The sequence below is a fragment of the Gopherus evgoodei genome, chromosome 10, assembly GCF_007399415.2.
Source record: "Gopherus evgoodei ecotype Sinaloan lineage chromosome 10, rGopEvg1_v1.p, whole genome shotgun sequence".
NCBI lineage: Eukaryota > Metazoa > Chordata > Testudines > Testudinidae > Gopherus > Gopherus evgoodei.
Window position 1 is genome coordinate 69,499,390 of NC_044331.1, and position 131,344 is coordinate 69,630,733.

General features: G+C 41.3%; 6 protein-coding genes across 18 annotated transcripts; 3 read left to right on the forward strand and 3 right to left on the reverse strand.

Moving 5' to 3' along the window:
- Positions 1-3,775: 3,775 nt before the first annotated feature.
- On the reverse strand, positions 3,776-10,383 carry THUMPD1 (THUMP domain containing 1). The gene is made up of 4 exons (XM_030578373.1): positions 9,135-10,383; positions 7,764-7,938; positions 6,858-7,106; positions 3,776-5,556 (listed from the first exon to the last, which is right to left on the reverse strand). The coding sequence occupies exons 1-4, from the start codon at positions 9,357-9,359 to the stop codon at positions 5,237-5,239; spliced, it is 969 nt and encodes a 322-aa protein (XP_030434233.1). The 5' UTR covers positions 9,360-10,383; the 3' UTR covers positions 3,776-5,236.
- A 3,254-nt stretch (positions 10,384-13,637) lies between these two features.
- LOC115658874 (acyl-coenzyme A synthetase ACSM3, mitochondrial-like) lies at positions 13,638-36,135 on the forward strand. 5 transcript variants are annotated; one of them, XM_030578367.1, is made up of 15 exons: positions 13,638-13,772; positions 15,175-15,288; positions 17,125-17,400; positions 20,421-20,631; positions 21,989-22,196; positions 23,429-23,572; positions 24,426-24,597; positions 27,031-27,110; positions 28,544-28,667; positions 29,194-29,274; positions 30,400-30,501; positions 31,370-31,497; positions 31,634-31,733; positions 32,305-32,424; positions 34,540-36,135. In XM_030578367.1, exons 3-15 carry the CDS (start codon positions 17,179-17,181, stop codon positions 34,624-34,626), a joined length of 1,779 nt encoding a protein of 592 aa, XP_030434227.1. In that variant the 5' UTR covers positions 13,638-13,772; positions 15,175-15,288; positions 17,125-17,178; the 3' UTR covers positions 34,627-36,135. The 5 variants fall into 5 exon arrangements, with proteins under 5 accessions (XP_030434227.1, XP_030434229.1, XP_030434228.1 ...); XM_030578371.1 differs by having other exon boundaries at positions 13,639-13,772; positions 24,441-24,597; XM_030578369.1 differs by lacking the exon at positions 15,175-15,288 and having other exon boundaries at positions 13,638-13,844.
- ERI2 (ERI1 exoribonuclease family member 2) lies at positions 35,593-72,283 on the reverse strand. Of its 4 annotated transcripts, XM_030578364.1 has the most exons (10): positions 72,218-72,283; positions 52,050-52,136; positions 42,491-42,568; positions 42,328-42,411; positions 41,576-41,703; positions 41,220-41,376; positions 39,731-39,831; positions 38,856-38,937; positions 38,151-38,239; positions 35,593-37,942 (listed from the first exon to the last, which is right to left on the reverse strand). In XM_030578364.1, the coding sequence occupies exons 3-10, from the start codon at positions 42,525-42,527 to the stop codon at positions 36,581-36,583; spliced, it is 2,040 nt and encodes a 679-aa protein (XP_030434224.1). In that variant the 5' UTR covers positions 42,528-42,568; positions 52,050-52,136; positions 72,218-72,283; the 3' UTR covers positions 35,593-36,580. The 4 variants fall into 4 exon arrangements, with proteins under 4 accessions (XP_030434224.1, XP_030434222.1, XP_030434223.1 ...); XM_030578362.1 differs by lacking the exons at positions 52,050-52,136; positions 72,218-72,283 and adding an exon at positions 43,461-43,592 and having other exon boundaries at positions 42,498-42,568; XM_030578363.1 differs by lacking the exons at positions 52,050-52,136; positions 72,218-72,283 and adding an exon at positions 43,461-43,591.
- Positions 43,654-75,473, forward strand: REXO5 (RNA exonuclease 5). 4 transcript variants are annotated; one of them, XM_030578359.1, is made up of 21 exons: positions 43,654-43,764; positions 46,980-47,088; positions 51,683-51,844; positions 54,664-54,785; positions 55,219-55,345; positions 56,803-56,890; positions 58,657-58,806; positions 59,020-59,108; positions 60,002-60,117; positions 60,744-60,882; positions 61,609-61,703; positions 63,022-63,124; positions 63,797-63,936; positions 64,322-64,430; positions 64,813-64,923; positions 65,035-65,172; positions 65,709-65,801; positions 67,025-67,244; positions 67,928-68,130; positions 68,920-69,029; positions 72,268-75,473. In XM_030578359.1, exons 3-21 carry the CDS (start codon positions 51,698-51,700, stop codon positions 72,335-72,337), a joined length of 2,370 nt encoding a protein of 789 aa, XP_030434219.1. In that variant the 5' UTR covers positions 43,654-43,764; positions 46,980-47,088; positions 51,683-51,697; the 3' UTR covers positions 72,338-75,473. The 4 variants fall into 4 exon arrangements, with proteins under 4 accessions (XP_030434219.1, XP_030434218.1, XP_030434220.1 ...); XM_030578358.1 differs by having other exon boundaries at positions 46,980-47,084; positions 51,681-51,844; XM_030578360.1 differs by lacking the exon at positions 72,268-75,473 and having other exon boundaries at positions 46,980-47,084; positions 51,681-51,844; positions 68,920-72,105.
- On the reverse strand, positions 74,705-106,575 carry DCUN1D3 (defective in cullin neddylation 1 domain containing 3). Of its 3 annotated transcripts, none has more exons than XM_030578374.1 (4): positions 106,535-106,575; positions 91,847-91,921; positions 85,943-86,475; positions 74,705-82,546 (listed from the first exon to the last, which is right to left on the reverse strand). In XM_030578374.1, the coding sequence occupies exons 3-4, from the start codon at positions 86,371-86,373 to the stop codon at positions 82,063-82,065; spliced, it is 915 nt and encodes a 304-aa protein (XP_030434234.1). In that variant the 5' UTR covers positions 86,374-86,475; positions 91,847-91,921; positions 106,535-106,575; the 3' UTR covers positions 74,705-82,062. The 3 variants fall into 3 exon arrangements, with proteins under 3 accessions (XP_030434234.1, XP_030434235.1, XP_030434236.1); XM_030578375.1 differs by lacking the exon at positions 106,535-106,575 and adding an exon at positions 105,540-106,131; XM_030578376.1 differs by lacking the exon at positions 91,847-91,921 and having other exon boundaries at positions 106,535-106,566.
- Positions 106,576-106,618: 43 nt separating this feature from the next.
- LYRM1 (LYR motif containing 1) lies at positions 106,619-121,355 on the forward strand. Its single transcript, XM_030578377.1, has 4 exons — positions 106,619-106,800; positions 115,481-115,639; positions 118,102-118,194; positions 121,018-121,355. The coding sequence occupies exons 2-4, from the start codon at positions 115,481-115,483 to the stop codon at positions 121,132-121,134; spliced, it is 369 nt and encodes a 122-aa protein (XP_030434237.1). The 5' UTR covers positions 106,619-106,800; the 3' UTR covers positions 121,135-121,355.
- Positions 121,356-131,344: the final 9,989 nt, after the last annotated feature.

Sequence of the window (131,344 nt, forward strand, 5' to 3'; positions counted from 1 at the left end):
TTATGGATCTATTACAGAAGTGAGTAGGGAGGTTCTGGCGCTTGCCATGCCCAAGTTTGTCAGATTAGATGCTCACAATGGTCCCTTCTGGCCTTAAAGTTAATGCGTCTAAGATAATGAAGCATCTGATACAGGATTCAATTAAAGGAGTGTAATGTAATTAATTCTAATCAACATGGATTTCTGCAAAAATATCCTGTCAAACTAATCTGATTTTTTAAATAAGATTACAAATTTGGTTGATAAAGGTAATTTCGTTGATATAATATACTTTGACTTTGTACTATGACATTTTGATTAAAAAAACTAGAATATAAAATCAACGTGGCACACATTTAAGTGGATTAAAAACTGGCTAATTGATAAGTATCATATTGTAAATGTCAACAGCAAATCAGTGTCAAGTGGGTGCATTTCTAGTGAGGGATCCCTTCTTAGCCCTATGCTATTCAATGGTTTTATCAATGACCTGGAAGGAAACAAAATCATTACTGATAAAGTTCACAGCTGATACAATAACTGGGGAAGTGGTAATGAAGAGGGAGAAGTTACTAATACAGAGCCATCTGGATCACTTGGTAAACTGAGTGTAAGCAATGTATATTTTAGTACAGCGAAATGTATGTTTATAGGAACAAAGCACGTAGAGCAGGCTAACAGGATGGACAGGGAGGCTCTATTCTAGAAAGCAGCAATTCTAGAGAAAGACTTGGAGGTGGGGGAGATGACACATAGATAATCAGCCAAACATAAGCTCCCAGTGGGGGGAGGGATAGCTCAGTGGTTTGAGCATTGGCCTGCTAAACCCAGGGTTGTGAGCTCAATCCTTGAGGGGGCCAGTTGGGGATTAGTCCTGCTTTGAGCAGGGGGTTGGACTAGATGATCTCCTGAGGTCCCTACCAACCCTAATAATCTATGAAACTGTGGTAAAAAGGACTAATGTGATCTATAGATGCATGAATTGGGGAATCTTAGTAGGAGTGGAGAGGTTATTTTACCTCTGTATTTGTAACTACTGCTGGAATACTGTGTCCCATTCGAGTGTCATAGAGTATCAGGGTTGGAAGGGACCTCAGGAGGTCATCTAGTCCAACCCTTTGCTCAAAGCAGGACCAATCCCCAATTAAATCATCCCAGCCAAGGCTTTGTCAAGCCTAACCTTAAAAACCTCAAAGGAGATTCCACCACCTCCCTAGGTAATCCATTCCAGTGCTTCACCACCCTCCTAGTGAAAAAGTTTTTCCTAATATCCAACCTAAACCTCTCCCACCACAACTTGAGACCATTACTCCTTATTTTGTCATCTGATACCACTGAGAACAGTCTAGATCCATCCTCTTTGGAACCCCCTTTCAGGTAGTTGAAAGCAGCTATCAAATCCTCCCTCATTCTTCTCTTCTGCAGACTAAATAATCCCAGTTCCCTCAGCCTCTCCTCAAAAGTCATGTGCTCCAGCCCCCTAATCATTTTTGTTGCCCTCTGCAACAAGGTCTGGGAGCTGACCTTGGTCATGAAGACAGAGGCAAAAAAAGCACTGAATACATTAGCTTTTTCCACATCCTCTGTCACTAGGTTGCCTCCCCCATTTAGTAAGGGGCCCACTTTCCTTGACCACCTTCTTGTTGCTAACATATTTGAAGAAACCCTTCTTGTTACTTTTAACATCCCTTGCTAGCTGCAACTCCACATGTGATTTGGCCTTCCTAATTTCACTCCCGCATGCCTGAGCAATATTTTTAGACTCCTCCCTGGTCATTTGTCAAATCTTCCACTTCTTGTAAGCTTCTTTTTTGGGTTTAACATCAGTAAGGATTTCACTGTTAAGCCAAGCTGGTCATCTGCCATATTTACTATTCTTTCTACACATTGGGATGGTTTGTTCCTGCAACCTCAGTAAGGATTAAGAACATAAGAATGGCCATACTGGGTCAGACCAAAGGTCCATCCAGCCCAGTATCCTGTCTGTCTGCTGACAGCTGGCAATGCTGGGTGCCCTAGAACAGATAATGATCAAGTGATCGCTCTCCTGCCATCCATCTCCACCCGCTGACAAACAGAGGATAGGTACACTATTCTTTACCCATCCTGGATAATAGCCATTAATAGACTTAACCTCCATGAATTTATCTAGTTCTCTTCTAAACCCTGTTATAGTTCTAGCCTTCACAACCTCCTCAGGCAAGGAGTTCCACACGTTGCGCTGTGTGAAGAACAACTTCATTTTGTTTTAAACCTGCTGCTCATTATTTCATTTGGCGGTCCCTAGTTCTTATATTATGGGAACAAGTAAATAACTTTTCCTTCTTCACTTTCTCCACACCACTCATGATTGTATATACCTCTATCATATTCCCCTCCACACACACCCAGGCTCCTCTTTTCCAAGGTGAAAAGTCTTGGTCTCTTTAATCTCCCCTCTTATTGGCCCATTCCAAACCCCGAATCATTTTAGTTTCCCTTCTCTGAACCTTTTCAGATTTAAAATACAGCCATCTCTCCTCGACTCCTTTCCCCCTCATGTTATTCTCTCAGGGGGATCCTGACCATCAGTTCCCTGAGGAAGTCAGTCTGCTTTTCTGAAGTCCATGGTCCATATTCTGCTGCTCTCCTTTCTTCCTTGAACTTGACCATCTCATGGTCACTGCCTCCTAGGTTCTCATCCACTTTTGCTTCCCCTACTAATTCTTCCCTGTTGTGAGCAGCAGGTCAAGAAGAGCTCTGCCCCTAGCTGGTTCCTTCAGCACTTGCAGCAGGAAATTGTCTGCTACACTTTCCAGAAGCTTCCTGGATTGTCTGTGCCCTGCCGTATTGCTCTCCCAGCAGATATTGGAGTGACTGAAGTCCCCCATGAGACCCAGGGCCTCTAATCTAGTAACTTCTGTTAGTTGCCTGAAGAAAGCCTCGTACACCTCATACCCCTGGTCTACTGGTCTATAGCAGACTCCCACCACATTACCCTTGTTGCTCACACTTCTAAACTTAATTGAGAGAGAGAGAGAGAGAGAGGGGTTTTTCTGAAGTTTTATACTGGAGCTCTGAGCAGTCACACTGCTCTCTTACATACAATGGAACTCCCACACCTTTTCTGCCCTGACTGTCCTTCCTGAACAGCTTATATCCATCCATGACACTACTCCAGGCATGTGAGTTATCCCATCAAGTCTCTGTTATTCCAATCACATCATCATTCCTTGACTGTGCCACAATTCAAGGATTTTGATAAGTTGGAGAGAGTTGTGCCAAAAAATGATTAAAGATTTAGAAAACATGCCTTGTAGAGACAGACTCAAAGAGCTCACTCTACGTAGCAAACAAAATATTAAGGGGTGACTTGATTGAAGTCTCTAAGTATCTAAACTGGGAACAAATATTTAATAATGGGCCTCCCACAATAAAACAATCCCCATTCAATCTATCAAAGAAAGACATAACACAATTCAGCGGCTAGAAGTTGAAGCATAGACCAGTTCAGACTGGAAATAAGGCACACAATTTGCAAAGTGAGAGCAATTAACCACTGGAACAATTTCCCAAGGGTCATGGTAGGTTCTGCACCATGTTAAATTTTTAAAATCAAGCTTGAAGGTTTCTCTAAAAGATTTGCTCTAGAAATTATTTTGGGGAAGTTCTATGGCCTGTTATACAGGACGTCAGACTGGATGATCGCAATGGTGCCTTCAGGTTTTGGAATCTATATTCACGTACCAGAAGAACAGCACTGGCTGTGAGAAAGCAGAGCTTAAGTCAGTCAGGATGAGGTAGGAAAAGAAACACAGAAGGAAGGAAGAATTTTTTTTAATTTTCAAACTTAAAACAGTTTTACAAACACTAGAGATCATAAAACAAAACTCAGAAGAGGCTCAACCACATGTCCTTTTCATTAAATCAGGATCAAGCCAGCTGGTGTTATTTGGAGCAAATGCTTTTCCATTAGTGACACCAATAGGTTTAAGTTGTAAGTGCATCATGGAACATCTAAGCCACACACGTGTACAAAAAGTGCACAGCAACAATACTATTGGAAAACAAGCTATAGCCGTACTATATTAAAATAGGGTTTTTTTTAATCTGGGTTTCTAGTCTTTGTAAAAATGATACTGTAACTTATCAATGAGATGTATTCTTCAAATGTTATAGGAAGAGAAAAAATTCAGATGCTATTTTCAAACTGAGGCAAAACACTCATTTTGTAAAATTGAAGCCATATAGAAAAAGTTTAACTTTTTCTATTAGATGTTGTGTAATACAGAGAGCTGCTTTCACATGAAGAAGTTTAAAAACCAATTCAAACATGAGCACAGCTAATAAAAAAATAAAACCAATGAATGAGACTATTTAATAAAAACATCAAACTTAAATAAAGGAGTGCCTTTGGAAGTATCCTTAGAAATGGGTTCTTCTCAGATAGTTAATAGATAACCATATATGCTCCTGTCCACTATGCACATTGCTCTTCTTGAGAGACATACCACAGGGTGCTTTTGCCAAGATTATACACTGGCATCTGTCTATTCTAGAAAATTACAGGAATTTGAGGGAGAGGTTTGCTCATAATACTGAGCTATTTTGATGGTGGCAATTCCTCTTCTCCCCCTCCCCCAACATATTTCAAAGACATGTTAATATGTTCTAAACTAGACTTTGTAGACATCTGAACAACACACAGAAAATCAGGTGCTTATGGCTCATTCTGTATTTAATAAGACGAGGTTTACATAGTATAGAAAGTCATCTCACCAAAACAAAATGGCATTGTATTTTCAAATAAACCCCCTTGCAAGATCCTGTCCTTTTCCAGACCTCTCAAATCCTGCCTCTGCCACTGGTTTCTCAGGATGTCTAGAGGCAAAGGGGTTGAGTCAGCCCAGCACCCTATGGTAGTTATTGACATGTAGTAAGTGCGTTTAAAATGCTACCGATCAGACTGGTAACAGTTTACATACACATTGCACAGATCTATGACCACACAAGATGGAAGGCACTGGAGAATCAGGCTGAAGAGTTAAGTGATAAATATCACCACTCTCTCTGACACTGCGTGCTGCAACATTGACTCCAATAGCAAAGACAGGATGGAGCGTTACGGTTTTTGGGTTTTTTTAAAATACCTGGATATTTTAAAAAGCAAATTTAAAATAAAAAATTAAGCTCCCCTTTAAATGTCCATCTCAAAACTCTAAGCCAGTCTATTTTTACAGTGATCTTTAGTGTTCGTCTTCCCCTTCCATCACACTCTCTATGCCTGCTGACTGTCGCTCTCATTGGGCTTAGATTCCTCCTCACTCTGACCTTTGTCTTCTGGTTTCACTTCTTTAGAGTCCTCTTCTGCCAGTTTTATTTCTTGCAACTTCTCCTCCTGTGAAGCATTCAACAGGTTTTGCTGTACCAGCTCTTCCCTGGTGCTCTTCACCACCTCTTGTAGATTATATTTTCTGAACAAAACATAGTCTTTCACCACGCTCAAGCAACAGACATTTTTTATTATTTCTACCACAATGGTATACTGGGGGTTATTAAGATCCACTTTGTTTTCTGGATTTAGGCTGCCCACTATTCCTACAAAATAAAAGGACACGGTCTTAGAGTCAGTGGGGAAACTGGAGGAAATGTTTTTCATAGAAAAGAGTGTAAATGAGGTGTCACATTCATCAGCTGAGCCCTCACTTAAAGTGGAAGGACTTTTAATAAGATTAGTTCTAAAAAAAAAAATACTGCAAATCAGATAGAGGGGATAAACTTACTGCCAAACAATGAGAGAAACCTGCTATTGTTGTAGCAACAAGCCAAAATAAGCACCAATTTCACAAGAAAACTATTTCCAAAAATATTCTGAACACTCCGTTATGGAAATAAAATCTCAGAGCACAAACTGCACCACAAAGCAGGGGAAAACAAGGCACCTTACTTTAGCTATGACAACTGCAATCAAGAATTTTCAGTCACTGAATTGGTCAAAATAGCAGGACAGATTGGGACTCTTAAAAACACTCTCTCGAACCAAAGGGCTATTGCACAGCAACTATCAAGGAGAAAGCTGCCAAGTGAATTTAGAGTTATTTCATTAAGGCCACGTCTACACTACAAAACTAAGTTGACCTGATTTACACTGGCATACAGCTGCCACCGTAATTACATCTCTTGTGCATGTCTACACTTCACTCCTTGTTTCGGTGGCACATATCCTTACCAGGCGTGCTTGTATCGATTGCACTGTCAGTTTGAGGCATTGTGGGACACCTCCTGAAAGCCAGTAACAGTCAACACAAGCAAAGCAGTATCTACACTGACACTGTGTCCACCTACCTACATCAACCTTGACTCTGCACACTGCTTATGGAGGTGCAGTTATTAAGTCAGTGTAGGAAGGCAGTCACCTTAACAGGAGTGAAATTCAAGCGTAGGCATTTCCATAGTTAGGTAGACGAAACAGTCTTGCATCGACCTAACTGTAGCGCAGACCAGACCTAAGTCATAGTCTAGGGACACATTGACAAGCCATTTCCCAATATAACGTTCAGTATTCAAAGGATTTTTAATACAATCCTGGAAGTTTGCAGGAATGGTATTGTCACAGTGAGTTATACCCAACAAAGTTGAACCACACACTCTTCTGGTTTATGATCTGTTAAGATGAAAACCTCTGATAGCAAAAAGGAGTGTTGTTCATGTCAGGTTACTTTTGCAGAGCTTAAGGAAAAAAAATTGAAAGACTTTTCATAATTCAATCTGCTTGAGTTTTCTATAACGCAACATTTATGTCTACTAAAAAATTTTTGCTTGAATAATTTGCTTACACATGCAGTCTTAGGTAGCTTATAGACTTGTCTACAATCATGCTAGGTCAGATAAGTACATACCTGCCAATTCTTTGATTACTTCTTCCCTACTCATGTGACTGTTATTACGAGCTTTGTAAACAATCTGAAAAGTACCCTTATTAGGGGCTTTAAACCAAGGCTCAAAGAAGGTCTCTGAATACTTTTTCATATCTTCCACAAAAGCCTTGCAGGTTCCAGAAATGGGCAACATACGCAGAATCACTCTTGTTTTCTTCTTTTTAGTAGTGTGCAAGTCCTTTAATATATGATGGACGAGATTCTCAGGTTCTACAAGAGAAGACAACAGAGTAAGAGCAACAAATAGAAAGAATTTCCTTTTAAAAAAGCAATACAGCATCAAATCTTACTTGCTTACAAGTACAAAGAAACTGAATCATCAAATTCTACAGCACCCTACTAAATTCTATAGGGTTCTTACAAAAGGGTAGGGCGTTTGTAAGCATGGAGAGAGTATTTCCATAATTCTGACTTGTGAAGGACAAGAGAGAGTAGGTGCAACACTGGAGGTCTACTTCTGAAGTTTTTTACTCAGGCAACAGGAGTTTTGCCTGAGCAAGAACTGAAAGATCAGACCCTACTCACGTCTACTGGACTGTCAATACACTGGCTGTTCTTCCAGCTCGTATTTGTTTTTTCACAACAAGGCTGAGGATCTGGGATCATCAGCCTTTTTGCATGCTTTCCAGGTTCAGCAAAATACCAAGCCCTTTTACATTTACAAGGGTCAGATTGGTTCTGCTTGGGCAAAATAACTACCTGGCTGTAGTCACTAGAGTGTTCAATGGGAAAGCAAAAGGAAAAGAGGAAGGTTGCATGAACATTCAGCATGCTTCACTTCTTTGGCAGTCAGACCGTGACACAGTCTAACAAATTGCAAAGCAGCTTGTGTGTGTTGCATTATGCAGCAGTTATTTCACTACATACCTACACCCAGCGTTCTAATAAAGACCACATTGTTAGCTCCACTCTCCACTGACTGGAATCTTCTCAGCTTCTGTTCAGTCGAAGTGCGAATCTGATCAACTTCTTTCTTTAAGGCAGCTTCAACATCATCTTCGTCCTCTTCACTTCCTGACAACCTGCCATCTTGATCTGTAAACTGTTGGAACAAGAGGATGCATCTTAAATGAGATGTTAGCGAAGGGTTAAGAAATCTCATCTAATGCTCAATAAATGAAAGTCACAACCACCACTATACCCCCTGGCCTAAAAAACCCAGAATTCAAGCAGTGATACTGTAGACAGTTAATAAGGCATTTTAGGAATAGGCACACTGCATTAAGACAAGCACCAGAAATTATTGCAGAGGGAATCATCATTTCATTTTCTCCATCTCTGTAGTGATTTAATTTTAAAGCACGTTACATAAAATTTGTCTCTTGCACCATTAGGTAACAAGTGGATGATCAATCATCTTTAAACAAAAACCCCAAACTCATCACCAGTTTGGAAAGCAAACTTTTCAAGATGATTACCTATAGCAATTTATAAATGGGAGCAGCGAGTAATAGGCAAACCTTAGGCCTGGTCTATACTAGGAAATTAGGTTGGTTTAACTACATCATTCGGGGTGAAACTGACCTAACCCCCAGTGTAGACAGCACTAAATCAATGGGAAAATTCTCCCATCAACCCACCTACCACCTCTCAGGGAGGTGGAGTACCTACAGCAACAGGAGCAGCTCTCCTGTTGGCATGGGTAGCATCTTCAGTGAAGTATTAATCTGTAGGCAAAAACTCAGAGCAATAAACAGGCCAGCTATGTTAACCAGGAGTTATTAAACCAAGTGTGTATCCATCACTGAAAGAAGTTCTTACACTGATTTGTAGAGTGCTTTTAAAGAGAGTGTTCTCCTGTGGCACTTCAACATCATCAAAATAATTAGATGGCCTGTTTAACGTTAATTCACCTCTTGCTCTAAAATATCCACAAACCAGACCATTAACATGCTGCCTTTTTTTGTTGCTTAACATTATTATTTTGGCCAAGAGAGACGCCCAAATTATCCAGCAGGGCCATTCTTGGGCATCCTTTAAGGGCGCCAGATCTCAGCAGTGGCCCGATACCAGCAGCGCGCAGGACCCACAGCCAATCGCAGGCCTCTGCTGGTATGGGGTTCACACTGGTGCTGCCATAGATAAACTGCGTACAGTGACTCTGCCACCACAGGAGACTGTAAGCTCCTCGGGGCAGGTGTGTACTCAGGGCTCAGGAGGGGGGATCCCGAAGTACCATACTAATAATCTGGCCCCCTGATACGCGGCAGAGCCAGGCCAGCGGCTGGCCGCACGCACCTTCTCGGGCCCGTAGAGCAGGTCCCCGTACTCGTTGAGCAGGCTGTAGGCCTCCCCCACGCACTTGCGCTCGTTCATGTTGCAGGTGATGAGGATGCCCTGCATGCCGAGCTCCAGCTGCCGCGGCCCGCCGCCGCCCCGGGGCCGCTTGGCCTGCTGCCCCGGCACGTACCGCGCCTTGTGCCGCCGCTTCATCGCCGCAGTCGGCTGCTCCGAGGCGGCCATGGAGGCAGCTGAGCCACGAGTCCGGACTCCACGCGGGCGCCAGAACCACGCGTTACTCGCCGACGTGCGGCGCGAGGCGATGACGCCACAGTAGCGCGACGGAAAGGGGGCTCATGCCAGCAAGTCCTAAGGGCTTTCCGGGTCCTAAAGCCCGCCGCATTCAGTGGCTCTCCCGGGTCCTAAAGTCACCCCCGTGACAGCCGCGTGCCGCTTGTCCCCGTAGCACCGCGCTGCTCGTGCCGGGAAGTGAGGCCGGGAGACGAGCCAGGCCCCCCCCCGCTCTGCCGCGCCATCCAGCTTCGGGAGAGGCGCCACCCAGGAGCTGCCTGTGCTACCGCCTTGGCTCTCGCGGGCCGGGCCGGGCCCTGCCTGCGTGGGGCTGGGACGAAATCCCAGCTGTAGCCGATGCTCCGGTGTGTTGTAATGTTTGGCAAAGAACGGCCACTGGGGTAAAGAGAGAGCCGTGTAGTTAGCCACAGCCCCACAGTGGTGAGCCAGAGCTGGCTGTGTTCGCACTAGCTCTTTACCAGCCCTTGTTTAGCTGTTGTACTAAAACGTTACCCTCACCCATGCAAAGCAGGTAGGCAAGAGGGTCAATTTGGTTTATCCTACAACTTTAGGTGACTTTGAGTCAGGGACTGTGTGTTTCATTATTATATAGAGGGAAAATTGCCAACTCCCACATTCAGAAATCACGTCAGGCTCAAAAATTCTGATTTTCCTCCCTCAAAATAATATTTTTTTGGGGGGGAAGGGTGCAATACTCCCTGGGGTACACAGGCTTGTGAAAAACCTCATCACCATCTGCCTTCAGTATTAAACAGTTTTGCTTCATATCTGATGTACCTCAGCTCCCTGAAACCAACAGCCTCTGGCCACAGATAAACGCTGACTTAACTTCCTGGCTTCTGCAGCCCTCATCTCTGTGATACAGGCTACCGATAAACACACAGCAACCTCCAAGGATAGGTTGCAATGGTCACATAAACGCCACTATACCGGAAACCTACTGCCTGCTATACTTACCTACACGCCTCCAGCTTTCATCCAGACCACACCACACGATCCATTGTCTACAGCCAAGCTCTAAGATATAACCACATTTGCTGGAGTCCCTCAGACAGAGACAAATACCTACACGATCTCTATCAAGCGTTCTTAAAACTACAATACTCACCTGCTGAAGTGAAGAAACAGATTGACAGAGCCAGAAGAATACCCAGAAGTCATCTACTCCAGGACAGGCCCAACAAAGAAAATAACAGAACGGTACTAGTTGTCACCTTCAGCCCCCAACTAAAACCTCTCCAGCGCATCATCAAGGATCTGCAATCTATCCTGAAGGACGATCCCTCACTTTCACAGATCTTCGGAGACAGGCCAGTCTTCGCTTACAGACAGCCTACCCAACCTGAAGCAAATATTCACCAGCAACCATACACCACAGAACAAAATCACTAACCTAGGAACCTATCCTTTCAACAAAGCCCGTTGCCAACTCTGTTCACATATCTGTTCGGGGGACACCATCATAGGACCTAATAATATCAGCCGCACCATCTGGGGCTCGTTCACCGGCACATCTACCAACGTGATATACGCCATCATGTGCCAGCAATGTCCCTCTGCCATATCCATTGGCCAAACCAGACAGTCTCTATGCAAAAGAATAAATGGACACAAATCAGACGTCAAGAATTACAACATTCAAAAACCAGTCAGAGAACACTTCAACCTCCCAGGTCACTCAATTACAGACCTAAAAGTTGCAATTCTTCAACAAAAAAAACTTTAAAAAACAGACTCCAACGAGAAACTGCAGAGCTGGAATTAATTTGCAAACTAGACACCATTAAATTACGGTTGAATAAAGACTGGGAGTGGATGGGTCATTACACAAAGTAAAAACTATTTCCCCATGCTAATTTTTCCCTACTGTTACTCACACCTTCTTGTCAACTGTTTGAAATGGACCATCCTGATTATCATTACAAATGTTTTTTTTAATCCTGCTGATAATAGCTCACCTTAATTGATTAGTCTCGTCAGAGTTGGTATGGCAGCACCCATTTTTTCATGTTCTCTGTGCACATATATCTTCCTACTGTATTTCCCACTGCATGTATCCGATGAAGTGGATTTTAGCCCATGAAAGCTTATGCCCAAATACATTTGTTAGTCTCTAAGGTGCCACAAGAACTCCTCGTTCTTTTTGCTGATACAGACTAACACAGCTACTACTCTGAAATCTTACAGAACAACGAACACTTTGGCAGTGGGTATTGAGGAGTTCTTAAGGTAACAGGAAGGATTTGCCTTCTGGTTTCTGAGCCTTTAGGGTGCGTGCATGTCACATTTTCAAGCTTTTCTCTGCCGCCATGGAGGCTAGAAACTCACTTTAAAAAAAACCCCAAAACCTGAGCTTCTGAAGTAATCACTGGACTACAAAGCTAGGACTTTCAGACAAATATTAAATATCAAGATACTCATGATATATCTGTGGCAGTTGGCAATATTGCCTATCTGTAGCGTGTCTAGCACAATGAAGCCATGCTCCCTGACTGGAGCCTATATATACTGTAGCAGCACAAATAGTAAATAACTATAATAATAATAGACCTGGCTTCTCTAGGCTTTAGGCTAAACTTATATACACAAGCAAGTATCAGTTGTAAAAAACAAACAAACCCAAGAACGCTTCTCTTATTGATATGAAAAGTATTAGGAGAGAAATTGGTCTTTAAAATGGTGGTTGATCTGAACTGTTAATAGTTTGGTCTGAATGTAAAATACTTTATCCTGCTACAGTGACCTGAACACAAAGTGAACTGGAGTTTTGATAGATTAGAATCTTGTTGATTTATGAGTTTGTAGAACTTTGGCTCAGAATTAAAGGTCTAGAATTTGAGTTAATAAATTGCAGAATATAAAGAGAAGCTAACTTGGGGCCTGATCCAAAGCCCATTGAAGTAAATGGAAAGATTCCTAATCATGCCCCATTGTACAGTCTGTATTTTATAGGCACTTACCAGTAGTCCCATACTACTCAGTGTAAGGAAGAACCAGATGAGCTGTATGATATTTATGATCGGTTAAGATTGCAGGATCAAGGCCTTAACACGATGCAGTTGTCAAAATACTGCAATTGCAAGGATTTCAAATGTGCTTAACTTTAAGCATGTGAGTAATCCCCTTGAGGCAACCAGACTACTCATAGTGCATAAAGTAAAGCAAGTATGTAAGTGTTTGCAAGATGGGTTTTTAATAAAGGAACCACTTCACTCTGTATCGAAATGCAGCAGCCAGCTACCTCTGGGTGAATGGTGATAGATGTCTTCTTAGAGCACATAGTAACATTACAAAACAATTGAAAAACACAAAGCAAAGAATAATTTCTCCAGATGCTGCTGCTTGGTGAGTATTAGGTAGGCAGAATTTAATTAGCCAATCTGAATTTAACTAGGACACGGATTCAGGGCCCTACTCTTGTGAAAAGTGCCATGAGATTTCTAACTGACAGCATGTAGCCCGGAAACCAGCTTTATGCCTCATCTAAAAGAACGATGCACATAAACGATTTAAAAGAGATTAGGTTGTCACAGAGAGTATAATTTTATTCCTGAACCATAAAAGCTTCTCATCCAAGTGTTCTCAGCACATTGGCTGACCATGTAGTCAAAAAAACAAAAAAAGTTTCTCTATCATTTTCTATTAACTTTCATGCATCCTTTGTGGAAAATTAATCTTTCATTTGAGGATTCCTTAGGACGAAACTTCTATGCCCCTCTGTTGAAGGATTTTTCTGGGTATATTTCAAAGAAACATTTAAAATCTCACTCATGCAGACCTGCTGTATGTCTCACTAACTGCGAGGGAGAGAGCAACTCCCTTATTTGGAGGAATCTTTCTAGAGCCATTTCTTTTAGACACTGTGGAGGTTTCCATGCGACAGTTAACATCTATTCTCCCCTGATGCAGGTTGCCCCAGTCTGGCATGGTCAAAAAGCAGGACAGCTGATAGTTCCTGTGGAGAAAGCACGTGACATAAATGCTAAAATGTATAAAAGCGACATCAGTTTTCTTTCCGTGTATCCTGCAACCACAGAATCAGACAATCCAAATATTTCTGATGAGTGTTGCTTCATTCACCACTTGGGGGCTGAGGGTTGATCGTCCAGCAGCAGGAGGAGTTTAGAAACACTGTGTACTCCCTGGGGCTGGAGCAAGAGGCTGTGAGTGCTCCAAGCAGACCAGAGAGGGTGTGTCTTGGCTCTTAGCATGCTTTATCAGTGCACAGCTGGAGTCCCTCAGGAGTTGTTGGGAGGGAACAGGATATCCTGCACTGTCCACCGCGCTACAGAGTTGTGCAGAAAAACATCAGCTTCTTTCCTGTAGGATTTGGCAGCCCTTTGTGTGAGTCTGGAGCATTCGTGCCACATTCAGTGTTAGCAGCGCGCTGTTATCTGTGTATCTCTGAGGGACATGGTGCGTAGCAGGGACCCCAAACAAGGGGTGTGTGATGTTGTGGAAGTCATTACTTTCGCACAGTCAATGTGGTCTATTACATTAAATCTAGTTAAGGCCTGATATGGTCTAGTTAAGGTTTCTGATGGCCATCAGCTAGGACAGCTCTGAGATGCCGCTCCAACTGTGCAAGGCAGTGGGGCACTTGGGTCTGAAATGACGGGTGTCTCTTAAACAATGAGGATGATTGAAAGAGGTGCAGATCAGGTTTGGTTCTGGGGATGGCAAAAGGGGACTGAACCCCCTGGGGAGCTGCCAGGGACATTTTTGGTGTAGTGCCAATATTAGTTTTCCTCTCATCTGTTCATGTCGGTCCTCTTTCTCCAGCTTTCCCACTCTTTTACATAGGCGAGTCTCTCCTGTGTCTTTTTGTAGTTCATGTGCAGATTGAACACCACAGATCAGTTTTGTCCCAAACCTCTTCCTTTTCCTTAGTTGGTGCCTGTTTATTCAGTACAAACATAATTGAACAAACTTGGCATTGCATACTGTGTTTAGCCGCTGGGTAAATATTTATCCAATTAGACTCTTTCAGTGTTTCCAGATTTATTGCTAGGTTTTGCTCTTTGGATATTGGTGAGTCCTTCACTTTGGATCGATTATCAGTAAGTTTTTAAAACTTCTCCCTCTTTTGAGGATGAATTTTGCTGCATGTGTTTCAAGGAGACATTTAAAATCTTGTTGCTTGACATCTCTGCTGGCCTCATTGCGGAGTTGTGTCCATCAGAAGCATGGCCAAAGGTTATTATGCTGTGCCTGGCAAACGGGACAATGCTGCTTCTTGCAGAATACAGTCAAGTTACTAAACATATTGCTGTACCAGGTAGTGCTCTGACTAGGCAGTAACTCACACAAGACACATTGCAGAACAATGTGTTCCCTGCTATTTTTCAATCTCTTACATTCTGGCTTTGCATTGTCTATTGTTTATTCAGATTACACTCAGCCAAAAGCAACAGTTAATGTGATTGGACTGTAAAATATGTTCATGCATTTGCAATAGCATAGCAATACCCGTGCCTCTCGATTATACATTGCAATTGAAATATTAGCTGCTGGAGTATGTTTTTTTAAATGTGAATATTAATATCCATGAATGGTGCCACATTGACAGCTCTGGATATTAGAGTTTCAGTGCTCAAGGGATGCAGAATCAGGTCCTCAACTGCAAATTCACCAATGAGTATAAATGACTCCTAGACAGTTTTGTATCCGAGGTTTAAACACGTGGTTGTTTCAGATTTTTCATGCTGATATTTTCCTTCTGTCTCTATATATTAATCTTTATTAGTCTCTCTGTGATGGTGTCCCATGGGTCCAGGATTTACAAGACACTGCTGTAGCAATCCCAAGGGTGGAGCATGACTACCTCCAGGCTGTCCAGCAGACATAAATGAATTAAAAGGTGCATCCTCTGTGGCTAACCCCCTCTCCCCATTCTAATTCCTTCCTTCTACCTGGTGGTAGAATTGTTTTCGTGTGCACGTTGAATCCCCTAATCTATTGCTAGGCATTTTTATTGTGGTTTTCAATTCTAAAGCAGAACCAGAGTTTACTCTTACCACCACTTTGATTCCAAGAGCAGTGCTTTAAATATATAGACCAGGGGTCGGCAACCTTTCAGAAGTGGTGTGCTGAGTCTTCATTTATCACTCTGATTTAAGGTTTCTCATGCCAGTAATACATTTTAACGTTTTTAGAAGGTCTCTTTCTATAAGTCTATAATATACTATTAAACTAATGTTGTATGTAAAGTAAACAAGGTTTTTAAAATGTTCAAGAAGCTTTATTTAAAACTAAATTAAAATGCAGAGCCCCCTGGACTGGTGGCCAGGACCCAGGCAGTGTGAGTGCCACTGAAAATGCCACCTTTGGCACACGTGCCGTAGGTTGCCTGCCCCTGATATAGACACATAGCACAATCTAGGGGCAGAGAGAAAGAATGACCACAGGTGACAGATGTTAGTAACATTGCTTACTGCAATACTGGAAGGTGCACTTAGCTACTACAGTGATGGGGGCAGTATATGAACCTGTTTAGAATAGATTTGTTACTTAGTTCTGCTTTCCATGAATAGCTACTTCAGCTTGTGAAATACACCTCTACCCTGATATAACGCCACCCAATACAACACAAATTCGGATATAATGTGGTAAAGCAGCACTCCTGGGGGGGCATGGCTGCATGCTCTGGCGGATCAAATCAAGTTCGATATAACACAGTTTCACCTATAACACAGTAAGATTTTTTGGCTCCCGAGGACAGCGTTATATCGAGATAGAGGTGTACTAAAAAGAACAATCATTATAGCAAGTATGCATTGATCTTTTTGAGTCATTCCACCTCTAGACACAAGCTGGGGACTGAACACTGATCATATTTACCCTGGAAAGAAGATAGTATTCCAAAATCTTCCCCACTCTGCCTGATTTTGTGCTCACTTACACAAGTTTCCCAACAGTGCAGTTACTCATGTACCTTGGTGTGAGATGAAACAGTCCCTCCATTGCTAAAACCGCTTACAAGTGCTATCTTTACTTGAGGTGTTGCTGCCTATACATTGGGGGGGTTTGCCATGACCACATATTCTTCTTGACTCTGAAATACCTATGAATACATGGTTCATTGAGGGGCTACAGGTGTTTTATATAGGTGGCAATGGTTTAATCCCTGCTTTGGTGACTAATGCAGAATGCTACTTTATGAGTCTTCTCCCACTAAACACTGACACACTTTTTAAACAAAACCAGTGTGATAGGGGGTGGCAGTTATCATGGACAGCTAGAGCCTGTAATAGGTGATCTTCAGCCCTACTTGTTTTCTGGTTGTAGTGAAGCAGAACAATTGCAGTAAAAGACTTTCATAGCACAGCCAGCTTATACATTTGTAACAATATTTTAACAGTTCAAAGTGAGGGGCACATGCTAATCCAGGGTTTTTTTAATTAAGAAAGTGCATTATAATGTTCAATTACACCACTACCTCGATATAACGCTACCCAACATAACATGCATTTGGATATAATGCGGTAAAGCAGCGCTTCGGGGGGCAGGGCTGCGCACTCCCATGGATCAAAGCAAGTTCGATAGAACGCGGTTTCACCTATAACGTGGTAAGATTTTTTGGCTCCCAAGGACAGCCTTATATCGAGGTAGAGGTGTATTTCATAGCTGACCTAGAAGGACATTTTCATTCTATTTTGAAACCACATGGCAATTGTTTATTTTGTGTGTATTTCAGATAGCTGGTCCACAAAGACTATCCTGAATACAAAATAACCTGAAAGGATCCATTATGGCTTGTGCTGTCATGCAGTTTTTACAGAAAACCCAAAGCTTTAGGTTCCTGTGGACTCCCTTGACCACATCCTTCCAATTCTCTAAAAAAGGCTACAGGGTATTAGCCCCTCAGAATTTTTTAAACTATGAATCCTTAAAACAACAGTACAAACCAGAGGTGCCAGAGTACTTCAATTTCGCAACTGATGTGCTGGACAAATGGACTGAAATGGAAAAGGTAACATTCCTTTAACTTCCTTATGCTAAGATTTTCATGTTGGATATCAGAGGAAAAACATAGTTAGCAGAAGCAAGTGATATTACTTTCTGGCTACAGATTGGTAACCCTCTCAGTTCAGAGAGTCAGTGCCATTGGAGTACAGGACTAACAGCCAGGAATTCCCAAGTTATAGATGCTCCACTGCTTTTGGGCCCACTCATAGCTCTTGCTGACTTGAATAGTCTCCCTGAGTGCAATGAGACTGTGAGCATGAGTAACAGAGGAAAGAGGGTCTTGTGATTGCAACACTGCCCTGAGACTCAGAAGATCTGAACTCTGCCACTGTCCTCCTGTGTGAGTTTGAGTAAATCACAGAGGGCTTGTCGACACTTACAAGCCTGCACTGGGGCAGCTGCACCTCTGTACCACTTAGTGAAGATGCTACCTACACCAATGGGATTGCTTCTTCTGTCAGCATAGGCACTTAACCTCCCTGAGAGGTGGTAGCTATGTTGATGGGAGAAGAGCTCCTGTCAACATAGTGCTGTCCGCACCATGGGATAGGTCAGTATAACTGCATCACTCAGGAACCCACACCGCTGAGTGACACAGTTATACTAACATAAGTTGGTAGTGTAGACCAAGCCCTAACCTCTCTGCGCCTCAATTCCCATCTGCAAATTTCACTTGCTACCCTTCATCTTTCTTGTCTACTTAGAATGTAAACTCTTCAAGTCAGGAATTATCTCTATGGGAATGTCTACACTACAAAATTAGGTCGATTTTATAGATGTTAATTTTTTAGAATTCGATTTTATACAGTCTATTGCGTATGTCCACACTAAGCACATTAAGTTGGAGGAGTGTGTCCTCACTACTGCGGCTAGCATCAACTTACAGAGTGGTGCACTGTGGGTAGCTATCCCACAGTTCCTGCAGTCTCTGCTGCCCATTGGAGTTCTGGGTTTAGCTCCCAGTGCCTGATGGGGCAAAAACTTTGTCATGGGTGGTTTTGGGTACATGTCGTCAGGCCCCCTTCCTCCCTCCTTCCCTGAAAGCAATGGCAGACAATCATTTTGCGCCTTTTTTCCAGGTCCCATCCTCTGAATCCACTCAGCCCGCTGTCTGTCTGGATGATCGGAACGCCAGGCAGGCAGTGGGCTGAGCGGAGCCGGCAGATGGAGCCCCAGACTGGCAGGAATGTTTTCTCTAGCTACAGAAGTTACCTAATGCAATGTCTATATCTATGGCCTTCCTGCTCACAAAGCGGTCATGCCCCCGCCCAAGGCTGACACAGCACGGAGTGCATGTGACACAGTGACCTGGCTTGGGCAGGATCACTAGCAAGGCATGATACTTTTGCCATTAAGCAAACACAGCAATTCTTTCCTGGCCTCTGCCACTGAATGCCTACATGCATTATGCTGTGCCCTATCAGTGAGGGAGGACTGCATGAGCTCGGAAAACATGTCATCCCGAGTGCGTTTTTTTCACCTTCTAATCTGCGATAACCTCAGGGATAGAGATGATAGGGGGAGTGTAGAAACATTCTAGGGAGACTGGATGGTCACCTGTGCTGCTGAGTTCGCCACGCTGGCGAAACAGGAAATGAAATTCAAAAGTTCCTGGTGCTTTTCCTATATACCTGGCTAGTGTATCTGAATTCAAAGTGCTGTCCAGAGTGGTCACAATGAATCACTCTGGGATAGCTCCTGGAGGCCAATACCGTCGAATTGCATCCACACTACCGCAAATTTGACCCGGTGATGTCAATTTCAGCGCTAATTCCCTCATCGAGGAGGAGTACAGAATCGATTTTAAGAGCCCTTTAAGTCGACAAAAATGGCTTCGTTGTGTGGATGGGTGCAGGGTTAAATAGATCTAACGCTGCTAAATTCGACCTAAACTCGTAGTGTAGAGCAGGGCTGTGTGTATGTACAACACCTAGCACAGAAGGACCTCAGTCTGGATTGGTGACATGACTATAATACAAATATTAGTAATAGGTAGAAGAGATGTCGGATTAGACCCATAGACACATCACAAATTATGTCTCAGTCTTTCTGTCGGAAAAATGGGGGTGAATCATCACTATTGCATAATATGAGGTTATCATTCTTGGGCAGAAAAGACAATTTTTTACAGGATGCAAGCAAAATTTTTCAAGGCTCAACATCTGAAGAAAAGGTCTGTGGCCAAGGAAGGAGGCGCAGGATTTCTCCTTAAAATGCACAAATAAAAATCCACTCACCTTGTTACCAGTGCCTGACGACTACACATTATATTACCTTGAAATGGAACTTGTTCTTAGTATGTACAGATCTCTTCCACACCAGTGAAGATCTCCGCTAGCATGCTAGGCATTACCTACACTCTATTCATAAATAACTTGGTCTCTCAATAGCAAGTTTTAGCCAAGGATTTCAATGCACCTTAGAAGCATCAGTTAATTTATCCGCACAACACCCCAATGCACACAGTAACCTCTGCTGACAAATGGAGCATCAGACTCAGAGAGGTTTAGATCTGCATTTTCAAAAGGAGTTTCTGATTTGGGGTGTTTAGATTTTTGGACCTTTGGTCTAATTTTAAGAAGTGCTGAGCACCCCCCACTGCAATTAAAGACAGTATGAGCTGCGGGTATTCCACCCGTCTGAAACCCAGGCTGCAGATATCTATCTGGGTACAACCCCCCAAACTTTGAGGCATCCAACGATACAGGCCACTCTGGAAAACATAAGCCTGGCCAGAGCCAAAGTGACCCTTAGTTTTCTGCACTAGCCATTGTGCAGCATTTTCTCATTATCTAATGTGTTAGTTTCAGAAAAGGAACTTGACATCTATAGACTATTCTAAATCTGGGGTGAAATCCCAGCTCCATTGAAGTCAATGGCAAAACTCTACAGATTTCAGTGGGATGAGGATTTCTGCCTTTGTGTATAAGTAATGAACGTTCCTCTGTCTTGGAAAGTTGGACTTGAGGGACGGTTACATGCATATCAAGCTAAGCACTTACAACATACCGTGTCGTTCATTAGGAAGGAAAGAGGCCTACAAGGCTAGCCCTGTGGTGGGTAAACGATAAAGGTGATGAGGTGAGGTGGAACTTTGAGGAACTTGGATTCCGCTCCAGAAAAGTGGCCAATGTACTCTCTGAGGTATGTGGTCTGCAGAAAGGAGACAGAGTTATGCTGCTTCTACCCCGGATACCAGAATGGTGGCTAATAAATGTGGCTTGCATGCGAACAGGTTAGTAAAAATAATAGGAATTATAAATGAAATCATGAATAATCAGTAATTAATGAGGTCAAAACTACAAACACATCCATGATGAGAAACATCAGTGCTGTATGGCTAAAAAATGCTTGTAACATCAAGATGTGTCTTCATTTGTACTATTGGATTTTCAGCCACACTTTACTTCTCCCATTAACAAAAACCTACTATCCCATGTGCCTGTATCACTGTCCTTCTCCACTGCTCATGACAAACTACCAATGTATCCATCATCTGCTTGCAACAGCAATAGCACACATTTATATTTGTTTGTCTGGCCAAGTTTTTGCCAATGGGATTGGTTAAATATTTAGGCTTTTCTAAGTCTGAATATTTAATAAAACTCAAAGTATCTCAGTGCCTCATGGACATTAATAACTTATCCTCACAACACCCCTGTGAGGCAGAGAAGTATTATCCATATTTTGCGGATGAGGAAGTGAGACACAGAGAGTTTAATTATTTCAGTGGGAGGCATGAGTGCTCAGAAAATCAGGCCCTAAGTGATTGCTTAAGGTCACAGAGAAAATCTGTGCTAGAACTAAGGCCTTGTCTACACTACAGGGGAAATTCAATTTAAGTTACGCAATTTGAGTTATGTGAATAGTGTAACTTCGTCTGCGGTCGATTTAGAAGGTCTTCACTAGACCCACTAAATCAACCGCCAATGCATTGATTGCCACTCGTTGAACCCCCGGTAAGCGTAGACAAGCCCATCGGATCTCCTGAGTCCAAGCCCAGACCGTTATCCACAAGTCCATCCTACCTCTCTAGTACAACCAATCATATATCTAATAATCTGTATATATATACACATATATACATATAGACACATGCTGCTTGTAGAATACGGTCTTTTATATAGGGCTTGAAGTTTTCTCTATGTTGCTAATTAGCTCCCATAGTAAAACATGAGATATACGATGAAGAGTAGGAATGGAAGGAAGAGACTGTTTGAAGGAGGAAGGTGAAGCTATCAAACTCCTAAGAGACATTAACCCATCGACTCTTATTAATAAATATTCACCCCATCATTCTTACAAGTATATCATTTCCATATGAGAGAAATCTTTCAATTACTAGTTTCTCTTATCCCACTACGCTAAAGACATTTTGTGTGGTAGTACTTGCTAATTTATATTGATCCTAATTTATAATTCAGTCTGTGAAAAGCAATATATGTACAAAAATAGAGCCAAATCCTATTCACTTATTCACAGATATAACTTCTGAAGCTAGTGGATCTATTAGTAAGAGTGAGGTGGGAAGAATTTAGTAAACAGATTTGTACAATCCTATTATTACATTTTAAAGCTGGCTCCTCCTTTAGGAACTATCCTTATTCCTGGGACAACACAGTTGACAGCAAAAGATATTCTCCATCGAGTACAAACATCAAAGCCAAAGTGTATTATCACTGATGATGTTTTGGCACCAGCTGTAGATTGCATTGTGTCCGAATGCCAGTCTTTGCAATTCAAGCTAATTGTATCAGAGGACCAGAGGGAAGGATGGCTGAACTTTAAAGACCTATTTACGTGAGTAGCTGCCACTGTCAAAGTGCTGCAATAACATGAAAGAAAACCCTGGTGGCTGGTTTGTTAATAATAAGTTAATGTCGAATATGGTGAAACATTTTCATCTATTTAGAAGGGGGAGAAATGAACATTGGAAAAAAATACCAATGAGAATGTAATTCTATTGACTGTTAGGAATCAGAAACAGTGCCCGTTTTGTTCGTATTTAGTGTGTACGAACTAGTATTTAACCACAAAATACATGTTCAGGCAGCATTTCCCCAGGGGTGGAGCACCCCCCATGGAGGATGCAAGGGACTAGCTGAGGGTTGTTGGCAAAGAGCACTGGCAATGCTAGTTTTCCCCATGCTGCCCTGCCAACATAGTGGTGCTAAAATGGGAGCACGATTGGTTTTATTTTCCTAAAAAGGTGGGGTTCAGTTATTAAAGGCTTGGGAAATGCTGTGGTCAGATAATAACATTGATTCCATGGTCCCAGTTCACAAAGGTGTGAACATACTGATCAAAGGCTCACACTCAGTTCTTAATAATTAGGCTAACGCTTTCCCTGGTATAGCTCACTGCCCCAGCTCAGCTGTGCTTACTGGTGGTGTGGGTGGGTGGAGCCAAGGTACTCTCCCACTTATTTCCTTGGTATATGGCCAGGCTCACTACTGGGTGTGTGATCTCCAGCTTGAGGATACATAATTGCACTAGTTTTCATCAAGCTAGAGTGCTAAAAATAGAATGCAGCCACTGAGGCACAAGCGGTGAGATGGGCTAGCTATCCCAAATAAGTGCCCATCAGAAACCTTAGACACATAGTCAGGGCAGCTAGCCTAAAATTCTATTTTTAATGCACAGAGCTGGGAATCACACCCCTAATTTCAAATGTAGATATCCCTTGTAGTTGATTACTATCACAAGATTTTCTTTTAATGTAGAATTTTAACTGCAGATGGTGAGAGAAAGAAAAAAAGGGAAAAATTGAAATGTAAAGTTTGCAGTTGGTTTTTTTTCAAGCCAGATCTCATGCCATCTGACCTGTTAATATGCAGCCAAGTTCTGTATATTATCCCTGATATGTAGTCACAATTCTCTAAAGATAAACCTGGGAAAAAGCTACTCCCTTCAATGCAGATAAGCACTGTCTCTTGTAACTCTGCAAGAGTTTTTTTTATTTGATTATCATCTGGGATCCATACGTTATATTTTTTTTACTTACTTTATTCACCATCTTGTATTTTTTAAAGAAACGCTAATGCTGATCACAGCTGTGTGACCACGAGGAATCAAGATCCAATGACCATCTTTTTTACCAGTGGAACAACAGGGGCTCCAAAAATGACTGAACATTCCCACAGTAGTTACGGCATTGGACTGACTGTAAATGGAAGGTATGGATCATAACTGCTTTAAACCACATGGATATTTCTTCAAAATGGTCACATGGCAGAAGTGAAGGCAGCATAGCACTAAACTAATATCTCTCTGTTTCAATAGCTTAGAAAATATCAAAGTTCCATTTAATTCATGACAAGATTATTGTTCCAGGAGACAAGAATTACTTTGAGTAATTCCACTAGCCAGTTATGGTTACCTTGAATCAGAGCACTGGTATGTAGTTGCTTTTCTTATCTTAAAAAAAAAAAATCCAACGCTCTCTATTGAGAAGGGAACCTCTCCTACTGCATATTCAAAGATCAGGTGATTTATAAAGCATCTGTAAGGACCTTTATAAAGAGAGAAAGTTTGTGGTTGTATAAACGCATGGGCTTATCACAGCATATAAGAAATGCACTGAACCTTTCCCACAAAAGCAAGATAACTTTATGAAAGCTCAATTTGCAAATGGGATATTTTATCTTAGGAAAATAACATTGATACTGTAGTACATTCCACTATGACTTGCAAGTAATCATAGATAAGAGAACACTAAATAAAAGTAAAGTAAAATGAGAAACTCTTACCCCCGAAAAACAAACTAAACAAAATCCCCTATTCACAAATATGAATTCAAGATGCTGTGTTTGAGACATCATATGTCTTTGTACTGGTTCAATATTTTAATGAAAAAATGCAAAGCTAATCTATAATAATGACACGGTGGCCATGTTCGGTGGCTTACTCTTGTTTGGGGTTTCAGCTGTTCACTAATCTCAATTAAGATAAGATAGTGACTGTTTGTCCCAGTAATATTTTTGCTGTTATCATTTTTATATTCATTCTGTTTAAAAAAATTGTTCACAGATTTTTCTTTACCAGGTACTGGCTGGATTTAACCTCCTCCGACATACTCTGGAATACATCAGACACAGGCTGGGCAAAGTCAGCTTGGAGTAGCATTTTTGCTCCATGGATTCAAGGGGCATGTGTGTTTGTACATAGCATGCCACGTTTTGACCCAACCACTGTCCTAGATGTAAGTTACAAGAACAATGGCATTTTCCTAACAGCATGGTTTTCTTCCCTTGCTGCTCTTGCCCAGATGTTCACCTCTCCCACTGCACAGCAGACAACATGCTCCTTGGCTGCAGCTCTTCACCAAAGAGGTCACCAATTACATTTTAGAAGTGTTATATATTTATATAGGTCCTGATTCAAAAAGTTGCTTAGCACCCATTTACCTTCAATTAGGTGCTTGAATCACATTGGTAAGCATGTGCGTAAGTGCTTTGCTGAGCAGACCTTATAGTTAGCTTCTGATTTGAGGTTTTCACCAATACACAGAGATAAAACACCCCTGATTTAAAAATAAAAGAAAGAACAAGATATCAGTGTTAATCCAGTAAACACCAGAAAAACCCTGGAAATGCTTACTTGTAACTAAGGGCTTATCTATTTGGAGCAGTCATGTGGACTATGGGGATGTGATTTCTAAAGCACACTAATGGATTGTGCAAACACCTGTCAGGGATGGTCTAGATCATTGCTTCTTGGACCGCGAGCCATTGGCTGCCGGTCCGCGGCGAGTTTCCTCATAAGAGCGTCGAATAGGATAATAATATGGCACCAGTCCCTGGCACATTGGGGAAAAAAATTGCCAGTCCCCACATCAGATAGCTTGAGAAGCACTGGTCTAGATAATACTTAGTTCTGCTTTGAGTGCAGGGGACTGAACTAGATGACCTCTCAAGGCCCCTTCCAGTCCTATGATTAATTGGTCTGTATAGACCCTGCTGGTGCACACTAAAGGTTCCTTAGTGCATGTTAACATAGTGCTGTTTGAAACAGTGCTGTGTTAAAGTGCATTAGGGAATATTACAAAGAGATTACTCATTATGGTCTATACCGCTCTACTGAGCAGAGCCCAGGACATTTTTTTTATTTTTCATAGTTTTTTGTTTTATTTTTGAGGGATTTTATTTTCTTTTGTTTGATTGTGGGAGGCCTGGGTCCTCCCTCTGCGATGGGAGGTCCAGGCGGTGTCAGATCTTTCCCCCAGGGGGCTGAAGGCTGTGAGGGGTGGTGCAGAGAGAACTCACCCTGTACTCACCATGCAGTAGGAGACTCTCTCTCGCACAGGTCTGGGCCCAGCTCCCTGCTCTGTGCATTGCAAGCTGGTGCATAGAGGATTACTGCGCCACTCAGGTTTGGCTCAGAGACCCCTTTGTCATGACAGGGAGACTACCAGCCAAATTTGAGAGAGAGGTGCTGCAATCCAACAGGCCAGGTCACAATGCCACTTACTCAAATTTGGCCTGTCTCCCCCCATCATGTTGGAAGGGCAAATGGGCCGAATCTGAGTGGTGCTGTGACCCTGTGCTTCAGGTTGCAATGCCCAAAGCAGGGAGCTACGCCCAGCTCCATGGACAGAAGTCACAGGAGTAAGTACAGTATGTTGTTTCTAAAAATTGTTATTTTACATTTGAAAAAATATGGGGCTCTAACACTGAGTAATGTACATAATATACATTACTCATTACAATATATACAAAGAGAAAGCCCTCAAAACCCTGATTTTTGAATATCTACAGAAAACTCAAAAATTGCTAAAAATAAACCCTGAAAAATGAAATAAATAATCCCCCAAAACAAAACCCTAGTTACAGCGCATGATCCTGCAAACATTTACTGTTCGTCCTAAAGTGAAGCTTACACACACAAGCGTTTGCAGGACTGGAACCATAGTTTGTAAAGCACTTTAGGATCCTCTGCACTATTATTATTACGCAGTGAACAACGGTAGTGGATACATGAGCATCTTGTACAGCATTTCAATCATGAACTGTAATATTTCAAAACTGAAGAGGGAGATGATACAAGACTGAGTTTTTTAACCTTATAAATGGGCCTTGGTATTATATTTTATAATATCCTCCACATACAACTTTGGACGCTATGAGAAACAGTCACGCATCATTCACTTCACGTGGGATATTCCACATCCCTACTACTATGTTCTCCTCGCTGAAGCTACACTTATAAGGTAGTGTCCTTAACATTGCATATCCTTTTGTTAATCTGATGGCTGGAAAACACTAGCTAGTGTCAGAATATTTGAGGAATGTTTTACGGATGATACTTTTGGTTCCAATTGTTTTCTGAGTAATAAAAGCTGTAACTGTAAGGAAATGCTTTGAGAATGCAAACCCTTCTGTGACAAGACGCTTGGAATGTGACCCTAACTATAAAAGCCATTTAAAGATGAAAAAGTATTTATGACTTCAACACTAGCTGTATTTTTAAGGCTAGTCAACATAATGCTCATGTGTTTCATAAATTGGTTGGAGCTATTACATTTGTAAATACATAAATATCTTACATTTAGGTTTCCCTGGGACTAAAATAACTATGGGAAGCATTGTTATTTTTGGTTGCAACATTTAGAGAGTTTTTATTTTAAATTCTTTAGACTCTGTCCAGATTTCCCATCACAACCTTCTGTTCTGCTCCAACTGCTTATCGAATGCTTGTGCAGCATAATCTGACCAGGTAAACAATGATCAAAATATTTTATCATATTAGATCATCGTTTTTACCAAAACAGTAGCCAAATTCTGCTTTTAGTTTGATTAAGTTACTCAAGGTTTACAATGGCACAATAGAAATTTGGCTGTGTATTTCTCGATGTCTTGAATTTTACGTATTAGAAATAAAGTCAGATACCATAATATGAGACATGGGGATAATATAACTCCCACAAATTTAGCAAGTTACAGTGAAATGGAGTAAGACTTTGAAAAGCAGTTTAGCAGCATTGACAGTACTTTGAGTTTTAGTATTGGAAGTATACTTTTATAATCAGATCTTAAGTTTTGTTTTATAGTCCGAGTTTACAGAGAGACCACTTTGGTAGGGCAATCAAAATATTTTCCCCCATTACTGGTGTTCCTGGAATACAATAACTACAAGGGTATGATTGTATCAAATCAGTTTGACTGAAATGTACAAGGATTGGTGATTATGACAATGCTACTATGGCATGAATAAGCTTTTGATAATATCGTTAGGGCTGAATGCCAATACTCTTCTGTTGAAAGCTTAGAATAAGAAAGACTATTTTATCTTTAACATCTTGTAAAATATGGAACTTGCAGTTTTACGTGCATTCTTTCACAATGTGCCAAATTTATCTTCAGTTTAACTTCATGCAATTCCATTAAAATGAACTGGGCTCAATAAATATTTTATGTATATTCTGTAGGAAGGAGACATGATAAAGGGATACAATAGTGAATGGACAAAAAAGGTAGATCAACTAATTCTAGTCACCCTTCCTAGAAATACAAATCAAGAGGCCATTTCACAAAATTGGAAGGCAGCAAATTGAGATTTTGATCATGGAGGTGATTCCACACAGTTGCTGCACCGACATGGACCCCTACTGACTTCAGAAAAGCTGTGTGTGGGTACAGGGGTCTGCGTACACAGAGTTCCAGTGAAGTCAGTGTGGCTCTGCATAGGCACAGGAGTCTGCTCATGTGGAGTCACCTGCAGGTCTGAACCCTTAAAACTAACAACAGGAACTACTTTTCATGCAGTGAACAATTAGCCTGTAGAACTTATTGCAACAAGGTATCATTGAGGCCAAGCAATGAAAAAAAGACTTTATATTGCTATGGATATGAGAGGCTCCACAGCTACAGTAATGAGGATTTAAAACACACACACAAACAAAAAACAAGAGTTCTGGAAGGATATAAATCCTCATGCTTCAGGGCATAAGCCAACTCAGCAACTCATGTGATTTAAGATCTGATTATTCTCTCCCCCCTCCTCAATTCCTCTGCAGAATCAACTCCTTTTGACACATTTCTACTAAAAGAGACACAAAGAATCTAATCTGCCTTTTATATGTATTTCCTTACTGTGGCAGTTTTAACCCCTTTAAAACTCTGATCATCCTTTTTCTCTTTCATGCAAAGCTATAAATTCAAGAGCCTGCAGCACTGTGTGAGTGCAGGGGAGCCAATCAACCCGGAAGTGATGGAGCAGTGGAAAAAGCAAACCGGGCTGGATATCTATGAAGGTTATGGCCAGACAGAAACGGTACAGTCAGATGCTTTAAAAAACACAGAAGTAAATTGCATTCAGACTGCTAAGAAAATACATTTAAAAAATACAGTCATGTCATCTTTCAGAGGGAAAATCACTTGCAATAATAAATGATGATGGAAAAATCTAGTTTTAATAAGTCACTCAGAACACTAAGGCCTTTATCAGAAACCCTTTAAGTCAGTGGAAGAACTCCCATTTCAGTGGGCTTTGGATTGGGACTTAATACAGCTGAAGCATCTTCCTATTTATCACAGGTGAAATTCTGCCTGTTAAAGATTTACATTCACAGCTCACATTCACTTCACTTGGAGCTATAAGCACAATTCTGAGGGCAGAATTTGGTCCCTAGAAGTTTTCTATGTGAATGTGTGATTATAATGAAGCATTCATTGTTGTTTCTCAGAGAGGTTGCTATATACTGTAACTTATTTGCCAGACTAGTTGAGTATATTAAATATAAATTAAAAACTGAATACATGAGATTGCAGAGTTTACTTTTAAAAACCTTTTGGTGTAGGTGCTGGTTTGCGGAACATTCAAGGGAATGAAAATTAAACCAGGGTCAATGGGAATGCCGTCTCCAGCATATGACGTTAAGGTATTGTGCATCAGATCTATAAGTCCTATGGGACCTTTTTCTCCAAGCAAGAAGTTACTGATTTCTCCTCAGGGAGGCTCAAGCAAGTTTAGGATAGACAAAGAGAGGATTTCCCCCCCTGCTGAATCATTTTCAGTTTAGCTCTCCAGAAAGTCAGATTCCTTTTACATTACACAAATTTTCATCAGATAGTTTTTGAAATTTCTGGCTGGGTCCCAGGTAGAGATAAGTAGGGGAAGATAAGATCAGTAGGGGAAACAAAAAACAAAAACAAGCCCAGGCTGCATTCAATAGTTACACCACAGGGAAGGATGATACGATAATGAATGAGAAACTCTCTCTACAAAAATGCATATGATGATGCATTGAACTATATAGATATGTTATCTGAGTGATTCCACTACATTCCTACACTAGTGGTTCTTAATTAGGGGTATGCACCCCTGGAGGTACGCAGAGGTCTTCTAGTGGATACATCAACTCATCTAGATATTTGCCTAGTTTTACAACAGGCTACATAAAGGCACTAGCAAGGTCAGTACAAACTAAAGTTTCATACAATGACTTGTTTATACTGCTCTATATACTACACACTGAAATGTAAGTACAATATTTATATTCCAGTTGATTTATTTTATAGTTATATGGTAGAAATGAGAAAGTAAGGAATTTTTCAGTAAACAAAAGACAAATCAGCCTCCTGAAAGAGGTACAGTAGTCTGGAAAGGTTGAGAGTCACTGCCCTACACCAGTCGCAGTGGAAGAGTGAGTTAGAGGATATTGGAAAGGAGTAGTCTACTCCTGACTTGCTAACGCAGGCAAATCTTTGGGCAACTTTCTGCACTTCAGTTTTCCCACCTGCTCAATTGCTATATACCTTTTTGCTCAGTTGAGTGTTACTAAGCTTAATTAATGTTTGTATAGTCCTTTGGAATCTTCAGGTGAAAATTTATTCTTCTGTTTCATTTGGAAGGGAAGCTTTTCTTGATGGTTACAATCACTTCTATTATTGACTTTTTAAATTCAGTATTTCCAAATAAATATGCAGGTTTTATTAGTTTAATGAAAATTATGGCTTAAATGAAACACCAAGGTAACACCACTCTGTATTTTGTTGGGGTTTAGATTACAGATGAACACGGCAATATTCTGCCTCCTGGAGAAGAAGGAGATATCGCCATCAAAACAAAACCTACGAGACCTTTTTGTCTTTTCACTCAATATATAGTAAGGAACTTCACAAACTTAAATTGCACACTTGTTAAATTCCTAATATAAACACACAAAAATTATAAAATTCAATTACTATCCAGCTCCTGAAACTAAACATTATTATTTGTATTGTGGTAACACCTAGCGATTCCATCCCCATTATGCACGGTGCTGTACTAACACACAACAGAACGATGATCCCTACCTGAAGGGGTTTACAATCTAAGTGTCTGCAAAGTCTCTTTAGTACAGACTACACCCCACAAGTTTACAAAGCTAAATACTACAACTAAGTGGATAAAGAATAGCAAAAGATGGAAACTAAGATGAATTGGCAAAGGGAGATTTGTTTTCAGACCAGATTTTCACTAAAGTGAAAAGCTACAGAAAGGCTGTTACAGATGGCAGGTGCTGCAAAGGTGAAGGCTGTCACACTAACAGAGCCCACACTCTAGAAAAAATGAATATGATACATTATATGGTTGAAAGGAAAGTAAAACTAGATAAGAAGCAATGCACATGTATGTCCTCTTTACTACTATTGCAGACTAAATTAAAGCTAATAAGTCTTTTCATTTATTAAAACCAGCTGTGACCATGCCATCCCAACAGTGCAATGAGGGAGGGACAGGAAACATTGATGTTTAAATTACCCCCTCTAAGCCAATCCAGGAGTCAGTTTAGTTAGATTTAGAGGGAGCTACAGACACCCCCTTTCTTAGCTAGGACTACTCAGCAAGGCTGAATTTTTGCATGCTAAATTATGTTGTAATATAAATTAAATGCTGGAATAAAATGAGATGAGTTTCTTGCATACATTAGAGTATAATCTTTTATTTGCAGAAAGGTTAATGTTTGTCAAATACAATTTAATGTTTACTAGGATGATCCAGAGAGAACTGACTCAACATTACAAGGGAATTTCTATATCACTGGGGACAAAGGGATTGTAGATGAAGATGGATACTTCTGGTTTGTTGGAAGAAATGATGACATCATCAATTCTGCTGGGTAACAATTTATATGTGCATTCATTACAATGTTAGGACTCAAATAATGCAGATGATGTCAACACACAGTTGTTTTATATGCACACTTCACCAACTAATAGATGTATATAACAATAAAAGACTTTTCTTATTTAAAGATATCGTATTGGACCATTTGAAGTAGAAAGTGCACTGATAGAGCATCCAGCAGTAGTAGAATCAGCTGTTGTCAGCAGCCCAGACCCCATCAGAGGAGAGGTAAAGGACTTAAGATATCTTATGTGCTTGGATTTTTTATAGAAATATGTATTTTTAAAAAGCCTTAAACAGAATCCTGAGGCAGCTGGCTACTCCAAACAATTGTTGAAACGTTCCATTCACATCAAAGCCCTCAGCAAATTCGTAATGATCATCTAGACATAGGGGTGGCTGAAGTGGGGCCATCGCTGCATTGCAAAGTAACTGCAACCTTCGCTACAATGAATATAGAGGTGCAGCCCACAAAGGCCCCACATTACAGCATGCCATATCTTCATTTGAGCATCCATACTGCTTATATAATTTTTCATACTGGGACTTATAGTCCCTATAGGTTGAAATTGCAAATTAAAGATAAAGATGGCTGCAATTTACTCCACTTCCTGCATATTACACATATAAGCAGCTGCTGGACTCAAATTGTTAATGGGGCATTCATCTTGGTGAAGTTTTTTATGCCTGCACTGTAAATTAGTTACTTTGTAATGTGTCAGCAAGTGAATTTTGTTAAACATTAAGACCTTGTACTGTATTATGTGCATTTTGTTTCATCAGCATTTAATCTTTTAAGGTCGTGAAAGCCTTTGTTGTTTTGGCATCTGACTATGTTTCACATGATCCAGAAAAACTGATTCAAGAGCTACAGGACCACGTTAAAAAGGTCACTGCTCCATACAAGTATCCTAGAAAAGTAAGTGATTAACCATAAGTATTTTAGAGAATTACATTACATTTAGTCAACAAGTGGCATAAGAGAACTTCCATGTACAAAAGCTTTATTATACTCCATCTCCTCCATACAAATTATAAACAGGCTTGAGAGGTTTAGATTTCTATCGGTAAATGTCAGTAAACATTGATTTTACCGTACATATAAACCAAACCAAAAACAAAATATTTTCCAATGAAAATAATTGAAATTTAAAGACCAGCAAAGAAAGAAAAATGCTGCTTGAGAACGAGTTTGATTTAAGCATATTTACTTTGTGTGTTTTGACATGTGATGTCAGTTTGTTCTTAAGTTATAAAGCTTTAACTTTTTGAATCTCAACATCTACTGTCACTAAATATTGTCCAATCCCCCCATCTGTCCAATCCCACAACTGTGAAAAATGTAAAAAAGAAAAAGCTTAAAACCAATACTCTTGTGCCCTGTGAAAACTGAAATTGATAAACATTGAAAAAATGCTTAAAACTATGCATTGATATTACGTCAAAATTATTAAAAAAATCTAATTCTGCCATGATTAATCATAAGAATCTAACAGAGGACAGGTGAGTAAATATAATTATTCTAACATCTCACATTTTCAATGTTTATTTTTTGCAAACTTACGATGTACTCTTTGTAGATGTTCATATACCAGAGTGACAAGGATAGTACAGAGACCCAGAAAAATGTATAGAAGATGAAGGGAATTGAGAGCAGTAGGACACACAACTCTGAAAAAATATACACTTACTTGGGAGCTGTGGTTTCAGTGCTGCCTCAGAATGCATTCCTATCTTAAATAGGTTCTCTTCAAATTATCCTTTTGTCTTCTCCAGACTCACAAGATTTCATTTTTGCTCTACTGTAACGGCCAATGGATGTTTGAAATAGAAATCCTCGCTCTTTGCCCTCTCTGCTACATTGAATAGCAAGTGAACAGCAAATGTTTGTTTGAATTTCATAGCTCTACGTATCTCCACTTTATATTAAAAAATTTAAAGCAACGCTAAATTTGATTCTATGATATGGAAATAGTGCAAAGAAACCCTATGCTGCAGACTCTAGAATGTCTATAATAGGCTCTGGGGAAATATTTGCCATTCATATTAATCCTCTAATCCATTTAGCCCACACGCATGTATTTTGATGTTTGCACTGAACGAATCTCACTTTTCCTGCAGTGTGCATAAGGCTCATCCTTTAGCATTTCTGTTGCATGGAAGGGGCAGAACACTGAAAGCCCACATAGACTTGCAAAGACTCCTGGATGGTGGCATCAAGTGATCTGTCATAATACAGACTCCTCAACCACAGATGCAGAAAAGCTGCAGAGGTTACTGAAACCTGAGGCTGAAAAGCAGCTATAGAATGGCCCACACTGACACTCAGCGACTTGCAGTAACTAGAAAGAGATCCTGTCCCAAAGAGCTTCCCAACACAAAGTTTAGTTATTCTGGCTCAGTACAGGGAACAAGAGTTGCCCCTCAAAGAGCAAATTACTAAACAAGGAACATTTATAGTAACAGTGTCAGAAAGATGCATAAATTATTACTTCAAGATGCACTGAAATATGACCGGTTGATGTTTTATAACTATAAAATCTACCAATTGTTAATCCAGTTTTGGAATTTCTTCAAAAAAATTTTCTATGCAAACTATACATTTTTCTATGGTGGAGAACCGTCTAGCAAAATGTTTCCAGCATAAAGAATATGACACTGAGAAACTGAGGAACAGAATCTTTAAGAGTTTGACACTAAAGTTTCAGCACATCATGAATATCAGTTTATTTCTCATAGTGATGGGCCTAAAGCAGATTTTTAAAAGTTAAAGTCAAGGATTTTTAATAATCCAAAAAGAATCTATTTATCCAAAAAGAATCTATTTTTCCTTTGCTAAACTTTCTGTTGCTGATACTTTTATCCATTTAAACTCCTTATAGATCTCATGGAAAATGTCTTCCTTTTCCATAACTGGATTGATTTTATGTCTTCCACGTCTGTACAAGAGAGCAAATATTGTACACACGTAGAGCAGATTATCTACCTCTTACTATATATTGTATTAGTTGTAATTTCTTCTCTTTTCCAATAGGTGGAGTTTGTTCAACAGTTGCCAAAGACAGTCAGTGGGAAGATCAGAAGAAATGAATTGCGCAAGCAGGAGTGGGGAAAAGCTTAGAATTATCTAGAGTTTATTTTCCATAATTTGTTCTTCCAAAAATATTATATATTACTGATGATATATGGTGCAATTTTTTGTTCTCTTGACCTATTAGACATATTACAAATTTAGAGCATCATCATGCATTGTATGCACAGCTAAAACTTCATGGACTTTAGTGAACATTTTGGCTATGCAAGCAATGCACGGTTAGATCCTTGGTGAGCATTCTTTCCCATTTGTTCTAGGCATAAAAAGCCAAAAGCACTTTGTCTCAGTTAAAAAAAACAGTTTTGTTATTCTAACTCCAGTTGTCTAGTTATAAAAGCACACTGGAAAACAGTGTACATAGTAGTAAGCCCCAAACCCATGTTTCCAAAACTCAAACCTTAGCACTACTACGAACTAGCTATTAACTAGAAAAGCATGCTGGGAAATAGACATGCAAACAAAAACACTATTTTTTAATTCTATAGTATCTTCCAACACTGAAACTTGCTATTCAAGATAGTCCACATTTCCAGGCCAGGTCACTAAACATGTTAAGTTCTGACAGGATGATACCAGGATCCATGATTGCATGTCTGGCCTAAATCCTACTCCTGTTTAAAAATTACTATCTGTGGTAGTGGCTGAATATAACAATTTAATAGCAAAGTTTGTGTGTTCTTGTGCATTTCAATATCCAAGATGCTCCTCTAGCTCAGTTATTCAACAGGGTTCATGTCCAAGCTCCTCGAGCAAACAAATTTGAGTGTACTTGCCTGCATTCAGTTCCTCCTGTGTTCTGGGCAATCAAGTGTGGTGCAAGGCTTTCCTCAGTTTAAGTGTTAATATATTTATTAAAAAAAATCGTAAAGAAAATTAACCCGCATAAGCAGTTTTCCGTATTTGTTAGTTTTAAATAATACACATGCAATAAGCATCTCTACTCACTGTTTGCATACTCCTGGTTCACAGCTCCCAGATGTTTTTGGTTCATCCTTTCCACTACAACCATTTCTCTTTCTATCATACATTTTTAATGTACCCATAACCCTGGTAAATTGGTAATCTAGGGCTTACACATACATTTTCAAGTCAATGGCTATGCTTTTGCTTCTAAGCATTCATATTTAAGTTCACAGTAAGCAGTGGTTGGAACTGATATATAAAAATATTTTCCCTAAAATTTCCTTTTAGGGTAGGAAAATCTTCCCAAAATTGAGTTTTCACTTATGAAGATCCTGGAATTTAAGTATTCATTTTGTGAAAGTGGGTGGATTTACAAGGTAGTATCTGTTATTAAATGAAGTACAGGTATCTAAATTTCTGCCTTGACACAACATTTGATTGTCCCAGACACTGTGTAATGAACATGATGTGAGACTAGAGATAGACTGATAGAAAATAAATGTTACATCAACTGAAGGGTTAACATTTTTGCTATGGTACTTTTAAATTTATTGACTTAAAATGACACAGGAATTTACGTTTATCTTTATTTCATTTCAGTAATAAAGACTATATAAAATAATTTTAAAACTATCTTTACTGCTTCAAGTATCATTTCTTAGACAGAAAGGGTTAAAGATATGTGCATACATTGTAAAGAGTTAGTTACATACAGATATATTTTTAGAAAAACAGTCACAAACAAAATTTGTATCACTAACACTGATATTTAAGGATTGGGCTGGTAAAAAAAATCTAAAATACCTGATAAGAGAATAAAAATATTAAAACTTGAGATACCAGCTGCTTATACTTTTGTTAGTCACGCTAACCTCTTCAAATTTTCTCAAGTTATTAATGTTTGACTGTCTCCACTTATGCTTCATGAGTTTCATTTTGATCTGAAGTAAGCCCAGCAATGTCACTTATGCCCAATCCTCATAAAATTGAAATCTGTGGCATCATTCGCTTAATTTTTCTTTGTAGTATCAGTGGACATTGAGCATATGTTAAGATTTGGACAAAAATTAACCAACATTCAAGTTCTCATAGAAGGTCTGAGACCCGGATATTTCCTGTGAGAATTTCCTGAAGAATCTGAGTTTATTCCAGGAGATGTTAAACCAGCTGCAGAAGGGGAAAGAGTAGAAATAGCATTAGTGGATTTTTCCTTTAGAAGTACATGCTCCCACTTGAAATATCCACAGCCTCTCTTCTTCCCTTCATGTTTTCCAAGAGGACAACTGTAGAACACTTTGCCATGATTTGGACCAGCACTGGACACATTTAGTCTTTTAGCCCTTCGACCACAGTTACATAAGGGTGGAGTCAGTTTGTCACTTTTCACAGCTTTTAAAGATTGGTTCAGGCTGACGGTGGAGTTTAAAAGAACAGTAGGCACTTTGTATAAACTTGAATTTCTCAAAGATAAGGGCTGATCAGAAGATGCAGCTTCATCTTCATGTACAGTGAATGACTGTTTTTTTGATGGAGGTAAAGTTTTTGGACTAGATGGTTTTCTCTTAGGCGTCTGAGAAAAAGGGGTGGAATGATTTCCAGTTGAAACTGTACTTGATAAAGTAGCACTTACCTTCGCAGATGGTAACTTAAAAGCAGAACAATTTAAGGCCTGCCTTTGGGCTATTCCTACATCATAGATAGTAGTATCAGGACTTTTGTACACAATAGACTTAGAAGCCTCCAAATGTTCATTATGTTGCCCCAAACATTCAAAGTCTGAATTCTTCATAGCTGGTTCTTTCAAAACCATCCCTTCTCCAAAGACTGATGAAGTATTTGCATTTGGGTCATCTTCAAGCTTCATAGAGTCTGTATTTTCTTCATGCTGTGATTCTGGTATTAAAGCTACATCTTCCCAATCAGTCAACATAGATAAACAATCAGAACTGGTACTTATATCTACATTAGAGATATTAACAGAGGAAATAGTAGTGGAGACAAGTACTAGCCCTGAACCAAGTACTGAAGAGCTATACTTGGAAGTAGAAATCAGATGTCCATTATTTAATCCATTCTGGATGCCCGTCAATAAATTACAATGAGAAGCCTGTAGTTGTCCAAAGGAAACAGGAAGTCTGCCAATATGTGGAGACAAGCAGCTTTCGGTTTGACCACATCCATCAATCTTTGTACAGATTCTAGACCCAACATGGACATTTGCAGAGGAACTTCTAGAACTGGACTCTTGCTGGTCTTTTGCCTTTACATTGGAGTTTAAAACCATTTTATCAAGTTTATTGTGCTCATTCTCAGCTAGACAGCTGCTGTTGCAAATTCTATCTTTATCTGAAGTTTCAGCACCATCATCACTTCCCAGTGGATTCTCTTCAGTGGGGTTTACATTCAAAGACCTGGACACTGAATTCTTCTTTGGCTGTACCTAGGGATTCCATAAGCAAATGCAAGATTTTGAAAATTGGATGTCAACAGGTTTTAGAAATCAATGTATGAGACAAATGAGAGAGTCTGCGAAGGATGCTTTAACTCAAATTCAAGTTTAAAGTGTTTGTTTTTTCAGTGAACTCACCTTTTGTCTGTGCTCTGGGACTTGAGGCAAGAAGAAAGGAAGATATGAAGAAGTCACTAACCTTATCCAAAGATCTAGTAATTTTCATCACACATCCATCACAGATCATCCTCCAAGCAAGACGGGCAGTATTCCGAGAATCATCCAACCCTTCAGAAGACATGTTATCATAAACTCTTCGTTATTTTAATGTAGTACTGGCAACAGTAATGAAAAGTAGCCTAACTTAGGGGAGAGTTAAGAGAATGTAGTGCTTGTTAAAAGGGATACAGACAACATTGAAAAATATTAATTCACAGTACAGGTACAGGATGGCAGTTCAAGCTCCTCTACATGGCACTATGAGAGTTACAATCTGTGTGGGTGGAAACTTCCATGATTATTCAAATCTTTGGGGATCTCTCTCCTGAGCCATTTATCATGATCAGCAAACAATGCTAATAGTTTTTGTGATGTGTATTAACTGCTACCAGATGACACCGACTTTTGGTTCTTTTTTGCACTAGTAACTTAGAGCCCAGTCTTATAAAATCCTCTACACAAAGCACTGTGATTGACTTCACTGAGAGTTCTGCGCCTGGAGACCTTGCAGAATCAGATCTTAGAAATGAAAAACCCAGTGTTCTGAATCATCCAGTCCCTCTTATTCAGATTTTTTTTGTAATGCAGAACATTAAATAACATGGAAATAATTAGGGTTATAATTGCTGTATTTTGATTAGCTTCATGAAACACTCTCTAACAAGAACTGTCACGTTGTACTCACCAGAATGTTCCCGTCCTGCAAATTCTATCCCCAGATCCTGTAAAGCACCATTTAGCCCTTTTGGCTTTCTAGTGTAGAAGAGCTAAGGAAAAGAAAAACATTTCTAAAATGTTAAACTATATTAACCAATTCACTGTTGCCGCCTTACCCTGTCAAATTCTTCAGTTACATATGTACAGTTTGCATCTGAGACAGAAGTAACTGAATAGCCTATTGGGAATCTAACTATACATTGCATCATACTGTTCATTTAAATTGTAGTATGTGATGTAAATTCCTTTTAAATGGAACACAGAGAAAGTATTCCAAGAAACACCTAATATTTCTTGTTTGCTGAGAAACACAGAATATGCATTTTGCTATGGTAAATGAAAAGTGACTCTATTCAAATAATTTTATACAAGTCAAGAGTATTTTATCGTCATTCGTTTTTACAATACCCGTCGTGCTATTTAGAATGCACTAACTGGGAAAACCCCAATTCTTGTGCTAAATTCAGAAGTGCTATCTAAGCAGAGGAAGTTTACTGTGTTTTAGCTAAGGAGGGAAAGCAGTAATGGAAGCATGAAAGACCAGAAAGGGAAGAAAGCAGGAAGAACAAGAGATGGAAGGCAAGTCAAAACAGCTGGAACATTTCTCATAGGCCTACTGACAGTATAAAAAGTGATTCTGATTTTCTGTAAAATCAAGCCTCCTAGAATTAAAATGTGTATAGTTCTGAAGGATACATTGTTCTTTTCTATCCACCAATAAAATGTGTGTGAATGTATACAACAAACAGGTAACCCTAGTTATTTGTACATTCACTATCTATTCTTAATCCTTTGAGATGGAGGTGAAACATTTTTACCCATATAATCTATTGATTCTCTCACCTTGTATGTTGCTCTGAGATCAATCCAGGAGTTTAAAATATCAGGTTTTCGCAGCTGCTTCCTTTTGCACTCATACTGCAAACAAACCCCCAGATCCCAGTCTGCACAAGAGAGAAAAACAACAAACTTTTCACGCTTTATTTTCATGATTACTAAGTATGTGTATTGATCAAATCTGAATAAACTAGAATTTGATAAAAACACTTAACAGATCAGCAAAATAAACTAATCACAGTGGTTTACAAAATAATCACTGCAGGCAGAATGCTTCGCTTTCCTTCAACAGGGAACTGATTGGCCAAGTAATTGAAGGCACTAAATCAGGGGCAAGCAAACTTTTTGGCCCAACGGCCACATCTGGGGATAGAAATTGTATGGCGGGCCATGAATGCTCACAAAATTGGGGTTGGGATACAGAAGAGGGCTCCAGCTGGGGATGAGCAGTTTGGAGCATAGGAGGGTGCTCCAGGCTGAGACCGAGGGGTTCGGAGAGTGGGAGGCAGGGAGTTGCAGTGCAGGGTGGGGGAGAAGCTCAGGAATGCTGGCTCCAGGCAGCATCTACCTCAGTGCTGCTTCCGGAAGTAGCGTCATGTCCCTTCTCTGGTTCCTATGTGGAGGCGCAGCCAGGCAGCTCCGCATGCTGCCCTGTCCGCAGGCACTGCCCCTGCAGCTGCGGGGGTGGCACTTGGGGCAGGAGCAGCATGCAGAGCGGAGTCCCCTGGCTGCCCCTACATATAGGAGCCGGAGTGGGGGCCATGCTGCTGCTTCCAGGAGCCATGTGGAACAGCCCCCAACCCTGCTCCCAAGCTGTAGCTTGCTCAGCCCTAAACTAAATATATCTGTCGAAAATTTGCTTCAAAGTTGGCTTAAATCATATGTAAATAGGACAGAACACTGGTCTGTTAGTAGTGTCCTGCAGTCCCATGAAAGAAACACAAACTTAACTTAATCTGTAGTCTTGTTTTTAGTTCAAAGTATTAGGATTGCTGCAACTTGGCATCAGAGAAAACAAGTGAGGTATGTCACTTCACAATGACCTGACTAAAGAATCATGTTGGATAGGTTCTGAAGGACCTCACAGCCAGTTGTCTTAACCTAGAAGTATGGTGACATGCCATGGTGAATATAAAGCAAATGACATGTGGAATGAACCGCAGAGCCTGGAAACAAAGACACAGGGAGCATCTCAGGGTAAATAATCATAAATTAAATGGACATTTTGGTCTAGTCCCAATATATATCGTCATCATAGATGCACAACAACAGGGTACAGATCAGAAATATATGCTCCTAGAGACTATATAGAGACAGCATAGATGATGTAGGACTGAGGCCTGAAGTTAGGACTGTGACACACTGCACAGCTGTGGTACAAAAGTTTGCGTTTACACCAGCCTATACTATGCCAGAGTCTAACCCACACCATCAGTGTTTCACTTTTGTGAACACTAAATTCAAGCCAAAAAAACAAAGAAAAACTGTTCTTTACCTGACCAAGTAACAAAGGTACTTGATTTTGCTTCAGAAACAGAATGGCTTGAAACATCTGAATTGAAAGTAATTTTCTTCTCCTTTTGTATCTTTTGAATCCACTTAGAAAACTGTGATAAGCAAATATTTAGAGGAACCCCTTCATCAACTTGATTCTTGATAGGATAGAACAAAAGGCACATATAAACACCTGTTAGTGTGCTCATCTCATGTTTAAACAATATATGCACTTTTAGACTGTTAGAAAAAAAATCTTTCTGCACAGCTGTAAACAGGACTGTTTCCAAAATTAAGATCCTAAAAATTCTTAACTAAATTATAAGCCTCCTGTAATGTATAGTATAAAGACTTTACCTGCTTTATGCCAGTTAGTTCAGTACAAAATTCAGAAAGAATTGGATGTTCCTGAGGCTGGACGTACATGTGGAATTCAGATTCAATCTCTCCAGTTGAAGTGTTTAACAAAACTGCTGGAAATTCAACTAGATTAAAAAAAGGTTATTTGTATAAATGATTCAAGTTGCTTTATATTAGGATTTAAATTACATGACTGTTAAGCAAACGTAGATACCATACATAAGGGAGACTGTGCTCCCAGATAGTGACTTTATATTAATGGAAAATTTCTCCATTTCGTATGTATTATAAAACATATAATTCTGAATAATACTTATTTCAATATATCAGAGCACGAATGTTATTTCAGAGCAAACAAAGTGTATTCCAGCAGAGTGTTAAATTAAACTATTATATCAAAGAACACTTACTTATAGAAACATAAGATTAAATTAGTTAATTTGCAAACTAATATCAGTACAACTGATGGCCCTACCTAATTTTAATGCAACTGGCTATATATATTATATATATATATATAGCATTCCATGATATAGCATGACATTTAATAATCTATATTTCAAGTTGCAAAAGGCTGTTTGGATATACAGTTTCTGACACTTCATAAAGTGAATAATGATACTTCTTTCCTGTTTTCCTTTTAAGAAAAAAATTCTGCACCTAAATTATTCCTATTTTACTTTTAACTAAATAAGCCAAACTTTTTTTTAGATGCAATTGCTATTAGACATTATTACATTTCCACTTACTTATTTCCTGGCTGTAATGACGTTTACCATCTTTCCAACATGTAGACTCAAAATCAATAATAATTAAATAGTCAAACAACTGCCCTGCAACACATAAAAGGACCTTGTAAATCTGTATCGCTGTTTATAAAATTAAAAGCTTGACATTAAGAAGGAAACATACCACTTACTTGACTTGGTTCTAGTCTGATTCTTGCCATTTGAGGAAGTTATGGAACTTTTTCTAATTAATCCAAGTTGTCTTAAAAACAAAGAGAATCATGAATAAATTAGCTATTACAATTGAACCCAACAATGTACAAGATGAACTGCTTCAACTGATGAACTATCCATCAGTTGGTGGGACTGGAATCTCCAATCACACTCAAGTACAAAGAATTTTTCTTTTAAGGCTAATCTCCTTGGGATTTCTCTCCCCATCAAGGTACACCAAAATGTATGTATTAGAGTAACAAAAACATGCACCCATTTACTTAAGCTTCTGGGTACATTTGCAAACCAAAACCACAAAAACTGACTGTAATGTCAGCATGGACTCATCTCTGTGTTGGCTGCACCTCAAAAATCTTTAGAGACAGTCTCAAAAATCCATTTCCATTGTAATCTTAGCTGTATATTGTTACTACATTTAATTCTTCACAGTCACCCCCCTCCCCAACCCCTTCCAGGAGGCAGGCTGACAAGTGGCACTAGTGGTTTAGTTCAGTTACATGTTTGTGTTTTATGTGTATTTTGTTAACAGCTCTGGGGACACAAAACAATGAAGTCATAGTGGTGAATGTACCATTTCCAGTTATATTCTACTCAGCGCATGGAACAATTCGCCCCAATCAAACCATGGCAGGATCACAATGAGCTTTTCAAACACAAGTGTTTAAAAATCGGGCTCAATAAAGCGGACCCCTCGCAGCCCCCTTACCTATCCACACACAGCCCCCCTCACTTCCCTTCACACACAGGTGCTGGGGGGAGGGGGGCTGCCACACCCCCCCCCCGATTTCCATCAATGGCTCTCAGCACCCCTGCTCTGCACCCCCCAACCGCCCTCCAATTCCCTCCCTAACACCCTCCTCGCCCCCCCCCGCTTCTCTACACACCTCCCCCTCCCCCACTGCAGCCTGTACGGTCCCCACCGGGCCAGCTGCTTGGTCGCCATCTCTGCCCTCAGCACCTAGCAGGAAGGAGCCGCCCGCCCGGGGCGCGGAGCACAGCGAGCGCTTCCGGCCATTTCAAACCTCCCTCCGCCTCCCAAGAGGAGCCGTGACCGCGCCCCCCATCGATGCTATCGGCGAATCTACTGCTCTGGTCTGGCTCCGAAGTCGCAGTTGCCCGCCCCTGGTGAGCCGGGCCGTTCCGCTAGGGCCCAGGAAGAACGAGTCGATAGCCGAGGAAACGGTTGAGGGAGCAGCCGGTGTACACCGGCAGCGGCTGAACTGGGTGAGGCCCTGGGGCAGCTGTAGGAGGCCTCCTTCCTCCCCGGCGGCCACGGAGGGGGCATCCTGGGGAACGCCCCCCCCCGCCACGGGGCACTGAGGGGGGGCATCGTGGGGAACCTCCTCCAGTGCGGCCGGGGGATCGCTCCCCTCGTGTGGGGCACGTGGGCGGGCATCGTGGGGAACCCTCCCCTCTAGCATGGCACCCCTCGAGAAAGGCCATGTTTGGAACCACCGTGGTTGCCAAGTTGTAAACCTGTTCTCTTTTCCTGAGTCTGCAGCCAGCTGGTACCAGTGCCTCTGCTGCTGCTGCTCAGGGCTTTGCCACACAGTATCTGAGTAAGGCCATGTCTACATCTAAAATTTTGCAGCGCTGGTTGTTACAGCTGTATTAGTACAGCTGTATAGGGCCAGCGCTGCAGAGTGGCCACACTTACAGCAACCAGTGCTGCAAGTGGTGTTAGATGTGGCCACACTGCAGCGCTGTTGGGCGGCTTCAAGGGGGGTTCCGGGAACGTGAGAGCAAACCGGGGAAGGAGACCAGCTTCGCTGCGGTTTGCTCTCGCGTTCCCGGAGCCACCCTGCAAACCGCAGGGAAGGAGACCTGCTTGCTCGGGGTTCGGGGAACGAGAGAGCAAACCGGGAAAGGAGACCAGCTTCGCCGCGGTTTGCTCTCGCGTTCCCGGAGCCACCCTGCAAACCGCAGGGAAGGAGACCTGCTTGCTCGGGGTTCCGGGAACGAGAGAGCAAGCCGGGGAAGGAGACCAGCTTCGCCGCGGTTTGCTCTCGCGTTCCCGGAGCCACCCTGCAAACCGCAGGGAAGGAGACCTGCTTGCTCGGGCTTCCGGGAACGAGAGAGCAAGCCGGGGAAGGAGACCAGCTTCGCCGCGGTTTGCTCTCTCGTTCCCGGAACCCCGAGCAAGCAGGTCTCCTTCCCTGCGGTTTGCAGGGTGGCTCCGGGAACGAGAGAGCAAACCGCGGCGAAGCTGGTCTCCTTTCCCGGTTTGCTCTCTCGTTCCCCGAACCGCCGAGCAAGCGGTTCTCCTTCCCTGCGGTTTGCAGGGTGGCTCCGGGAACGAGAGAGCAAACCAGGAAAGGAGACCAGCTTCGCCGCGGTTTGCTCTCGCGTTCCCGGAGCCACCCTGCAAACCGCAGGGAAGGAGACCTGCTTGCTCGGGGTTCCGGGAACGAGAGAGCAAACCGCGGCGAAGCTGGTCTCCTTCCCCGGCTTTCTCTCTCGTTCCCGGAACCCCGAGCAAGCAGGTCTCCTTCCCTGCGGTTTGCAGGGTGGCTCCGGGAACGCGAGAGCAAACCGCGGCGAAGCTGGTCTCCTTTCCCGGTTTGCTCTCTCGTTCCCCGAACCGCCGAGCAAGCGGTTCTCCTTCCCTGCGGTTTGCAGGGTGGCTCCGGGAACGCGAGAGCAAACCGGGAAAGGAGACCAGCTTCCCCGCGGTTTGCTCTCGCGTTCCCGGAGCCACCCTGCAAACCGCAGGGAAGGAGACCTGCTTGCTCGGGGTTCCGGGAACGAGAGAGCAAACCTGGAAAGGAGACCAGCTTGATTACCAGAGGCTTCCTCCTTCCACGGAGGTCAAGAAAAGCGCTGGTAAGTGTCTACATTGGATTACCAGCGCTGGATCACCAGCGCTGGATCCTCTACACCCGAGACAAAACGGGAGTACGGCCAGCGCTGCAAACAGGGAGTTGCAGCGCTGGTGATGCCCTGCAGATGTGTACACCTTCAAAGTTGCAGCGCTGTAACTCCCTCACCAGCGCTGCAACTTTCTGATGTAGACAAGCCCTAAGATTAACACAACCTCAGTCCGTTGCACAACTGCTCTTCCTAACCTTATTGGCAGCAGTGAGCCTGCCAAAAATACTCCCGTTTTCATTCTGCTGCTGCTGGGAATCAGCTGTAACTATTACAGGAGAAGGGAATATAACAAAAGAAAGTATGAGGTTGGAGTAGTGGAAACACCCCCATGTCCTCCAGCAGCCTGGAGGCTGTGGTGGAATCCTCCCTTCCTACAAAAACCAGGAAGCTTTGCTGTGGAAGCTTCAAAGAAAGAAGCCAGATACAGATGGTTAGAGAAAAGGTGTCATGTTTTTCTGATTCACTGGCTGATATAAAAGATGGAGCCTCTGAGTGGGGCCGGCTCTAGGTTTTTTGCCACCCAAGCAAAAAATGTGCAGCCCCAATCTCTGAGAGTGCAACTGCCCAAGCAAAAAAAGGCCAGTATACCACCCCTGGAATTGTTTGCTGGTTCTTAGAGCCAGTCCTGAGTCTAAGAACAAAAATCTAGAAGAAATTCCACAAACTGAAGCAGGCTGGTATGGATGGCCCATATCACACAGACCAGGGGAGGCTGAGCCTCCCCAAACAACCCCGCATGGCCCCACCCACACTCCACCCCCAGACCACCTCCTGCCTGTTTCTAATTCCCACTCTTCCCCCATGGCCCGAGCTGAGGCTGGCAGGTGTGCAGCTGGGACTTGGGGCAGCTGTGGCCGGTGCCCACTTCTGCCCAGCATTCCGGTGCTGAGGCCGCCTGCCTGGTGCTCCAGTGGAGGAGAGGGAGCGGAAAGGATGGAGGAAGGGCAGGGCCTCAGGCAGAAGGAGGGTGGGGGGACTGGCCTCCCCCAGCAGAAGGTTCACGTGCTGCCCATGGGCTGGCATTTCACCTGACTCTTGCCCTCTGGGCAGTAGGAGTCTGGTAATGTTTCCAAGCCTGGAGATAATCCTGCACTGGGAGGAGGAGGGTGGACTAGATCAGTGGTTCTCAACCAGGGGTGCATGCAGTCCTGGGGGTAACAGAGGTCTTCCAGCGGGTATATCAACTCATCTAGATATTTGCCTAGTTTTACAACAGGCTACATAAAAAGCACTAGTGAAATCAGTATAAACTAAGATTTCATACAATGACTTGCTTATACTGCTCTATATAATATACATTAAAATGTAAATACAATATTTATATTCCAGTTGATTTATAATTATCTGGCAAAAATGAGAAAGCAAGCAATTTTTCAGTAATAGTGTTCTGTGACACTTCTGTATTTTTATGTCTGATTTGGTAAGCAAGTAGTTTTTAAGTGAGTGAAACTTGGGGGTACTCCAGACAAATCAGACTCGTGAAAGGTGTAGTAGTCTGGAAAGATTGAGAGCTACTGGACTAGATGGTATAGCAGAGTTATTGTTTTTTTATATTCTAATTTTTGCAGTTCACCTCTTCTGTGTAATAGCTGGAGGAAAGTCACTAAACAAGAGCAGCAGGGTTATGTGACTGGAGTACTAACGCAAATTTTAGTACCATCACCAGTTAAAAGGTAAGGAACAAGCTCCTGCACCCTGAGATGCTATGTGACGTTGTGACGGGATCCCCGGGGTGCAGCCTGGGACCGTGTGACCCTATTACACTGGGCAACAGCTAGATTAAGCAGTTTTTCTCACCCCACTGGATATTGCATGTCCATACCATACACTGGTATGTGTATGTCCCTTAAAAAGTGGGCCAGTCCCCTCTTTTGGAGTCTTCAGTCTTCTGAGTATCTCTGTTGCTTGCAGCATAGGTGGGGCAGGAGAAAGTGGCCACATGCTGGGCCTGGGTTCTGTTTTATACCCGTGGCCTTAGTCCATGTTTGGTGAGTACCCAGGCAAGGTTGAGCAATTCCCGGTGTGGCCTTATGCAGATGAGTCATTGAATTGTAGCTCCCTTGCTGGACAATGGCTGTTAATGGTGGTTTGACACCCACCCAGATGTTGGTTACTTTCCTTGGCATTGTCTCTGGAGAGCTAGTATTTTGGCACTTCCCAAACCCACAGCATATTTTAGTGACAACCATACAACACAATTCTTATAACTTCATATGCATTAATGATATACATATTTCAATAGAACAGTGACTTTCAGCAGATCATAACCTTTCTCCTGATACCTCACAAGGCCTGCTTCATATGCAATATCACAATTATATATAAATGAGGAATATGGGGGTTACCGGGTGCTCTCCCAAGGTACAGAATGTCACAGAGGTCAGTACAGGAGATTAAATAGAAGTTAGGGTTTTCAGAAAGCTGGAATAAGAAACCATTTCTGTTTGAGTTCATCATCATAGCTTGTCCATCCAAAATTGCAGCCAAGACCTGGTGTTGTCAATTACCTTTAATAGTTCCTCAGGAGTACAGGATGTGTTTGCCTAGACTTTCAACAATCACATTTGGGTTCATTCTTCAGCTTCCACTTGGTCACATTGTCACCAGTTTTTGCCACTTTAGATCTCTCTCCATTTAGAGCACATCAGTATTGACACTGGAAGCCAGTGCCTGGGGGAGTTGTTCTGAAGAAACCGGATTCTCCAAGATCATCGGCATTTCCTGCCATTTTGTTACAGTATAGTCTTCCACAGTAGTATTTTGGGGTAAGGGACTTTCAGAGGCAAAGCTCTTTTTGGACTTCAGACTCTTGCATGGTGAAATGTTTCCATGCAGTATATGTCATGGGGAGACAACCAGGTGCATGATCCTTTTTATTGAAGGCATCCTACTTCACTGATGGTGGTGCAGTCCCTGCAAGGTAGTATAGCGACAGTGTGGGAGTTGGTTTCAAAGTTTCTGTGATAATCCTGCAGGATTATTTGGTGTGCATGGTTTGAGTGTAACTACACTGGGGCACAGTGCTCTGCATTTGAGTAACAGGATGAAACAGATTGTTCGGAGTGTTTTGTGATCAGCTCCCCATTTTATGTTGGCTAGTTTCTGGAGAATACAATTTTGGGAGTTCACTTTTTTTTTCAGTTTCTTGATGTGCTCTTTGAATCTCAGTATTTGGTCTAATGCAGTGGTTCTCAGTCCATGGGCTGCTTGCAGCCCATTCAGCACACAACTGCAGCCCATGTGACAACCTCAGGGCCATATAGGTAGTATATATATTGTGTGAATGCGGCCCACATAACACACAGAGAGCTCAGTATACTGCCCACAATGGCAAATAGTTTGGGAACCATTGGTGTAATGTGACCCAAAGATACACCAGATGTTCATAGTGCTCAGGGATTGTACCATCTCACAATATCTGGAGTTTTTGTTTGGTTTGATGGTGTTTTGGGTGAAAGCTGCACACTTGTGTTTTGCTAGGGTTGGCATTCAGGAACCATGTGCAATAGTATTTTTCAATGCAGACAGAATGCATCCAGTATCCTCAAATCTTCCCATTTGGTTGGCAATACAAAGATCATCCACATAAGTAAATCTTTGCATGTTGGGGAAATTCTAGCTGGTCATTTGTGTAGACATTTAACAGCCAGGGTGATAGCATTGAACCTTGGGGCAATCCATTCCATTGAGTACACCATCAACTTTTCTGCCATCCATCTTGACAAGAACATCAGTTCGAGAGTAAGGAGATGACTGTACTATCTTGCTATTTCTCAGAATTCTTGCCAACTGAGTAGACATGCATAATGATTCCCAGTGTCATAAGCAGCTGATAGCTCAACAAACACAGCCACTGTAATTTAGCAAATTTTGAAGCTATTTTAGATGTATTGAATTAGGTTTGCAACTTGGCTACAGCATGAACATTATGGGTAGAAACTGGCTTAATCTTCAGTCAGTTACCCTTCCACTATTGTATGCTATTCTACCCATAATGATCTGCTCCTATAGCTCATTGGTTGAGCAGAGTAAGGCTATTGGGAGGTAACTTTGCAGAGTGAGGGTCTTTATGTAGTTTTTAAGTAATACAACCACTTTGGCCTGGCTCCACACCCTGGGTATATGCATTATCCCCGTCCAAAAGTTTAAGTCAAGCAGCCACTTCTGTACTCTCGTCCTGAGGTGCGTGTAGTAATAATAGTTCATTAGCTATCCCATCAAGTCAAGGTCTCTTTCTGCATTTCAGGGTTTTCATGGCTATTGTCAACTCCTCAGTGCTGAGCCGCTCATTGTGAACTTCACTGTTTCCGAAGAGCGAGCAAAGTTCCTGCTTGACTTGTGTCATTCTGCACCTTGCTTTGTGGCCTGGTTTACCATTTAGGATGAACTGCTGTGCCACTTAGTTGGGAGAGACTGTGGCGATGTGCTTTGCTTGTTGTCCATCAGGGTTCAGCTAGCAAATGGTGGCCTATGCTTTTTAGCTATTATGTCACAGGTTTGTTATTTCACTCCATTCCTTCCAACGATTGCATCTCTTCTCTCCAATTTCTCTCATAAGCATTTCCCCAAGCCCAATGGTTTCTTCACCATTCTGAATATTTCTTATATTATTGACTTGTCTTTTCTGAAAGCCCAGGTAAATATAATGTCCAACATCCCCTAGGGCTGTGCTTTTGGGCAGTCTTCTGCATCAGGGGGACAAATTCTCCATGGTGCTCATGTGCTGGAGTAACATTACATATGGATTCATCCAATTCAGAGAGAAAAACCTTCCCAGTCAGCCTTTCTGAAGTTGAATCTCGGCAGATATTCTGTTCAAGCTGAAAAGCAAGAGTCGTGATGGACTGGACAAAACCTCTCCATTAGTAGCAGCAGTGCAATGAAATTGAGTTTTGAAAATCAGGCTGCTACACAGTTGGCTTCTTGCTGATCCAATCCACTGTTGTGCTTAACCCAAGAAATATCAATGTTTAAATGGGAACCAAGGTGTGCTTACAAGAATGCTATACTCTGTGACGATTTTTTGGGTACCCAGGACTGTGAGTTACCTTGTTTCCCCCTGCCCCCAGAGTGAGGGGAACTTGCTTGTGGTTAGTTGAGTGTCTGCTCCCTGCACCCACCAGCCTATTAGCCATGCAAGCACTCTCTTCTGGGCAATGCTAGGCCCTTACTTTGCTTTGTAGGTTAATAGCAGGTACACCCCAGTCCTTGAGTCCCTCTGAAGCATTCCTCTGTAGTGCCCAGCCCCTTATCCACTGGACACTCCCAGAAATAAATACCAGGTCTGCTCTCCCCACAGGAACAGTATATGCACCGGCTTGTATGATTCAGCTCAAGATCAGTAACTAACTTAATACTACAGCACTGAGATAAAGTGAAGTCAAGGATAAGCTTATTACCAAAGATTCAAGGGGTAGTTAAGAAGAATATTGGAAACAAATGGGTACATATAAAACAAAATCATAACATGCTCTCTAGAGGCTAAATTTAGCTAGAGTTTAATGCCCTGTCTAAAGAAATTTATCTCACCCCAAAGTCCTCTGCAGCATTTCAAGCAAGGCTGGCTGAGATTTCATATTCATGAATGTAAACGCACTGCCTGTTTAATTCCTAGGTGCTGAATACGGGGATGTCTTCTTAGCCTTTTCAGAGAGGTTATCATAGAATATCAGGGTTAGAAGGGACCTCAGGAGGTCATCTAGTCCAATCCCCTGCTCAAAGCAGGCCCAATCCCCTTTTACTTATACTCCGCAAAGTTCATTGTCTGAACTCATAGAAAGGATAACCACCCATGGCTTATTTTTCCTGCATGCTGCTTCCCTATGGACTACACATCTCTTTTTTGATTTGGTATATACACATAGGTTTCCATTGTGTTAGCTTACAGTGCTTAATTTACATCCTGACAGAGACAAGTGAATAAATGTCTGTCTGACACAAATCTGTTGTTTTATCCTCTGCTGGTGACTATACCTTGATACGGATGCGAAGAGCATATTATCAGTATATATACATACACTGCACAATTATTTTAATGACTATTGTGACCCTGGCTTTTATTTAAAAACCCTATTGTAGCTGTTCACACAATATTCTTTGGTGAACCAGAATGTACGTACCAGAATTAGGACATTCCAGCTGGCATAAACAAGTTCTTGGTCACACAATTAAATTCACATCATATTACCAATGAAATTATGACTGGACTTGTTTTTACCTGTAAAACCCATTATCAAGAGTATGACTGATTTCTATTTTTTTAAATGTAGGTAGTCTGTTCTAAGCAATGTTTGCAAATGAAATGGCTAAGGCAACCTGCATAATTGGACACAAAAGGTCCCATAAATGTAATGAAGAAGTGGAAGAACCCCAGAAAACTAAAAAGAAAAGGAAGGTAGATGAAGACACTTGCCAAAACCAGCACCAACGAAAGGTAATCAGTGTAATCAATAATTTGTTATATTACACATGTATGTAGGTGTAATATAACATCATAGTTATATCTATTAGATTATTTTCAATTCATGATTGCTTCCTTCTGAAGAGGTGTTTTTGCTTTTATTCCTCCATGAATGGTGTGGCAAAAGTCAAACTCCCTGCTATTATATATTCCATATTATATATGACTCCGTACAGACCTTTGTTTACAATTACTAGTCCAGCGTGTATAATTCCTCTCTGCTCTCCTGCTCCTGGTTCTCTCAGGATGAGCCCGCAGATGAGACCTTTCAAAGTGGAGGGGGAGGAGGTATAAGAAGTTTAAGAATTTAGGAGAAAAAAGCACTCAGCTCTCCTCCCCCCTTAAAAATACCTATCCTGTTTTCTTTTCAAGAGTTACATCCCTTTTCTCCTAAGATGTAGCATGTTCCTTTGCCTTCTCACCTAGCTGCCTTAGGTGGCCTGATCTGCAGGCTTAGTTTAAGAAAATTCAGGAGTAGGCTAGGTGGCTGTAGCCACGGCCTCAGCCCAGCCTGCCTCCAAAACTCATATCTCCGTATCAGCCAGTCAGCCACATCTGCATCTCTAAGCCTTTTCTCAGCATATGCAGAATACATGCTAAACTCATGGAAAGTTTGAATTCCACATTTTTCAGGGAGATTTGTAATTTTTCACATCTCTGCCAGCTGTGAAATAACACAGCTGTTCAAAAGTTATGAGTTTTTGAAGAGGGTTGAGGGTTTGTTTTGTAGAATGATATTACAGATGTAGGCAGCTGGCTGTTTGAATTGATTATTTTAACACTGCTGAGATTTTATTGTATTACTAATTTCTTGTTAGGGCACCTAGAACCTTGTATAGGCATTTTATTAGTAGTAGTAGTAAGAATCAACTATAATAATAATAAAGTATGTGTTGTATATTATTAGTTGTTGATGTAACAATAAATTTTTCTTCCTGCTGCAAAAACTTGAAACCTTGAATCTCCACCTTAAAATCTTCTGCTAGAAAACACTGTTTTTAAGAAAGTTTCATAAAAAATAAACATGATTCACACCGAACTATATGCTTTTTAAAGAAAAGTACATCTTTGAGCAGCGTTGCATCGGTTTACATCAGTAAATTTACATCTGATGGAACATAGCACAAGGTCATATGACAGAAGTCAGCCCAAAGCAATTATTGCACAATACATTAGATACCTGAGTTAAAAGTAGTGTGGTATCTACTCTGGGGAAATTATAAGCATATCAAACATGTGAGCTGAGTCTTATTTGCACCTGATTAGGGACTGAAGTGTCTAAATACCTGCTAGTTGCCAGGTAGACTTCGTTAATGGAACCTACTGCTGGGCTATTTTGTAGCTCTTTCATTAGGGTTCATTAAAGATGTCATTACATATTTGTCCAACCTAGTATGATAGATGAGAAACTACTATTATGAGCCGTTGTGTTTAAGAATAGCCTTAATAAAAATACTTGGACCTAACAAAATTGGGACCTTGTTTTAGACTTTTGTTATCTGATTTAAAATGACTTCAATATGTGCACTAGCTCCATTTTATATTGCAGATTATTAAAGACAATTTAACAAAGGTTGTGCTAGTGTAATGAGAGAAGCCTTAACGGTATCTACATTTTACCACATGGCATTTTGTGTCATGACTATCAATCAGAATATATCAGAATCGCATCCACAATATATGGTAGGGGAAATATTTTCAGTGTGTGGAATAACGCTATATATGGTGAAAAAAGGTCCCATCCTGTAAGGTGCTGATCTCTCCCTCAACTCCCACTGAAGTGAGTGGGAGTTGCGGGCACTCAGCACCTTGCAGGAGTCTCACAATGCCTCCTATATTTGGATCCATATGCTTCTTTTATTTTCTTTGTCCTGTGTGCGTGTGTGGCAGAGTTCTCCATACTTTCAGTAGGCATTCAAGGCATGATTATTGCTCACCACACTTTATTCCATAGCTACTTTTCTCCTCTATATAGCGTAGTTCCACGGCCTCCCTTTCGTTTTAGCAATTGCAGCCAGGGCACTTTTCCCCTACAAGCGTATAATGTAGACTATCTCATAAAATTGCAATGGATTGTGCAATCTCCATTGCAACTGGCTGTATCGCCTATGAGGGTCCCCAAAACTTATTTTTTTGCTCCCTTCTAGCAAAGAAAGAGACACATGCAGGCTCCATAAACTGCTAAACTGAATTTTGTGTGTTGAGTTCTTCATTCCGACTCTAATAAAATGATCTCTGTGACTTTTCCGGTTGCTCGTTTCCTTAGATTTTGCTGTTTTTTCTGCAAGTGGACAGCAAACTCAACTGCCCAGAACAGATAGGATAGTATAAACTGAGTAGAAAGGTTTAAACAAGTAAACCTGCATGAAAGGGACACAGATTTAGCCTTGGTTTACATTGGCACAACTCCACTGATGGCAATGAGAGGTGTGTCGAGAGGGCAGAATACCACAGCTGAGTTAACCTAGATTGTGTGCTCTATTGGGCAGGGAAAGTTTCTTTATTGTATATTTGTCCAGAGCTAGACAGCAGAGTTCCAGACTGGGGCACCTAAGCTACTGTAACTAGTAACTAATAATAATACCATGTGGTCCAAAAGGAGAATGTTGCCTAATGACTTAGGGAAACCTAGCGATAGGAAATAGTGTTTTAAATGTTCTTGTTCTGATCACCCCAATAGCATTAAGATGCCCTTTTGTAATACAATCACCTTCATTTTTTCCACTGAACCTCTACATTATTTACTTAGTAGGGCATGTAAATGGTTCTTTGCTTGCACTCACTTTTTGTAGGAGAAGAAATCCCGCTTGTCAGCTGGGTTGTTTGGTGAAGATTGTGAAATCAGCCATGAACAGGTATATGAGTTCCTAAAGTACGCAGCTTTGGGAAAACGTCACAATGCATCTCAACCCAGGTATGGTATATGTTTATATTCTGGATACAAGCACGTCCCATGCTACTGTATATATGCTAACCTACCTAAAGGCACATAAGTACTGTTTTTAAATATCCTCTGATTATTTTTGCAACATTGTCACCATATCGGCCATCTATTATATAGATGAGTCATAGCTAGATTTTTATTGTGTACCCATTTTGATGACCATGTACATGAGGCAGGTTATGGGGATGAATACTACCGTAAAGCTCAGAGCTCTGTCTTCCCCATGTACGTTGCTTACATGATGATGTGCATGTATGGACCAATATGTAAGATAAAGGGCTAGATTCTGTTCTTACGGAAGTCTGTGGGAGCTTTGCCAGTGATTTACATGGGAACAGAATTGGTCCTATGCTTGTTTAATTTTAAAGTATTGGTAACTGTATTGCTTTGATTTCTAATGCAGCTGGTGCCGTATTTATCACCGAAGACACCTGGCTAAGGTTGTGGTTATTGTTCTTCAGGAAGTCAGCCAGCTCTATTTCTACAGGTTCTATTTGCAATTCAGACATCTCAGAAGGGCATTTCAACATGTAAGTCCCCAAACTGTGTTGCTACCAAGTAAGATTTTTCAGCCAACAATACCCCAGTTGTTTAACTGCTACAGTGAAATTATTCTCCTCCCAGTGGGAAGTGCACATCCCTGAATCCCAAGGGGCAATGTGAGAGAATCTCTCTCCCTTCCTACCTGCTGTTAGCCCAGGACAAAGGAGCAAGCTCGGATATTAGAAGCAGAGTGATTAAAGATTTGCAGTTTTTGAAGTCATAAAATGTGAAATAAAATACATCAACAGTTCCACACTAATGTATAATATTTTCTGCATCTTCAAGAGAGTGAGGGTATTCTAAGTATATCTCAGTAGACTTAGGACTTGCTGTCAGCAGGTATAAATTGGCAGAACTTCTGAGGATCTGTCCCTTAGTGTTTGCAAACAATGCTGTGTTTTATGGTAACAGTGTCTCCTGTTCCTTGAAGAGATTATTGCTGAGGCAGGATGTAGTAAAGTTCTTTTAATTTGCCCAGCTACATTTAATCCCCTTTATATGTCTTATTTATTTTAACAGTGTGCTTTGAATCAGTAAAATCTTAGGAAATTCTTCCTTAGCTGCAGCAAACATATGTTTCTAATTTAGAGCAGTTTCCTAACTTTCCAGGAACAAGGAACCATCAGTTCTGCTTCTGCCAATGAGATGCCTCCGGAAAGCCAAGGCTATAAAATGATAATTGAGTAGCTAGAAGAGAGTCCTGTATTATTCAGCTAAATCATTGTGATGTTCCCTTGAAAATGTATTGTTCTTTATAAATGATGGGAGAAGCCCAGAAATAAGTGAATAATGAGACAGCAGTATTTCTCGGCAGTAGAGGGAAAGGGGTGGTCCATCTGGAACAGAGGTGGAAGCTTGTGACAGGAAGATAGGGTGGGATCAGGCAGCTGCAAAGCTAATTATGATTTTTTTTTTAATAAAGGTCACTTTAGTTTTCACTGCTGCTTGTTCCTTAACTCTTCCTTCTGTAACAATTAACAGCATTTTACTTAAGAATATGGTGTGTGCAGATTGTGGATTTATGGAGCATCATGTCATGAGCAAAAACAACGAGGAGTCATAGGACTTTAGAGACTAACAAATTTCTCTAAGGTGCCACAAGGACTAACATAGCTACCCCCTGAAACATGTCATGAGCAGTTTCTCAAGAAGTCAGTTAAAGTAAAAGAAGTTAGTTGCAAATCATACTCACTTAAACAGAAAAAATTGCATTGAACCACTGAGATCCCTCTGTCTCTAACTTAAATTAGTCTTGTATACTTACCCTTCTTTGACTTGAGTGGAATTACACTAGTGGCAAATTTAGCATGGGGAAAGATAAAGTGTCAGAATTTCCATAGTAGTAGGAGTACTGTTCCTTACTTGTTAATTTAATTTTGAAATATTTTACTTTTGTTTGTGCAGCAAAGTCCTTTAACATGTTTTCTTTTTTGTTTAATAACAGAGATTCAGTTTACCGCCTACTTCAGCTAATTTTATAGCTAGTGTGTGTGGAGAAGGCATAAGTATGAAACATCAGAACAGCATACAAGGTATCTCACTTTGCGCTGTCAGTTTCAACAATTGTTTACCCATTTCAGAGGATGTTTTGAATCTGTTTGTATCCTATGCAATCAATTTTAAACTAAATATAGTTTATGCAGGATTACAAGATACAACTAATCACTGGTTTAACTCTGAAATAAATGTCTCTAGCTAATTTCTATTAGTCTGTTTTGCTCATTATCAAAAGTAAATGTGAAGGAGGTTTACAACAACAAAATTGTGAAAGGGATATTAAAGCCGCAAATTTTTCTCTTATAAAGCTGTTGTAAGTATTTACACTATCATTCTAAAATGTATTTTTTAAGAGAAATATCTCTGAAATAGATTCAGGCTCGTTAGGTATTCATTTTTTGACTTCTGCATTAATCTCAGTAGTAATTCTTTCTTATGCTGGACAGTGAACTAGGTAAACTATAGTGTGTTGACAGCTGGTTTCTCATTATTTATATTCCTTGTGATCCTCACTGTAATTTTATGGATCAGTCTTGCAATGTTTGCACACTCAAAACTCCACTTTAAGTCAGTGGAAATTCTCAGTGCAAAGAATACTGAATCGGGCCCTGAACAGATGAATTAGCAAGTTTTACTTTGTAATGTATTAATAGATAAAGTTTTCTGAAATCTGGACAATAAGCTACAGTCACAGACTGGAGTTTCAAATAAGTTTTTCCTGAAGTTATGCTTCTTTATGTGACTTCAAATATAACAGCAGAAAGGCTTGTTTTAGTCTGGTGATCTGGGGACTGGACAGGGAGTCAGGAGACCTAGGTTCAGTTCCTAATTTGCAGGCTTCCTCTGTGACCTTGGGCAAGTCATTTAACCTACCCTGTGCTTCCATTCCCCTTTAAAAGGGGGCAAATACCACCTTATTTCCCAGGGGGATTGTCTGGATAAAATCCATTCTGTTAGTATTATGACAATGGATAAAAAATAACTTGGATAGTTCAATAGACACTGTAACGAACACCTTTGTTAGAACTTGTATTTTCCTAGTGTAACATATATCCTTAGTATCACCTGTGGAGTGATCCCCAAACGGGGGTGCACAGGAAATTTGGGGGTGGCGGGGGAGAGGTGGCAGGGGCGGGGCCAGTCCCCTCAGGGGCGGGAAGGGACCACCATGCTTCCAGCCTCAGTCCTCCCCAAAACCTGTTCATCCTCCTAGTCCTGCTCTGCCCTCATTCCTTCTCTGCCCCTAGACCAGCCCCTGCCCCAGTTGCAGCTCCACTCCACCCCTTGCCTGGCTCCGCCGTCATTCCTTCTCCATCTCTAGCCCCAGCTGCACCTTCAGCACAAGTGCTGCTGCTGAGGAAGCCTTGGCTGTGCACTAATGGAGGAGCAGGGGCGACTAAAACAGTTTGAGCACCACTGACTTAGTGGAAAGATCTCTCTTTCTGCTTGTTTGAGGAGTTAATAGCAAAAATAATTTCTCACAGATGAGATGAAATTTTAAATAATTATAATACTTAGCATGTATCAAAGCAGGGCAGTATCATCTCTATGTTAGAGATGGTAAACTGATGCAGAGATAGATGAAGCAACTTGCCTAAGGTTACCTAGCAAGTCAGTGGCAGAGCCATGAATAGAACCCAGGTCATCTGAGTCCAGTCCAGTCCTCTTTCCGCTAGTCAAGTCTGCCACCCCTTGAAGTGAAATGTGGTAGTGTGCATGTTAAGTACAGTAGCTTATCCACTCTTAAGAAATACTGTATGAACTTGTTGGCAGCTTTTAAAAGTGCAATTTCTTATTATAGGTTCAGCTTCTGCCTCTAGTGGACATATTTCTAAGAACTCAGACCTGCAAAAAGACCCGATCATTGAGAAATACGGCGAGGAAAAGCATGGTCTGACCAGCTATATTCTAACCTTGGAAGAGATGAGAAAATACAATTATCCTTTAGAAGGTCAGGCCATATACATTTTGGTAAAAATCCCAGCCTAATACATTTAAATAAATCAATAGATCCCATTGGTTTTCACTGGGAGTTTTAGTTGCACAAGGAGTCCAGGCTCTTTAGCAAAGTCATTTGAGGCTTTCATTCTCCTCATCTATACCTGCTGAGTTACACGAGACAGATTTCTTCTTCTTGTTCTCAGATCTCTATTTTTCTTTCTAGGATCCTTTGGGTGTGAGAATTATGTCCACACACAATGCGAGAGACCGAGGACAGACAGCAGCCCCCTGTTTGGGCTGGATTGTGAAATGGTATAAAAAAATACTTCTTGTCTTAAAGAAGGATAGGAAATGAGTTGTACAACCTCTGCTGGCTCCATAAATAAAGCCAGCCACCATCTGCTTGTTCCAGAGTATTTCTACCAAAAAAACACAGTTGTAAAGACAGCAGCTGCCCATCTGCACCAGCAATTCTTCTGTCAGTAGCATGAGGGCAGCCTCCCCAATGAGAGAGTTCTCAAAAAAAAATACAGCATAGCCAAGATGTGCTGGGAGCATTAATGCATACAACACTCAGCTCCACAGTGGTTCTGTACATACCATGCAGGAGGCAGGACAGGCGGATCCACTGCTGTGCAGAATGGACATGAGGAGGATCATGGGGGCTGTTGTAGCCTTTCACCCTAGAGATGGGGAAAAAGGATTCCTTCTCCTTATGCATTTCCCCAACACCAACACAGTTGTTCAGGCTCTGTGCTGAGCTGAGGATTGCCCCTTCATGGACTTTGGTCCTTGAAGTAGAGCCTTGTTTTGGCATCACCTGCGCCCTTTTTAAATAGGTGGGCCCATCTCTTGCTTTAGCACTTCTTGGCAGAGCAGTTGCAAAATTCAATCAGTTGTGGTGCTCTGGGTTAAAGTATGAAGTTATTCTGTGATCAGTTTTTCCTCTTAAATATTAACTGTGTGTTACAATTTTATGTGCACCTGCTACATTTGTAATGGGCGTCAAATATTAATCAGAACTCTCTGCACTACTAAAAACTAGTAATAGATGGTAAATGTTCCAGGTTAGTAACATTTTTAGTGGTGATTGCAATTATTGCAATCAAAGCAGATTTTAATCTGCTGGTATTCTTAAAACAACTGATTGGCAATAAACCCAGTGCTGATTTCTGATCTGACTTTTTTCTTTTTCTTTTTGCTAGTGCCTCACTGAGAAGGGGAATGAAGTAACTCGAGTCTCACTGGTGGATGCAGAGGGTCGGTGCATCATGGATGAGCTTATAAAACCTGAAACCCAGATACTGAACTACCTCACCAGGTATCCAGCCTATTCCTCCATGCCTCTCCTGTAAAACTGAGAGCCATTCAGACTGAGTCTGATCCATGTGGCCTTTCAAGAATGTCTGATGCACTTAGCTTTCTGCACTGTTCCAAGAAAAGCCTGGATTACAGGTTAATGATTCAGCACAGGTTACTCTTTTACTGCTAGTTATAGAAGACATGGTGTAGTAAGAGTATGAAAGCGCAATCCAGGCCTGTGCTCTATAAAATGAGTAGATCATTTCACTAACTTTCAGAGGTACCAAGAGCCAAGTTGTGAGGAACTTTCATAATGAAACCAGACAAAATTCAAGCTACATTTCAGCCCCAAAATATTAAGGTTGGGCCCAATTTCACACTTTTGCACATCTGGAAAATCCCCTTCTGCTACATTCAGCAGCCTTCTTTCACCCAACAGGCCCCAAAACATTTCCTTACCAGTTTAATAAATCCCCCTGTGCTATGTCCTCCTCACACCAGAATAATTTATATAGGAAGCCACAGTTATAATTCTGACATGGGTCACATTTGTAATCTGTGTATTTTATGTGTCTTGCTTGAAATGATCTCTAGTAAATGAAGTTGCTAATATGTTGGTTTATATTTGCCATTTTTGTTTTGAAGATACTCAGGAATCACAAGGAAGATTCTTCTTCCAGTGAAAACAAAACTCCCAGAGATTCAGGACAAACTAAAGAAATTGCTTCCCCGTGATGCGGTATTAGTGGGTCACTCTTTAAATGCTGACCTTCACGCTTTACAAGTGAGCATGCTCTTACGGGGATTTCCCCCAGCCCTCTTGGACCGGTTTTGTTTGGTGCTTTTCCAAAACCAAAATAATTCTGGTTTAGAGCTTTAATCACTTATTCACCAGGCTTTTCTTAAGATGGCCTAAGGGTGTAAAAATGTAAAACATGAGTACTTCTGAAAAACACGGAAGTCAAGAAGTAAGAAAGCTGTAGAAGTCTTCACCACCAGCCTTGGCTCTGTATCCTCCTTTCCCTTCAGTCATTGCTGGGTACACCTAAGTGTGTTGTGGTAAAGACAAATCTTTCGTATGGTAAATTTAAATGACCATAATATATCATCCTGCAACTGAAGAGCATAATCTGTGCCCATTTTGCCAGTTTATATTAAGTAGAGGGGGATTTCAGACCTGTCTTGTGATAATGTGTAGGGTATTTTGCTGGGCACCTATGGCCTCTTTTTATGTCTGGAATCTGGGCCAGTAGTCAGAGGGTCTGTGGGGAAACAACTGGGGAACCCAGCACCTAGGAGGATATATCTCTGCATCTGCAACCTGTTCTCCTTGTATTTCACGACATGGAATGCTGTCAATTCTTCCTTGGGAACATAAGAGGCTATCACAGGGTTAAGAACGGGCTTTTAATGGAAAGCCCATCACAGCGTTAACTGTGGAGTTACTACCACAATTCCATAATACTGATGTTCTTTACTCTCATTATTGGTGACATTCTCTCTTCTCCAGATGATACACCCCAGTGTTATTGACACCTCATTGCTTTTTGCCAGACACAAAGGTCGACGGTTCAAGCTAAAATTCTTAGCGAAAGCTGTTTTAGGGTACGTTTTTTTACTGTGTTGTCATAGTTTATGCCAATGGATAACCAGTACTGCTATGTACTATTTTACCAATCACGATTATTACATCAGGTGCATGAGTGTTTATCTATAACTGAATATGTTTAGAAAAATCAGATTATATAATGTGCATGAAATAACATGTAATGTGAATTATAATAGTAGTACGTGATGTATGTTTTCACAGTAAAGGTATATCTACATTGCACACTCCTCATGGCAATGTGCTGAGTACAGACATTACAAGCCCCCCGAGCACAGGTATAGATAGCAGTGTAGATGGCGAGTCAAGTATACCGTACCCTACATGGCTCACTACACACCCAAGCAGTGCCTGCTGCTATTTTAGCAATGTAGTGACCCACTGCCTCCCTGCTGCTGGAGCCTCTCTCTGGTGTGGAGAAAGGCTCTGGCAGAGGGGAGGCAGTGGGGAAAGACTCCACATACCCTACATGTTGCTGCCAGTGAGTGTACAGTGTAGATTTACCTTAAGAGTCCTGCCCTGAACATTAAACAGTTGACGTGGACAGAGATTACTATCTCCATGTTACAGGTAGGGAATGGTGGCAGAGAGGTTAAGTGACTTGCCTAAATCATACAGTGACTATGTAGCAGAGCTAGAATTGAATCCAGGTCTCCTAACTCCCAGTCCAATGCCTCAACTACAAGATCATGTGTCCATTCTGTTAACTGTGAACTGCTGAATCTTACATCTAAGAGGCCAGGATACTCTCTTTCAACACTTTGGTGTGTCTAATTCACACGTGACTAGGAGACTCATTCCAGATTAGCAAGAAAGTGAATACAGCAAGCAAGGGTAATATTTCAGAAATTGTGCTTTGACAAGTTTATTTTGAGTTTTTAAGGATATTCCATAGCATGCCAGCAAACATTCTATAGTATGTTTTGTAGACAATGTATTTTTTAGTAGTAATGGTTTAGTGAGATGAGAGGAGAGACTGCCACATTATAGGCAAATTATGAGATGGGGAAACTAGCAGAGTGTAGCTGGTTGAAGAGAAGGATAGCTAAGGTCTGTCAAAGCACTATATAGTCTAAGGCATCTATGAAATATTTAAGCAATATTGAACATTGCAGAAATTCTTTATATATTTCAATGGCTTTTAGAACATTTCAGAAGAACACGGTTTCAAAGATAATTGAAATACAACAGTCTTTGAGCACAGGGATAAATGTACCACCTGAAAAGAACAAGCTACGGGGCTTCTGAAAAACTACTATATCATTTAGGGTGTGAAAACTTTGTATCCTTTTTGTATGTTTTACTTTGACATTTTAGGAAGGAAATTCAATGTGAAAATAAAGTTGGTCATGATCCAACAGAAGATGCTGAAGCTGCAATTGAATTGCTTCAATATTTTATTGACCAGGGACCCAGAAAGGTATGTAACTTTGTAGGATATTAACGTATTTTCATTAGTTTGTATTAAAAAAGAACTTAAGCTCAATATATATAGTTTGTAGCCCTCCTAAAGAGAAAAAAAGTTGATTGTTTCATCGTTTCTTTTTATTAGGATAATTGTGCACTTGGGCCCTGACTGAGGAAGACAATTATGCTTTAAGCATGCAAGCATCCTATTGACTTTAGTGGGACCATTGATGTGCTTAGAAGCAAAGCACGATAACATGTGCCTGACGAATCAGGACTGCTATCATCATCTCTGGGAGCTGCATTCCCCACTTGTGGAGTGTACAGGGACACTCTGTTAATCTTGGTAGAAATTGCCTGATCTTCAGGAATGCTCCAAAATATATCCTGGGTGGTTTTTTTTAATCCCTCTAGTCTCTCTATTATGCTCATGTTATTGGTCTTTTCCCTGTTTTCAGTATTACCCACTTTGGTTCCAGTTCTTTTTCCATGTCTTTTGCTAATTTAAGGCACTTGTACGCTTTCACAGTTGCAGGGTTATGCACAACTCCATCTCCCAAATCCTTGGCTTCCAATTCTAAATCAGAGATGACTCTATGGAGGCACACTGCTAGATTGATGCCCATGAATGTTGTGTGCTTGAAAAGTACCTTGAAAAGGAATTAGTGTGTGTTTGTCTTTCTAGGTAGTAGAACTAAATTTGGAGACGGTGCTGTCAGCCCCAAATCTGATGGAGTTGTCACAGCAAAAATCTGCATTACAGCTGCAACAGAATGGAATCCAGAAGCAGTCAAGTGAACCTCCAAGCATACCCCAACCATGGCGGTAGGACTTCCTAATGCATACCAGAGCCATTTCATTGGCATCAGTTCTTTGGGAAATCATAATACATTGTTTTGCATCAAAATGATATTTCTCTTTTCCTCTCAAAATATATTACTTGCTATTGAGTTACACCTAATCTAACCATTTTTAAAAACTAAAAGGCTTTGATTACTTCAACAGTGAATGTTATGTGATTCTCATTCTTTTAATATATTCAGGACACAAGATGAGTATTTTCAGGCAGTGGAAAGTGTTAGTTTTAAAAATTCTCTTCCAAGGAGAACTAGCTTTTTTTTTTTAAACAAATACTTTCTCAAAGGTTTCTAGTTCAGTCTAAACTAAGTTAGTTTTAAAGATGAGTTGATATTTACCATGACTCTGTTAGTTTTTTAGACCATTTGAATGCTGCTGGCCAAAAAACTCTCCTTTTGAGCAGAAAGGAACTAGCCTCTTCTGGCTTGGGTCAGAACAGTCTGAGCACTTCAAACAAACAGGTAAGTGAACTTCGAACAGATTCTTCTAAATATGTATCTAAGAAATAGAAGTTCTACACATTCTTGAGTGGATTTTTTGCATTTAAAAAAGTTGAGTAACCTAAAATGGTAAGTGTCAGCAACAGTCTTAATGCTTCCTTGGATGAATCGGTTTTGTCATCTTGAAAATACATTTTGGTCCTGTATTGTCCTGAAATATGCCCATTTTATGGGCAAGTAAATAGGAACTACACATAGATGAAGTGACTTGCCCAAGGTCACCTACAGAATGAGAGGCAAAGTTGGGAATTAGAAGCTAAAGTTCTCAGTTGCAGCCCCCTGCTTTAACCACTTGACTGCACACCTTGACCATCATTACTGTGTGAATTTTTCCCCCCTGTAGATACTTAAAAGAGCTATACAAGAAGTTCCTCTGTCCTCATTCAGTGTCATTCAGTTCGCTTTGCGTTCAGAGCATGTTGCACCAAACCTTGTTGCTGAAGTTTGTGAAAAGGTAACAAAGTTATATCTTAGAATATTCTTTAAAGCTGAGCTTGGAGAGGGACCCAGCACTTTTCAGATTCTTTGTTTTGTAAAATCCCTGAATTAACTTGTATTCCTACAGATGAGAATCCAGCTAGCTGACATGCTGACTGTATATGCAGGTCCATTTGATAAAGACTTTTGCCTGAAGTCTTTAAGGAGAGAATTTAAAAAGTGTGGTCCTATCCAATCACTTACTGTGCTCACTGAAACACACCAGGTGAATAACAGAGAGAATCCTTTTAACTATGTTAACTTGCTGACATGCAAAGTCACGGTTTAGTTTTACTAGGAGATGGGCTCAGTGGAGGGGTGGAGATGGTACAATTTAAACATTGATTGGTCCGCTCATTTGGCAGTGCAGTCAGCACCACCAAGAACTCATTGTGGAAAAGCTATTGTAAACAGCCAGTATGGTGTAACTCCACCTTGGTTGTGCTACTAGCTCAAACAGTGGTCTTTCAAAGAAACTGTAGAAACTGTCCAGGATAAGAAGCCTTATACTGGGGCAATGGAAATTTTCTCTCCTTAGCGGAGGGAAGAGTATTAAGGCCCTTAATGGCAAAACAATAGGTTGTGAGTTAAGTTAAAGCAATGAAACATCCTATTTAATGCTATGTCTTTATTGTATTACATATAGAATATAAAAGGCTTCTTAGGATATTTTCCAATAACCTGTTAAATACTTATTTGTGAAAGGAGAGGGATACTGTAATTGTAATAGAAGACTCAGCGTAATATTCTTCCTTTTAAAAGCCCCACATCTGTATCCAGTATGAAGTATTAGAAGCTGCTCAGCTTGCTATGGAAAGTCTGAATGGAGCTGATGTTGCAGGGTCCTGCATCAAGGTATTATAAGCATGTGCTAAAAGCCTGAATTATATTCAACGTAAGACATTAAAATATGGACATGAAGTACTTTTATAGCTTCTTTCATCTGAGGATCTCAGATAACATTACCAGCATTAATGAACTAGGCCTCACAACACCTGTAAAGTTTACAGAAGTAATTAAAACCATTTTACAGATGGGGAGATTTGGTTACAAAAAGGTTGTGACCTCCCCCAGATCGTACAGCAAGTCAATGTAAGAACCAAAAATCCTGGCTTCAAGTCTTATGTTCTGACTGTAAACCCCTCTTAGGGTTCAGGGTTGCTAGATGTCCTCAGTGACTGTATTAGTTAAGGTTGCCATGGCACCCTGGTCTCAATCTTGCTATGTCTAGATCTGGTCATCAATCAAGATGGTATATAGTCAGTAATTCTTTGTACTAGATTCTTACCTAATTATAAGTGATGCATTTAAGATTATCTGCCCATCATGGGTACACTCACTGTTAAGGACGACGCCTCCTGGCTGCTCTGGGGGATTAGCTCCTTCCAGGTGCTGCGTGCTGCTTTGGTGGTCGCTCATCCTGTCTCTGCAACACTAGCTGCTCCTTCATAATGTGGACCTCTGGGAAGGTCACTATGCATGTTCCCCCCTTCTGGGGTATCAAAATCTTCAGCACAAACTGTCCCAGGCAGTCTGCTCTCCACTGCCTGATCTTTGCCACTTCCCCAGTGACTGGTAGGGGGACCTAGGCCTGCTCTCTACTCCAGATTCCAGTCCCAGGGCCCTCTCATCAGCAGCCAAGGTCTGCCCTAACCCATAGCCTTTCCATGGCTCTCCCCCCTTCTCCAGCCCAAACTCCCTCTTTCCAGGGAGTAACTGTGCATTATCCTCTATGGTGCTAAACACCCTCCCTTCTGCCAGGGTATGACTGCATTCTACTTCTCTGCAGCCCCTGGGCTTTGTTCAGGCCCTTTCTGTTCCCATCCAGCTGAGCCTTATCTAATTAATCCCTGCTCCCTGGCTCCTCCTCCAGGTGCAGCCTGGGGAGTTAATTGGCTCAGCTAGCCCAAAGAATGTTTAGAGAGCTGCAGCTGTGCTCATTTTCTTTAGACAAACTTGTCTGTCAGATTTCTGGGGGAAAATGTAATTTGTAAATCGAAGGTAGAATTCCTGAGACCCATAGTCTCTAAAACAGCTCAGACTGGCACGTTACACGTATTTCCATTTGATACATCCAGGTTCAGAGACCCGTCACTGTGATGATGCTAGACTGTGACATGCTGATAAAAGAGCTGGAAATGGATATTGAAAACGAAGGTGTGATTTATGTGGCGGGGCTGAAGAAAACCCTAACTGAGATAGACTTGCAAGAGAAATTCAGTCATTTGAAAGACCTGCAAGCTCTTTTCTGGCCTAGGGATCTCAAAAGAGGGAAGCACAGAAATTACTGTTTCCTGAGTAAGTAAATGTAGCACACAACACCCAATAGGCCTAATTTTGCAGAAACTCCTCACTTGGGCCTCCCATTGAAGTTAGTGGAGATTATACTCCCTGTAGCTCAGAGTAAGGTGACACTATGCATTGTCATTGGATCGTTTCTAGCCAGCTGCCTAATCCCAGTCACCTATGTAGCTACATTTTGCTTTAAACATACAGGAGTTTGTAAAAAATTAATACTACTTTAGATATTAATAGCTTCTGCATCGAGGGGAGTGCCGAAGTGCTTCACAAACTATATACCCACTCCAGCACTGAAATTCCCCAGGGGTGGAAGATGGCTGCCATGCAGGCTGCAGTCTGACAAAGTGCCATGGCTTGTTTGTCAGGAACTCTGTTTATGGTCTCATCTAAAAAGACATCCAGCCAGTAAGCTGTGTAGAATTCAGCTGATCTACCCAGGGATGGCTGAAATGCTGAACAAACTCCACTGGAATTTGGACCTGTGGCTCTACAGAGTCTGATGCTTAGATTGAAGCAGAAGACGATGATCCCCTTGTGAGACTGTGCTACAACAGTGACTTTAGGCCTAGTCTCCCATATGCCATAGCTTTGCCCTCTGGGTGCTGAGAATGCAGAGTCGCTTTCTGAACTACAACTGCTGACCTAAGGTACTTGTGATTTTTATTTTTTTTTCTTTTAAGAGTTTCAAACCTCAGAAAGTGCCCTAGAGGCTCTTCAAGATATAAACAGGCAAGGAGCTGAAGGCAGCCAACTGCAAAGTAGAAAAGCTCTCACTACTAGCCACCTCCACAGATGGATTTGTCATATGGCCCATAACAATGGGAAGCCTATTCAGCTGGCACATCGCATCCTACATGTGAAAAAAGAACAACTATCTACCTCTGTGAGTTAAATACCTTTGTCACAGTAAATTATAAGGCAAGGTAGAGTGGAAGGAATACAGCTCTGGGAGCTGGGAAACCAGACTTTCCAGTCATAGGTCAGACACTGACCTATAGCTTTGGACAAAATGTTTAACTTCAGATTCCTATCTATAGAATGGGTTTACCTTATTCTGGAGGCAGAGGAGTGGTTAAGAATGAATTAATATTTGTAAAGCAGCTTGAAGATGGAATGTGTTACATGTTTTGGGATAGAATCTGCTCAGACAAATTCAAAAGACCAGTGCAACTGGTTTCAGCAGAATACAATGCTACACAGGAATCAGAGACCTACATTTTTCAAAAGCAAAAAGACCCAGTGTTAAAATAAAATATGGGGAGAAACATGAAAAGAAAGAGGTCACGTGTTAATAAAGAGTATAGATTGATGGGTATCTCCATGGTTGAGTATCTCAAAGGAAAGAACAAATAATCTTTACTAGATAAAATTGCAAATCAGTTTGCAATGGTCCTGTGATTCCCCGCAGCTTCCCAGTCACCATGCTTCAGCTCCAGCCTGGAGAGACCCCCTAGGACAGACAAGATAAAGTACCAACCATCTATCCGTGGCCATTCAGACCCTGGTCAGAGACTGCCAACAAAAGATTGCTAGTTTGCATGTTGTACATTCACATCCAGTAAGAACGGTAGTGAGTCCAACTGCTTTTAGGCAGCAGTCATACTTGGATTGCTGATAAAACCTAGGACAATAGGATCTAATACTAGTACCATTCTGTTCCTATTCTACCCAGGAGCAAGACCTAAGGAAAAAGCTGAAGAAGTTAGACCACAGTATCAAAAAGCTCTATAGAAGTCTGGAGAATAATACACTTTGTGTCGTTCTTTTGCCAGGTGTAAACAGGTAATATTTACAAAGAGTTTTCAAAGTGGCCAGAGAACAACGTATTGCCAAGCAAGTTAGTATTTCCTGCATTACAATGAAATTTAACACTGGACGAGGAGGGTGAAGGGGAGTCTTCATAGAATCATAGCTTGTAAGGCCAGAAGGGACTATGAGGATCATCTAGTTTGACTTCCTGCATAACATGCATGCTGAATAAAATTGTAGCCAGTCAACACTGCATCAGGCCTATACCTTCTAGTTGAGCCAGAGCATTGAAACCGATTGAGGTATGGAGGCTTAACCTGAGCCTCCATCATATCACAATTTGCTAAACTGCCAAGGAAATGTTTCTCATTTCAGTTGTCACCCTTCCCTTGCCTTCCTGTCTTTGATACAGATTTCTTCCCACACCCCCTCCTATTTTAAATGAATGTAGTTTCAAGCACTCACATAAAGGGACATGTTGGCACTAGAGAGGCCAAGTGACCTCTGAAACTGTAGTTTTGCATTTATACATATAACAGCTACAGCCCAGGCAGGAGTTGTGCGCACTTCCTTATACAGTCCTTACTTATATGCTTCATCTTTGACTTGAGACCACATCTAGTGAGGAGATTAGGGTGATAAATTATTCTCCTTAACCACTATGGATAGGACAAGAAGGAACAAGCTTAAATTGCAGCAAGGAAGATCTAGGTCAGAGTAGACATTAGGAAGAACATACTAGTTAAGCACTGGAACAAATTACTTATGGAGGTCGTGGAATCTCCATCACTGGAGATTTTTAAGAACAGGTTAGACAAACTCCTCTCAGGGATGGTTTAGATAAAATGTAGTCCTGCCTCAGAGAAGCATTTTATAACCAGTGTATTCTTCCTAAGCCACTGAATACCCATCAACTGGTAACGGGCCTTACTTGACTTGAAAGGCTTCATTTGTTCTCAAAGCCAGTTTGTTGGATGCTGTTAGATGATGGATTTTCAGCATTCTAAAACAGGCTATGTAATTTCAAAACTACTTAGAATAGTAACTTGATATTATGAATTAGAAAAATTCAGGTGCATTCAAACTTCACTTTTGTTAGCCAGAGACCTTGCCCTTGGCTATGTACTTATTTCAGTTAAATCTTCCCTTTACTCCAGAGCTAGTTCAGCAGCCTCTCTATTCCATTCAGATAGAGATTGGATCATTTTGTTCAGTTACATTCTTGGCTTTCGTTCATCCAAAGGCATGATCATTTCATGGAGATGGAGAGAACATTTAATGTTTACCTTTTCTTGTATAAGAAAAAAGGGCATAAGGTGAAATTAAATGTGTCAGAGGCTTCTCTGAATGAGCTCTTGCCTGACCACGCATGCTCTTTGCCGTCTGTGAAAGGGGGTTTGAAAGTAAAAGAGATGGGTGTGCTGTCAATGAGCACCATCTTCCATACCAAACAGAGCTGTCCTTGAAGGTTATTCTCTGCAAGAGTGAGACTGGGACAAATACATACTTGGGTTTAACTTGGACTTCAGATGAATGAATTTAGATCAGGGCTGCACATAGTTGCAGCCTAAGGTACCTTTATGGCCTCCATCACCACAGTATCTGAGTGTCTGACCATCTTTATCTTCACATCACCACTGGGAGGATTGTCTTCATTTTACAGATAGAGAGGCCAAGTGACTTGCCTGAGGTCCCATAGGAACTCTAGAGGGAGCAAGGAGTTGAACCCCTTGTCTCCCAAGTTCTAGGATAGTGTCCGAACCCCTGAATCTCCTCACTTGCCTGAGCATCTTATGCAGCTCATGGATTGCAGTTCTGCTGGTGTTTGCTCACTACACTGACACTCAGAGCAGGGTAAAAGAGAACAGACTACAACAGTATTAAAAAGTTACTCTTGCTTCTGTTGACTCTGTCAGGATGGATCACATGGGTCCTGTTGACATTGCTGCTCTACCTCGCATAGTCTGTTGATTCTAATCAGGTTCTTAACCAGAAGCACAGATGCAATTTACTTCAGTACATCCACATTTGGTATGGCCCTATGCTCAAGTCAGGACTACGTGAGCATTAAGCTTAGTGGCTTACCCTGTCATATAAATTGACTAATAATATATTGGTTGTTCATTCAGCTACAAGGTAACAGTAAGGAGGCTGGCTTGCTCTAATGATACCTTGTTTTAGTTTAGATGCTCGGTTTATTGCATGCAGATATCCTGCATCACCTTGCTGTAACATCAGGAGTTAATTTTTCAATTGCTTATCAGCCCTTTTGCGTACTAAACAGACTGGCTTGGCTGTTCAGAGCTCCAACAAGGGATTCACTGTGCAGTGATTCTACAGCAGTTGCTATATGCAGTCTAGTGCAAATTTTGCTAAGCTCCACATGCCTTACCTAATCAGCCCCGGGGAAGCCTGAACTGGGATAAGCTGCTGTAGGCTCTCTTTTTGAATTCTCTTCTCTGTCCTTTGAACATAAGCCCTGGGTGTAGAATCATGTTTGAAGGAGGTTTTATGGGTATTAGGCCTCTAAGCATGAGATTGTAGAGAGCACCTGTGAATTAATTGCTGTATTTTCCCCTATATGTGATTTGCTGATGAAGACCTCATCTTTTTTTCCCTAATTACTCATCAGAGCTCAAGTGAAAGAGTATAGAAAAGAGCTCTTTGTGCATGGGCCTCCCTTGAGAAACCTGCTGTAGGGTCCAGACTCGAGGTTGGATTCACTTTCGGTGTCACATTTCCCCTCATAACCCTGCACATAACAGTAGTCTCACCACTTCCAAACTGTTAGTTCCTGCTGGGTCCCATGCACAATGAAGGGGGAGGCAAGCAGTGAGCCTGAACAAGGGTGCCTGCTGCAAGGATCAGACCCATTGGCAGAACAGTCTGTGGGACATAGCTGCACCAGCAGGGACTGAATGGCAGCCTTAGACCATGACTCAGCGTATCCCCTGGCTCAGGAGAATGGAGCCACTGTCCAGTCTTGGGAGAAGTTTCCTCTCATACCAAGAAAAAAGGAGTATGAACCCTCCTGTGGCTTTCCCACCTAAGGGAGAAGCTAGTCCCAGATACATTTTATTGTTATAAGGAATACACTATAACCTTTCTTGGGTAAATCCACCTTCCTCCCTATAAGACCATAGCCTAGTTCTTCAGCCTCTTGAAGCTGGATGGTGTCACCATGACGAATAGTGATTAGCTGCTAACTTACTGCAACTGACCATTTGATCTGAAGAACAAAGGTAACAGATGTCTCTTCTTTATGTTGCAGTGTTCATGGATCATTCTCTGGCCTCGGTCTGATGGGAATAAAGGAAGAAAGCAAGAGTAGTGTCTGTTAGACTGCCAGGTTTTAGAAAAAAGTCTTAAGATTTTTTTTAATTAATTCTATACCCCAAGAACAAGAGGCTCTGCAGGTGTACTTTAACATTTAAAAATAAAACAATTCAAAACTGTTAGTCGCAGCAACCCCTTCTTCTATTAACACTTCTAGCTTTGGTGCTTTTGGCTGGCTTGTAGCCAGCTCACTGCTTAGGGAGCTGTGTGTGTGTGCAGAGACTGCTAAGACAAAACCGGTAAGCTAAGGTGGTCAATTTTTCTAGAAGCTGAATGGTCCTTATCTAGAGGGCGCTTAAGTCTGTAAATGGCTTGTAAGGATACTTGTCAGCTGGGCTGCTTTCACTTGGCTGATCCTTGACAGACAGACTATGCAAAATTAATGTACATCTGTCCCCCAAGAAAGCTGCTTTGAGGTTGTAGGAACTCTGCACCAGTGTTGTGGAGTCTCTGGAAATTGGGCCTCAATTAACATTTCATGTAAATGTCTGTTATAGATGGTGTGTTATGCTTTTCAAGTACCTAACAGGTGAAATTCACACAGGCATAATGATGAAGTTGCACTGGGCATAAGATAGGAAACCAGGACCTCACACCTACATAAAGAGCAGCAGACTTCCTTCCCTAGGCAGGAGAAGCAGCATTGTAACCTTTTGGGTTAGGCCTAGTTTCAGAGGTAGGTTTCACATCCAAGAGCAGAGGATGTTGGTGTCTTTAGCAGGATACAAATAATTTGTCTCATCCCTTGCCCTCCCCCCCCCCCCCAATCAGGGCTTGCTTTATGTCCTCACAGGTTAACTAGTTGCTGCTAACTGTTCGTAAATCAGGACCGCCCCAAAAACTAAACAAGCTCTCATTTGATAGTGAGACAGTAATGCTCCAGTTGAGAAAGAGGAACATTTTTTCCAGTAAGAGAATTAATCAGACTGAACTATCTCACAGTCCTGAGAAGAGACATTGAATTGTAAAGCAATGATTAAGGACAGGCCAAAATAATCAGTGGAGATATTAGAGCACCCCCCACCACATCCCACTTACCATTTTCCCACAGGGATAAAGGAATTCAGATTACTCATCTGGTGAGTTACACTCTACCTCGAGCCATCCAAGGAAGTTCCCAACCAAAAAAATGAATGGAGCCATTGTCTGTGCTAAGGGGGTGGGGGGGGAAGAAGCAAGATTCCCACTGTCCATTAAGCAGCTTAGTCCCCTTCTGGATATGCAGTGCTTTTATTGGTGGAACTCCTGTGGATCAGCTGAAAGCATTCATACCATAGAACTATAAGTGAAGATACCCTGGATGTCAGACATACAGAGAGGATTTGTTGAAGGAAAGAAAGAGCGGTGGCCTAAAGGGGAAGCAATACTGAATGTGACAAAGGTATCAAATAAACAGCAACAAGTTTAATTATAACAAAGACCGTACTGTCCTCAGTCTCTATTACAAAGCTCTCACTAACGTCAGTGGGAGATCTGCTGTGGATTGAAGGGACTATGAACTCCTGAAATACATCCCAGCCTAAGGACCATAATTGAACATGAAATGCATCCCTCCTCTCCAAATGAGCTGGAGCCCCAGGCTGCCAACACTACACATCTAGATGAACACACAGTTTTACACCAGGGCAGCGGCAGCATGAGAATCAGATGGCTGGAACTGGCTCCCTGCCTGGGATCCCATCCCCCACTCCAAGCAGACCTTGGCCCACCTTCTCTGCTGCATCATATTTTAATACTGGAGGGGAAGACAATGCTAGGTGACCAATCTATGAACAACTGATCCAGCTCCCACTGAGATCAATAGCAAGATTCTGACTTCAACGGGAGTTGGACTGAACTCTTTGGAAGTAGAGGCCCCACGGATGGCTGGCTGTACCCAGCACACCTCCTTGCTTTGGTGTACGTCGACACTGCAGCTAGGATAGTGCTTCCTAGCACAGACAGACATATACACATTAGCTCTCCTCCAGCTGGTGCACTAAAAATAGTGTGGCCACAGTGACACGAGCAGCAGCTCAGACTAGCTGCCCGAGTACAAAGTAGCCCAACCCATTGGGTATGTACTCGGGCAGCTCGCCTGAGCCATTGCCTGTTCCACTGCGGCCTCACTGCAGTTTCAGCTCTGCTCAAGCTAGCGTGCTAACGCATGGTCTTGCTACTTGCGCTGTAAAGTGCCCTCCCAGCTGCAGTGTGGACATAGCCTTTGATTTCTGCACTACAAAGTAAAGGGCTTGTTTCCCCAGCATGCGATTAAATGCAAGCAGTGAAGACAATGTTTAGTTGGTAAACATCCAGGATCCTGTTTGAAAAAAAGTTATGGAGATGACAAATAATGCTGGCAACAATCCTAGTTATAGTCATTAAAAAAATAATTAAAGTTTCCCCTTTTAATTGAAAATTTATGTAAAAAGGACTTCAGCTTTAAATAAGACATTTGTACAAAGCTTTAACACAAAACAGTGAACACCACGCAAAATGTGCATTATGTAAACACCAAAACGTTCTTCATTTGTTCAGTAATGCACAGAACAATGCTGCAAATTCCCTTTCCAGTGGATTGAATTTCTGTAGCTATCCCTCCCCCCCCCCACCCCCCAAATCTTACTGGAATACAGGAAATCCAGAAGCTTTGAAACATTTACAGAGCTACAGTAGTCAAAATACATTGTAACTAAAGGATTTTAAGGGATAGTTTAAATACAGAAATATTTTTACAGTCTCACAGGTAAATGAACGGCAGATCAGATTAGAAAAAAAAAGGACCAAAATATTTAATATACATCTGGCACAAGGTCTACAAGAAGTTGGCAATGGACAAACCAATCCCTTGCTTTTTAGAGAAAAGAAAAACCAGACTGCATTTAATGCTCCTATTTAGTAAGGGACACAGCTTAAAAACAAATAAATCACATCCAAGACAACTATAACCAAATAGAATCTTAGTTTGTTTGCTTTGTGCTTTTGACAGCACTTCCTAGAGCACGTTCACTGTTCCACTCTGGGGGACTTGCACACAGTAACAACTGGTGAGAAAAAGTGTTACTGTAAAAAAACCACAAATATTGGCAAGGAGACTCAAAGCAGCAGAACTAATGTTATAAAAAGTTTCAAATGGGCTCTATCCCTTTAAAAAAAAAAAAAAAAGGAACAGAATGCACCCCAACCAATTTCAAGCATTGAAATTTCAGAGCACATCTGATACTGTTACATATACAAGAGAAAGCATGGCCCTATAGACACGACACATTAGTATTTTCCAACACTGAGAAGACTGGTGGATGGGGCATTGGGCATCTTTTAGGTAAATCCAAAAGGCAAACATGAATCCTAGGATGATTCCCAGCAGTGTAACTATGGTGGAGTGTTCTCCTCTGACAAGGTTTTTCTCTCTCCCTGCCTCTAGCTGGTTTCAAGCAGGAATGCCTCTTAAGAGAATCAAGTGCACTGACTTGTTACATAGATACTGGACAATATTAAGCCAATTGTGTGCACATATGCTTGAGTGAAAGACACGTGAAGTTGTCCAAAGCTGAACAGATCTAGGTTAGCTTTAGTTATTTCTCTGAGGATATATAAGCTATATAAAAATGATTCCTCCTGTCACGGGCAAATTAAAACTAAGCTGGGCTCAGATCCATCCAAATATTAAGTGTTACAAGAACAAACTTCGCTCTCCTCAAACTTTTTTACTCTCAGCAGTCCACTTCCAGACAATATTCCTTGATCTTGCCCTCACACACTCAGTGACTCACTGGTGCTACAGTCCCTCACGCCAGCCATCATGGATCCCAAATATCCAACCTTATGAGTCAATCCTGCAAACTGGAGCAATTTCTCCAGGACATGAAGATGCCCAGCAACCAGCAGGATTAGGTTCTTAACCTGCTCCTGCCTCCCTTTTTTCCTTTCATTCATCATCTGATAGTTAAAATATCCTTTAAAGAGCAAGCACTCTTTTCAGATCACTGTTTACAGATACTCTAGAAACTGTAGCCTTAAAATATTAAGCACTATGCTGTAAAGTCCTCTAATGCTCATACTGTATTCCCACAAGTGTAACAGCAGCCAGCCTTGAGCTCCGCTGGAATTTCCTGCAGATCTGTCATTTCTGTCATGCATGACTTGTCCTGTTTAGTAAACCAGGGATAGCAAAACAAGTTTCACTGCTGGTTCTGCATAAATGGCAATATTCAAGTAAACATGTATTCCACAGCAGGTAACCTTCAGCTCCAAAAGTATAATTTAAGGAAAAATAAAGTTATTGCATAAACGGAGACAAAATGCTTTTCTGCCTGTGTATCTACAAATATCCACAGGGGGCTTATTTGAAGAGTGCAACTATGCAAAAGGTAGGAGCTTAAATTGTACAACCTCCAAAAACAGTTAGGCTTATATAAAACTAAAGACAGAAAGGTTGATTACCAGAGAGGAACTGCTATAAATTCCATAGATCATTTAAGGCAAGCTGTTTGCAGAACTAGTCTGTTCAAGCCTGTTGCTTCATAAATTCCCAATTTTTTATTTTATTTTGCTTCTGCACAGATAGTGCAAGAGGTCAAATGAATCACATACTCACTAGCAGGAAAAACCCACAACAGCTCTGAGTTTGGAAGAATGGTCTTACAGCTGCAAACGCTGCTGTGTAGCATATACATCAGGCTTACACAGTAATTTTGCTGTGCATTTTGAATGGGAGGGAAGAAATGGCACATGAAGACAACACCCAAACGGATTAAAAGAAAGCAAGAGTTAAACTGGCATGCCACCATCTCTAACAGTTTAGAACTTCTTAGCTTTTCTTTGAACATAAAGTTAGGCATTGATCTTGAGAGGCAGGAGAGAATGGATACAGCTACTGAAGCTGAATTGGTCCAAACAAATGGAAGGTACAAAACTGATTAAAATGCTAGTTACAGCCTAATATGGAAGGAGGGCAATGAAACATACAAACATTTCTCATGGTACTTACTGCATTGGGTGGGTTCTTAATACATTTTAAGAAACAAAATTGAATAGGTCACCCTGTTCACTCATAAGGAATGGCTTTTTGATCTCCAAGGGAAGGTCTGTTTGTTACTGATATACTCTAGCTCAAATGCGTGTGTGGGGGGGGGTAAGACCGGGACCCCCAACACCACAGGAGTGACTTTGTATTTCTCCTACATAGTAGGATAGCTAACATCCTGAATGACCTAAACTTGTTCTGCAGTTTGACATGGTTCTGGGTTTTTTAGATACATTGGAATGGTCCATTATAAGATTCAATGAGGCTGCACACACATTATTAGCAGTACTTTGAGGACTGTTGTGAATTTAAGGAGACAGATAATATAATGAAGTAGATTAATTATCCAGATATAAAATCCTGGAAGGAAAGAATGGTGACACTTAACCACTGAGTAAATCTAAGAACAGATCAACAACCAGGTATTATATGGTGAATGAATTAAAGCGTTCTGTCTTACAGTGTGATGTGTTTTATTGCAGTTATAGAGTGAAATCTGAATTTCTGGATTCATATTGTCAGTAGTTTGGAGAGATTACTACATACATACACGCATGTGTGCGCCTGACTACAACAAAATTAAGCAGACACCTAACTTGAAACTTATACCGCAATTTAGAGTTCATATTCTTCAGTATGTGTGTGTGTGTTTGGTCTTTTAATGAAATACTAAACTGAAGAATTTTTTTAAGACACTTTAGGTAGTGTCTGAGATTCATTTTTAAACATGAAGGGCTAAATTCTGCCCTCAGACATGCACCCCTTTCCATGAAACTCATCCCAAGAGTAGAGTCTGGTACCCAATTAATGAAGGCTGGCTGACATCATGCTGTCCACAGCTGCAAGACCAGGAAATTTACAAGGTATGCCAGGAATGAGAAGGATATGATTTCAGCTGCCAACCATGATATCAGAGCTGAAGTGACTTTAATCACCAGAGCCTAGAGATGGAGTTTCCTTGTTCAACACTGTTTCATAAATTGTTTATAAACTAAGAGGCTAGTTTTATTTATACTATATAAATAAAATGAAAGGGATATTCATACTGAGACTCTCTCATGTCAATACCAAGGACTATTCTCTTGGTGTTATATCCATTTCCCAGAACATGTGTGATAAGTTGAGTTATTGTTTCTAGTTTTATTTTCCTGTGGTTTGTGTAGTAGAATTGCACAATATTAAAGCTGTAATTTTCCATTTGGAATAGCACCTGCAGCCAATGGACTCACATATTCAACATTAGTCTCATTTAATGTATTCTCAGTCATGTTTATGACTACCATCCAATGTGCGTGATCTTGCAAAGGATCCTTTACTTGCGAGACTAGTCCCATTTGACCTCAATAGCGGTACTCACACAAATAAAGAATTTGCAGGCTGGAGCTCCAATTAACCTGGGATACTACATTTTAAAAAAGTGTTGTGAGCCACAATACTACGTAGCTGTCTAACACTCAGTGTTTTCATGAGTCACACTCTTTAGGTGTAGAAAGGAAGACAATAAAATGACATGAAGCTTGGATATCAGACCATTTTCCCAGTAGATGATAAACTGTTGCAATGCATAGCTACAGCTACTTATCCCAAGATGTAGCAGTTTCACTACATCGAGTTTTAGCTATAGTTCTTTAAAAATCAGCACCACAAAAAAATTTTAATGGTTTCAAGAATCTCATCAGCATCATGCCCATTTATAATCTCTTGATCTACACTTTAAAGATTTTATATATATGAAAAATGTGAATATATTCGGCCTATTCCGTGAAAGTTCACAGTTCAACCATTAAATAAGGACTTCTCAGAGGCTCCAGGATTAATAAAGGTTTCCCAGAAACATGTACAAAACTCCAAGCCCATGATCAATATAGTGAGCATTAAAAAGCAAGCTATATTTGATGTTTAGGATCATCAAAATATCAGGCAATCCAGAATAAGTACTGTCACTGTCTGTCACTCACATTGTTGTGAAAAGTTGCACAACTCAAGCAAAGAACAGATTGTTAGACTTTGTAGTCCCTGGTTTGCATCAATTTTAAAATCACAAACTTGACTTTTCGCATTGTTTCTCTTTTGTAATCCAAAAGTGACATTTAGTATAGAACAAAAAGAAATGGCTTTTTTTCAAGACAGATTTGGCTAGCATTATAAGTGTTTGGTATCCAATAGGCTGGAATGATTCCTGGTAGAGTAAATAACTATAGAACAGGGCTCTCCTTCTGTTACAACAGCATGGTACTAAGCCACCCAGGTTTGTATTTTTTTCAACCGGAATTTCCTCTCTTTCACACAACTACCGCCACCATCCTGTCTTGGCAAACCACCCTGCATTACACCTAATGGCTAACGCTTTGCGCTGTAGAAGTTTCCTCTGTATCCCAATCTCTATTCAGATCAGACCTTAAAAAACATACTCTTCAGTTTCTAGGCCATAATCCTTTGCAGTCATTACAGTCTATTAAGTAATGACTGTCACAATTTAGTACTTATATGCATGCAATAAGTATACATTGAGTAACCATTTTCCAAACTTTGGGCATTTTAAGTTCTTTTTAGGAGGAAGTAAAATGATTTAAAAAAAAAATACTGGATACTAGCTCATTAACAGAATACACATGTAGCCTTAAAGTTATAAATAAAGAGCCTCTCCATTTATGCTCAGGCCAAATCTACACTTAAAGGTTTTGCTGGCATAGAAATGTTGGTTTGAGGTGCGATTTCTCACATCACCATCCCCAACCATAGCTGTGTGTTACCAAAGGGCCTAGTATAGGTAACAGCTTTACTGTAAAAAAAAAAAAAAAAAAAGCTTACCGAACCAGAATGCTTATACCAGCAAGAGCACCTGTTTACTGGTATAACTGTGTACACTAAGACAATTTTGCCAGTATACAGACAAAATGTACACAAAGCTTCAGCATATATTTAATAACCAGGAACCAAGTCCTAAATTTCGTGTTTCTCCTGCAACTTGACAACCTCTGTTAGGCTTGAAATGGGAGCAACATTAGTTTTCTGTAATTTTTACACATCCCTAATGCACACAGAACACTGACCTCTCATCATGGTAAGAAGATGTAATTTGAGCACATCTTCTTAAACAGATACATACTTTAGTTTAATTACACAAGCATTGTTAATGATGCAGGATCTCAAAACTGAGCTCTTGCCACTGGATTTGCTAGCATGCAGTGACCATTGTGAGAGTCCGTGGGGGCACCTGCCTGGGCACTGGGATGCAAGGTAGCAATCGACAGCACAAGAACCATCGGACAACAGGAACTAATTGCTCACCAGTTTCATTTTTAACTTTAAGCCATTTTATGATCCTGAATTACAACTTTGAAAATAAAGTTGTATAATAGAAATGTATCAAATATACGGAGCCAATGCTTAGCTTAATAGAAAGCCTCAGCCGTTATTCCTTTTACCAAGAAGTATAAAAAAGCTGATATACTAAAATTTAAAAAGGTAGCATCAATAACCAAAAAAATTCAACCAGTGTTAATAAAACTCCCTTTTTAGGTCACAACAGGCAAATAATCCCAGAACAGATAATTTAAAAACAATAAATTGAGTCCTATTTAAACATTATTAAATCAGCCTAAAAATGAACGGTCTACAGTGTTCTCATTACGAACACATTGAAGCACTCAATGTGCCAATGTTGTTGCTGCCCCAGAAAATTTGGAGGGATGTAACTATGCTTTAGCAATTAAGTTAAAAAATTGTCTTGTCAACATTAATGCAAGAGATCCCTACACAAGTGTACTGCACTTGCCAGACAAGTAAGTTGATAATACAAATCAAGTGTAAATTAAAGCAGATTTACATACCCCAGTTTCCCTCGAAAGCAGCTTTTTTGCTCCTGTTAATGTTTACCAGCCGTAAGAAGCAGAACCTTTGGCTCCAAAGTATTTTCACATAGTCATAAAAATATGAATGACTTCTTCAGCAGAAAGGAAGATTCATCAAGGAAGTCTACTTCCAGTAAAACTGAGGTAGCACTGCTCTTTTGCATGTGATGCTTAAGTAATTTAGATACAAAGTGTTAACTACAATTCAGTTGACTGACAGGTACAGTATGTTTTCATAAATAAAAGCCAACATTTAGTTCAATACTCCAAAAAAAGAATGACCTGAACTCATGTTTTTTGAGAGTTAGCTTAAAAGGGGATTGAGACATATTACAAAAAGCAGTCACTTATATTGTTTTTAGAGCCTTATTATCTGGGAATTAATGCATTTGTAGTTAGCAGTTAACACTGCTATTCATATTGGTATAAAACCTTAAAATTAATATAACCTAAAATTTCAACAATGTAAACAGCACTACACACAGTACAGACCTGCCCTGATAGATATAGGATACAAAACTCAAATCTGGCACTGTATAATTTAGCAATGTTAATTTAAACCTAACAAAAAGATCTACATTGTGCAAGAAATGTCAGACTTAATACTAATCTGAAATCTTTAAAAAAAAAAAAAGAACAACTGTTTTTAACTTGTAGTCAGGGTCAAATATTTCAGGGCAAGAGTTAAAGGTGTAACCAAAATTAAGAAAGTGCCTAAACCATGATACAGCATTTTAGAGCCCTTTCAAATACAAGGCAGAGAAAGGTGTAAAGTAGAAAAATCTGGAGCCTCAGTAATTTCCAGAAAGGTCCAGAGTTTACATTTAATGAAGGGCAACAGGTTATTTCCATCACTGCTGCTTAAATGCTGTTAAGTCTGTTCTTCTATACCCAGACCCTCTGTGTCTGAACATGTAATACATTTGGTTTCCTCTTCTTTTTTCCTTCGTTCCATTTCCCATTCCACAAAGGTATCAAAGAGACTAGGCCAGGCCTCATCTTCACTGTAGTTGCTGAGGTCTGGTCCAATCACCTGAGTAAAATTTAGAAACATGTTCCATGTGTCCCGGGAGATTCCCTTGATTCCTGAGGGGTTCTCAATTAGGAAGTTTAACCACTGGTCCAATATAGGGGGGTTATTTTGGGTGAAGACTAACTTCCAAAGGGCAATGGCTATTTCCCGATGTAGAGACCTCTGTCCTTCCTCAGAGTCCAGGCCAAACTGAAAGGTGAAACGATAGAGATCCTTGAATTTATCTTCTTGTTTGGCTTCATTTAAGAGGCTGGGAAACCTAGAACAAATGCCATCAATGCTGTCCGCATTTATTGCTTTGCAGCCCTCAAAGAACTCCTTCCTATTAGCAAAAGAAAAACCATCTGTTAGTACCTTCACACAGGCAGACTATAAAACCCTATCTGCATATAGCTAGTTAGAGCCAAAAATGGACCTCCTTTGATAAGACCGGTAAGGCGAAGTACTGCAAAAATCAGCACACCCTCACCTTTCATCTGAAGTAGTTACATGTCAGCAGTGAGAGCTGCTAAGTAGCCTGTTCAGGATGAAATCTGAATTTTAAAAGTTTGTAATTACTTTTGAATCCAAGTTTGCAGCACTGTTAATGGCACCCCAGGAGCGTAATTTATCATTTGAAAGGGACTATTGTGTGCGGCCTTCACTACTGCCTGAACGGGCAATGTTTGTGTTCTTCTTATCTTTACTTTTAAGTGACTTTAACACTGGAGTGATGCCAGATTGGCAGGCTTGAAGGCTCCCTCTTTTTTCCCCCCAAAGCATAGTACAGGCAACATCAACGCAAGCTACCCTGGGTGCCTGTCCTAAATAATGCTTTGGGGACACCACTCTCAAGGGCCAACTTCAAATGCAGTGATCCTTCAGTATTTTGTCCCTCTGTCAAGACTGCAAAATGAGGGTTCCGGCTGTGATAGTCCATGATCAGGCACCTGCTCACTGGGCACTGAACAGAGATCACCAACTCAATTTACATAGGCTACTGAACAGTTGTATACAAATGGTCTTTAGTTCCTACAATCTAGGGACATTTTTAACCTGACAATCTACAGGTGGATTTCTCTGTTTAGAGAAAAAATAGAAATCGTACTTTAAGAAACAATCTATACAATGCAAGCCAGACTGCCTGAAACCTATTGCTACATATGGTAGCTATTCTACTGGTGAAAGGATGTCACTCTGAGGGTATGTCTACATCTACAATTTTGCAGCGCTGGTTGTTACAGCTGTACTAATACAGCTGTATAGGGCCAGCGCTGCAGAGTGGCCACACTTACAGCAACCAGCGCTGCAAGTGGTGTTAGATGTGGCCACGCTGCAGCACTGTTGCACACCGCGGGGAAGGAGACCTGCTTGGAGGGGGGGGTCGGGGAACGCCAGAGCACACCGCGGGGAAGGAGACCTGCTTGGAGGGCAGTGGAGTTTGCTTAATTACCAGAGAGGCTTCCTCAGGTATGCTGGGATACCTGCTTATTCCACGGAGGTCAACAAAAATGCTGGTGAGTGTCTACACCTGATGACCAGCGCTGGTGATCCAGCGCTGGATCCTCTACACCCGAGGCACGACCGGGTGTACGGCCAGCGCTGCAAACAGGGAGTTGCAGCGCTGGTAATGCCCTGCAGGTGTGTACACATCCTAAGTTGCAGCGCTGTAACCCTCTCACCAGCGCTGCAACTTTGTAGTGTAGACAAGGCCTGACAGTCTGCAGCAGGAGCAGCATTATATTGGCGCTGAATGGAGCCAGCCTAATAGTTGTGCAGTACCATGCTCAAGACTTGATATACCAACTCCTTTATTTCCCAGCGGACATGGCTAGTAGTCATGAAGCAACCACACAAAAACAAAGAAGTTATTGGGCACTATAATTTCCTAGGACAAAGTGCAATAATCCTGGAGACTCCAGCATTTAATGTGAGGCTACCCATTAGTGTGCTATGCAATTAGTTTTACTTAAATCTTTTGAAATTATGAGCACTAGCTATTTGATTAAAGCTACTACATATCTAAATATTCGGAAGAGAAGATCTGTCTTCTCTGACTGGGCATTGAAAAACTCAGGATTTTGGTTGGTTTGTTTTTTGTTAAGTATACTTGTGGGGAAATTCTGCACCACTGCGTCGGCACAGAATTCACATAATCCGCAGATTTCTTTGCTTCCCCGCAGAAAAATGACTTTTTCCCTAAGCAAAGGAAAGCTGCAAGAGCAGTCATGCCCCCCCCCCCCCCCACAAGCAGCGCTGGTGCATGGTTTTGGGTGCCCAGAGCAGCCAGCGCAGAAGTAAATCAAAGGGTGGAGGGAGCGGGGGATGCCCTAGCCTGTGCCGGTCAGACCCATCCCATGTCCACCCAACCCCCATGCATCCAGACTCCTTATAACCAGACCCCACCCCCATACCTAGACCCCTCCCCACTGAGCCTCACCCCCTTCATTCTCAGAATCCCATACACACACCCAAAATGCCCCTGCCAAGCTCCCCCAGCCCCACCTGGGGCTGGAGACGCCCCAGCTAGTGGCTCCTACCCTGCACTGGACTCACCTGCTGCTCCTGGCTGGGCTGAGGAGTGTGGGGAAAAGCACACTTCCCCTGCATAGAGTGGCCAGGGCCAGATCAGACCCACCCCCAGAAATCTTTCCCGGCTCTGCACCCTGCCCCCATTGCTCTTAAGGCATGGGGGGAAAGGTCGCCCATCAGCCCAACCCCACGCATCTAGACTCCCCCACACCCAGACCCCCCTGCTGAGCTCCCCCATTTCAGAGAGTGCAGAGAGGCATGGCCCCAGGGTGTTGCTGGGGCAAGCCTGGCCCTTGCGCTGCATCAGGTTTGGATGCAGCCTCACTGCCGAGTCTGTTTCCGGGGGGAAGGAGGGAGGAAACTGCAGGGTGATCTTCTACCTCTGCGCAGCCAGCCTCCACATTTTACTGACAAATAAAATTTGCAGAATTTTAAAATATTGTGCACAGAAATTTTTTATTGGCACAGAATTCCCTCAGGAGTATAAGTAGGAGTTTGCACCAGTGTCCTTGAGGGAAGTTACCCTTCTCCCCAATACTGTGAAATGTGCTAAAAGGCAACTGGTTGCCACCCTCCACCTCAGAGAAAGCTACATTTCAGTGGTGCTGTAAATATATAGTGTTTAAAAGCATTGCTGCTGAAAAGCGTGAAAGACACTATACAAAAATGTAAAAACATTTTGGCCTCGAGTTCCTAGAATGCACAAATGCCACGTACAACACTGGCAGCCTGGTAACCTTGTACAGGAGATGAATTTACTTAGTATGCTGTTTTATCAGAATGGTAATGGAAAGTAATTAAGTGCAATGGATTACACAGATGTTAGTAGCTAACTTTACGTTACATTTCTCTTATTTGCATTAAAGTAGAAATCAGTTTCAGCAGGATCTAACATTACTATTGAGTTGGTACTCAAGAGGATAAGACTGAGGGTGATATGTCAATGTTATACTGAAGTTTAGAGATTTCTAATACACTTTTGACCATAGGCAGTATAATTTCTGAAGTGTGCCTTCAAGCACAGAAGACTGAGGTGTTGCAGAAAATGAATGGCGTTTCCTTTCATAACTAATTTTTTTTTGCTTAAGTTCAATCAAATTATATGAAAAAGGAATAAGCATGCAAACTTAACAGGGCTTCTCACCAGCATATAGAAGATAAACATATTTGAACATATAAAATATTTACAAGTGCTGTAGGAACTAACCTTGTAAATTTGCACATGGTAGCTGCCTGGAATTTCCAAGCCAAGACTAGCACTTTAAATTCAGTGGGGTCAACACAGAGGTCATTACAAAAACGTTCCATGCCTTCTTCTAGTATGGCATCTTCTCGTTCATCCTTGTATCTCCTAAATAATTCCCCAATCCTTTGAACTGAAGATTCCTCTGTGCCAGAAACAGGCTCTTTCTTTGCATCCCCAGAGAAAGCTGGAGGCTGACTAGAATCTAAAGCAGTATCTGTTTTCTTTGTCCCATTGACAAGAATGTCACCAGAGGATTTCGCACATACCGAGGTATGTTCTTCTTTGTGAACTGCACTTCTTTTGCCATGAGACTTGCTGCTAGATTCTCTATCTCCATTTTTGCTGCCAAGGGTGGAAGAAGGATTCTTGCACTTAGTGACACACTGGCCCATGTTGTTGCAAGCCCAGCTTTTAGAGCAGTCCCCTTCTGATCAGACGCCCCCTCAGCTGCTGTTCAATGAACTTCAACATGCCATCAGCGGGAGTCGACTAACCTGGAAATAAGGTTTAAAATCAAATCACTGTTTCCCCACGGAGACCATATTAAGTAGTTAAGTAACATTCACAGAAGAATAAACAAGAGACTAACTTCAGGAGTTTAAGCTTTGCTTATTGAAGAGGAATAATGTACAGAAAGTTAGTGTATGCCATAAATACAGGCAATTTCAACTAAGGTCCGTTGCTTTACCTAGAAATCAATGCAGCTCACTCAGCAGCTGCAGTATACTAACGGGTCCTAATAAAGGAAATTCCTAAAATTCTTACTGTAACATAGGTTACAAAGAGGTTGATTCATATGCAGAATTCATCAAGACAGACTACTCCAACCCAGAAATATTTTAGAGGAAATCATTTAAAAAAACATGATACATTTAACATATAGAATACACGACTGTGAAACAAAGCAACCTAAGCCAAGGACACTACGTTCTGTCGGAAACCCCAGCATTAACTTTGGCTTTTTGTTGGCTTTGGTCAGTTTCTGACCAACATCTGAACTCTAATTTTTTGTTGTCGTGTAGGTATGCATGCTGCATGTTTACAGAGGGGGAAGGTGGTTAAAAGGGGACACGCATCTTTCCTGGAAGAGTATAATACGTATTTAATAGAAGGGCTATTCATGGTTTCAAGTACCTATCCCAGTCCCTTGGGAGAGAAGGAGTATGAGGGACTGCAGGGGGATTTTCCAATGAAAGTTTCACACACATACTAAGGAGTTAATACTCTCAATTTTAGTTTATAAATTTAAACCAAAAACCATAATTTCTTTCGTAGCCATTTCATTCTAATCAAATTATGAAAGTTATAACTTTTTATAGCGCGTATTTTACCTACGCAAAAAGATTCAGATTCAAACTAAAAGAAATCCAATGACAACTATCATGCCATGGGGCAGCAGTTTTAGGGCTTAAACATTTAGGAAAATCAGAGTAACTCAAAGTACAGAATTGTAGACCTTATTTCTCCTCCTCCAGTCCACCAGTCATAACTATTGGCTTGTATCTTGCCTCTATCAATTAAGCACCAGCCTCCAATGAGAAACTGGACTTTTAGTGCCTTTTCATTACAGCTTCCCTGTTACTTTACTTCCACAACATGGAACCAGTGAGAGATGAGAAAAGGAAGAGTAAGTAACCAAGATAAAATATAAAAAAGGCAAATAGAGAAAGAAGTGTTATTCCTTCCTGCCCTTTGTTCAGGCTGTAAGTGCTTCAGGACTTGGATCTGGAATTGTAAGGCAATTGCCAGTTACCACTAACAGATTGCTTCAAAAACTCAGGGTATGTTTACCCTGCAATCAGAGGTGTGACTGCAGCACATTAGTTACTGGAGCTAGCTTGTGTCTAGCTAGCACTGGTACCAACAGCAGTGGTGCACAAACAGCAGTGCTTGCTAGCCACCCAAATACGTACCCAGCGTATCAGGCAGGCTTGCACAGCCTGTACAGAAGCCTGTGCTGCTGCAGCTTCGTTGTTCTAGGTACCAGCACTAACTAGATTAAAGCTAGCTGGGGTATGTCTACATGTGCTGCAATCAATCACACACATCCTGTCCCCCCAATGCAATAGAGACATACCCTTAGAATAGATCCTCTTCCTCTAGAGGAGTCTTTAATAGGGAATGACTATAAACTCCAGAAAACTAATTCAACAGAAGAGGTCATTTTGAGTCCTCAGATAAGCAACAGCAATTTAATCAATATATTTTCTCTCATCCCACAAGCAATAAATTCATATATGTTTATCTTGCTTTGACCATTTGTTCCGATGGTGGTTGGTAAGGCTGTTAATTTCACAGTTCACACAATAACTGTGACTCACCCATTACGGCTCTTTTTCCCCCTCTAAAAACAATTTTTTCCCCTCATTATCCCATTCAGTTTGCTAGACTGTAGAGATGGAAGAGACTTCTTAGATACCGGACATGACAAGGAGCAGGCATCCTGTAGTTTCCAACATTCCAAATCCTTGACATCTTTTAGGTAATCTGCATCGTTTACATACCGTTTGTATATGGGGGCAAGTATCCATTTAATGTTTGTAAAGACTAGCTCTGATTTAACAATGCTATCTATATTAGTTCATATTTTTAAGGGTTCGCTTAGTCGTTTTTATTTTTCCCCCATTATTATAAAGGGCAGCTTGTTTAAAAAGCCAAATGCTACTTGACATTGCGTATTTAATTGTCAAAGAGCTATAACAGTAATCTGTCTGGTTCCATTGTTCCCATCTGCCTGCAGGTCCACTTTGCCACTTTCCCCAGTAGTTTGCATCAGAGTAATTTCACTCTACTGAAAGTCAATCAATTTTAAATGGAACACTACTATATTGAATGCAAATTCCAGGATAGCAACTCCCTCCCGGATTTACTTAAATTGATCGGCGTCTGAATCCCAATTGACTTGTGAATGGATGGCTAACAGCTCTATCACTTTCCAGAAGTATTATGCAGTACTTAGGTAACTGAATAATGTAGCTACCACAGATTGTGCTTTTGGTTTTAAGTAAAGCATGCAAGAGAAACTGAGGAAAATGAAAATCCAGCGTTACAGCAAATATTTTTTATAACAGTAGGCTTTTGGCAGGGTATAAACCATCATGCATATGGATGTAAGACAACCTCTAGCTCTTGGGAGTTAGGAACATTTTCCCTCTGGGTAGGATATCCCATAACTGCCTACTAGTGCAGGTAGTGGCCCAAGCCAGAGGCAGGATACTGGATGGGTCACTGATCTGATCCAATATGGAAATTCTTATGTTCCTATGTATCTAGAAAGAAGAGATGAAAGTTCACATTGCATGATTGTGATTTACATAATAAAGCTGTACGTGTGATTTTTGTTCTCCTGCTTCCTAAGTAACGATTGGTTTCACCACAGAAAAAGATTTCTGATATTTTTAAGTCTGGTCATGCCATTTTTTACAATACAACAATGTTGATCTCATTATTACTCTTCCTAATGAAAGTGATTATATTACATAGCATGAAGGTCTCAGTCAGTTAATGTTATCAACAGACGCCGTAGGTGAGAAGATGTTATCGTCATGGTAGTTTCAGAAAATGCTGTCGGAAGTTAGTTTTAGATTAACCTATATTGTGCAAATTAACCAAGTCTATTGTTTCAAATAAGCGCTTACCCACGCACCTCTCCTCTTCAGAAAGGATTTTCCTCTATTCCAATCCATCTGTCTTTTATTATGAGACTAGCTGTCTGTTAGCAGTGCTTTACTAATAATAGCACAACACCCACACCAGCAGAGCCCAGACAGTGTCAGCTATTTGTCCGGTAGTGGAACATCTCCCTTCCCTCTACTGAGTAGCTGTTCCAAAACATAATCCTACCTACAGACATCAGAAGAAATTTAAAGTACCACTGTTGTAATTCCTCACTTCTCTTGTAGTATAGGAAACCTGAGGCAACATTCCAATTCTTTTGAAGTACTCTTGCTCCAAAAATAGCAAAACCAGCTTTAAAAAAAAAAAAAAAAAAGTGTCCAGCTACCTCCACAATCAATTTCTCCACATATCTTGTTCTGCAACTTTCTGGTTGTTTTCCAGTGTTGCTTCAGTGGGGGAATGCTGTTCTCACACTGCTGGATCCACTCCACTTGCTTGCTAGTCTTTTTTGCTTCCCATTCCACTCGTGTTTCAGAAGTGCGAGATGCACCAGAATGGGATGGAGACAAGAAAAATTGTGCACTTGGGAAATAATATTTCTGATTGGGAGAGATGGGGCAGAAGAAATCCAATCGCAGCGTCAGGAGCTATGGTGAGAGTTCAGACTTTAGTGGGGGGATCAGAAGAAAATTGCTTCTGTTTATAAAATGAGCATAAGAAATAAGCAACATGATCTCAAAGTGATTTAGCTCATCTAGTATGACCAAGCAAGCACATATGAAACTTGAGGAGATGATTCTGTTGGAATGTTAATATGAATGGGTACATAAAAGGCAGAGTAAAAAAATATACACTAAACATATTTATAAATGAGTTGCAATTTGATAAAAACATCAGGACAAGTAAATAATGATAAAAAACTAGAGGAAAAAGCTGTAGGTACCACTAGTGATAGACTACTGCTACTAGAGAATAATCTGGGACCAAAATCTGAGGAAATCAAAGCCACAGAATACTGTATGCCTGCAGGGTTTTGACTACTCAGCCAGCTGTTGAGCAATAATTTACAGCTAAGAATGAATCATCCAGAGATGTCTATGTTACGTGGAAGACAGGCTCATGAACCAGAAAGTGGAGAATCCAGAGCACCATTGTGAATCTACTTTTTCCAACCAGAAGGAAGCAACTGAGAACCCAGCAGCTGGTAGTCACTACTCATAAGTAAAAGCCCACCACTAAGAATAAGATTTGCAGACCTCAATATTACCCATGAAATAAAATTAAAGAGGTAGAAACCATTAGGAAGATCTTATTAATACAGCCATTAATTTTAAACAGTGGGTAAGAAATTAACTGGGGGAAAAAGTGGGTAAGAAAGTAACTGAAGGGAATAAAACTGATGAACTGACTCCTTCATAGCAATTATTTTTGAAGTCAAAGAAATGGGAACATTCCATAAGAAGGGCAAAAAGCCAGCAAGTTTGGGGGTTTGTTAGGCAATGCCTTAAGTTTAACTGCAACCACTAATATAATGGAACCAAGAGTGAGACAAGAATCCATTAACACCTGAAGAATAATGAAGTCCTGAGCAACAAATAGCATACAGTTTATAGAAGAAAAATAGCACCAGAATTTTTTAAATTTAAATTTAAAAACTTACAAAATTCAAAGGAGAGCAATAGGACAGGCAGGAGGTGTTGGGGGAACCCAAAACAGATCTCCCTTTGTTGCATGAAAGAAACAAAAAGTTTAGGGATTCCCACTACAAATGGAAGTTCAGCCACACTAATTGTTATACCCCTTTCCATCGTAACCCAGGGAGTACACTCCATGGTGACAGCATGGCTGAAGTTCTGCAGGATTTCCTCACTGTCTCAGCATCTCCCAGCAAATCCATAAAGTTTCCAACAGAAATTAATCCAGACTCCTACAGAATCCTGGATGTATGGCATGACAATATAGTATCCAGAGGGGCAGAGGCTGAGGAGAGACTATTGGGCGTAGCCTGGATGTTCCAGCTCTGTTCAGAGGCTCCAGAATGCGTAGAATTTCTTAAGATACATGTAAGATGGCATTACCTCTTCAGGTTCTTTCACTTTTCCTCCTATTCCTCCAAGGTTTCCACCTTGGAAACTTTACAGATGTCAACTCTAGTTATCTTACTCAGAGAAGAATGATCAGGCTGCTCTAATAGCAGTTTTACCTTCTCAAATGTCTATTAAGGGTCACAGAAAGTTTAATACTTACATAATCTCAAATCCATGGGGGATCATTTCTTTTTTTAAGTTTCCTTCAGACTTCCAGGTCTCCACGTGGAATGCTCTAAAACAAGAGGACTACTCAGAAATCTTTACACTTTAAAAGCAGACTGCAATAACTGTAAAATGCACCTTTAAAAATACAACCAACTACTACTATACATGAGAACACCTGATGAATTTGCAATTTTTTTTTACACAACTGAAATCTATTTGTTGTAACAGCAACATTTCTACAAACTAGGTAGCCTTTCAATTAGTAAGTGATTACAGCGATATTAGCCAGCATTAGCTCAGTTTCAGAGACAATTTGCATCAGACTACTACATTGTTATTTGTACCCAGAATATAATTAAAGTATCGGATACAGCAACAATATTTTATCTCAATGGAAGTTTCAACTTACAGCCATTTCAGTAGACTGCGCTTTTATGACTTTTAGCAAGGTGTTTCATTTCTTGCATTCAAGACAAGTTTGAATGCATACTCTAGTATATGCACCAACCAGCAAATAGTAGTGAGTAAGGGGACATCCAATCCCTAGGAGAACCAAATAAATACCACTTTGAGTGTAGCTCTACTCTGAAAAGGGACCGCCCCCAAAAAAAGCATTGTAAGGTTCCACGTTTATTGTGCCTTATGGACTTCCAGATAAAACACGGGCCGGGTATGTCTAGATTAGACATGGAAAGTGTGAATTGCTCTGAAGGCAACATACACACACTAGTTAAGCGTTAACACACAAAAATACAAGCAAAGCCGCAGCAGTACAAGTGGCAGGAGGCACTAGACGATGACCTGAGTAAGATCCTGTCCAAGACCCCAGGTACTTACTGCGTGTGGTTAGCCTCTCCCGCCAGTCGCACTGCCACAGTTACACTCGCACTACCATTTTTGGCGTATTAGTTCTGATCAAACTTGTGCAGGTATGTCTCCCTGAGCTGGAATTTACACCCTCCAGCTCCAGTGCAGACATAACTATGTTTCCTGGTAAACTGAGGGTTTCTTAACTCCCAGTCCTGCAAATTCAACCCCAAATCTGAAAACCAGGCTGGGTTCTCTCCAGCTTATGCAGCAGAAGTTCTGACTGCAGAACCTACTCAACAACTGTGTTCACGCACAAGTTAGAAAAAGAATCTCAGCTCACTGTTCTGGAGCTGCATTGACTCTGCAGTATTAATAAGAGTAGTAAAGAAGCACATACGGCTCAGTACATTCAGGGAGCAGAATCAGTTGATTGAGAGGTGCCACTTCTTGGCTCGCTGTTTAGATTGGAATGGCTTGTTAAGAAGCAAGCTGGAGACTTGCTCATATCCATAGAGCTTTTCCAATGGAAAGCAGTAGGGAGTGGATGGGGAATGACAATCCATATTTCCTTGAACTGCTTTTGACCCCCATGCTGCTCCAAGCACACCAAAAAGAGAACCAGTTCAGGGTAAAGCAGCTTCAAAACAACATAGTTTGAATAGTGCGAGTTCAAGGAACTGGGCATCTGGGAGCATCTAAAAAACATCTCTGAAGTTGTCAGGGTTTTTTTTTTACTCATTCAAAATAGAAAAAAAATAAGGAAAGAAAGAAAAAGAAAAATATTCATTTAATTACTGAAGTGCTTTTACCCACCCTCTCGGAAAAACAGCACAGAGACAACATTTTAACAGTTTTTATATATTCCACATTTATGACAAACTCTGCTTTAAGCAATTTGACGGGGGAAAAAAAGAGACTGCTTTTTCAGGGAAGGGCTACACCGTTCAATACTTACCTGAAAATATCAAATCTATGTCTCCAGTTAACTACAGTACAAAATGCAAAGAGTAAATTTAGTTCTGGAAAGACCAAAGACTGATGTAATTCAAGCCTAGCCAGTGAAAGCCAGGGTATCGTGAAGTAGTTTCCACCTTGGCTGACCTATGGATATGTACTATATAGTGCCAGATGCCAGCAATTTTAACATCTGTTAAAAGAGTCACCTCCAACCTTTCCCTAGTTATTTTTAATTCAGTTGTGTTGCAAATTGCTAGGTTCGAACTGCATAGTAAGTACCCTGGTGCTTGTGTCAATCTCTAAATAGCTCCAAACATCAAGGGGTAGTTGGTTCCAGAACGACTCAAAGCTGGTATTTTTTTAACAGAAGTTCTTACCACTGGTTTGCTAAACTTGTAAGGTTAGACTTACCACGCCTCATAACGCTAATGTGTGGGATTTAAAATAAAGAATAAGCTTGAGCTAGCAGCTAGGGAAGTCCCAGCTACTCGAGTATATATTTAAAGGTCCTCCAGAAGATCAGAGGTGAGGGGGCAATCTACAATTTAATTAGGTCCACGGGTTAAGGCTACAAAGTTATGGTGGTTATGTGCTACTGTCAGTTCATAGCGTCTTCCTCACTGGTGTCAACAGACATTTTTCACCAAGGCCATTTAGAAGATGGCCCTTAACTTTTTAGTTGTTTAGTACTCTGTGGAAAAATTATTATGCAAAAAGCCATCAAGAGCACTATATCTTCCCTCACTTTTCCTCCCCTTCTGCTGGATATCATGCAGTGGTTTTAAGACTTTTGGGCATCTCCTTCTGGCTTCCTATACTTCCCCATTTTGGTACCTTGGCACTCTTGATCTCTGCAAGAAAGGGATCATTTTAATATGGAAAGCAGCCAGAGGCAGAACTACTAGTGTTCTAGTCACTTTGCTTCCAGGTGTAAGAGCTTCTGCAGTTGAGAAGGAAACAGTTATCTTTGCAAGGAAAACAACACTAGTATGATCATACTCTTTTTGCCCTCTTCAGCAGGCTTTATATACAAACAGATAGAGGCGGACAGAAATGGATTTGGGCCATGTTTCCACTTGGAAGGCTTTGCCAGTACAAGTATACCGGCAAAGCACTCCTACAGTGGAAAAAAGCTTATACTTGCAAAGGTGCACTTTTGTCAGCACAGCATATCCAGCCCCAGTCCTCCTCTTTCCTCCCATCAAGCAAAATAAGCTAAACTGGCAGTATAATCCATCTACACTAGGGGCTTTTGCCAGCTCAGCTACATTGGGGTCAGGGATCACACGTCCTCACATCCCTGCCAGACATAGCTATGCCTAAAAAAAGTTTGTTGTGTACAACTGGCCTTAGTCCCGTCCACTGCAGAAGTAGATCTGTGTGCAATATTTCACAAGGAAGCCTGAAAAGAGGAAAGGTTTTTCAGGTTTTGTGGTAATTGAGGAGCTCTAATCAGGTATGCTGAGGTTCAAGAACCTTTCAGTGACCCCGAGAAATGTTATGAATACGAGTGAAACCACTCAAGTTCTGGTTTTGCACAAATACAAGCCAAACAAAATGAAGCAAAATTTTAATGTCAGATGAATTTTGCTTTGAGTTTTGGGTCCAAACCCAGGGCATGTGAACCCAGATGAATCAAAACTGGAAAAAGTTGCACAAATTTCTGCAGACAGAAATATTTTATTTTAGGGTGCAAGATTAATACACACACACACACACACACACACCCTGTGCATGAGACCTATTAAAAGAGAAAAGTGATTAGGATCACACAAGCCTCCCTAGTTTGTCTTTGCAGCCAGCTCTGTATGAAAGTGATGGAGTACAATTTTGGCTGTTGCTGCTTGTGGGCGAAATTATAGTGTAATCAAGCGATGGAAGAGCTGAACACCACATTGCTCAATCAGCAGGCGAGCTGGAATTTTGAAGCCCACAAACTGTTAGGATCTGCTGAGGTGAAGCTCTCTCAGGGGAATCCTCAATTTAAGTAAGAAAAGTTATTTTAAAGTTGACCTAGATAGGGAAAGGAAGTGTGGAATCAGGGGACAAAACCCCCACCTTTGAAATGTCATCCTATATTTCTAGAAGCCAGTTTACAGCAGGTCTAGAAACTCTCTACAGCTGCAGCCAGTGTTTTTTGGGCCAATTAGCTATGCCAAGAATCAGAATTGCAGACACTTCATAGTAGCATGAACTGTGACCGTCTTCCAACATCCATAGCTACCGTGCAACAAGTCCCATAATAGCTGGGAAGTAGTTAAGAATTTGTTAAATGATCATGTCTAGACATTGTATTAGCAAAAGAAGTCGTCTAGGAATGTACCATTAAAGAAAGTTTTCCTTCCATGCGCTCCGCACAGAAGACACCTATTCTGCTATGTTCTTTATCCAAATGCATACTATGAAAGGGAAAGAGCAATAGTATAAAATGCCAAATGCTTCCAAATTGCAATAAATACAGTCTAAAAAAATTACAAGTAGGTGTTTCAGCCCATCATGTTGTGTTAATTTTAGAACAAGGCTAGCTGAAGAAAACAGACTGAGGAACAAAGTGAAACATGATATGACTTCTATCTAAAAGACTGGAGTAAAAGCACTGACACATTCTGTACCTTGGGGGAGCACCCTTTAACCCCCTATATTCCTCATCTGTCTATAATTGTGATATTACATACAAAGCATGCTTATAAGGAATCAGGGTGAAGAATAGGATCTGCTGAAAGTCATTTCTCTATCCATCTATGTATATCATTAACGCATAGGAAGTTATGAGAATTGTGTTGTATGGTTGTCACTAAAACATGCTGTAAGTTGGGGAAACAGCCAGATATTAGCTCCCCAGAAGCAACAGCAAGGAAAGTAACCAAAACCCAGGCGGGATGTCAAACAACCTATCCATCACCATTGTCCAGCAAGGGAGCTACAAGTCAATGATTCACCTGCATCAGACCACACCAGGGGAATTGCTTAACCTTGTCTGGAGACTCAGCAATGCCCCCAGACATGCTTGGACTTTTGCTCCCCAAGCACATGGGACTGAGGATATAAAACAGACACAGTGACCACATGCTGGGCCTTTCTCCTTCACCCACCTATACTGCAAGTAACAACAAGGACCCTCTGAAAACTCCAACTGAGGGGACTGGCCCAGATTTCAAGGATGAAATCTGTGTACTATGAACTGCAATATCCAGTGGAGTGAGAAAAACTGCTTAGTCTAGTTGTTGCCCAGTTTAATAGGGTTGAGAGTTTAGACTACATGCTTGTATTTTAATTTCTTTTGATAACTAATTAAATTTTTGCCTATCACTTAAAATTTACCTTTTGTAGTCAATAAATGTTTTACTATTTATCTTTATCAGTGCGTTTGCCTGAAATGTGTGGTAAATCTGCTCAGGTTTTGCAAAGGCTGGTATATACTCACTTTCCATTAATGAAGGGGTGAACCAATTAATAAATCTGCATTGCTCATCTTGAGCAGTGCAAGACGGTATATTCCTGAGGTGCAAGGCTGGGAGTGGGGGGAATTTTGGCTCTGGTGCCTTTCTCTGTGAGACTCATGAGTGGCTCTGGGAGCATTCACACAACATAGCTGAGTATGGGGTCTCCACATGCAGTCGTGCTGAGCGATAACAGCACCTGGAGGGCTTTGCTGCTGGTCATTAGCAGGCTGGAGAGAGTTCAGGGGGCACAGTGGTCCCACAGTCCCAGGCTGCATCCTGGGGATCCCATCACAGGTACTCACAACTAGTTTTGTTCTTTAGAAGACCCATTGCTTGAAGTTGCTTTTGGATCCCTTTGCTTTTTCAGCAAAGGCAGCCTGTCACACTATCCTTGCATTGTTTCTTGGATGTTTTCCTTCTTCCAAACCTCTATCTTTTATGGCCAGAACCACAAAGTAACCACGGAGTTTCTTTTCATTTTCTATTTCTATTGAACATCATTTTTTAAAAGTTTACAAATCCTTTAGACACTGGTACAACATCATGGGCTATATCCTGTACTCGTAGGTGGTGAGCTGATGACTTCTTTGGTCTTCTCCATACAAGCTATAATCCTATGAAGCCCATCATGCAAACCCAGAAGCCTGCTTAGCATACTGGCTTTTCTTATTACAGTTGCCCCCAGAGGCTCCATCTAAGACTGAGCTAGGCTCAGTACAATCACATAATGTGAAACAGACTTTGCTTTGAAGAGTTTATACAACCAAAATAGATAGATAATGGGTGGAGGAGAACCAAGCCACAGCCAGATGAAGTGACCACTCAAAGGTATGGAGTCTGTTAGTGGCAGAGTATGAACCAGAACCCGAGTCTCCTGCCTCCCAGGCCAGTTCCTATCCTGTAGATACTTCAAAATGACAACATTTTAACAAGTAAATGAATATTTCTTGCATGATACTCAGATCTGTTCCTCTTTGCTTCAGAAGCAAAGATGTTTTTACTGATAGCACCAGTCATCACCAGCTTTTTAAAGATTAAAGGTCTATTTTCATAATTCCTTATTGGCTTCACTGGCAACTCTGGATCCTTAGCCACTCTGAAAAGCCAAGTCGTAAGTCTACTGATTTTTAAATGCTAAAATACTAATAGCCAAGCACGTTATTTCCAGAGTTCATTATAGGCTTTAGCATAACTTCATTGCTACTTGAGGTTTCTAATACAGAAGTTATGAATAACCAAAGTAGCACACCAGCACAGGCACTAGCAAAATTAGCAAGTAGTTGAAACAGGCTAAGCCGTGATGCCATCATATTGCACAAGCTAAAGGCAATGAGGCTGCAGAGTAAATGATAAATGTAAGGTACAATAGGAAGGTTTTTGATACTGATTTGCAGAATCTTAGATTCATAGATTCTAAGGCCAGAAGGCACCATTCTGATCATCCAGTCTGACCTCCTGTATAACAAAGGCCAGGGAACTTTCCCCAAAAAATTCCTACAAGAAATTTTAGAAAAACAATTATAATTTAAAAATCTTCAGTGATGGAAGATCCACAAATTTTGGTAAACAGTCCCAATGGTTAATTACCCTCACTTTAAAAAAATTGACCCCTATTTTCAGTCTGAATTTGTCCTGCTTCAACTTCCAGCCAATGGGTTTAGAAGTAGCTGGACTGCAAGCACTCACTGAACATTATCGATCTGCCCAGGACAAAATAGAATCTGTAGACAACTCTGCCCAGACTATAGTCAAATCGACTTGAGTAGGAGAAAACTCCCCTCCCCCACTCCCAGCAATAAGCAAATGTAATTGTAAGATTAATTTTTTAGACTGCAGTGTGAATTAAACATGTTTGTGGGACTTAACCTGTCTTACTTTCCTTACGAATTCTTAGAAGCTGTGAGACTGCTTCCATTTTATAAGAAAATTAAATCTAGTTTTGGTTAAAGCCAAGTAGGTCTGTCAATGTAAATATATTTAATTTGTTCCTATATGAAGAAAATAAGAGTACTGGAAAGCAAACAACTGCCGAGTCATGTATAAAATTGAACTTTTCTCCCCAAAAGCAGATTCCCTGCTTCAGCTGATTAATGGTGGGACATCTTGGCATGAGTGGGAAAGCCCCAGACTGTAGGGTAGTAACGTTGGCAACTTGTTGGTCAAGTTGTAAAAGTCTAAAAAGAGGAAGATGCCTAAATACTTAATGAAGTCAGGTTTTAGAATTCAGATGCTCAGAGAAAGTTTACAAAAACTTTGCTATCCACCTTAATATTTTCATTATTACATTGTAATTTACATGTTAGTACCATACAAGAATTATTTGTCCTGGGCACAGTCAACTCCGAAGGAAATTCCTTCATTGGCCTGGGGACAGTATTTAAGTTTCGTATACGGGATTGTTTTAAATAAAATCTTAAGGTACATGAAAGTGATTAAGAATAAATATTTAACGAGAGTATATTTGGACTTCTATGCAGTTTATTTTTAAAACAGAACCTAAGAACAGCCATACTGGGTCAGACCAAAGGTCCATCTAGCCCTGTATCCTGTCTTCCGACAGTGGCCAATGCCAGATGCTCCAGAGGGAATGAACAGAACAGGTAATTGTCAAGTGATCCATCCCCTGTCGCCCATTTCCAGCTTCTGGCTAACAGAGGCTATGGATACCCTCCCTGCCCATCCCGGCTAATAGCCACTGATGGACCTATCTAGTTCTTTTTTTGGTAAGTAAAGGAGAAACTGATACTAAACTACCTGCAAAGGCCTGATTTCCAAGTTCTGCTTTCTGTATTACTGTTAGCAGCATAAGGAATGCAACCTCTGACTCTGTTTAGAAGTTAGCAAAATCACCTTCAATAGCTACACCAGAAATATAGAACCCTTGAGTGCCTGAACTCAGGTTATAACCAATAACAAAGTCTTTTAGTTCTCCTTTAGAAGGTTTTGGTTGGTTGTTTTTGTGTTTTTTTAATAGCTTGAAACAGCACAGGCATTCTGATAATAGCTTGGCACTTAAAAAAAGGCAGCTTTCACTTACTTTGAATTCATTAGATGATTGTTCACTTTTGAAAAATTAAAATGTACCAACCATACTAGCTACACTCTTTATTAATGCACAGAAAGCATAAACAACATACAACTTCAGATACAGATAGTTAAATATGAAGCTTGGATACTTTATGCATTTCATCTTCAGCAGTTCTAAAGCATCTATTACAGTAGTGTCTAAATACTGAAAAAGTGTACTGTGAGGCCTTCCTATATTGAAAATTCTGTAATGCAAACATTTAATATCCAGCTTGAGAATAGTACCACTGTATACAAATACCCACAAACTAAAGGAGGTTTGAATTCAAACTTGTTTGCTTGAACCCATCACTGGTAGACAAACACACACTCTTGATTTTTTTAATAGTAATCTCTAATGTTTGTCTGAAGAGACTGGCCTTTTCCCCTTCCCACAAGGCTAACAAAGGGTCAGAAAGCAAAAATCCAGAGTAAAAATTGCTGCTCATCCACTTTTGTGCACAAATAAAAAAACAGAATCTGTATCACACACTCCTGTTGAGCTCTGTTTAATATTTATGCCCAGTGACACATTAACAGCAGCATGACAGCCTTAGCTATCAATTTGCTCACTTTTTCAGCTTAGCTTTTTGGCTATAATGGAAAAACTGACAGAAGTTTAATAGTAGCACTACCGGTTACTAAAAAGTTTGCCTGCTCTAAAGCACATATTACAGAAGTAATGGTGCTATTGAGATCTATTCTGTGAAATGTTGGTAAAGTACCATAGCTAGGGCCCTACCAAATTCAGGGTCCATTTTGGTCAATTTCACAGTCATGGGATTTTAAAAATAGTAAATGTCATGATTTCACCTATAAAAGTCTGAAATTTCAGTGTTGTAATTGTAGGGGTCCTGACCCAAAAAGGAGCTGTGAGGAGACTGCAAGGTTATTGTAGGGGGGTTGCGGTACTGCTACCCTTATTACTTCGCTGCTGCTGGAGAGCAGCAGCTGCTGGCTGAGAGCCCAGCTCTGAAGGCAGAGCTGCCCCCAGCAGCAGCACAGAAGTAAGGATGACATGGTATGATACTGCCATCCTTACTTCTGCGCTGCTGGCTGCAGAGCTGGGCCTCAGTCAGCAGTCAACACTCCAGGGCCCCCGAGCTCTGAAGGCAGCAGTGCAGAAGAAAGGATGGTATGGTATGGTATTGCCACCTTACTTCTGCACTTCTACTGGTGGAGCACTGCCTTCAGAGCTGAGCACCCAGGCAACAGACACCGCTTTCCAACCACCTAGCTCTGAAGGCAGCACAGAAATAAGAGTGGCAATACTGCAACGCCCCTGCGACTCCCTTTTGGGTTAGGGCCCCCAATTTGAGAAACGCTGATTTCCCTTGTGAAATCCGTATAGGATAGGGTAAAAGCACACAAAAGACAAGATTTCACAGTCCATGATGCCACGATCATGGCCGTGAATTTGGTAGGGCCCTAATCATAGCTCATGCTTTAATCTAGTCTGACCTCCCTACACTTTGTTCAGTTGTCTGCAGTATTAGTACAAATGGCCAAAGAGTTCTTGACTATATTTGAGCAATAGTGCCTCAAGCACCATTCTTCCACTGCCCAAATGCTCCCATTAAAGAAAAACTTTTCTAATATCTACCCTAATTTTTTCCTTCAAGATATCAGTTCTTCTTCCATCACTTCCACAATTAAATAAGTCTCTAAATAATTCCCATTCATGTATCTATCTTGAAGGCATTTATAGACAACATGAGTATGTTGGATTCTCTATTCTACAGAAGCATAGCTTCCTCAGACTCTCTTCAGGTCTTAGCCTCCAGTTCTTGGATCACTTTTATTGCCCTGGTTTGTAATTCTATCATATTTGAACTGTGAAGTTCAGAACCTCACACAGAATGTCAAGCGAGAGGTATATAAGGTTATACGAATACCTCCCCAGTTCTACGGGTGATCCCTTTATGTAGGCATAAACACCACATACTGGTTATATTTGCCATAGCATCAGAGCTGCAATTTCATATTTGGTTTTCCAACTAGCATCATCCTAGGGCCCTCAGACTCTCTGAATAACGGAGTTGCCACTGCTAAGCAGTTCCCAAGACACTATGTCATGGCAGGATGAAGTTACAGTAGATGTCAGCTAAAGGATTATAGTTAGCACTCTTGGGTTTACTGACCTTAATTTGTAACTACTTAACATTCCAGCACTATAAGTATTTGACTCTTATGAGACTTCTAGACAAGATAAAGAAGACTCTTGCCTGTCAAGATAACTCAGTTGTATAGAAGGCTGCCTAGAATTTGTACACACTCTTCAAGAGAACTAGTATATTCAGTTTACTAGGATGTTTAGAGGGTAAATTGCAGTTGGCTCTTTACCAGAAGCCAACACATGCTAACCTACATTACTATGCAATTACCATTGTTTCAAGTTGAGATACTGTGTCATTACTGCAGAATAACCTACAGTCAAGTATACAATTAATCCATGTCACTAGTGAAGATAATCCACAAAACAAGCCACTTAAGATAGTGTTTGAAAAAACTGCTAGACACCCAACAGCCAGAGGACAAAGCCTGCCAGTCGGGGCAAATAAAGATGAAGGAGACCGAAAGATAAGAGGCAACCCCTTAATGAGAAACCCAGCTGCATGGAAGAAGGCAGGTTTTCGGATTCCTAGCAGGCTTGCTACAGGGCTCCTTTGTATGCACTGGCTAGTAAGTCTCTAATAAGAGGTCCCCAATATAGTGCCAGGGCATCTAAGTGCACCCACGTACTGGCCAGCAGACAAGCATCCGCCAAAATGCCGCCGACCAGCAGCGTCATCCAGAGGCATTGCCGCCAAAATGCTGCTGATTTTCGGCAACATTTAGGTGGCAATGCCTATTGACGTTGCCGCTTGTCGGTGGCATTTCGGCGGATGCTCATCTGCTGCCACAGTCCTCCATGGCTCGTCCGGCACCCACCAGACGAAAAAGGTTGGGGACCACTGTTCTAATATGTTTAAAGTGTATTCCGTCATCCCATCAGAATCCAGGATAGGAAAGATCTTTCCTCAGCCTTAGTTTTGTGATTGGGAAGACTCTCCATTACTCTAACAATTCCCAGCCTCCACTTTTGGTGTCTTTCCATCCCAGCCAACAAAAACACACTTAAATATTTCTAGACTACTCATTACAAAACAGTACCAAAATGCCTAATAGAATGGCTCAATTGTTTCTGCTGTTTGTACTTTTTACAAACACAGCAGAATGAAAGTGTGTCAGTTTCACCACTACCCACAGGGTTTTCAATAATAGTAGTGACACTAACCAATACCTCCGACATCAACAACAGAGAAAACCACCAAGACTGCTGGAACGTGGGGCAACAGAGGCACTGACATTGTTTGCAGAGTCCAGAAGACAGCACTGGACCAGTTTACACTGGATTCACTTTTGGATTGTTATATTCACTGCTATAGAGGCTAAGTAATAACTCAGTATATTACTTGCCCCCCATCCCATTCTATCCTCCCCATCCATAAACATATTCATGGAACATAAGGTAGAGGATTCCATCTATCTCCTACATAGGGCTGCAAGGAAGAAGCAGGCAGAGTTATCTTCATTACCCTCACTGACATATATAGAAAAGAGGTCAGAATTTGGTCCTTTGAATTTGAAGCCTGTCAGAGAGTCTGGCAGCCTCTATCCTTTGGACAGTGCTCCTCCCAGTAATCTTTTTTCCAGGCTTACAGAAAAAGTTGCCCTAGATTTTGTTGCCCAAATCACCCTTTTATCCCGTTATTTATACTGTTGCCCTCCTTCGTGTCAAATGCTTAAGATCATAGCATTGAAGTGCTATTACAAAAATTTAAAAAACCCAATGAGTTATAGAAACTACTGCTATGATCACAAACTGAACACATCAGCCCAGTTTATCAGGAACAAGACAACACTCATCTAAGAGCTAAAGCAAATCACTGCATTCTCAAGGCCAAACCAAACCCCATTTCTGGGATCTAGGGGCAAATTAGCAATCATACAGGTTATCAGTCTCAAGACTAAAGGAATCACAAGAGCATCAAACTGAGCTATCAAAGAGTATTACTGCTACAAGTACACCCTTAGTATCTCAGAAATCTTTAAACAAATTTATGAATGCTGAGCTCTAGCTCATCATTAGCTATTATGAAATAATTAAAATAAAAAAAATACTGTATATCCTGAACTTTCCAACAAGTTTCTAACACCAGTTGCACTGGAATTAAATCGAGTTTATCAACACAAATCAAGAACCCTACCGCCTCTGTAGCTCCTTTCCTTCCACCTGTGCTAATACTGATACTTAGTTGCATACTGCATGTTGCCTTTAATCTGAGGAGCTATAAAAGCTCTTCACAGACCCTTAATTAAGCCTTACAGCACACTTGTGAGGCAATTTTTTTTAAACAAATAAGAAAACAGAGCCAAGAACAGATCTCATGACTCCCAGCCCTACGTTTTAGCCAAGAGACCATCCTTCTGCTCCTGATATGTACCTGGAAAGTGAGTGATCAGAGACCCAGCAAAGTCTTTATTAGAGTTCAGGCACACTCAAGAAGCACAAATGTTCAACATTACTTCTTTCCACTGTTAGTCCAAGTCAAATAGTAACAACTACTAGCCACATATTATATGTTTAACTTGATACTAGAAATTTGTATTTAGAAAAAGATATCTTCCGACCATTCCAGTCAACTCCTTCCCCAAATTTAGAGGCAGAATAATTACTTTACACTGGAACAATCCTGAAGTTGAAAGGTTGATCACAAGATTATTAGGAGCCTTCAGAAAATATAGTACTGGTTTAACCTGAAGTTCTTCCTTAAGAGCCAAATATCAAGTATTGGAATGTGATACTCTCTAGCAACTGTGAGGTTAAAAAAAAAGCAAAAAAAACACCACCACCACCACCATTGTTACAATCCATCCCACTGCCTAAAGGGTGGAATAATTAATTTAGAAAAATGTTCTGAAAAACAGGCAAATTGCCACAGAAATCAAAGATATCCATGTATTTTATAAAACATAGCATCAATCGTTTTAGCTATGCTGCATAAAGAAATCCAAGTATTCCTTTCAATAATCATAGTAGGAAAGAAATAGTCTTTCGAATTAATGTTTGCTTCAACATTGTTTACACAAGTTACTCCCAAATTGTTATTAATAATTACTTATAATAATGTCTATATAACCTAAACAATATGAGTGATTAGGGTACATTTGCCACTTCCATGGTCAATATAAATACACACATGATGTATATGGGACTCTAAAAACCTGGCTGGACGAGGTCAGCATTTTCAAACAATGGAAACAAGACTAACTTCACCCACACATACTTTCTGAAACATACTATGAACGTGTATATATACACATCATTTAGCATTAGATTATTGCTAAATATTTCTAAAAGAATACCTTTGTGGAGTGTGTTTATGAGCCAGCTGGTGGCCACCCTTCACCGTAAAGATGGTTGTATTTCAATAACGATGTTGATAATTTATAGAAAGACATTTTAACATCCTTGTTCATAGCACCACAAACAAAATATGACCATCACTTCAACAGATACTATGAGTTAATCACTAATCCCCTTGGGGCCAGGGAACTAAACTTCTCTTAAGATACTTAAATGGCCTTCAAGTAGGAAGATCATATAAATAACAGAGGTGAAAAAAAGCACACTGGACTGGAACGTTAGATTACAGCATCACATTTCCTAGATATGGAACAAAAGTAAAGGGTGGGAGGATTTAGTTAACACATATTAATACCGTGGGGTTCTCTCTATCACCCCTGGTCCTGATAACCTCCAATGGCTCCAGAGGAAGAGTCTGTTTCTGTTTAAGATCTAACCCTGTAACCGCTGTACCCTATACCTCTAAGAGGGGGATGTGGTGGGGAGAAGGAGATAGGCAGAGGAACTATTTGTAATCAGAGGGCTAGCGATAGTTATTGTTGCACGGACTTTAGGATACAGGATGCTAGAAACCACCCCCATTCAGATGGCAAAGGGACAGACACAGACCCACCCTCCCCCCACCGCGGTCCATCGTTAAGAGATACAGATACACCCCCCACCCCCGCGCGCACACACACACACCCCTGTAAGAGAAACCGAGATCCCACAACTTCTCCCCACTCTCCCACTCGGGGGGGCAGAGACCCCACAGCCTCCCCACGTTTGGGGACAGAGCAATGGGCAAAGACCCTCCTCCACATAGGGGACTGGAGAGTCTGGTTCCTGAACTGGGGCACTTAGGGATGATTCCGGTGAATGGTGCTTCTTCCCAGCCCTATTATCTCCTTCCCCCGACCCCATACAGCCCACCTACCCCTCCCAGCCCCCACAGCCCAGCACAGGCAAAGCCTCCCTAAAACGGACGGGAAGAGATAGGGTCCAATTCACTCACCCTCAGCAGCTCCCAACCAGACTCAGCTTCCACCCCCTCCCTCCCCCTGCATCACTTCCGGGGGTGAAGCGTCAGCTGGCTGCGTGCGGCGGCGGCAGCACGCAGCAGAGCGTCCCGACGTGCCCGACGCTGCACGTACAGTGAGGGAGAGAGAGGGCAAGCAAGCTCCCCCCCCCTCGGCCCGGGGACTGTATTCTGGAGCGAACCACTGCGTGAGAAAGGGGGGAATCGTGAGGAAGAGGGCTATAGGGCGCTTGGTCCTGAAGGTAAATAACGAAGGAAAGATAGAAGGGAAAGAGATCGATGTTGGGATGAAGAGAAGGCCTAAAGTGGTATTTTGTGAACAGGTGTTGCCAATTTCCCCCAGATTCTTACATTGGTACAGTCCAGCCTGAAGCGGCCTCGGGGAGTAACTAGTGGGGCGCTGAGGGGGACCCGGGAACGGCTCATTGCGGGGAGGGGCTGGCGCAGAGCAGGAGCAGGGGGCTGGAGACGGGCGGCGCTGGCTCTTTGCTAGTGTCACAGAAAGGGCCCGCGCTGGCCCTGTAAAGCTGTGATGCTCAGCCTGGGGGGCAGGGACCCCCTGAGGGGCCACGAGCGTGTGTCGGGGGGCGCCAAGCAGGGCCAGCGTTAGCCTCGCGGGGGCGCAGGGCAGAAACCTGAAGCCCTGGTCCCTGCCACCTGCCACCTGCGGCTGAAGCCAAAGCCTGAGCAACTTAGGTTTGGGGGGCGGGGCAGACAGTTGCCCTGCTTGCTACCCACTCATGCTGGCCCAGGCTTTTATCAGCATAAAACCAGTTGTTGTGGCACAGCTGGGCCATAGCGTTTTTATAGCATGGGGGGCAGAAAGTAAAAGGTTTGAGAGCCCCTGGTGTGAAGGCCCCCACGCTCTCCTGCAGCCAGTGGCCTCTCTAGCTCCAGGCATGCTGGGCAGCTGCCCCGGGCAGCCACTGTGGCCCAACTTTCCCTCAAGTCCTGGCAGAACTTGGGCCAGGCCAGCTCCAAGCAGTGCTGTGCCCATGTGCATCAGGTCCAATGCCATTCCTTCAAATGCACTGTTTCCAACCCTCCAGGATTGTCCTGGACTCTCCAGGAATTAAAGATTGGCTTGTGATGAAGTTTCCAGGAATTTGTCCAACCAAAGTTGGCAACCATAATCAAATTACCTCCTGTCATAGCAAAGTAGGCCCTCACCTGCCTATGGGTCTCTCTGCAGACAGGGTGATGGGTGCCCCATGTGCCTAGAGAGACTCCCATCATAGAGAAGCATACAAGAACTAGCTTCCTACCAACATCAAAATGGGGCTTCCTCATCTCGTCCCCAGCCCAGGGGCTCATGGTTCTGCCCTGTGGACCTCGCTGCTTGCACTGGTGGAGGGTCCCTGTGCAGGGCCTCCTTGTCCTGTTTTCTCAGGTTGGGGACCATGAGGCTAGCAGATACCCTCGAAACAGAGGTTCTTGCAACCTCCCTGCATGGATAAAATTACACCCACTTGAAGTCCTACTTCCACTGCGGGTCCCAAGAACTATTTCATGGGCCAGCTCTGAAGAGTTCAGTATAAATGAAAGTGAGGACTTTTAATGTTTAAAAAAAAAAAGACAACTGAATGCATATATTTAAGCTTTTTAAAACATTCTCTAGTGCTGTGTTTCTCTTATTGCGGCATATGAGCCAACAGTAGGCTGCTGAGCAAATCCTGGAAACATTTTGAGAACCAAGCACTGGGGAGGATGAGAGGGGAGGTAATGCATGAAAGAAGCTCACTTATTAAATGAGCCACAGAATAAAAAAAATGTCAGAATCATGACTCTATGGCATTAATATTTATTACCTATTCATGTGTTTGGGAACTGTTCCAGTGTTAGGAAATCTACTTATTTTTCTTTGTGCATTCGGTTGCCTTCAGCTTCAAGCCAAGAAGCGAATAAGGTGCATAAATCTATACTTTACTTCATGTTCACATTCTTATATTTTACATGTCTCTATTATATAAGTAAGGTCATACAAGGATTATTGAGATTTTATTCTCTTGCCTAAATTTGCCACGTAGCATTAAAACTCTCTTCTCTGATTGTGATAATTATTAAGAACCAAACAAAGGAGTGGGGGGGGAGAGACATTAAAAGCCAAGAAAACAAGCCCAGGCCATTTTTGAATTAGTGGCAAAGTTAAATTGATATTGCCCTTGACTGCTTATGACCACTGTATGTTTTCAGTGTCAGGAGAGGTTTAAAAATATTTGAAGCAATAAAATTCCTTCCCCTATAATAGCCTGAATAAGGATTTTTCTCTTCAGTGTTTCACTTTTATTAGAAAATACAGGGTAGGATGCATGATCCACATGTGCTACTTAGACTGGACAAACCATTAACAATCCTGAAGTGTCAAACTCAAAACTATTTGACTTTATAGGATTAGTCCTGGACTAGATCTTTTCCATTTATTCACGTGTAGTGCTGCATCAGTACTATATTATAGTGTGGATACTGCTACATGTTGTAGATAATCAATTCTTGGTTCTTTCCATTTGGGTGAACTTGTATAGAAAGCCAGTAATAAAATCTAGGCCACTGATTTACTGTTTGAGTTGCATTCTTCTTGCTTTCAGTGGTCCTTGTGCTTTCTGATTAAGGGATTATTCAATACTTAGTGAAAGTTTAAAGCAACAACAGTTTGATCTCAAAGGGCTCAATACTGCATGTGGCCCCCCTTCACTTCCCCCTTTAGAATTCCCACTAAAGTCAATGGGAGTTCTAAGTGCAGAAAGTCTGAGTGACTCAGAAGTGTTGAGTAACACTTGGGTCACATCTGTTTTAAAGCTGAAACTTCTAAAACAGAATTCAAAACCAGGCAAAACTTTCTGTGTTCCAGTTTTCATTAAACTGGTTACTTAGGCCATTTTCACGAAAAAAGTACACAAATTTATTATTCTAGATGGAAACAATGAGAAACATTTGGGTCAAATTCATCCTAGAGTAACCCCACTGAAGTCAAAAGGGTTATACCATTGATAAATTCATTGGGGTTACACTAGGGGTGGATTTAGGCCTCTGGTTTTGTTTGGCTTTCACCCAGCACTAGGCAGAACTTGGTGGCTTTGAATTTGCTATAAATTTGGAGATTGGCTGAAAACAAAAAAAATGGAAGGAGTGAGACCTTCCAAAAGTGAAAACCCATCTGAGTTGCCAGCTGAATGCATTGTTTTTACCCAGCTGATGCAGCCACTTAGAGGGTAGCTATTCTACAATGGTTGTAATGCAAAAGATTAGATGGGAGAATCTAAATCAGTTTGATTTTTATGAGAAGAAAGATATTAAGTGAATGCTGGATTTTGAGATTTTAATATTATTGGGGAATGCTATCTTCTCCATCATTCCAAGAATCCTTGATCTCTCCTCTTCTCACAGGAGGTAACTGTTACAGCTGTTGTCCCTTATGGAAATTGTGAGCCCAATTTGACCATTGTGTAAATCCAGGGGCTTTACTTCAATATGCTTACACCAAGGATGAATTTGCTTTAGTGACTTAGTTACCATGGATAGCTGTGAAATGAAGTGAATGATTGCATGTCACATCTACCAGCTGGAGAGAAATTGTGGGTTGCCACTTAGCTAAGTGTTATCACTTAGCTCTAAAATAAAAAGCTTGATACACAGTTCTTGCATTGGTATTAAAAATACAGTGGTACAAGAAGCCATCACATTCAACCTGGATAGAAACAATGTTCTATAGGTTGTTGAAGTAAATTATTTATTTCCATTATAGACGTCTGATCAATTTTGATCCAATAGACTGTCAAATAATTTGTCATCATATTCAGAACTCCTTGCCAGCAGCAAACAGTCAAATAGCTGATGATGTGAAAGAGAAGCTATGCTGCTTTTAAATGTAAACATTATATTTGACAATATCAAAGCTGCTGTTTTAAACTGTTTCCTACAGAGTTATACTTTTTCCCCAAATAAATATAGTGTCAGCACCAAATCAAGTGTTTGTGCAATATTAATGAGCATCCAGGTATAAAAGGATGTAGAAGAAGAGATCCATTGTTAAAGTTTCTATTTCCTTTTATTAAAATACTACTTAACACCCTGCCTTTCTTAAAATCCTAGGTATATGTTGATAGATTTGATACTTAAAGTCAGTAGATGATCTTTGACTTGATAAAGGTGGACAGAAGTAAACAGATTTACAGCTAAATTATGGCTGTCTTAACACAGGTGCATTGTGGGTAGTAGGAAGATGCAGAGCATCTTCTCCCTCCTAGCATGTTACCCAAGAGGCAGTTGTAAATTTGGCTACTTGCATTTGAGAGGCCTCACTCATCACTGCACTTCTTCCCTAGCCCCTCGTGTGGCTCAGGCTCTACGCAATAGGGGCAATACAAGGACAGGGTTTTTACATGTAGTTGTATAAAACACTTCATCTAAATTCCATGGCATTCTACACATGGCAAAACTTTGAAGGTTTCACTATGTTATTTAATGTTGGACCTTAGAGTCAACTGTACTAAACTCTCAAAGGAATCTGCATTTGTTTTTGAAAGATATATTCTTAGGTTTTAAGATCTATAAGATCATTTGTTTTAGTTGTCAACAAAAAAGTTTACATTTTCAGCATCCAGTAATTCATTAACTACTCAAGGTTTCTTTGCAGTTTTGGTTTCAGAGTGGTAGCCGCGTTGGTCTGTATCAGCAAAAACAATGAGGAGTCCTTGTGGCACCTTAGAGACTAAAATTTATTCGGGCATAAGCTTTCATGGGCTAAAACCCACTTCATCAGATTCATGAAAAATACAATAAGCAGTATGTGTGTGTATATATATATATATATATATATATATATATATATATATATATATATATATATATATATACATACACACACACAGCATGTGAAAAGATGGGAGTTACAGTTTTGGATACAATGGACCGTCTCATGCCCCTGATCTGTCCGCTGATAATGGGAGTTTGCATACTGATTAAAGGCATGATATGGCCCAATATCTTACAAGATTGTTTTCAAAATGGCTAGTCACAGCATCCAACAAACACTTTCTTCAAAGTGCAGGCTAACACATTTGGTGCATCTCCAAAGACATAGAATCAGATCAGGTCTGGCCTGCAACTCAACATTTCACTTGTGATTCTCTCTCTCTCTCTTGACCTTTTCCTGGTTCTTTTTTTGTGAACACCACCTGAGATTTGTATTGCTATTATAAAGTTCAGCCAAAATAACAAGGGGCCATAAACTTTGAAAACACATGCCTATAGTTAACCTTTATGGGCCACATTCTCCAAAGAAATAAATGGTGTGTAAGTTAAACAGTGGTTGTAACTATCACAAAAGGTATGCAAGTGGTACAGTGGTGTTACCTCTTCCCACTTGGCATACAGTGGGTGTGCAAAATACTTCTGACTTACACACCAAGGAGACAAGTAGCAGTTAAGTAGCAACTAACAAACAGGAAGTGTAAGATAAGGTATCAAGTATCAGAGGGGTAGCATGTTAGTCTGGATCTGTAAAAAGTGACAGAGTCCTGTGGCACCTTATAGACTAACAGACGTATTGGAGCATGAGCTTTCGTGGGAGAATACCCACTTCATCAGATGCAAGATAAGGTAGGATCCCCTTACCTCACCCATCTAGTCAGAGTAAGATGTTACATGACCTTTTAAAAGAGACACGCTCATCTTCAGCTCTGTGTAGGAGGAAAGCTTGTCTCTCACCAACAGAAGTTGGTCCAATAAAAGATATTACCTCAGCCAATTTGCCTCTCTAATATCCTGGGATCAACATGGTTATAACACTACAAAAATTATCTTACACCCTCCTGTTAGTGGTATTCCTGGTATGTCTCTCTAGCTACTCAGTGTATAACAAATGTACTTTGCACATCTACTGAATCCTACATGGGTGCAAGTTACATTATTTGACCACTTGCTCTTAGTTTTTGACCAAATTACACCCATCATTAAGAGACTTTCATAAGTGTTTGAGCCTCTTACACCTGAGACTAGATTCTAGAGTGATTTACAGTGGGGTAAATTCACTTTAACTCTGTTGACATCATGGAGTTACTTCAGATTTACATTGATGTTACTCAAATCAGAATCCAGCCATAGTTTGGATTTTGATGTATTTGTCCTTATAACATCTCTGGGAAGTGGGAGGGCTTCCTTGTAGAGTATCTACTTCCTCTTCTGTGCATCTCTGCAGGAGCTGGGTACAATCTGGATGTTACTGTTAGAAACTTGCTTAAGATGAACAGTGGGAGCTACTGGTTAATGACCATTTTTGAAAATCTGGCCACTGACTTTTACAGGACACTCATATTACTACCTTCCTCTGCCTGCTTCATTGCACATGTCAACACAGCCTACTTCTACGCCAGCAATGCATAAACAAGGAAATAAGTAGAACAGCGTTAACTCCCAGGGAAACAGAAAGGAGAAAACATTCAATGTTTGTTAAATGAAAAAAGTTAGCATCAGTGGAAAGAGAAATTAGTTTGTAAACAGCTAAGAGGTTTCCCAACTTGGGAGTACACTAAAACTAAAACTACAATGTGCAAAAAAATAGCTGGCCCTGCCGGCTTATAGCATATGTACTAAAGATACATGCCTTCGTCCCAGCTTCTTGAGTCACATGATGAAATTAGAAAACTTCTCCTGCCTCCTCCCTGCCCTTCCCCCCCTGCCCCAAAAAGTATGTTTCTAGCCCTCATGCTAAGATAACCTCTGACAACCTGATCCAAGTGTATCTATTACCATGATAGGCCTACACAGCCTGCCAATAGCTCTTGCACGGATGGCCCCTGCAGCTACCTACAAGCAGAGATTAGGCCATGGGGCCACAGCACAGGGGCTCCCATCTGGGATGAGCCTATGGCTCTGGATTGCCTTCATGCACTACGGGGTAACTGGTCTTTTCATGTTCTTTGTAAACTAATACAAACTACAGTCTAAGAATGGCCATACTAGGTCAGACCAAAGGTCCATCTAGCCCAGTATCCTGTCTTCTGACAGTGGCCAATGCCAGGTGCCCCAGAGGGAATGAACAGAACAGGTAATCACCAAGTGATTCATCCCCTGTTGCCCATTTCCAGCTTCTGGCAGAGAGAGGCTAGGGACACCATCAGTGCTTCCATTAACTGAAATGGAACTATTATGTGCATAAAGCTAAGCATGTATGCAAGTGTTTGCAGAATTGAGACCTATATTCTCTGTGTTCATGCAGATGTTTGTTTTCTAGAATCAGCATAAACACATATTTAGCGAGACCTTATATGAAAAATTTTTAGTTGTGCATAAAGAATCATTTTTCTCTCTAACCAAAGAGAATGACTAGTTAAACATTTTACATCTGTTCCTTTAAAAAAAAAAAGGTAGAATCTAGTAAGAGCAGGAACATTAGAAAGACTCATTATGTCTGTATTCCTGAGAATCCCGACGAGTCATGAAACAAAAAAGTTAGTCTTTAGTTCACAGAAATTATCAGCATAAACAGAAAGCACTGGGTAACAGTATCTGGGGGTGAAATTCTGCTTTCTGATTAATGTGTTCAGCTCCCATTGATTTCAGTGAGAGAGAGTTCAGTAAGTGCGTGTTTGAGGACACAATTTGGCCGTACTGGAAAATTGTTGATGAAGTCTAGTTGACAGTGTAGCTAATATTCATGTGGAGAGCTCAACTATTTCAGATCTCATGGGCAAGTGAAAGTAATTCAGAATATCATGCTCTCCAAAATACCAGTCATTGTCACACATGCTGGGAACATACTCAGAGTGTAGTTCTCTGACTTCAGGGTAGAGTCAGTCACAGAAACTAGAGCTACCTGGTTATCAAATGTATCCTGAGGTGCTAACAGTTAATATCTCCCCACTGATAGTGGTTTTTCCATGTATTCATCATAAACCTTTGCTTTTGCATACTAATTTCCTCATGTTGCAGCATTTTACATTTTTGGACAGTAAAGTGTCTGCCAGTTTTGCAACTCAGAGGTTTGGTATTCCTGATGCTGAAGTCTTATTACTGAAGATCTGATCAGCAGTGGATTTGGCTCAGGGAGGTTAATGGCCTGGGTTGAAATGTGGGCCCTGTTCAAGTCAATGGCAAAACTCCCATTGACCTCAGCGGGCCTAGGAATTCAGCCCTGATTTCTAACAGTCCTGAGCAGCTGCACATTCTGTTCAGTTCAGTGGGCAGCATGGCTGCTTAGCCATTTGACAATCAGATCATCATTGACTTGTCAGAGTCCACACAGGGAGCCGTGGCAGAGCCAGGATTAGAACACAGAAGTTTCTAGCTTCTAGTCCAGTGCTCACGCCATGCTACCTCTGTTATCTTTAATTATTGCCACACTAATACATCATCAGAAATGGTGTTATGAACATGTGAGAAACATCTTGCCTTCCACAACATTAATACTTTTTCATGTGTAGTCTCAAGATGCTTTGCAAAGGTGGGTAAGCATTATTATACCCATTTTACAGAGAGGACTTGGATGAGAGTTTAAGTGACTTGTCCAAAGACAGACCTAAGAATAGAACCTAAGTGTCCTGGATCCAAGACCATGATTTAGCAGAGCACTTAGGCAAGTGCTTAACTTTAAGCACATGTATAAATCCTGTTGATGTCAGTGGGAGTTAAGCATGTGCTTAAGCTCTTTACTGAATGGGGATAGGCTTAAATGCTCTGTTGGATTGGGACCTTAGAGAATAAGCCTTTTTCCTTTCTTATATGGAGTGTGAATGTTCCCAAGGGTTGGCAGGTAACCATTGTTTACAGCCACTCCACTTCATTTCACATTACTCAGCCTATCTCAGAGAGAGGAAGTATTTGTAAAACTAATTAAAGATTGTGTGAAAAATGTACATATGTTTGGTGGCCTTTTATAAACCCAAATGTTTATGCATATGTTTCTTCTCTGTTTTTTTCCTTAAGATGACACCAGCTGCACGACAAGAAGTTCTTGGCCTTTACCGCAGAATATTCAGAATAGCCAAAAAATGGCAGTCTGCATCAGGACAGATGGAAGATACTATTAAAGAGAAACAGTACATTATAAATGAAGCCAAAACCTTATTCCAAAAAAACAAAAATGTAAGTGCATCTCTGTCTGGCTTTCAGAGTTAGTCCATGATTCATTCTTTGCATCCCGTTTTGTTTCAGTGGTTGGAAAAAGGTTCACGAGAGAGTTGAGTTCCCAAAATTGTCTCCAGTTCAGAAATTTATAGAAATGTAAGGCTGGAAGGACCGTCGCAGATTCAGGACACCCACTTAAGGTTTCAGGCTCCCAGCAGTCACCAGAGAGAACATATAAAAAACAAGTTCCTACACACATGCTAAAAGCTTACCAGAGGTCACCCATCAGTCTTATGGGGTCCTGATAACTCCTTCCAACCCTTCTGTAGAGGTTGGGAACCCACCTTGACACAGGGTCCTGTCCACTTACTGAATCAGTGTCAATTTATACTCAGCCTTTTTATACAAAAAGGCCTTTCTTTGTCTGTTGGTCTCTGAAAACCCAGTCTGAACCAGTATGTGCAAGCCTCCCCAAGGGTGCTACCTCTGGAGGTATTTACAGTCTGAGTGATGCACCTTAATCCTCCCACCCCCATTTATATTTCTTGGAGGAGCTGTGGTAACCTTCCTCCCAACAACTTAATACAATGTAGTCCCCTAGATATTGCATGTAATGTCAATATTCGTCACAAAGACCTTCAGAGGTCATCTAGTGGAGCCCCCTGCAGGACTAGATGCACACCTAGACCATCCCTGTCAAGTGTTTGTCTAACCTGTTCTTAAAAGCCTCCAGTGATGGGGATTCCACAACTCCCTTGATAATCTAGTCCACTACTTAACTATCTATGTAGTTAGAAAATGTTTCCTGATATCTAACCTAAATCCCTCCTGCTGTAAATTAAGCCAGTTACTTCTTGTCCTTCAGTGGGCATGCAGGTTAGTTCACTGTCCTCTTTATAACAGCCCCTAACATATTTGAAGAGAGTTATCAGGTCCCCCAACCCCAGTCTTCTATCAAGACTCAACATACTCAGGTTTTTTTAACCTTTCTTTGTAGATGAGGATTTCTAAACCTTTAAACCTTTTTGTAGCTCTCCTCTGGACTCTCCAGTTTGTCCACATCTTTCCTAAAGTGTTGTACCCGAAACTCAACATTGTACTCCATCTGAGGCCACACCAGTGCCCAGTAAAACAATTTCCTCCTATGTCTTACATATGGCACTCCAGTTAATACAACCCAGAATGATATTTGCCATTTCTTGCACTGTTGGCTTATATACAATTTGTGATCTTCTGTAACCTCCAGATCCTTTTTTGCAGTACTGCTGCATAGCCAGTATTCCCCATTTTGTAACTGTGCATTTAATTTTGCCTTCCTACGTGTAGTACTTTGCACTCATCTTTGTTAAATTTCATCATGTAAGATCTTCAACTCCTTATCTGGATATAATGTAATTTAAACCTCCTTAAAGAAGAAATCTTGAATCCTTCTAGTTTTCTTTATTAGTTACTTTAGGAAGTTAGAAGGATCTACAGATCTTACTAGAAATTGCCAAGGAGGAGGAAAAAAGTTAGCTGCAAATATACTGCCTGTGGAATTGTTGTCTAAAGCAGTTTTAGATCTTTACTGATGCTTTAGTCTACCTTTCTGAACTGCTTTGATGGCAGGTAGAATTCTGTAGCTCCTTCACCTGCTGATTTTGCTGATAATACAGTAATTATTGGCACTTACTTTAAAAGGTTTTTTTCTGTAGAAAGTGTGCACAAAGTTTTTAAGCAATACAGTATTTAGAATTTAAAACCTCTCCTTTCTTGCACACAGAGCACAAACATGCAGACTTCAATGGTTAGCAATGATGCTTTTTTGCATTCAACATATTAGAGTCCCATTTTTATATAGGAATTGATACCACTTGCATTCACTTTCTAGATCTTGTTTAGGATTATATTTTACTATTGAACTTTTTATACAACACATTTATTGGCTTCAGAGGAAGTTGTACTCATGGAATGATGGTAGGCCATGGCCTAAATGTTTTATATTTTTCTCCAGCTCCTATATAGATATATCTAAATGGCTCAATTTTTGCCCACTAGTGTTCTTTCCATAAGTGTATTAATTCACATATGCATCTTTCTACAGATGATACTTAATTAAAATGTTAGAGTGAAAATCTCCTCAGATCCTCTCAATAAATCTAAGCTCTGATATCTTGCTCTTCCTTAAGGCTCCTAGCTCTCAACAGTATGAGTTAAACTGCTGGATGGATCTGAGGGGAATTTTACCTTTAATGACTTCTCTGGACATGAAGATAAGTCAATGCATGCACAGGCTTTCCCAAATTGTTGGGATTGTCCCATGGTCTCTGGGAATGGTATAAGATGGCAATGAACTGGAGAATCATTCTAGCTATATTGCTAGGGACAAGGAAATCCCTGTCCTACTTTTAAAAATAAAAACAAAACAAAAAAGTAAATCATGTAGATGTGCATCATTTACACCTGAATTCACAAGTACTAATTTCTACACTTTCCCTTAGTTAACAGATCCAGAGCTGATTAAACAGTGTATAGAAGAATGCAAGGCAAGAGTAGAAATCGGACTTCACTATCACATTCCCTACCCAAGACCTGTGAGTGTGAATCCAGACACGATGTCTACAACAGTGTGTATTTAGTCCCTTATTCAGCAAGCAGTGGGTGTTTTAGTTAAGGCGATTTTGACTTCAGAGAAGTGTTCGTAAAGCTGGTAATGACAACAAATCTAGTGTGTGCAGTGTAGTTGTAGCCATGTTGGTCCCAGGACATTAGAGAGACAAGGTGGGTGAGCTAATATATTTTATTAGAACCACAGAGGGCTCTTCTACATGTCTGGGAAAGGTACTCTGAGTGTCACAACTAAATGCAAGGAAAAGACAAGCCTGGGAGGTTACATTCGTAACTCTGCTAGACACTAAAAATCGTGGACTGAATAGACACACTAGATTTATGGCTTATTACAACAGTCAGTAACCCACTAATCTCTTTTTGTCTCATGACTGCAGAGATGTTAATGGGCCATTCTGCCTTAAATGGTCCCTTAGAATGTGCACCAAACAATCTGTTCCACCTTGGGACCCCCACAGGACCTTTCCCAGACCGGTGGAAGGCTCTGTGTGGTTCAAAAGTTTCTCTCTCTCTCTCATTAACAGAAGTTGGTCCAATAAAAGATATTACCTCAGCCATCTTGCCTGTCTAACAAATCTAGTGGTTCAAATTGTTTCCAGATGAGAGTTTAGAAATAATTGGTCTATCAATGTTTGAGCAAATGCATAAATATCATCATAGGGTTGGTTGGTTTGTTTTGTAGCCTGTTGTGAATCCTAGTTATGTTAGATCAAGTCTGGTTTTGGGGAGGTGGGGTATATTTGTGGGTCCTTTTCCACTCCTCCTCCCACTCTTATGGAAATCATACATTAATGTAAGTGACTTGTTTAAACACTGAGGTTGCTTGTTAGGAGTTGTAGCAGGGTCCTGTGTTTTGTTTCCCTGTCCAGTGCTGTTTCATTTATTTCAAGTGTGCTGGCCTTCCTTCTTTCCTTTGTCATCCATAGAGACTTCCCCTTTATTCCTATTCATTGCATTTCACCTTCATAAGTCTCTTTCCTTTCAAGCAGATCCTAATAGAAACCTTTTTAGCTGAACCTTGGAAGGGTTTTGAAATTTATATTCTTTAGGGGAGCAGACACCTTGCAGGATCAAGCACTAGAAAGGCTCTGATACATATAGATTACAGGATCTTTAGTGTGTGTTTAAATTTTAAGAATATTGCTGCTTCACTGAGTGATTTTACTGATATTTGCATTTTAATAGCTATCTGTAAATCGGTCATCCTCTGAGACAATGTCTGGCTATTTACACCTGCCTCTGCCAATCAATTTGGGGGCAGGGGATTAGCTGTCTGGTTCCCACTAACAATTTTATACTTGCCTATGAGGTACAAAGACTTTCAAAACTACAAGCTTGTCACCCATTTCTGTTTGTAGACTCAGTGACTAATGGGCTTTTCATACAGTGTGTATTATCACTATAGACCCATATCAGCAATAAGGCAGTAGACTGAGTATGTACAGCTTGGGGTTGGTTTGTTGGTTAGCAACAAAACACAACCACTTAACCACCTTTATTGTTTTTACTCAGGAATTTATGGCATATATCTTACTTCCTTCTCTATTGGTTTGTAATCCTATACTTTGGTCCCAACTCTTCTGATAAAACTGTAAATCTGGATCCGTAAAACCATTTTACTGGAATATCCTATTCAATACTATTTCAGCAAATGATGTATCATTATAGTTTGATGTTAAACTATAAAACAACGCTAATTTAAAGGACTAGGTTGGGTACCCAGCTATTGTATACATAGGGTCCTACCAAATTCTCAGCCATGAAAAACGCATCACAGACAGTGAAATCGAGTCTCCTGCCCATCCCCCATGAAACCTGGTCTTCTGTGTGCTTTTACCCTACACTGTACAGATTTTATGGGGGGAGACCAGCACTTCTCAAATTGGGGGTCCTGACCCAAAAGGGACTTTCAGGGAGATCACAAGGTTATTTTAGGGGGGTTGTGGTATTGCCACCCTTACTTCTGCGCTGCTTTCAGAGCTGGGTGGCCACCGAACAGCAGCTATTGGTCAAGCACCCAGCTCTGAAGGCAGCACCCTGCCAGCAGCAGCGCAGAATTAAGGGTGGCAATACTATACTATACCACCCTTACTTCTACGCTGATGGCGGCAGCTCTGTCTTCAGAGCTGGGCGGCCAGAGAGTGGCAGTTGCTGACTGAGGGCCCAACTCTGCAGGCAGCAATGCAGAAGTAAGGGTGGCAAAACCATACCAGGCCATCCTTCCTTCTGCACTGCTTCTGGTGGTGCCCCGGCCTTCAGAGTTGGGCTCCCGGCCTGCAGCAACTGCCCAGCTTTGAAGGCAGTGCCACTGCCAGCAGCAGCACAGAAGGAAGGGTAGCAGTACCACAACCCCTCTTACAAACTTTGCAACCTTCCGCCCCCCCGGCAAACTCCTTCTTTTGAGGTCAGGACCCCTACAATTACAACACCATGAAATTATGAAATTTCAGATTTAAATAAATAATGAAATATATGATTTTAAAAAATCATAAGACTATGAAATTGATCAAAATAGACCGTGAATTTGGTAAGGCCCTATGTATACAATAAACACATAGGGCTTGAAAGCTAAATGTAATTGTAATCAACTGGGAAATAGGCTCTTCTGATAGAAATACAAGTAACCTGGTGGGTAGGTATCTATTCTCTCCAACGTGGGAGGAAATGGTTTCCAAGTGTGAGTGAAAACATTGCAAAAGTCCCACTATCAGAATGTCTCCTGATCTCTGAGTGGGGTTTCAGTTTATCAGCCTGCACAAGAACTTTTAGCTTTATTTTTGTGTGTGTAGATTCATCTGCCTCCTCTGGGTCTCGCTCCACAACGTGGTCGTGCATTTCGAAACCAAGAAAAGCTGAGGAAGCTTTCCAAGCCGGCCTACTTGAGATCCTACGACGAAGTTTCATAACACACTGTCAAAGCGTGGTGCATATTATCACGAACTGCAAGGCAGGTGTGTCATGTATGCAACTGTGAATGAAACTGTGTGCTTGATAGTCGCTTACACTCTTCCTGACGCCACAAGCCTAGCTGATTCAGCATGTATGATGGATAGGGATGTATGGAAACTGTCTTGTATTTAAGATTCAACCATTGACATCAATAAAAATAACATGTTTTAAGGAGTGAGATCCGACATGAAGATTACTTTGTGAAGTCAGGACGAATTCATGACGGGGTACAATGGAGATTGGCAGGCAGGTTATAAATGCTCAGTTGCATCTTTAAAGCACTACCCTGCACCAGAGTCATCCCAGGAGAATCAGGCTGGCACAATGTCTCTTGAATACGAGGGAGCTTGGCCACCACACCATCCTGTGTTAAGCTGCAGCATGCACTATTTCTAGCACCTGGCTAGGACTGGTGGCTGGTGTGGAAGTAAGGCAGGGCCTGGCCCTGCTCTCCCCACCCCCTCTGTAGAGACTAGTGGCACAGTAGGTGCAAGCCTCATGCCATTCTTATGCTCAAGCAGCCCAGGGCTTGTAATTGCACTGGGTTGCTACATCTGGGGGGAGGGGTGTGGCAGGGAAGAGACCTTTTGCCTTCTCCCCACTTCCCTTTACAAAATGCACAGTAGCTGAACACAATATGGCCCAACACTTGGTTCATTATATCCTATTTCTACAGTGACTGCAGGGCTATACAATGGCTGGCGTTTACTCTGAATTATGGAAAACATTCTAGTGTCTGTGCTTCCTGCTAAAATTAAATTGCTGCTTATAGAGGGGAAAAAACAAAATCACAGTCCTTTTTTCCCCAGAGCCTCACTACCGGGGCAGTGTGAAGGTTGTCTGGGTTTAATTTAATTTTAATTGGGCATTTTCATGCTTTCAAACATTTGAGTGTCTTCCTATTGCTTTAATTCTGCATTTCCTGGGCTGCTAATGCATGTTTTCCCAATTGTTACTACATTCTTGCAGTGTAGTTAACTCTTAACATACAGCTGAGGGTGCAGCTCAGTAACTATCTTGAGAGCTTTTCATCTGGGAATTTAATTTTGGCTTGTTTTTTGACTCTTGGGAATATTTATGCCCCATGCAGGAGAGAAGGAGTTCTTCATTCCCTGGGATGTTCTCTCCTCCCTGCACCCCCTGTGTGCCTTCTTGGCTCTTCAAACTTATGTCTTACCAGGCTATTCAGAGGACTGAAGAGTTAGAGGTGTGGAGGCAAATAAGTGGAAACAGAGACCAGGGAACAGGGGAAGGCAGGATTAGCAGAAGGTTCAGCCCTCAAGCCCCCTCTTCATTTTCCCTTTGACCAGCCAAGTTCTCCTCACCAACACTGCATTATCCTTCCTCCCTTCCCTGCTCCTGAAGGCCTTCTATAGTAGCAACGGACAGGGCACTTCTCAGGATCACGAAACTGGCTTGGATAGCCTGATTCCTTCCTACTCTCTCTGGCTCTAGTCCATAAGGACAGTTATTCCTCAGTAATGATTAGCTGGGAAATGCCCCACAGCTGGTGCCAAGTATGTAAAAAACCATCTGCTGCTGGGAACGTGTGGGGTGAAAACCCATGACACACAGGCACAGGGGACAGAACATTACAGAAATGAATCAGAGAACAGACTGTGAAATAACATTGTGGGATGGATTTGTTTCTGAATTTCATCCAACAAAGTCAGATTCACATCAAGGAGTGCAGCAAAATTCACTACCCTGAAGTGGCCCTTCATAATGCAGTGGGGTGTGGCGGCAGTTCTGCCTCAATTTCCCCTTAGTGTTCTGCAACTTCACCTAGCTACCAATGCTGAACAGGCTGCTGCAGTGACTTGGCCCTATGCCTAAGTCCACCCCTTCTGGGAGGGGTATTGCTCCTGTCTTTCCTCCTGCTTCAGGCGCTCTTCTGCTCTCCCTGTGGGCTCAGCTTTTGCCCTTCCCAGGCTCTCTCTCATCTCTCCCTTCGGCAGTAACAGATTAGCCACTGGGCTGATGAGGCCTGTGCACCTGGAAAAATGGGCATTCTCAAGCCCCAACCCCCAGCAGGAGCATGAGGTGGGGGGGACAGGGGTGCCTGGCAGAAGTGCGGGCAGCCCCAGCACCTGGACTCCAACTACGGCCCTGGGGCTGGAGGAGCTCTAGCTCCCTGCTGTGGCCTCAGGGCTGAGGGATCTCTCACTCCCTGATGTGGCCCTGGGCCATGGTGGCAGAATGAGGGGGGAACAGAGCTTCTCCAGTCTTGGGGCCACAGTAGGTGGGGGCAGAAAGAAGCAAACAAGTTGCAGGGTGGCAGTGGGGGGGTGGAATGGGGCAGACCATGGGAGGAACAGGGTGGGGGAATGGATAAAATGGAGTGGGGCCACAGGCAGAAGGGGTGGGGAGGGGGCCCCCCCACTTTCTCTGGCCCAGGGCCCCACAAAACCTTGTGCTCCCCTCTCCAGTCAGCCCTTCCCTGCTGGACTTCTTTCCTCTTAGGTCAACCCTGTACAGGCATAGCAAGGGCAGACTAAGTGCCGAAGGCCTTTGGTGCTTAAAGGGGTAGACCACTCTTAGAAGGGGGAAAACAAATATGTAAAACAGTGGTTATGTGGAACAAAGTCATATTGATGACAATCCTACTCATTTGACTGAAAGTCCTATAATGCAAACTGAATTATGATCATGAAGTCATTCAGATGTGTTTTAAGATGCTAAATGGTTATGAATTTGGTATTTCCTTTCCAAATACCTGTGACATCTAGTGAGAGCTAAATCCCCTCTCACAGTCAGCACTGTGGCTGGTGTCAGCCTGACCCATATGGCATCACGCTGGTTGGGAGGTGAAACTAGCAAATGTCAGTCCGATTGGGAAATTCTAGAATTTCCTTATTGCAATTTTCTCCCTTGGGTAGAGGCAGGCTCCCTATAGCCTCATGTTTTTAGCCCTTCCCACTTCACTCTAGTCTCAACAGTGTCTACCAAGGTCTGATCCAATTCCCATTACGGTCAGTGGAACAACTCCCATTGACTTGAACAGTAGCTGGATGACACTCTTGAACAGAAACAGCTAGATTCATCCCTGACAACTCCTTCAGAGGCAGCATAAATAGATTTACACCAGGGATGAATTAGTCTCAAGTCTCCAGGTTTGTGGTTTTTCCCTGTATTATAAGGATGCCCCAGTATTTCTAGCACTGTGATCCCTCACCCAGTTCTCTCAGTTGGCATGTTGAGACAGCATGAATATGAGCTCATTAAAAGAGCTTCAGCCACTCATGTTGCATTAATACTGCCAGTTACTGAGAACTTAATGTTTTCAATAAAGTGCTTTTCAAAACTTGGAGGTTTTGCTGTGTGTCATTTTTCAGGTGCATTTCCCACTCTCTCTGTGGAAGTTTATCAGCCCCCTTTTCCCAGGATCAGATTTTGTTACTAGAACAGTCTTGGCAAGCTGTTGCGTGACCGCAGCTCCCATCAGGCCCTTTGTCCTCTCCAGATTGGGGACACATTTTGTAGTTCTAAAGCCCAGAGTTTTCTTTCAAAGTACAATATAGAGTTTTGTCAAGACATGCATAGACTGGTACAATGTTATTCCTATAGAGTGGCGATTTTCAGCCTGTGGTCCGCAGACCTCTCGGGGTCCACAAACTATGTCTAAGGGGTCTGTGTAAGGTTGTTGTTAACTTAGTGGTTTTCAGCTTGTGGTCCATGGACCCCTGGGGGTCTGCAAAGTATGTCTAAGATTGCCCAAGGGGTCTGCATCTCCATTAGAAAATTTTAGGGGTCCACAAATTAAAGGTTGAAAAATCACTGCTATACAGTCTCGCTCGGTCAGCTTCTTCATACGTTTAATTAAAGCATCCTGAGTTTTCAATAGAGTTTGCACTGCACTGGACACAGCCAATCAGCACACACAACTTCCTTAATTTTCTGTGACTTCCTTCAAGTAAAGGCTGATGCTTTTCAGTTGATCACAGCCCTCAGGAGATAAATTAGAACAGAAAAGCCCCTGCCAGAGTAATTTGACACGCTTTCAAATAAGGACCTGAATCAGCTGCCTGAATACACCAATGAGTTAACTTATTGGCACTGCAGTGGCAAGTTGTTTGCATGACATTTGCCCTTGAATGTCCAGTAACATCCTCTACACGGGTTATTCCTTTACCTCCATCACTCCTAGGGCTATAACTTATGACATATGAAACTAAATTCATTCCTTTTGTAAGTGGGTGCTACACTATATAAGCAGATGGTCTTGCATTCACTTATAGTATATAGACTCATAGACTCTAGGACTGGAAGGGACCTCGAGAGGTCATCGAGTCCAGTCCCCTGCCCTCATGGCAGGACCAAATACTGTCTAGACCATCCCTAACAGACATTTATCTAACCTACTCTTAAATATCTCCAGAGATGGAGATTCCACAACTTCCCTAGGCAATCTATTCCAGTGTTTAACTACCCTGACAGTTAGGAACTTTTTCCTAATGTCCAACCTAAATCTCCCTTGCTGCAGTGTAAGCCCATTGCTTCTTGTTCTATCATTGGAGGCTAAGGTGAATAAGTTTTCTCCCTCCTCCTGATGACACCCTTTTAGATACCTGAAAACTGCTATCATGTCCCCTCTCAGTCTTCTCTTTTCCAAACTAAACAAACCCAATTCCTTCAGCCTTCCTTCATAGGTCATGTTCTCAAGACCTTTAATCATTCTTGTTGCTCTTCTCTGGACCCTCTCCAATTTCTCCACATCTTTCTTGAAATGCGGTGCCCAGAACTGGACACAATACTCCAGTTGAGGCCTAACCAGCGCAGAGTAAAGCGGAAGAATGACTTCTCGTGTCTTGTTTACAACACACCTGTTAATGCATCCCAGAATCATGTTTGCTTTTTTTGCAACAATATCACACTGTTGACTCATATTAAGTTTGTGGTCCACTACGACCCCTAGATCTCTTTCTGCCATACTCCTTCCTAGACAGTCTCTTCGCATTCTGTATGTGTGAAACTGATTGTTCCTTCCTAGGTGGAGCACTTTGCATTTATCTTTATTGAACTTCATCCTGTTTACCTCAGACCATTTCTCCAATTTGTCCAGATCATTTTGAATTTTTACCCTGTCCTCCAAAGCAGTTGCAATCCCTTCCAGTTTGGTATCGTCCGCAAACTTAATAAGCGTACTTTCTATGCCAACATCTAAATTGTTGATGAAGATATTGAACAGAACCGGTCCCAAAACAGACCCCTGCGGAACCCCACTTGTTATACCTTTCCAGCAGGATTGGGAGCCATTAACAACTACTCTCTGAGTACGGTTATCCAGCCAGTTATGCATCCACCTTATAGTAGCCCAATCTAAATTGTACTTTCCTAGTTTATCTATAAGAATATCATGCGAGACCGTATCAAATGGCTTACTAAAGTCTAGGTATATCACATCCACAGCTTCTCCCTTATCCACAAGGCTCGTTATCCTATCAAAGAACGCTATCAGATTAGTTTGACACGATTTGTTCTTTACAAATCCATGCTGGCTATTCCCTATCACCTTACCACCTTCCAAGTGTTTGCAGATGATTTCTTTAATTACCTGCTCCATTATCTTCCCTGGCACAGAAGTTAAACTAACTGGTCTGTAGTTTCCTGGGTTGTTTTTATTTCCCTTTTTATAGATGGGCACTATATTTGCTCCCTTCCAGTCTTCTGGAATCTCCCCCGTCTCCCATGATTTCCCAAAGATAATAGCTAGAGGCTCAGATACCTCTTCTATTAACTCCTTAAGTATTCTAGGATGCATTTCATCAGGCCCTGGTGACTTGCAGGCATCTAACTTTTCTAAGTGATTTTTTACTTGCTCTTTTTTTATTTTATCTTCTAAACCTACCCTCTTCTCGTAAGCATTCACTATACTAGACATTCCTTCAGACTTCTCAGTGAAGACCGAAACAAAGAAGTCATTAAGCATCTCTGCCATTTCCAAGTCTCCCGTTACTGCTTCCCCCTCCTCATTGAGCAGTGGGCCTACCCTGTCCTTAGTCTTCCTCTTGCTTCTAATGTATTGATAAAAAGTCTTCTTGTTTCCCTTTATTCCCATAGCTAGTTTGAGTTCATTCTGTGCCTTTGCTTTTCTAATCTTGCCTCTGCATTCCTGTGTTATTTGCCAATATTCATCCTTCGTGATCTGACCTAGTTTCCATTTTTTATATGACGCCTTTTTATTTTGTACGTCATGCAAGATCTCAAGGGTAAGCCAAGGTGGTCCTTTGCCACATTTTCTATCTTTCCTAACCATCGGAATAACTTGCTTTTGGGCCCTTAATAGTGTCCCTTTGAAAAAAACTGCCAACTTTCCTCAGTTGTTTTTCCCCTCAGTCTTAATTCCCATGGGACCTTACCTATCAGCTCTCTGAGCTTACCAAAATCCGCCTTCCTGAAATCCACTGTCTCTATTCTGCTGTACTCCCTTCTACCCTTCCTTAAAATTGCAAATTCTATGATTTCATGATCACTTTCACCCAAGCTTCCTTCTACTTTCAAATTCTCAACAAGTTCTTCCCTATTTGTTAAAATCAAGTCTAGAACAGCTTCCCCCCTAGTAGCTTTTTCAACTTTCTGAAATAAAAAGTTGTCTGCTATGCAGTCCAGGAACTTATTGGATAGCCTGTGCCCCGCGGTGTTATTTGCCCAACATATATCTGGATAGTTGAAGTCCCCCATCACCACCAAATCTTGGGCTTTGGATGATTTTGTTAGTTGTTTGAAAAAAGCCTCATCCACCTGATTAGGTGGCCTGTAGTAGACTCCCAGCATGACATCACCTGTGTTTTTTACCCCTTTTAGCCTAACCCAGAGACTCTCCACACTTCCGTCTCCTATGTCCATCTCCACCTCAGTCCAAGTGTGTACATTTTTAATATATAAGGCAACACCTCCTCCCTTTTTCCCCTGTCTATCCTTCCTGAGCAAACTATACCCATCCACACCAACATTCCAGTCGTGTGTATTATCCCACCAAGTTTCAGTAATGCCAATAATGTCATAGTTGTATTTATTTATTAGCACTTCCAGTTCCTCCTGCTTATTACCCATACTTCTTGCATTTGTATATAGGCATCTAAAATACTGGTTTGATCTTGCCTCCCAGCTTTGCTCTGACCCTCCTTCCTCTCTGCCATTATAGCCCGTGCTCCCTCCTGTTTCCAACCCATCTCCCAGGTCTTGTTCCCCACTTACCTGTGGGCTTTGCTCACCTGTCCCCGTCGAACCTAGTTTAAAGCCCTCCTTACTAGGTTAGCCAGTCTGTGCGCAAATAAGGCCTTTCCCTTCTTCAAAAGGTGAACGCCATCTGTTCCTAGCAGTCCTTCCTCGAATAGCATCCCGTGGTCGAGGAAGCCAAAGCCCTCCTGGCGACACCATCTTCGCAGCCAGGCATTCAGTGGCCAGTTACATTTTTATGTATGAAGAACTCCTATATATTAAGCTTCAGTAATGGCCTAACCTGGTCCAGGGAGAGAGTCAGAGGTCTGGTCTACACTAATGAGGTAAGTCGATCTAAGTGACACTAGTAACGTTATGTGAGATTCATAACTTAAGTCAAAATAGCTTATATCTACTTACAGCGGTGTCTACACCAAGCTATATCAATGGGATATGCTCTCCCATCAGCCTGTCACATACCTCAGCTTTGTGACATGCATAAAACTAATGAAGACTTGAACTAAATGCCAATGGGACAATCTGCTATGCACAAACTGAAAGTTTACTTTATTTCCATATACCTATGATTTCATCTGCAAGAATGTTAACAACAGGATGTACTAACCACAGGCTCCACCATATTATCCATAGACAGAAGCACCCCATTGAAAGCCAGCCCCATGCAATTTAACATTAGGTACTTCACTTCAGAAGAAACCTCCATTACATTTTCACTTTTGTGCATGGGAATTTAGTCTTTTAGCAGCCCAATAAACCGTTTGGAGAGCAACAATGATGGCACTTCATTTTGGAAATGACCTTTTATGCTGATTAGAAATTGATAGGTTTAGTTTTCAGCTGCTGACAGCTGCTGGCCCTGCCTGGCTTTCAGAACACTAGCTTGGAAATCACCCGAAATGGCAGAGATGAAGGCATAGGTACTCCTTGAGTTTTCGATAGTGTACTTCTCCTTTAATTTTCATCTGCTTTGAAATGCGTCCAAGAACGATCACTGGGGCTGGGCATCTGTGTTCTGCAGTAATTACAGGCATTTCTTTGTGGTTTGTTTAATGTAAGTCTGACTGAGAAATGGAAGATCTGGATGTGGTTTGAGGAGTAGTCCCAACACCAAACACATTAGTATTAATCAATAATATTATTACTAGAAACTTGATATATCTGCAGATATTTCTTGTCCTGGCTTAACCACAGAAGTAAATCCTGCCCAGCTAACAGTGGTGTTATTTACATTTTCCAAGAAGCCATGCCAAACTGTCATTCTCAATGCAGCTCTAGATAGTGCTGACATAGATAAGTCACAGCTCACAAAAGAAGGATGACAGAAAGCAGAATTTCAGAATACCATAGAAAATGTCTCACAGGCAGATATCCCCCAGAGGGGAATTTCATCACCTCCTCCCTAACAGGAAGGGAAACCCAGTGTAAAGTTCTTTAGTAACCTAGTAATCACCAACAAAATTAACTCAGCCATTCCCAATCTCTGGTGAAGGGAATGTTGCAAGGAACACAGTCACACACATACACACACCCCTCTTTAGGGAATTACTACATAGACAAACATTTTGGTCACACTTGTATAAAAGTTTACAGAAAACTTTGAAATACATCTTGTTCAAAACCGAAGTTTAATCTTTTCTAGGAGAGGCTGCCTCCCACGGATCAACTAAGATCACTATCTATTTAGAATATTAATAGAAGCGAGGAAGTTGTTCACAAGGAATAGCAGCAAAGAAATGTTAGTGCTCATAAGAGATAGCTCTATAATTACACTATGGTTAAATTAAATGTATATTAAAAAATTGGATACAAAACACTAAACAAGAAACCTCAAAGAGGAAAGCTACCTGCAATGCTTGTAATGATTTGAATATTTGTGATTTCAGTCTTAAGTCACATATTTAATTTTAAGCTTTAAGAACAGATTTACTACTACACTAAAGCATTGGAAAGCAGGCAGAGCATACTGACCAGTTAAGCTGGGTTGAGTTACTTTGCATCTCCAAAGAAGGAGAAAGTTATCTGACGCATACTGGCAAATCTAGCTCTTAGTCTGCAATGGACTTGCTGATTTGGGTTGTGTTAGTGAGCCTGGCCCTATCTAAAAGGGGCTGGAGAAGCCCAGTCATTGGGTCCCAAAGTCTGTGTTTTAAGGGTTCTTGCTGTACTCCATCCAGCCTCATTTCCCCTGGCAGTGCTGCCTTGCTATGCACTGGAGTCACTGCAGTTGTGCCACAGGAAGCATTTCGAGCCCCACACAGCATGCAACTACAGAATCTAAAGCACAGTGACAGCTGAGCCCACTAATCCATACATGAGAATTCTGAACACATGGGTCCAGTTTCTCTCATGCTGCTGACTTATTACAACCCATAGAATTGTTGCTTGCAAATTACTGTAGAGGAAGGGTGGTGACTGGTTATGTTACCTCTGGTATCACAATGTCCCACTAAGTGTTACCTGAGCGGTTGACTTAGTAGTGTTTGTGGCATATAATCATTACAATTAGGTTATTAATAATTATTATTTTATCTAACTGCAACCTAATTTATTCAAATGTAGTCTGTGCATAAAATTTCCGTTAATTTTAACTATATGAACAGTTCAAAGAGTCTGTGTTATTTCATTACTAAGGTCATCTAGGACAAAGAAAAGACTGATGAAGTTTCTTAAAAGGACCCAGGTTTTAGTTAAAGACATATCAATTCATTGCTTTATTTATAATCCTCAGAAATTCAGTTCTGTACACAAAGAGTGTGTGTGTGTGTTAAGTTTCAAAAATACAGTGCATCTTCCCCACCCTGCCTCAAGTGCAAAATTGAACTCCAGTCTTAACTATGAAGTCATGACCAGTACCTCCATAATACTGAATAAAAAGCACTTACATCAAATATGCATGTTTAGGTATTTCAAATTCACAACCATGAAAAACGTATCACAGACCATGAAATCTGGTCTCCCTCCATGAACTCTGGCCTTTCGTGTGCT

Coding starts and splice junctions, on each gene's coding strand:
- LOC115658874 (XM_030578369.1), top strand. CDS start 17,179: ATGGCTTGTGCTGTCATGCAGTTTTTACAGAAAACCCAAAGCTTTAGG. Junction 23,573..24,425: donor GGACTGACTGTAAATGGAAG/GTATGGATCATA, acceptor AATTGTTCACAG/ATTTTTCTTTACCAGGTACT. Junction 31,734..32,304: donor CAGACCCCATCAGAGGAGAG/GTAAAGGACTTA, acceptor TAATCTTTTAAG/GTCGTGAAAGCCTTTGTTGT.
- DCUN1D3 (XM_030578374.1), bottom strand. CDS start 86,373: ATGGGCCAGTGTGTCACTAAGTGCAAGAATCCTTCTTCCACCCTTGGC. Junction 82,547..85,942: donor ACCATGTGCAAATTTACAAG/GTTAGTTCCTAC, acceptor TTTTGCTAATAG/GAAGGAGTTCTTTGAGGGCT.
- LYRM1 (XM_030578377.1), top strand. CDS start 115,481: ATGACACCAGCTGCACGACAAGAAGTTCTTGGCCTTTACCGCAGAATA. Junction 115,640..118,101: donor TATTCCAAAAAAACAAAAAT/GTAAGTGCATCT, acceptor ACTTTCCCTTAG/TTAACAGATCCAGAGCTGAT. Junction 118,195..121,017: donor ACATTCCCTACCCAAGACCT/GTGAGTGTGAAT, acceptor TTGTGTGTGTAG/ATTCATCTGCCTCCTCTGGG.
- REXO5 (XM_030578359.1), top strand. CDS start 51,698: ATGTTTGCAAATGAAATGGCTAAGGCAACCTGCATAATTGGACACAAA. Junction 59,109..60,001: donor TTGGGCTGGATTGTGAAATG/GTATAAAAAAAT, acceptor TCTTTTTGCTAG/TGCCTCACTGAGAAGGGGAA. Junction 64,924..65,034: donor TTGCTGAAGTTTGTGAAAAG/GTAACAAAGTTA, acceptor GTATTCCTACAG/ATGAGAATCCAGCTAGCTGA.
- ERI2 (XM_030578362.1), bottom strand. CDS start 43,483: ATGGCGACCAAGCAGCTGGCCCG. Junction 42,412..42,497: donor TCAGACTAGAACCAAGTCAA/GTAAGTGGTATG, acceptor TATGTGTTGCAG/GGCAGTTGTTTGACTATTTA. Junction 38,240..38,855: donor TGCAGGACGGGAACATTCTG/GTGAGTACAACG, acceptor TGTCTTCTGAAG/GGTTGGATGATTCTCGGAAT.
- THUMPD1 (XM_030578373.1), bottom strand. CDS start 9,359: ATGGCCGCCTCGGAGCAGCCGACTGCGGCGATGAAGCGGCGGCACAAG. Junction 7,107..7,763: donor TATTAGAACGCTGGGTGTAG/GTATGTAGTGAA, acceptor CTTCTCTTGTAG/AACCTGAGAATCTCGTCCAT. Junction 5,557..6,857: donor AGTAATCAAAGAATTGGCAG/GTATGTACTTAT, acceptor TTTATTTTGTAG/GAATAGTGGGCAGCCTAAAT.